Genomic DNA, 144,179 nt, shown 5'->3' with positions numbered 1-144,179 from the left:
ATCTGAGATTGATTGCAAAATTGCAATAAAACATGCGAGAGGCGAACAAATTTGCCATGGAAAACTTCTGTTGAAAGTTCACAGATGCGAGAATTGAGAAGAATTCTCCGTGGGGTCAAACTTTGCGAGAATCAGTGTGATTTTCTTGGCGTTTGCGGAAATTAGTAGGATTTCCCATGAATATTGCGAGAATTGATAGAGTTCTCCAGGGGGCAAAGTTTGAGAGAATTAGCGTAATTCTCGGGCGTTGGCGGAAATCGGCAGGATTTCCCCTGTATGTATAGCAAGAATTAATAGAATTCTTCTGGTGATAAGACTTGAGAACAGGAATGTTGCTCATATCTCTGGCGGAAATCAGTAGGATTTCGAATGTGTGCTTTGCAAGAATTCCGATGACAAAGTTGTGATTTTCGGAAGGGAGCTTGGAGGATTTTTGGACTTCCTGGAATGGATTGTTTTGCGATGAGGTTTAGAGGCTACGATATGCGATGAATTGGAAAAGATGGAGTTTTCAACAAAGTATTGGGGTGTATGACAGGTGAGCTATGCGATTGTCAGTCTAGATTTTGCTCAGTGGTGGGAAAATGTCAAAAAAAGAAACCGTCGCAAGCGCTCCATTATAAGAAAAAAGACATGTGGTTGTGGAAAGTGATGAAAGTGATGTTCTTTCAAAAAAAACTGACGCACACTGAGTGTGTTGATCGTGTTCAGTGAAATCGTGGAAACGGATATTGTTATTTCTAAAAGGGTTGCAACCTTTTAGAACTTGGTTCTTTCAAGTCTCTTGGTTGTTGGGCGAGATGATTGGTTATTTTCGTGGTATGGATCCCCTGATGCCGAAATGTTGCTTTGTATTGGCTGTCACTACTTGTTGTTCTGGGAAGAGTAGGCAGCGAGCTTTGGTTGTGGAATGGTCCGCTGGTAGTGGTGGTGTGGTGCGACGTGGGGTATTCGAATGTGCGTATCATGCATTAAATGGGGGTTTGTAATAACTTCAGTTTTGAAGTCACGAGCTAAAAGTTCATGAAGTTTTCGAAGGTGACGTCATGCAAAACTGCGTAGAACATTTGTACTGATACGTCTGACCGTGTCGTCACTAGCAGCTGATCGGAATGTTTACATCTTTTACGTGACTAATGCTTGAAGGGCCGTAGCACTCCGTAGTTTTTTGTAAGCAAAATGGAAAAGACCTGTTCAATTGAGAAAAACCAAGGTTGTTGGATTTCACACCTGTTTAGACGTAAATGTCAGGTGTGAAATTTGCATGAATTCATTCCCAGTACGGCAGGTTAGGCTAACTATAGTCTAAATTTAGTCTAATTCGTTAGATTGTTAGCCTAAATTTTTTTCTAACGTTAGGCTAAATTTAGTCTAAAATTAGACAGATCTGACACAGTTTTGTTAGATATGCTGCAAGTTCGAAACGATCAGTTAGACTAAATTTAGACTAACGTTAGCCTAACGTTAGACAAAATTATGTATGGGCTGTTAGATGGATTTTATGCTGCTTGTGCATATCCCAGCTGTCATCCCAGCATGAAGTGTGATTGTAGTAGTGAACTTTTTCGATGTTCACTACCACTACAATCTCACTTCTGCTCAGCATGGAATGATAGCTATATAAAAATAACAGAAAACAGGAGCTGAATCCCACAATCGGTGTTTTTGGTGAAAATTGCGACTATTCAATTCCAAAACGAATGTCCCAACTACCGTTTGATTTCCTACAAAACTATAATGAGCCGGATTGAGAGAAGCACCTGAAAGATAGCTTTAATGGTCATATCCGTATCTGCACCAGCATAGCTATCGATTTCCGATGGAAGCGGCTCGAACCCAACAGGACGAAACGAACGAATTATCCTACATCGTAGAAAGTGTGCTGAATTGACTAAAGCGAGCGTAAGTTTAAGATGGTGCCAGAATCGGGCCGTCATAATTGGAATACATCAAACCGGTCAATGAGCATACTGGGAAATGGATCCATCGCATGCTTTAAGACGCACACAGTTCCGGTCCCAATTAAAAGTCGGAGGGTGACATCGAATCCGCGTATTCCTACGTGTAATATTTTCCGGATGAAAACAGGGAGTTAATGGTTTACCTTTTTAAAAACGCTGTAATGCGCATGCGGGATAGGATGATGTGACGTAACAAGCATGAACGGGATGGGTCTCTGAAAAATGCGGTGTGGGACGATATTCTTCCCTATTCGACCCGAAAACAAGGTTCCAAAATTAAGTGTACCAACGATGTACTTGCCAACGTATGGTTAAGTGCAAATGTTTGATATACACCTAAGAGGAATAAATTTTTAGTGAAGTTATTTAAAGGACAGACGAAATATGTTTCATGTGCAGACTCACAACACTGTTTCAAAATTTTATAAATAGTTACGCTCAAATTTTGATTAGCACCCGAGAAGAATGATTGTCAAATCATGTTTTTTGAGTCTGCATACCAAGTTTTATAATTTCATAAATAGTTATACTCAAATTTTAATCATCACCTAAGAAAACTGATTTTCAAGTCATGTTTTTTAGAGGCAGAGTCACGAAATTATTTTCATGAGTCTCCAAACTATGTTTCAAAATTTTATAAACAGTTACGCTCAAATTTTGATTAGCACCAAAGAAGAATGATTGTAAAATCAAGTTTTTTGAGCGGCAGATTCACAAAAGGATTTTCATGAGTCTGCATAACAGGGTTTAGAATATCATAAGTATTTGTGCTCAAATTTTGATCAGCACCTAAGAAAACTGATTTTCAAGTCATGGTTTTTGAGCAGCAGATCCACGAAATTATTTTCATGAATCTACAAACCATATTTCAAAATTTCATGAATAATTACGCTCAAATTTTGATTAGCACCTAAGAAGAATGATTGTCCCCATATCTCGGTGGGCTCCTCAAACTATTTTTTTTTTTTCGCCAGGTACGATTCCTCAAACAGTGGACGATGGTAACGCTCATAACGTTCTGGCGGAAAGTGGAGAAAGTCGGGGCTTGTCCAAGTCTGGTCCGACTTTTCTACAATTGGATTGAAAAACTCAAACTGAAAAAAAAAAATCTGACACACTCGAAAGCATGGGTTGCTATGATTGTGCTAACAGGTCGGATAGAATACTGCGTTGCATACTTTCGACAAAATTTCCCAGAATTCTGCAGATATTCAACCAACCATTAACTATAATCGTGATATTTAAATTAAATTTTATATGCATTGGTGAAATTATCAAGATTCTTTTATCTAATGTTTTGTGTGAAAAGCTGCCCAATAACAAATACTTTAAAAACAATTTTTAATGTTTATAATCTCCAACATTGAAATTTGAATCTATCCAGTTTTACGCGAGCGGTAATGGCTGCCGTTTTTTGACATTTGCTGGGGGTCACCACCTTTATCACAGCCAACTTTACTCTTCTGATCACAAGAGAACATAGAAGTGAAGTTGGTTGCTATGACGGTGCTGACCCCCAGAGAATGTCAAAATTTAGCGGCCATTACCACTCGCGTAAAACTGGATTCTGTTTGATTTTTAAGATTGTCAAATATTCTTATTTTAATAAATTTATTTTCAAGTTATAGTCATGAAATTATTAAATTAATATTTTGAACTTTAATCCATTTTTAATTTAATTTTTTAAATTCTCTAATGTTGATTCTTTTTAGGCTGTTTTTGATTTGGATATTTTATTTCTGAATTACAATTTGAATAGGTCCTAAGTGATTTGTCAATATAAAATTCAATCAGTTTTTATCGTTTATAATAATGATTTGAAAAGATTTACAGTCAATTTGATTAATAAAATGAAAAGCTTAATTTTCGAAGCATTGACCCCATTTATAAGTTTTGCTGAAGTACAGCAGCTGTACCGTAATAAACAAAAGAAACTGATCGAATTTTATGTATATGAACAAATCATTTGGGACCTATTCAAATTGGAAGCCAGATTTCTGATTCAGGAGATTTCAAAGTTGGCATAGATTATCTTTGCATCTGATACTCTGATCAAAATTTTTTAAATTAAACATTGATTCGACATTATGGCTCTAGGTATCTTTCTGATCATGGCATGGTGTTTGATTTTGATTTAACTCAGCTAATTATAATAATAAATGTGGCTCATAAAGGTACTTTTTCTTGGTATTATAATGATAATAATGATAATTATAATAATAAAAATATCAATAATAATAATAATAATAATAATAATAATAATAATAATAATAACAATAATAATAATAATAAAACTCTATAATAAAAACAATACTAATATCACATCGTTTTGTCCATCGCTTATGAAATTATTTTATTGTCTCTTAACAATTATGGATCACTTTTGCGTTTGACATTTCATAAACCCCAACATGTGAAAACACCGAAAATAATAAAAAAAATGAATTTTAGAAAATTAGAGTTCAAGTTCGACATGTCAGAAACAAATCCTATTTAATTTATTCCGCCTGAAATAAGTGGAATACGGCCATTGTCCATAGAAAGTTTAAAAAATTAACAAATAAATCAACGTGGTTTATGGATGGTCCTCAACAAATATTTCTCTTTTAATCTCATTTACACATAACTGATTTGTTCAGTAGTTTTCCCTCTGTAACGATAAAAGGGAAAATTTTATTAAAATGGAGCATTTCAAAAATTGTTGTAATACTTATTTTATTTGCTTACCGTTATTTATTCATGGACAAATTTGGCATCGCGAACCTTGTTCATATGAACCGCGGCATTTTTGTTCTGAAGTGCCTTTTTAAATTCCTGGATCGCGGTGTCTCGGGTGATAGGGAAAATTTCCATTGCAACATCTGAAGATTAAAACAAAAAATAAACAATAATTATCTATAATTTTCGCTTTTTTTATTACCGAATGGATTTGGGCCAGAAGGTCTCAGATTTTCATGAAACTTTCTCCACTGGTAAAGTTCATGTAAATATAACGGAAATTTATTTTCAAAAATTCGGAAAAAAAACATATTTTAATCATTGTTCCTACGGTTCGTCATTCTCAAGCTATGAAAATAGATGTCCGGAAAAATCAACAAATTTCAACTTTTTTTTTCAGAAAAAAAATTATTTTAGAATATTTGACAATGTGTTTTGATTACATTGCTTATGGAGAAAATTTCATGACAATCTAAGACACAAAAGCAAAATTTGTTCGGTAATAAAAAAAAACCCTCAACTTAAAAACATACCAAGCAAAATGCGCACAACGTTCAGATTAGAGGCCTTGCAAGCATCCTCCTCGTGGCCACTATTGTGGCCCACGCGTCCGCTCCAAGTATGTCTTGTAGTTTTGTAAAAAAATTGTCCAACAGCGTTTCGCATAAAATGATAAGCATCTTTTGTTTTTTCTTTTTTTAATTTCGAGCGAAACGCTTTTTCAAATTGTTCTTCTACTAGTAAGACTTCCAAATTTTTCAATTCCTCGTCATTTTTGATTGGGAAATGTATAGCTGTCTCTTCTCTTACTTCATTGATGGATGATTGTCTGATGGCATCAATGGCATCGGACATTGTGCCCATTATTCTTTGGAGTGAAGCCATTTTTGTGTTTAGGGCATCCAATTTTCTTGTCGTCGCCTCATTGTTTTTGTCAATTTTTTTTTCTAAAATGATATTACTATTACAAAACGCAGAAGAATTTCATATCTACATTTCTTAGCAAGTAAACTGTATTTTATTCACAAAAAAACGCAACGAAATACAATACACAACCAATAGACGTTTACCGTGCAAAATTATTATTGGTTTACTCGTTTCCTTTAGTCTTATAGAGAAATTATTCCCAGAAAGCCTATATTTTTATCACGTCCCTAACTATTGAAAAATAAAGAAAAACTTGTGAAAAACATTTGAATGGCTTGTCGAATGAGCATTTTACTCCACTACCACCTTTCTCACAAGGTTAGTTAAATGTGCATTTGTACAACGAATCAGTTGATCAGCTGTTGAATTGATTTTCACCACTGAGCATAGATAAAACTTGTGAGAAAGGTGGTATTGAAATAAAATGCTCATTCGAATATTTTTCATTACTTTCCAATATTTAGAGGCGCCAAAAATATAAGTTCGTTGGGAAAAGTTTTTTTATAAGACCGAAGGAAGCGATTAAGCCAATAATATTTTTTTCACGGGAAAAGTCTATTCAGTGTAAAACAAGAGTTAAGTTTACGAATCTACTAAACATTATTATTGAAATTAACAAATCTAGACTAACATTTGAAAAGGGCGTAATTGACATCGAAAACATTTTCTTCGAACGCAATTCCTAAACTCATGGACATAAATCCATAAAAACTAATACCTGTAGCCGAAAGGTGTCTCTTCTATCTGCTACAGATATAAGTTTTTATGATTTGATGGGGATACGTCCACAATTTGCGTGAGATGCCAAAAGTTTATACGGCAATTCTGCCTTTTTCAAATGTTAGTCTAGAAATGTGGACAAAATGCAACCTTATTTTTCTGTAAGATAAATCAAATACTCACCGATCACGCTCATTTTAATCATTAAGGCCGTCAGGTCTTCAACATCATGGTCATCTTGAATAAAAAAAATCAAAAAATAAAACAAAAATATTGAAAAAATAAAAATGTGTTGATCTTTTTTAGTTAATCTTACCTGTGTTCACCAATGGCACCGGCCGCGGAGTTGTTTTCGGTAGAGCGATGTGATTAGAAGTTACTGGTCGTGAAATATTGGTTGGTGGTGAGATTTGTCCTAAAAACATCAACATCTTATTAAAATGCGTTTTTGAATATTTTCAAAATGGGAGTATTATGATGAGGTTTTACGGTATTGATTGAAAATTTAAAATCTCAGTAAACGAAACCTGTAAATATTTAATTTTAGTAGGGTAACTCTTCGTAACTATTCTTATTCTGCTCAATATATAAGAGGCATAAGAGTATTTTGGCTAATCAAATTTACTATCAAAATCACTAGGCAAATTGTTAGAAAGAGACGAAAGGTAAAGAAAATAACACGTACTCTCGTCACCTTAATAAACAAGATCCGTTCTAATGTTTTAGAAATGTGTTTTTTTGTTTACCTGCTATGGTGGTTACCGTTACCGGCCGTGGAGTTAGTGGGGCGATAGAGTGTAGTAATGTTGCCAGTCGTGGAATTTTAGATGGCGGGGATGTTTGTCCTAAAAATATTAATTGGTTTATAATCTATAGAAAACCATATGTTCAATCAATATACCTTCGAAATCTGAGTTGATGGAGGTAGAATTCATTTGTGGAGGAATTTGAATTGGAGGAATACTTCTTGTGCTTTCTGTCCCCTTTTTTATGGTTATGCCAGGTGGCACAATACTTGCCATAGCAATTGGTATTTTGCTGCTCGTTCCTTCTAAAATACAATTAAAAATGAGAATTGTTTTTTATTACCTTAAAGGTTTCTCAGAATGTTATGCAATTGTCTCCACAAGTAGAATTTATGTAAATATAGACTACTCCTGTGTTTCAATTAATGATTTCAATTTAATCTTATATCAAAAAATTAAGAACTGAAGTACCAATTGTTTTACTTTACGGGTACCTATTTTTTATTAGAAGAGAGCGAAAGAAATGGATGAAACTTAAACTAAGTCTTTCAATTATGTATTTTTTTTAACAAAATGTCAAATTAAAACTTATTTTTTTGAGTATTTACAAAAAAAAAACGCTTTAAAATATTTTATTTTATATGAAGATTTCAGCACAGACGAATTCCAGATTGAAAAGATCGAGTCAACAAAAGGAAACAATGCACACTGGGTCAGGATCCGACTTTAGCCAGACAAAACCTCTAGCACTTTGGGGTTGCATTTTTTTTTAGCGTTTTCAAAGATTTGTGTTTATTTTCGATGCTCTAAAACTTGACGTTGAGAAATAGTTACTATGTTCACTAGTTAATAGTAATCAATTATTATGTTTTTTGGTTTCACTTCCTAGCGATTTGTTGTCTTCCGCAAAGTTATGGAGCATAAAAAAATGCGACTATATGCTAAAGACACCAAAGTTCTGCGACATATATTAAAAAAAATATGGCAAAAATAGTGAAATTAGGCTAAAGTTCAGCCTAGTTTGTTTTAAACTGTTTTCTTATTTTGCCTTTTGAGCACTCCTCAGCTATTTTATGTATTCCGCACAATTGAAAAAATACAACTTTATGCCAAACACACAAAAATTCTTTGTCTTATACTATTAAAAATATGGCAAAATTTATGAATTGTACACAAAGTAAAAATCATTAAAGTAAAAGAAACTAACAGTATTAACGCTATTCTTGCATTAAATTGTAATCTTAGTAGGCGGGAAAACCTGTATGGAAAAATTGTATTTTCGCTATGCAATTTGGAAACGCGTTGTTAATGTTAAGTCCTATTTTGCCAAGTTCATTACCCTCAAGCTTCCTTTTTTAATAATGAAAAGTCCATATGGTACGTCAGGAGATGATATTTGTTTTCTCCGATGGTAACCTTTTTGTTACTTTGAACATGAAGTGCTCTTTTTCCTCTGTAACCGACCGATTAAAAAAAATCCATACAGAAAGCACGAATTTTGTGCAAAATAGTTGAATCAACATAAGATCAAGCATAATTTTTCATTTTTTTTGTTATATGTATGTTATTTGAAATGGAAAACGATTGTTATCTTCCACATTTAGTCAGTTTTTTTATCCTTTTTTTTTTTTTTTTTTTGATAAATCAGCTTAAATAAATGACCCAAAAGAATTTTTTTTACCAAACGTAAAATAAAGAAAATATTTTATTTTCTGCCATACATATTTTTTATTATAAGTCGTAGAATTTTGGATTCTTCAAGAATAAAGTTGCAGTTTTGTATGTTTTCCAACTATTCGTCAGGCAGCAAATCGCGAAGAAGTGTTCAAAATGCAAAATATGACTTATTTTTAAGAAAATAGATAACAAACGTAAAATTACGTCAAATTTTACTATTATTGCTATATTTTTCTTAATATAAGTCCTGGAATGTTGCTGTGTTCAGCATATAGCTGAAGTTTTACATGATCTACAATTTCTTGGCAGACACCAAATCGCGAAGGAGCGTTCAAAAGGCAAAATGCGACTTATTAAAAAAAAAGTTAAAAAAAAAACGTTAAATTAGGCCCAATATTACTTTTTTTGCCATATCTTTCTCAACATAATTCGCGAAACTTTTGTGTTTTACGCATAAAGTCGCATTTTTTTATGTTCTCCAATTTTGCAGTATACATTAAGTCGCTAGGAGGTGAACCAAAAAACACAATAACTGTTAATTATTAACTAGTGAATATAGTAACTATTTCTCAACGTCAAGTTTTAAAGCATAAAAAATAAACACATCAAGTCTTCAAAGACGCCAGAACACTAAAATGCATTCTCAAAGCGCTAAAGGTTTTGTCTGGTTAAAGTCATCTACTGGCCCAGTGTGCAATGGTTACTGCGCTATATTAAAACAGATATAATGGAAGTTAATGGAGACACAGCCATGATTATTCCCTCCAATAAACTTAATCACCGATGAACTTTAATGATGAATGTGAATATTAGAAGGTGATGTCATCAAAGATCAAAAAACTTCTACTAGAAATAACAATTCGAGTTTTGAAAGTTTTTCGATTATAGTGATATTCTATGATATTTACTTTTGGAGAAAATTATAACACCCTTTGATATGATAAGAAAAAATAATGTATCCGTTACTTACCTGGTAACGCGTTTTTCTGCTTGATTTGGTCAAACCTCAGCCGCATTTGGTCCAACGTAGCAGCATCCACCAACAGTGGCTTACTGATTTTTGTTTTTTTGCTTTTTTGAGGCTCCATTTTTTCTTCCGGGCAATCTTTGTTCAAATAACTGTAGTTGAACATGCTTGAAAAAAGAAAAACGTAAAATGTGTAGCGCATTGTGCATGCGGTCGAACATACGTCCCTTCCCTATTCTGGTTGTGTCCTTGATACGGTTTTCTAAACCCTTTCAAGAATCCGGTATTCCAGGAACATTAAACTGAACAAAAGATTTTGGGTTCGAATCCTACATGAAGGATGTGGACATTTTTTTCACAATTAAATTTACACTTAATGTATCTATCTCAAAATATTATACGCTGAGTTCAACATGATTGATTTATTACCCATTTCTGTTGGTTTCACTGTGCAACACAATAATGATGGCTTTCATCGAGTTTACCCACAAAAAAATGCATTTTGTATGGATTACGCTTTCATTGATTTGTGCTTAGTGTTGGAGGTATCACACCATTCAATATGAATATGCTGCGGGTACTATATATAGGTAAAGAAAATGAGATGTACGTTAGACATAATGAATTGTATATACCCAGTGGTTGAATAAAAGAGTAGCTGAACTGTTGGTCATCATCAGTCAGCAGCCAACGTGCTAGGAAAAGAAAAAGTGTGTTTGTGTTTCTTTTCCCCTTTCAACAGTTAGTGCATATACATTGGTTTCTCCTTCATATCACGACTAATTTTTTTTTTAGCGTGATAAAATTGAGGTATTAAATAAATTAGTTTTATTTTTCAAGTCCTTTATCTGGAAGCTGTGATAGTTAAACTTTCTAAGTGCCAACTTTTTTAACCGTGTACTCTCATTGGAAGGTACAAAATAATAAAACGTAAAATCATAGCAAAAAAAAAGTCTTTATCGCGTTGTAGTCCATCAGATTATGTTGTTTCAGTTGTGTATTTCTTTATTGTGAAAGCGAAAAACTTTTTTTTTTTAAGATGTCCAGGTCAACAAATTATCGAAAAGATAAAGCAGAGGCCGCCAGATTGTTCGCGGCATTTGGAATCTCCTCATCGGAACAGCAGCAGCTGACGACAAGCAGTAGCCGTGATAATGTTCAAACGGAAAATAACACAGAGCCGCCGATGGAAGCTCTTGGAAGAGAAGATGAAATTGCTGTAGAAGACGACGAAAGTGATTCAATAGCAGCTGTCGAAAAAGATGAATATGAGGATGTTAATCGTTTTGAATCCGATGATGAAAATTCGTTGTCGGATGATGAAGAAGCACCATTGGTGGATGATGAAGAAATCTTCGTCGATATAAAAGTTAAATTAGCCCAATGGTCAACTGACAACCACATAAGTGATAATGCTATGGATGATCTTCTATCCTATTTGAAAAAACATCACTTTCCTCATCTTCCCAAAACTAACAAAACTCTGAAAGCCGATGCAAAACTATGTGATATGCCGATAACGAGGATGGGAGAAGGAGAGTTTTGCTATTTGGGCTTAAAGCGCGCAGTGGAACAAATCATGATAAAAATTAATGTAAAACCTAACTGTGAAATCCACTATCGTCTTCAATTTGGAATAGATGGACTACCATTGACGAAAAGCTCAAAGAGTAGCTTCTGGCCTATACTCGTGAAAATAATCGGGTTTCGAGATGTTCTTCCCGTGGCTGTATTCTGCGGTACTAGTAAGCCCAGCAGCATCCATGAATATATGCACGAGTTTGTTGAGGAATTGGATCACGTATTGAAGGTCGGAATGGAAATTAACAATCTGCGAGTGATGTTTTCAGTAGATGCATTTATCATGGACGCTCCAGCAAAGGCATTTGTAATGGATATTAAAGTACGTCAGCTTTTTTCTTTCTCACGTAATTTTTTAAAAGTGAATAAGTAACATTGAAAGATTCTCTTCTCTCACGTATAGCATAATTAGCTGTAATGTGTGTCCAAAATTGCAAAACTTGTGAAAGTTTTGTCGAATTTTGCTGGGATTTTTTCAACTTTGAAAACTAGTGTTAATCCCCTCCGTATAGTATATATACGCTTAAATTAACGCAAAATATTCTTTTCAATTGCAGGCACATAATGGGCTGTATGGTTGTCCGAAATGCACAACACGTGGGCGCAGCATTGGGCACAGAACAGTGTTCCCCAATATCGGTTTTGAATTGAGGACTGACGATTCATTTTTAAATTTGTCGGACCCCCATCATCTGTCAGATCGATTACCTCCGTTGGCAACGATAGGAATTGGGTGTGTTTCCTGTGTACCAATCGACTACATGCACAATGTATGTTTGGGCGGCATGAAATCTCTTCTGAAGTTGTGGGTGGAAACTTCAGGTAAGAGTTATAGTTTGACACCGGCTCAGAAATGTATCATCGATTCGCGCATTGAAGCTGTAAAACGCCAAGTATGCAGCGATTTTTCTCGGACTCCACGACCTCTGACTGATTTGAAGTGGTTCAAGGCAACAGAACTACGATTATTATTGTTGTATTTGGGACCGTTTATATTTTTAAACGTGATGAGCGATGCGTATTATAATCATTTCTTAAAACTTCATGCAGCCATTCGCATATTATGTCATCCTGTTAAGTATCAAACGGAAAATGATAAAGCGAAGAATTTACTAGAAGCTTTCGGCCATGAGTTCATGACGTTGTATGGAGAACATCTGTTTGTTTATAATTTTCACTTGCTCACACATCTGCCCGATGATTGTCTCCTACACGGCTGTTTGGACTCGTTTTCTGCCTTTCCGTTTGAAAATTATATGCAAACTTTGTTACGCTATGTAAAAAAATCATCATATCCCTTACAACAGTTTAGAAATAGATTTGGTGAGCACTTGAAGTATGACGTTACGAAAAAAGCATTGCTACGGCAACGAGGGTCATCCTACTCTGTGATCACAAACAGACAGAATACTATAATTTCGATAGATGGAAGAGATAACGTCATATGTAAAGATAATCAAATTTTCAAAGTGCAAAACATCAAACGAGTAGGTAAACATATGATTCTCGACTGTAATGCTGTAATGGAATTGAACTCTCTATACGTTGAACCTATGGAATCAATTGCCAATGGAGTTTACTATTGTCGCGATGAGCTTATATTTTGTGATGTAATGATGTCAATTGACGCAAATGAGGTGACCAAAGTACAACGCATAGTGCTCGATGAAATAACAGGTTTTATAGAAGTATTACATACTGGTGTTTAAAAATGATTTCGTTTGGTATAAATGGCTATGTAGTATTAAATATTAGAAAAAATATAATATAATGTTTTCATGTTTGATCCGAAAATTTAAATACAATACGTGGCATTCAAACTGGTCCAAAGACGGTGTATTTTTTTAAGACATAGTTTCCCAAACTGTGGGTCGCCCTCAGGGGGGTCGTAGACAGGTCTCTAGCGGGTCGCGAAAAAAAATCTAGTTATAGAGTATCTTCTGTATTCTCGGCAGTTTTGTTATACTTCACCATAAAGGAGCTTTGTCGGCCGATTAGCCTCTAATTTTAACACAAGATGCGTATTAGTATGAAAAATGTTGATGCAAATTTTTAGCCCATTGAGTCGCAAAAAAATTACAAAACGAAAAGAACCGAATATACAACAAATTCCCCTAAATTGTAAGTATATCGATTTTTACTTTTTTCACGGTAGAAGATCTTCAACTTTTGTCTGAAACACGGGCTTCAGATACATTTTCATTAATTAAATGACTCTTTTTTATGCATTATGATCCACTTTGTCCTAAAAAATGCATTTTTTGGTCAAGCTTAAGCCGACATGACCGTCAAACAACCTAGTACCACATAAATGCTTAAAATGCCCTTTGAAAATCCCAAAATGAGCCTGAAAAAGCTTAACCTATTTTAAACATCTCAATTCTTCCATGAAAAGAAAAATTTGATTGTTGGTCGTACTCTGCAAAAGTTTGGGAACCTCTGCTTTAAGGGTCTAGATAAGTCTCATCTTACAAAATAGAGAGGTAGTGTTTTGGGCTAAGTACTATTTGAAGCACTTGGTGGAGATAGTGACCAAATATTTTGAGCTTCTGTATCTCAGGAACCTTACAAATTAGAGTGGGGATGCCTTCAGCAAAGTTGTTCTGTAGGTTGAGTACTATTTGAAAGTAATCTATTTTGATCATAAAAAGCCGCTTGGTGACGCTGTTGTGCAAATGTTTTGAGCATTTGTATCTTAGAAACATTACAAGTTAGAGTGGCGGTGTCTTCAGCAAAGTTGTTCAGTAGGTCAAGTACTAGATTGCACCTAAATGCATAGTTGGCGTAAGCGCCATTAACAATTTCATCATATTTTACATAATATCCAGCAAATACAATGAATTAAATGCTACAGAATGGAAGTTTTAACGCTTAGCTCAAACCTTGCATCGAAAGATGTTATATATATATATATATATATATATATATATATATATATATATATATATATATATATATATATATATATATATATATATATATATATATATATATATATATATATATATATATATATATATATATATATATATATATTTATATATATATATATATATTTTATTTCGTAGCTTTTAAGAATTCAATTGAATGAGGTACATGATCAATACGGAGGTCTCAATTTTTATATTTTGTGAGTTAAATTTGAATAGTTTTCAAAATCGTCCAGCTAAATTTTTTTCTGAAAAAAAAAAATCAAGAACCTTGAATAAAATGCCATTTTTTTTATTTTCCATTTTTACTTAGATCTAAATTTGCTTACCTTTTTGAGTTTAACCTACGATACCGGCGTTGTTGGCGAGTTAATGCTGGTGAAACTTTTGAGTTTTTTCTTAGATAAATCACGTTAAACTTTATTCTATCACGTTAAACTTTATTTACCTGCCAACCTACACCCCAACTTTCTTCTTTTTTTTGCTGAATTTTGCTATGCTGATTGTTTTTGCCAATAAATTGCTGGTTTTCATCTAAAATTGCTGCTTCATTCGGCAGAGCAAACTTCACTAAAATAATTTTCGTTTGAAAGGAAACTATTGGATGAATGAGCATTAGTTTTGAATCACAAACATTGTTAAAATCTCTTCGAAGCACTAACGAATTTCTTCTTTCGGTAAATCAGAAAACATGCCTTGGTTCCGGTTGACGCTGGATAACTTCATCTAAATTGGCAGCTGCTCCCAAAACTCAATACTCACGCTTGTGCACTTCTTGATAGCGGAATTATTGTTAGGTTTTGCTATGCTAATTTTTTTTTATCAAAAAAATTGCTGGTTTTCATCAAACATTGCTGAACATTGCAGAGCAAACTTCACCTAATTACAATTTGTGTGAAAGGAAACTTTTGGAAGAATGAGTGATAGTTTTGTATCACAAACACTGTTAAAATCTCTTCGAAAAACTAACGAATTTCTTCTTCTGATAAATCAGAAATTATTCTTCTGCTTCCGGTTGAAGTTAGATAGCTTCCCGTTACACTTCCAAACTGGCAATTGCTCCCAAAACTCAATACTCACACTAATGCACTACTTGCTAGCGGAAGGTTACACATATACAGTAGATAATATTAATTCACTTAATTCTGTGAAATTTCTTCGAAACTTCAACAGCAAAGCAGTTGAAAGAATTTCACAATTGTTTGCTGAAATTTCACAAAAATTCATAATTTTTTTTTTGTTTTTGAAAATTCAGTGAATTTTAATGAAAATTTAAATTTTATGTTGAAAATTCGGTGATATAATCAAGTAGGTTTACTTAGATTCCGATATTTTTGCGGCACACACTTAACTCCTTGTTTTGCAGGCAGATTTTTTACATCCAGCGAGGAAGGGCCTTACACTAATAACACAAGCACTTAGGGGTCACCAACATCTATGATATTCTTGTTTCTCTTTAAGCTACAAGATCTTAGATATTTTTGAAAACATCTTTAATGTTTGCGCTAAGAAAATGACAATGTATACACTACACAGTTACAGACAAAATTTTAAGATCATGCCAACACAAAAAAAAATAACAAATATCGTCAAAACCAATGGTTTTTGAATGTGTTATGTGTGTTATTCTTGTATTCAACAATCCATTTAATCAAACTACTCAACATCGACGATAATTGAGTAGTCTTTGCTTTCAATATGATAATTAATAGTGGATAATGATTCAAATTATTAAAATTGCACCACAAACACGGTTTAAGGACCCTAACCTAACATTTTCGAAAGGGAAATACAAAATATTGTTCCCAATTTGACGAAACATTTATTGTAAATACTTAAAACAATCGTTGACCTTAAAACATTGCGGCGGAATAATCCAAAACGGACAAAAATATCAAAACACTTGGTGATTAGTGTACGTAACCAAGAATAGTTGCCGGATGTCCATGCTGGCGCTGCCCTAACTTTAATCTACCTTTCCAAACTTGGTATTCCCATTCAATAAAAAAAAAGCACTTCATTGCACAGGTTGTTAAACGAAAAGGTAAAATCTCTTATAAAATGTCTCGAGATCCGTATCGAGATACACAGGTGTAAAACACTGGTTCAAGGAGTATTCTCATTAGGCCGGGCCGTGTCCCGGTTAGGTTATGTTTTGAATTGGTTGCATGTGTTTGCCTCCTGTCGTTCACAATAACGGGCCATCCTGGCAGCATGGTGTGAACGGTAAGGAAAACACCTGAAACCAATTCCAACGATAACCCTGCCCGGAACACGACCCGGCATAGTGAGGAGATCTTTTTTGGATTTCTTCTTTCTTACGGAATTGTACAACGGGCAGCAGCAACAGCAGCGGCGACGACGAGATCCGGGAATTATCACGGCCGTGTGGAGGCAATAGGACGGAAGACGAAACGCAAGACGCAAACGCAAACGAAGACGCAACACTTTTCCACTTAAAATTAACGCCAACAATGGTTCCGGTGATGGCAGCTGACAAAACGACGCGGAACTTTTATTTCTCCGACCGACGCACGCGACTTTTTTTTACAAACTGATGCGGCAAAGATAGCTGCAGGTTTTGTCCGCACTGTTTTCTCAACCGTCAACAATGTGCGAAAAAATCGAACATGCAGCATAAATTCGGGTTTATGATTTATGCTCTTCGATTTTTTTAGGTGGGCAACATATCTAACAAATGTCTAACAATGGCAACCGCCTAATTTCTTCCGTTCTGGGTTGTAATGGTGTCGGATTGACATTTGCATGGATAGCTAAGTACCGTGTGTTCCCGTTGGGTTGACCACTGTAACCTGAAAACTTTATAATTTGTACCCCGCGTACATTGTCCAAATTGAAAATGGTTCAAACGTCAGTTAGCTCATAGAAAAGAGTATGAAGTAAAAATGAAGCATTGTGAAACGGAACACAGGATCATAGCAAAACAGCCAATGAAGTAACAAGAAAAAGGCTCTTCTGTAGTTCGTGGGTAACCAGAGGTTCAAATTTAGAAAATAAACCCCGTTAATTTACATGATGTATCGTTCAAATCAATGGGGTGTACGGAATTATGGATTTCGAACTGAATTATTTATGTAGAATGGGCGGAATAGTGGCTAATATATGTGATTAGTTCAACCATAACAGTGTAAGTAGTATACATTCGTTGAGGATACTGAGACATGACTGAGTTCAAATTGCACCATAGAAGTATTCGATAAAAGAAAAGAAATTTCAGTCTGTATGCTATAACTTCAATGAAGACTTGGCATGAGATCCGTTTTTTCATCGTTCAGAAGGTGTAGATAGATGGCAACCAGTATGTATTTAAATGTATTAAAGACTTTGATCACGAATCGTTGTTTAGAAGGATCATGTTTCACAGAAAGGTGAAGAGAGACATGTTATGCCAACTAGTAAAATTTGTTGTGATATGAAACGCATGATTGTATGAGTTTGATGTATCCTGTTGATTTTATGAAGATTTTTGGAGAGGTACGTTTCATATAGCACATGTCGGCCACGTGATTAGTTCGTTTTCACTTCCAGTTGTTTGATAGTTGAACATATATGCACAGAGAAACAGACGTAACCCTTAGAACAAATCTCGGTCAAAATCATAGTCGAGAAAACATGTACGCCCAATGCTAAAATTGGTGTGTTTGGCCGATGGGTCAACAGATGGCGGTAGTGTGTTAACGTCAAATGCGAACAAAAAACGATGCGAGCGCTGTGGGTGGTGGATTGACCACCTACAATATATTTAAATCGACCGATAAAAAGAGGGTCAATGGACAATGTTGAGAGTGTGACGTCTGTTTGTCTGTGATCTATGGTTCGGCAGAAAGGGGTCAACACGAGAAGATTATATCAATATGAACCAATGGAAATTATTAGAAGCTCTAATTCTGCTCCTTTACAAATACTTCATTAAATATCTAAGATGCTTTATGAATACGAAGAAAGTTTTTGAAGATTTGTATTTCATTCAGAACAGAGTTTGAATGCGGGTCATACATAATTATCTTATATATTATGAACCTATATTCTGAACGTGTGAAGTAGATTTGTTAATTTGAATTATTTTGAGGTCGGTTTGACTTGAATATAGACTCAACGAATTGTCCTTTTAGGAACCTGCTACATCTTTTAATTGCAGAGGGCAAGCAAGATCCAACGAATCATAAGAAACTTTTATATGAATGGTTATTTTATAAGTCATCAATACCTAATGTGAAAACATTGCAGTTGCAAGAGATTATCGCAGTGATATCGGGTTTATCCATTGGACAAGGTTTGAAATGGTTGATTAAGAAGTTGTCGTTATTTGGACTTCCTGGACATGGTATTAATTGTGCTTGTTTTACAATTTATAATTCAAGAACAATTAAAAAAAAAATGCATAAACGTTTTAAGTTCTTAACTGTAGAAATGCTGTTAGTAGTACAAATATGACCTGTGGGTCAATTCATTTATTGAATGTTCAACAGTGGTATCGCGGAAATGACGAACTTCAAGCAGCACAGTATTTCATTGACATAGGACATAAAACATAGATATTTCAATATTATGACAGACTAATATTGCGGTATTCACGATCATGCGAGTAAAAATGGAATGCTGCATGTAAAAGAAAACGAGTTTACAAGTGGTGCTCTTCCTCACTTATCTACAGAGAAATATTAGAACTTGTGTATTCAAGAGAAGAACCAGAAGTAATCACAATGGATATTGAAGGTGTCTGGATTCGATTTCCGATCAGTCCAGGATCTTTTCTTAATGGAATTTCTTTGGCTTCCCTGGGCATAGAGAATCATCACACTTGTGACACGGTATGCGAATGGGAAAATGGCAATTTTGGCAAAGAAAGCTCTCAGATACTAACTGTGGAAGTACTCATTGAACACTAAGCTGAGAAGCAGGCTCTGTTCCCGTGAGGAAGTAATGCTAACAAGAAGAAAAAAAAAAGTTGTGGTTTCCTTTGAAAAGTAATTATTAAGTTCACTTAGTGAAACGGTGGGATCACTTGAGATTTATATGATTTAAACCTGAGTACAAACAATAGTTTGGTTAGGTGGCTTATAAGGCCTGTAGAGGTTATGTATAAATAACCTATTTTAAATCAGAAAAAAAAAGAAATGATTTATGACATATCCTTTAATGCGTTTTTACCTGTTTATGGTTGAGTTCTTTTATTCATTCTTATATGATTGCATACCAATGAGAGTATATACCAAGTACATATTCTCGTATATATTTTCTTTGATTGCATACTGTTGCATTTGCTGGAAACGAGGGGGAGGCATAAAGGAGAATGGTAGACGATGATGACACGTGTAAGGGGGATGTTGAATGACCTTATGAAAATATATGTTCTAACAAGGAGCTTGTTAACTATGGTTTGTAATGTGTAATATAAACATAATCGACTAACACAACTCGTCACTAAGCAGTCTGGACACTTGTGAGAAAGTATGGATTGATGCTTAAAGGTTGTTTTGAAATCTTCATAGGATGTTTTGAGATGTGAGTGAAACTATCATTATTCCGTTGCAAATGGAAGGTTAATAATGAGTGTTTTATTGGCTAACAGATTCCAAATCTTAAGTAGGTATACATATTTCACTTTTATTGAAAAGGGGGGATTGTAGTATATTGCATTTAGCTATAATCAAGATCGGTCAATGAACAGTGCCATGCACACCTACACATTCTTATCTTGTAATTCATTGCACCTTTATCTGATGATGCATACCTGTCACATGCTTATACCTTGTTGGTGGGTGCAACTGACTGACGGCTGGAATGACAACAAGGGAGAACGAATGTGGTGAGCAAGCAGAGGGACGCAGAATCTTACAAAATCGGTTAAAAATTGACAAAGTTATCGCAAGTTGAAAATAAAAATTTGATAGATTTTTTATGTTGGTACTGTAAAGGTTAAGACAGTATTTATTTGTTGTATTCGCTTTCTTTTGTGACAGGAAAAACCAGCAGAGCTGATTAAAAAACCTGTATCTTTTTAAACAACATCACAACAATATACATACATTCAACGGACAATCTTATGCCTAATTGAACAATGATCCTTAATCTAATTATTCTAAACCCTAATCCTATCCATCCTACTCTTAAACTTGGAGCTATTACAAGTAAAGTCGAAACAATCGGAGAATCTATTGAATGAGACACACATTTTACATATAGGGTCACTTTTACCATAGTTTGTACGTCGGAATGGAAGAGCAAAGAAGGATGACGAGCGAAGTATACGAGTTGGAGCTGAGAAATGGAAGTCACTAAGTATACTAGGTGAATCAATTTCACCTAGAATAATTTTAGCCGCAAACAAGGCCTCAGCTTTTAAGCGACGTGCCGAAAGTGTTTCGAGGTTGAGCAATAAGCATCGGTTTTCATAGGGAGGCAGAACAATTGGATCATTCCATGGAAGATGGGATAGGGCACGGCGAATGAAGCGACGTTGAACAGATTCCAAACTTTATTTGAATACATGTTCTTAATTGCTGCATATATTGGTACAGCGCACAATGGTAGGGCTCCATATAAAGGAGCGGCTTAAATTACCAAACACTATTTTGAGACTTGTATGTTTTTTATCATTTTACAATATACCTCATGTAGGGTAGGTGTACCAGTTTTGAACATAATGGTTTTATATTTCGCCATACGTGATAATTTGATTATTATCGATTTTTTAATCATTCTGTGTGTTTAAGTAGTTTGATATCAAATGAATCTTAAAGTTAAAACATTAAAAAAATAAGTTTTTGAGAAAACACATATGACCAAGTAGGGAACCACTATATACACTACTATTATATTTTTATGATCCTTGATTGAAATTGGACCAAAATTTAAATTTCTTTGACTTTGACGACAAATTAGCTGAAGGCTGAATACTCTAAAAATGTTATTTTAAAATAAAGTACAAAACTTATATTTAAAGAATGCAATATTTCCCCAAAGTTACGCACTATTTGAAAGCTTATGGTTCAACAATTTTATCGAGCATGAAAATGGGATAAAAGGGTTGAACTTTTGGTACTATTCAATATTACACTTTTGAAACTTTGTTGATTTTGATCATGAAAAACAACTCTTGTCGCGTCATGTCGTCACCATTTTGAATACTGCACATCAGAATGCATCCTTAGATCTTAGAAAAAAAAGGCTGGAATTTTTTTGCCGAAATTCGTTGATTTTCAAGTGAGAGCTATATGAATAATTCAATATTTTACATATATTTCGACGATATTTTCCATAAAAAGTTTATTTAAAACATATTTATTCACTCAAATACATACAAAATTTGTGTTTACAGCCAAGTTTGATAGCATTTTTAGTAAAAAATTAAAAAAAAAATAGAAAAAAGTAACGTAGTATGCGAACCATCCCTTCTGAAACAATAAAACGCATTAGGGCAACCAAACTAGTTTTGGCCAAACTTATTTTTTTTTTCGACCATTGTGCAACGACCCTAGTTGTATTTTGGCAGCACGTATTGAGTGTGTTTTAACAAAACTTTTTTCTATAATTTTGTCCTATATTATTGAACATTGTATAATTTTTGTTTGCTCCGAGGTATATTAATTAATCATAGAATTGTATTGGGCTTATTATCTACTGAACATTTATAGTAAGTATACTGGTCGGTTGAATTTCCTGCCAAATGTAAAATATTCTCTGCATTGGATGGTTGACCTGTAAAAATAGAATATTGAACATTCTAAAAGAATTTCAGTATCTGCATATTCACATTGCGTATTGCACTGCTTGTGTTAAAAATTAACACATTTTTTTACTGGGGTTCATTAAACACTTACCAAGCTGTATCCACTCAGTTCGTAGGTTAGCATCTTTACGTGCCGACATGAGAGCCTGCCGTAAAGCAAATAAAACCGAAACAGCAACCGAAAAAGCCGGCTCTCCCGTAGGTTTTGAACGCAAAGCTTCCGCTGGATTATGTTTACTGTTTTGGTACAGTTTTACCCGAAAATCTGTAGGAATGTCCTTTGGTCCCGGAGGTTTGTAAGTGAACGTATTATTGGTCAACAGTGCTCCCGTTTGTGGATCATACTGTAAAGACTCATTGAGATAGTAGCCAAGTCCCATGACGAATGCGCCTTCAATTTGTCCGATATCCATGCTCGGATTTTGACTTTCTCCGACATCTTCGACGATATCTGCTCGAACTACTCTGACATTTCCCGTCAGCACATCCAGTTCAACTTCACTACACCCTAAAGCCCATATTTTATGGGCTTCAACGTCGCTCTCTGTAGACCAATAGGAAGCGGTTAGATTCACATTAGAGATGAAGCAGGTGCTCACCAAAACTTCCCATGAAGCGGTAGGGTTTGCATCTCTTATTGGTCTCATTCTGTTGATCAAAATCTCACAGGCCTTCATAACTGCTAACCCCACTTGATCACTGGAAGAATTGCCAGTTGCCATAAAGCTGTTCGCTGAAACTAATGTATTGCAAGGTTTTATCGATATCTTTCCTAGCGGTACACCTAAAGTATGGGCAGCAATTTGAGCAACTTTAGTGTCCAATCCTTGACCTATATCCATGCCACCATGAGTAATAGAAACTGATCCATCAAGATGGTGAACAGAAATCCAAGCCTTCGTTCCGCCTATGTATTCGACTGGAAATGCTACAGGTACTATGGATAATCCTCGCTTTTTCCAACGGTTGGATTCGTTGAAGAGCTCAATTTCTTTTTTGCGCTTATCAAACTCTATATCTTTTCTGAACTGTGGCAACAGTAAACGCAATTTGCTATCTCTAGCGAAGTTTATCATTCGGACATCAAGTACGTCCAAACCTCTTTCGAATGCAATGTGTTCCATGATTGTCTCGATTGTAGCCACTGCGTCGGCTGTACCAGAAGAGTGACCCCAAATGTTTGTAGGGGAATCTGTGCGTGCTTTGTTGGGAATTATTTTCCATGCTGAATCATCATAGCCATTGGAAAAACATTTGATATATAATGGTACACTTGGTTCACTTATATGAGCACCACAGTCGTAGATTAGAGTGTTGGTAAGCCTTGCTATTTTACCATCACCTCGTACTGATACTTCGTAGCTGCTTACACTACCTTTACGCTTTCCAAAGCATGTCATGTTAGACTCTAAAGATAGCCTGAACCGGACGGGTCGTTGAGTCATATAAGCGGCCAGGGCACAGGCACCAGCAACATGGGAGCTGCGTGTAATTTTTGAGCCAAAAGAACCTTCCACTCGTCGACAGATTACGTTGATCTTGCTTTGTGGCAATTTCAAGACTCCAGCAATTGTAGCGAGCGTATGATCTGCATCTTGCGTTGCACAATATACATCCATCCCGTCTTCTTTCGGTACGCAAATGCAAGATTGAGTTTCAAGCGTATAGTGGTATTGTCCTTCGAATGAAACCTGACCAGAGACTCTGTAATAGCCACCGCTGATAGATTCGTAGTTGCGGCCCGATTGGGGTACGCCTGCTGGTTGGATACGATTCGCTGAACTGTTTTGATGTACATGTTTGAAAGTTGGAAGTACAGGTCCATCAGGCTCGGAGTACTCTATGCGAACTAATTTCGATGCGCGATTTGCCAACTCGAAAGATTCGGCTAATATTAAACCTACCGGCTGACCATGATAAAGCACTTTTTCAGTACAGAAAATCTCCTCCTCTTCTTTTCCATACGAAAAAAAGTGTTTTGAATTGCCTGCATATGGCATAAAGTTATTATTACCCGGGATATTTCCAGCAGATAAGAACTGAACAACTCCAGGTAGTTTTGTCGCTTCAGTCACATCGACCTCCTTAATAACGGTCCTGGGCTTTGTGGCAACGACGAAAGCCGCAAATAGCTCGTGTGCCATTGTAGGTGTATCGTTGATGTAAGACGCTCTACCAGAAGTTTGTAAAACCGCATCAAACTTCGTGATACTTTTGGTCACCGGCCAATTCTGAGGGAAAGTTTTATAAGATTGTGTACCATTTGAGAGCGGTCTCTCCAAGTTGGTTGATCCCGTTAAGAACTTTGGATCTACGAGTTTCTTTGGAGCTATGTCAAGCATAAATTTGTAGAAAATTCCAATTGCTGCCTGTTTTCGGTACTCCGGGTCAATCTGAGATGGATCCCTAAAAGGTTTCAGATCCAACTCAAGTGCATGTAAAACTTGCTGAAGAACATTATTGCTGAAGGGATTTTTACCACAGAGGGTTTTCTCAGTCTCAATCGCGTGAGTAAACTAGAACGAAAAAAAAAATGAAACTAGAATTTGCCTTCCGCTTAACGTATAAAATATATGAGAACAATTTTACGGTTGGGCTGATGCCACCAAAACAAACAGCAGCAGACTCGATGGTTCGTTGTCTGGCACACCATCGTATGAAAAAGGCTCCTACAACGAAGGTGCGCCCATTTTGTGCTCGTGACTCTATGCGATATGAACGGAAGGCATAATTATCCGCATGCATCGGTGGTAATGACACATTTAGGATTAGTTTTTTATCCATGTTCATCCGAGAAAACTGTGCGGGACAAACAGAATCAATTCGGCCGTGGCAATCAGCTGTAAAATAGAAATAATTAAAAGTTTATTTGTAACAGTTTTTCTCCATTACATTACTTATTGTTATCGAAGCACGTACTGCTTCCAAAATAACATGCAAATCCGAAGTAAATCCTCGTTGGGTGTTTTTCATACTCAAATTTCCAGCCACTGTTCCAACGTTCCTCATTAATTTGTGACCGATCATGGCCGTATGATTGCCTATCTGTTCGCAGTATTTGAATTTCTTTTCACTTCCAGCTGCTTCATTGAGAATATTAATGAGTTCAGTTAATGATACATTTGCTCCAATAATCAATTCACTTCCCATCCAGTAAGAGCGCAGCTCCTCAATTGATTTTATATCAATGAATACTTTCGGGCCCTCTTTATCAGAGTACACTTCTCGCGCAGTGGAACCTGCTACGAAGCAGTAAGGCTTACAACCAATATTTGTGAGAATTTCAAACACCTCAAGTACACTATAAATCTTGTGCCATTCTTTATCATTTTCAAAAAATAAATGAATAGATTTTTTGTCTGTAGTTTTCGGACATATCACTCCGCACTTTTTATCCGAACTGCACTTATCTCCCAAATTCTCAATATCTTTGCACTTTTCAAGCAACGCACTACACGCATCGACTGCAAATGACTTCATAGCATCCATTATAGGGCGATACCCGGTACAACGACATATGTTGCCAGCGAAGGATTTTTCTATTTCATCCATCGTTATTTGTCCCTTCGTAGAATCCAACAAACCGTACATGTTCATTACCATTCCAGGTGAGCAAACTCCGCATTGAGTTCCACTAAATCGTGCCAAACGTCTAGGAATGGAGTTAAACTTAGATTTAGATTCAATTCCCTCGATTGTCGTAATATCCATTCCATGGCATGAGTAAATTGGCATCAGACACTAATTGATCAATAGAAAAATAAATTAGCATTCCTCACTGAGACCACAAGCAGCTCCCTGAATAGTGTACCGAATTAACAGCAAATGACGTTGGTTCCCTATTGACGGGATGAATCCCGGCCACATGAACCGTACAGGCACCACAGCTCCCTTCGAGACACATAAACTTGGTTCCGGTCAGGTGCAAATGATTTCGAATAAATGAGTTTAGGCTGGTCTCGATCGGGACATCGTTTGGGGTTACTGGTGGGAAAATAATTACAGTTGCAATTATATCCAGGTGACTATTCTACAATAAATACATACCGTGGTACAGTTGACCGTTGATCGTAAAGCTGACCGCCATAGCTAAGTTAATTGTTATGGTTCCGACGACCGCTAAAATTGAACTGTTTGGCGGCGTGTGTAGAACACTCAATTTGAAAGTATCGGTTAGACAAGCGTGTTGAGGTTTTACGCATGAATGGTTTTGTTTACACGTTAAGTTTCTTCGCTGATAATCAACAATTGTAGTTGGCAAAACTTGACGCGCTTAGTCAAAAATGCAATCTCGCGGAACATTACTAAAGGACCTATCTAACATTGAGAGGCTCTCTTTGTTTACGTTCTCTTTCATTAATAACTGTGTCACGTTAACCTCTTCTGTTGCGTTTTTTGTATGAAACGCTAGTCAAGGAAATTGACTTTCGATCTATAGTGAAAAACTTCCCAAAATCTTTAGTATTCCACTGTTATAATCGAAAGAGAACGAGAGAGAAGAGAATCTCTCATTTGTACATAGGTCCTTTAGTAATGTTCCGCGAGCAATGATTTTTTCAAAAGGCCATTAATTTTTCAGCTCATTCTGAAAAATAATGATCGATTTTTGGACCCTACAATTAAGTGATTTTGGGTTCTTCTTCCAATTAATTAATTGCACAGCATAACTGAGTCAATGAACATGACAAAATGTAGAAGAAAAACTTCCTCGGTGAGATCAAAATGACCCACACGGTAATTTGTGGTTCAAACTATGTCGAAAATTATTCAATTATGATGCCAGTGCCAGTTTTGTGAAAAACTCAATTTCTCATAACTCACGCTTGAGATTTTTCATGCGTGAGTTGTCAATCACGTAACTCAGCAGTCAAAAAATCATGGATAAGTTGGCTCACTTTTTTGACTCATTGTCTCGTATTTCCACAGTTTACTCACACACGGCAATAATTTCTTGTTGATCTGGTAAAATTATAGTAATCCTGTCTAACGTAAACAACAACATTTGGGTTCCACGAGTTTTTGACGGATTTTGCGACTGAATCATTTTTTACGGTTTGAGTTGATTGAATGATTTATGCATCAAAATCTCAAGCATGAGATTTGAGAAGCAGATCTCTGAAGAGTTTGCTTTGAAAAATTCAATTTTGTATTGAAATTTTTCGAAATTAAGTTTTTTATTCCATTCGAATAAAAAGGCAGTTATTGCAAAAAAACATTTGTTATAATGTATAAATTTGTGCAGAACTCAGAACTAGGGATACAAATTTCACTTCTTTTTAGTAATTTCAGTTCATTTTTAAACGAGTTATGCAGCTGGATGCAGATTTGAACGATGAATAGAATTGATAAATTATAAAAATGAAATCAAATGAATGAATTGAATAGATAAATTAAAAAAAAATGAAAATAGAATTTTCACCTCTAGGAGTAAAGAGGGACAAGAAAAACTATTGTACGTTTGGAAGTATGGACGATTTATTGCTTCATAGTGAGTGACTCATTTCCTCGAAACAGTTTTCATAAAACGGACGAAGCTTTGAAAATGAACCACAATTTTGAAAAAAAAAATTGTAAAGAGCATTTTTTGCTATAAATATCAACTTTATATGTAAAATATTATGTATTTATAGCCAAATCAAAGACTTGAGACCACGCTTTCAAATGAAGCCTGTTGTTAAATCGGTTAGGATTTGGTTCAGATATAGCATTTTGAAGTTTGGTAGTTAAACTATAGTTGATGAATTCCAAGCAGTCCAAATTTGTTGACTATTCCACACTTACGATGCTGTCAAAAATCTCAAACATAACTGATAAATCTCAAATTTTGGGAAATCGTCAATCAATAGTACACAAGCCTATAAAAAATATAAACAAACGATTTTGAGAACATGAAATTTTGAGGTTCTGTCCTGAAATGCGCCACTGTGCACCGTCTTGCGAAAAAAAACCTCTTAGAAAATTTCTTCTTTCGTTCATTCATGGTTGCAACCTCGGAAAAAAGTAAGGGTGAATCTCTAAATTCACAACATCCTCCCAACAAAACAATAATTATGACGACAAAACTTAACGTTTGTTCAAAGTCGTCTTGGAAGGTCTTGAAAGTCACCTGAAGAGATCAAAAATGGAATAAACGATTTATTAGATCTCTCCAGTTCGAAAAAGAAAAGCCAGTCTGACATTAGTCGGATGGGCTTTCTCAGGAATGTTATTAAGTTCACTTTAACAAAAGTGATCTGAATAATCTAAAAGCTTTAGAAAAAGCAAGACTTATGTTTGATGTCCGTATGGCATGGGAACAATTCCAGAAACATGGAGGAATTTTCAGAGCCTTAGTAAGTACCGTCGGTGTTAAAAGTAGGGTCAAGGTACTAACATTGCCGTATGGATGCTAAATGCATCTGGGGAGGTTCTTCATATGCTAAGGACGTCTGTCATGTGAAAAAATATACAAACAAGTTTGTATGCGCAAATTGCGGGGGCAACCATAAGTCTAACTTTTGAGATTGCTCTTCACGTAAACGAATCGTCGAGGCTCGTGATAGGCAGATAAACGATAACATTTTTCGTTCCCGGAATTCCCCAGGTAGAATCTCCAACAATGCTCATTTTTTAGTTAACGATCGTTTGCTAGCCATTTGAATCTTTTAATTTCGAATGTATTTACCCTGGGATACTCCTATGCCGTTATCATAGCAGGCAGTTAAAGCTCCTCCCCCTTATATCGTCATCCTATGGATTTCAAATGGAAAATCTCTGCCGCCTCAGGCAACTTTTATTTCGTCTCTTCATTAACGAATAATCCCAACAAAAAAAAAACATTAGAAAATGCACCCACTTCTAGTAAAATGTCTGAATCTGATTTTATTTTTTTGTAATTGAACAATTGAATCAAATGCTTGATGCAATGTCCGAAACCACCATAATGGCTGAAGCAGTTCAAAATGGTGTAAAATTTACTAATCAAATAGTTATCGGATTACTTTTCTCTAATATGTCCAAATAATTAAGTAAATGATAGCAACGAATTTAGTAGTAAACCATTTAAGTCGAGTCTAGCACACGACACTGAAGATGGTCTTACAGTTGAGGTCGAAGTACGCGTATCCGTCAAAATATACAAACTCTAGTTGAATTACTGGTATGGTACTAAATCCGTTTTTTCTTCATTTACTTATAGGTATTCCTCTTATAATTCTGGGTTTGTGCTAACGTAAGAACCATTGCACAGTGGTCCAGGAATCAGTTTTACGCGGAAAGATGCATTTTGAGCTTTAGAATGAAACATTAGACAAAAACGGTCTTCTACAAAGTTGTTTGTATTAGTTAAGCCCTTCGTTTGGTGTTATTTAAAATTAGGGTGGACCACATTTTCATAGAAATTGTGTAACTAACTTTCTTATTTGTAGAAATTATATTATACATGCTTCAGCAAAGTTGTAGACCATTCAATTTCAAGCAACTTTGCCAAAAAAAGTTTTTTTGTATCTCTTAAATTGACCGATTTAGAGCTTTTTTCCTGCAGTGACGTAGGGTGGTCCGAACAAAACTGGTTTTCTGGCTCTAGAGTTTTCAATTCAAATTTCTCATCAAAGTAGTCTATGAGACACTTTTAGAGCTTTGAAAAATGCGTAATTTGGTGAGTGAAGAAACTTGCTATCTCCTTCCGTTTAGGAGTTATTGTTGTTTTTCTCTCAAAAACATGCCTACTTTGATTGTGAAAATCTCTGATTGGGGCAAACATAAAAAATATCTTTTGACGGCATTCAAAAGACAAAATAAAATTGTATATTATATCAAAAAATTACAGATGTGTTATTTTTGTAACTCTAATAAAATGCCTTGAAAAACAAAGGATTTTAAGCAGAAAAACTTTAATAACTTTTGAAATAAAATAGATATCATCAATATTTTTGCATGAAAATTTGCGTTTTGTTAAGTTCTTAAAATTGTTCATAGACCGCTTTGACGAGAAATCTGAAATAAGAAAGATAGGGCTCTAAAACTATTTTGAAGATTTTCATAGTATGTATTTCTTTATAATTTTGCATTTTGAGCATGAAAATGAAATTTTAGACAGAGATGATCTTCTACAAAATTGTTTCTAAAAATGTAAGCTTTCACACTGTGTCATTTGAAACTAGGGTGGTCCACAATATCACACATATCATAAAATCAACTTTTTTATTTGCAAAAATACTGGTATATGCTCTTAGACAAAGCGGTAGAACTTGAAATTTTGATCAACTTTGCCAAAAAAAGTTTTTCTGTAGCTCAAAATTTGACCAATCTAGTGTATTTTTTCCTAATCACCGCAGGGTGGTCCAACAAAAATAAGTTTTTCAACTCTAGTTTTTTCAATATTATTTTCTCGTCAAAGTCGTCTATGGACGACTTTTAGAACTTAATAAAACGCAAATTTTCATGCAAAAAGATTGTTGATATCTATTTTAGTTCAAAAGTTATTAAAGTTTTTGTGATAAAAAATGTTTGATTTTCAAGACGTTTTATTAGAGTTACAAAAATAACACATCTGTAATTTTTTGATATAATATACAATTTTATTTTGTCTTTTGAACGCCGTCAAAAGATATTTTTTATGTTTGCCCCAATCAGAGATATTCATAATCAAAGTAGGCATGTTTTTGAGAGAAAAACAACAATAACTCCTAAACGGAAGGATATAGCAAGTTTCTTCACTCACCAAATTACGCATTTTTCAAAGCTCTAAAAGTGTCTCATAGACTACTTTGATGAGAAATTTAAATTGAAAACTCTAGAGCCAGAAAACCAGTTTTGTTCGGACCACCCTACGTCACTGCAGGAAAAAAGCTCTAAATCGGTCAATTTAAGAGATACAAAAAAACTTTTTTGGCAAAGTTGCTTAAAATTGAATGGTCTACAACTTTGCTGAAGCATGTATAATATAATTTCTACAAATAAGAAAGTTAGTTACACAATTTCTATGAAAATGTGGTCCACCCTAATTTTCAATAAAACCAAACAAAGGGCTCAACTAATACAAACAACTTTGTAGAAGACCGTTTTTGTCTAATGTTTCATTCTAAAGCTCAAAATGCATCTTTCCGCGTAAAACTGATTCCTGGACCATAGTGCATTGTGGGTTATACACCGTTTTACATAGCCAATCAGCATATGAAAATCAATTCATTTTCCTTATAATTTTAACTCCCATACAACTAATTTGGCCAGGGTACTCCCTATTTGGCCACTCTCATAATCAAATCAATGGATTTTAGGAACCGAAGTTAAATCTCTGGCCGAAACTGGTTCTGGTGGCCTATATAGACCAACGAGATTTTCAAAGCGAAGCAATGATTTTAGCTCATATTCGATATTTTACTTTCATAATATGGATTGAAAGCTTCATTTGACATATTTGATGTATACATACGGCTTCCCGTATAATTTTTATTGATATTTCCTTTTAGGCTGGCCAAAAAAGATGATTTTACCCTACACGTCAGAAAGAGAAAGCATCAACGAATATTTCGTCACGTCAAATTGAAAATAGCATTGCTGTATTGCCTTCCTAAAATCCACAAAAACCCGATAGCGATAAAACCGATTTGTTCCAATATTTGCACTTGTTCACGCACATAGAACGTCCGGAAGGTCCGCGGTGATACGATCACTATCGAAAAACACGGTTTTAATCGAAAGCATAAAACTACACTTTATTTCGCTCGAAAATAACACACAACGTCTTTATTACGGCGTAGAGTACCGATCGCGGCGGGGATATATTTTTAGCTATTGGGGTACTTCACTTTCTGCTATCTCTACCCCGTTGAGGTGGATAGAGCGATAACGATCGGGAAGCGATCGGTAGCAATACCTATATCAGCTGTTACAACAGTTACAACAGTGGTGAACAAAAACAGAGAGTGAGTGACCACGCGCTAGGGTGGCACTCGCAACATAATTTCAAATATTGATCATTGGCGTAGACATAGCCGGCCGCCTTGAAACCTACGGATTTCAAAATCTACTCGTTGCAATTTAACTACACAATCTAACTAATTGCCTATTCTAGTTGACTATCTTTAATAGAATTCATGCTTGTTACTTCTTCTGCATCGCGGATGTTCATTGGATTGTTGAAGACTCGCTGCACGGTTTGTAAGCGATCTTCCTTCTGGTTGCTGGCTCGGAATCTTGGTGGTTGCTTGGAAAGCTTCTTCGGATTACTGCTGAATCAGCGACTTGGTTGATGACGTTGACAGGATGGTTGTTGTTGACGGATCGATGTTCGGATTTCGCTCGATTCCTTCCTTACACGGATGATGGACATCGATCGACAGCGCGTATTCTTCAAGGGTGTCCTGCGGTCGTCCTCGACGACGGTGGGGTGGGGGCATCACACGCTGCTACAAATGAGAGAGTGCTTTTTCAACTGGATTTAAGAACTTTACAAAGACTTGCCTGGAACGGAGGCCCTTGTGGCCTCCGCAGCCGCTACCAGCGGCGATGATGATGACCCAACGGATGGAAAAACGGATGCTGTACGTATCACATCGAATGCCGAGAATATCCTGACGGTTGCGGTGGGCTCTTACCGCTTCTATGGTGTTCACGATCCGGTTGCCACAGTGCCAATCCTTGAGTTGGCCAAACTCCGACTGACGCTATGAATTGCTGGACCATGGGAGGATTGTCAAGTGGTACCTCGACGAGACGAAACGGGATTAGCGTACGGTGGTAGGTTGAGTCGATGGACCCAGAAACAAAACGAAAACTCCTCTGCTTGGGGAGCTCCTATGCTTGGACGGACTTCACAGGACTTGATGACGATCACAGCTACCATCACCAACATGCATATACCTCGAGAAATGGGACTTCAAAACAAGATCTTGGACGAACGATGGTTGACTTCGGACGACGGATTGTCCCGGAGACCCTGGACCGGGTAGAACAGCGGCTATGGGGTATGAGACTTCGATTACTTTTTTGAATTCTTGATAAATACAAAGACTTACTGGAATGCGGAGGCCACATGGACCTCCGCGGGTGCCGAAGCACCACCGGTGGAGGCGAGTTATGCCCCTTCGTTTGACGACGTTGCGTTGTCCCTGATCGGGAGCACGCAAATCTTCGAAATTGCTCTTCGAAAGACCCCATTGCTGGTGCGCACGCCTACCACTCGGATGTTATCGTCAGATCCTCGAAAAACCTCAGTAACACGGCCGAGGCTCCATTTCAACGGCGGAAGCCGCTCGTCCATCAATAAAACCATTGTTCCAACGGCGATGTTGTCACGTTGCCTTGTCCACTTCGTCCGATTGTGCAAGTCGGAAAGGTACAGTGTAGTCTACTTCTTCCACAGCTTCTGTGTGTAGTCTTGCGCCTTTTGCCAGACGGAGAGACGATTGGCCGGGATGTTTTCCAAATCGGGTTCGGCGATAGCGGTTAGTGGGCGTTGAACTAAAAAGTGCCCAGGTGTGAGCGCTTCAAAGTCTCCTGGATCGTTGCTAATCGGAGTGAGCGGTCTGGAATTCAACACCGCCTCAACCTGCGTGAGTACCGTCTGCATTTCATCGTACAGCAACGTTCGCGTTCCAATAATCTTCTTGAAGGTGATCTTGAAGCTCTTCACGGCTGCTTCCCATAGACCACAAAAGTTGGGCGATCTGGCAGGGATGAATTTAAATTCAATCTGCTCAGCTGCGGCGTTGCAGGCGACGGCGTTCTGGAACTGCTGTTGATCGAATAGGTTCAACAATTGTCGAAGTTCTCGCTTGGCTCCGACGAAATTCTTGGCGTTGTCGCACATGATCAACGCTGGGCGACCTCGACGGGCGGTGAAGCGCTTCAGGGCTGCCAGGAATGTCTCAGTGGTAAGATCGCTGACTAGCTCGACATGGACGGCTTTGACCACTAGACACACAAATACAGCTACAAAGCATTTCACAGGAGGGCTGCGACGATGAGGGTACGAGACCAGGAATGGTCCACAATAATCCACTCCAACCTTGAGGAATGGCGGTGCCGGATTTACTCTTTCCGGAGGCAGCTCTGCCATTAGCTGTTCCTGGCATCTTGGTCTCGTTCGGAAACAGGTGACACATTCGTGAAGGACCTTTCACACAAGCTTCCGGATGTTCAAAATCCAGAATCTTTCTCTGGTGCTGGCGATAACCACTTGCTGCCCGGAATAAAGCATCTTCAGATGGTAGTGCTGGATTATCATCGGAGCGAGGGGAAGACGGTGGTCGATGATCATTGGATGCATCCGGTTTTCCGAAACTGCTGCGTTCTGCAGCCGGCTGCCAACGCGGAGTATTCCATCTCTGAGCTTGGGATTCAATGCCGATATTTTGGAAGAATCTTTCACCTGATCCTCCCGGGACAAGCTTGCTATCTCCTGCGGGAAGCATTCCAGTTGAGACAGCCGCACCAACTGTAGCAGTGCGTCGTCGTACTCTTGCGAGCTGATAAACCCAGTCTTCTTGGAGTTCTGGTTGGTTCTCTGGGCGTTATGACGGAATCGGCGAATCCAAGCTACAAGACGAACAAGTGACGACAATGACGAGCGTAGCGAAAAGATTTCGCTGGGAGGAGTTGCTTGTAACGGCAAGGCTACCGTTTTCCGTTCTTCTAACGATGTTGGGTCAAGTTGCTCCACGGTTACTACAGAATTATCAGGCCAGAAGTTCCGACCTTGCTGCAGCCAAACTGGTCCGTTAAACCAGAGGGATTGGTATTCAAGCTGGGCAGCTGATATACCCCGAGAAAGAACGTCGGCCGGGTTCTCGATTCCTGCAACATGATTCCAGACGCCACCCCTTGTCAGATGCTGGATCTCGGACACCCTATTCGCGACGAAAGTCTGCCATCGTGACGGTGTGGACGCAATCCAAAACTTTACGATGTTGAAATCGGTCCAGAAATACGACGGAATTGCCAACTGAGTGGCCTGATTGACCTTCTCGTACAGGTGACTGAGCAGTAGAGCGGATGACAGTTCGAGACGAGGAGTGGACAGCATGCGTTTCTTCTTCTTCAAGTCCTCCAGCGGCGCAACTCTCGATTTTGACATCATTAGCTGGACACGGACGGTGCCGTCGTGGGAGGTACTTCGGAGATACAAGCATGCACCGTAAGCACTGTCTGAAGCGTCGCAAAACCCATGCCATTCGAACGAAGTGCAACTCTCGGAATAACCGACCCATCGTGGAATGCAGATGGATTCCAGCGAACTGAGATTCCTCCGATACTCCAACCAAAACGTTTGAAGATTTCCTGGAAGAGGCTCGTCCCAGCTCACTTGCAATTTCCACAAGGTCTGAATGAAAATCTTGGCTTCAACGACTACAGGACCCACCAAACCCAACGGGTCGAATAGCTTGGACGCATCGGAAATGACGATACGCTTCGTGACGATCAACGTACTACTCCACTTGGGAACGGTGAAGTTGAAGTTATCGGCGTTCGGACACCAGACGAGGCCCAATGTCTTCACGTTGGCAGTTGGTGGTGGCGAATCCATTTCGAGAACCGTTCGCTCATCACGCAGATGGGGTTGCAGATCGCTGAGCACTTCTTCGCAGTTGGAGTTCCACTTACGTAAAGTGAATCCAGCCGAATCGGTCAGACTGGTCATCTCTTCAATCAGTTGCTTGCCTTCTTCGGGATTGTCGACTCCAGTAATCATATCGTCGACGTAGAAATCCTTCCGTACAATCTTTGCTGCGGTCGGATGAGTTGATTCTCCGTCCTTGGCCAGCTACACCAAGCAGCGCGTTGCGAGAAACGGAGCCGACGCGGTACCGTATGTAACGGTCGTCAACTGGTAGATCTGGATCGGCTCTTCCGGAGACTTCCTCCACAAAATTAGCTGCAACTTCTGGTCTCGAGGGCACATGTTGATCATCCGATACATTTTTGCTACATCGGCCACAATGCCGATCCGGTGCAAGCGAAATCGAGCGTGAATCGAAACGAGGTCGTCTTGAACTACAGGCCCGACCATCATTCCGTCGTTGAGCGAAATGCCGGACGTGGTTTTGCATGAAGCGTCAAACACTACGTGCAGCTTTGTAGTAGTACTGTCCGGTTTCAATACGGCGTGATGCGGCAAGTAATAACACACCGATCCAGCCAACTCCTCTTCGCTTACTCTCTCCATGTGACCCATCGACTCGTATTCCGCCATAAACTCCAAATACTTCAGCTGCGGATTTGCAGTGAATCGCCTTTCCAGGCTCGCAAACCTCCTTTCTGCGCTCTTTCTGGAATCTCCCAATCGCTCAATGATGTCTTGCTTCCTTGGCAACGTCACCACAAAACGGCCGTCACTGTCCCGGACAGTAGTTTGCCGGAAGATTTCTTCACATGTGGATTCTTCCACTGAGTACGTGCTCGTATGGCGGCAGCTTTCAAGCTCCCAGAATTGCGTGAGCTGCTCTTGGAGATCTGCTGTAGGACACAACGTTGTGGAAGTCACTGGTACGGTTGTTCCAGAATCAGTAACGCAGCCTGACACAATCCACCCAAACACCGTGTTCTGGAAGGTAGACCCTTCGTCGCTTAGTCGGAATCTTCCCTCTTGCAGCAGGTCGAGGTAGTATTCAGCACCGATGATGATATCGATGTCCGATGTTTGGTAGAAATCTGGATCCGCTAGCACGACGTGATCTGGCAGATTCCACTGCCTGATGTCGAAACCTTCACATGGGAGTAGAATCGTCATCTGCGATAGGACGTTGAACCGCATTTCTTCCTCGAAGTTAGAGATGCTCGCGAAGCGCGGACTGACTAAGCCGCTAACTGCCTTGTTGGAGACGTTTGATGATCCTCCGATTCCTTTGACCGTGAGATAGTTCGGGAACTCCTTGAGGTTCATTCGACGACAAAAATCGGATGTGACGAAGCAATACTGCGAGCATGAATCTAAAAGCGCTCTGGCCAGCATCGTACGCCCGTCATCATCACATATCCTCACAATGGCAGTTGATAGAAGAATTTGTGGCGAAGAAGTTTTCGTGTGCGATGGGAGGGATACAATGTTTTGCAATGTGTTCGATTGATCTGTGACGAGCTGTGGGTTGGTGTTTTGCGAATGTGTTTGGACAATTGATAATGAAGTGGAAGGTTCGTTATGGTTTGTGGTGGATGCTGTCTGGTGTGTTGGTGTTCCCGATTGTGCTTGCTGTGTTTGCGGTTGAAGTTCACTTGGGGGTTTCTTATTCGTCGGTGGAACGGAGGATTTATTAGCACTGTTTACTTCGGCATGAAGCAGAGTATGATGTTTTCTCCCACATATACGGCAGAATCCCTTACTGCAGCTCCTAGCCAAGTGACCCAATGACAAACAGTTCATGCACAATCCGTTCTTCCTCACTGCATCATATCGCTCGGCTATCTTCATCTTCTGGAACCTTTTGCACAGAAACGCTGGATGGAACGGTTCGGAACAAAAGCAGCAACGACCACCTGTGGTCGACGGATGACTCACGCTCATCTTCGGTCTCTTCATCTCGACAGTGGGGGGTTTGCTTGAGCCAACGGATTGGAGAACGGCGCAGTGATTCTTCAGGAAGGTAATTAAGTTTCGATAGGTTGGTACTTCCTTCGACGCCTCCCAAAATCGCAGTGTGGTGCTATCGAGCCTCGAACATACCATGTAAACCAGCATCGTACTCCAGCCTTCGGTATTCTGGTCCATCTTCTGCAACATCTGCAGGTTTTTCTCGAATTCGCTGATGAGCTGACTCAGCGATTCGTAACTCTCCCGTCGCATAGCTTCAATACCGAAGATCGCATCGAGATACGATTTCACTATCAACTTTCGGTTATTATACCGCTCTTCCAGTGCGTCCCAGGCGACTGAGTAGTTGGCAGCGGAAAGCTCGATGGAACAAACCTCTTGGAGTGCTTCTCCAGACAGCGACGATCGGAGGTACGTAAATTTGTCCATATCCGTGAGCTCATGATTCTGATGAATGAGGCTTTGGAACGCATCACGGTACGAGACCCATTCTTGCAGTTTGCCGCTGAATGTTGGGAGCCTTATCTCCGGTAGCTTCACCCTCGATTGAATCGGCTATGCAGCTGGAACCGATGATCCAGAGTTTGCAGAACTCAATTTGTGCCACTTCAACAACGCAGCTTTGGCCTTGCAGTAGCAGTTCTCCACATCCTTGAAAACGGCCGCACTTTCATCTTCACGCTTCTTCGATGAACGCTCCAGCCGTTCTTGACGCTCTCTTCCCGACTCCTCGGGGTCTTCTTCCTGGTCTTCGTCGGCTTCATCCAGCACCACGTCGATCTTCTCGTGCACTTCATGAAATTCGTTAAATGCACTTTCTAACAGCTGCAAACGAACTTCCACCTCATCTTTATCACGCTTTTCTGGGTAGTCACGCACAAACGAAGCCACAGAGTCCAAACTGTTCCGTATGCGCTTCTCACGTTTGATTAAATCGTCCGTCATGATTCACTACCGTACACTAAAGTCACTGTTAAAAGTTAATGTTCACAGCACTGAGGAGTTCGTTTGCACTGTCCACTTTAACCGCACTATTCACTGCCACACTGTAAAACTGCACTGTTCACTGCGAATCGACTCAACGTTCCACGCGCCGCGAGACGAACGAACCACCCAAGGATTACAACAACAGCGGAGGGGAATTCAACTAATGAGCAATTCAAGTCAATCGAGGACAGCAAATCCAAGACCACAGGGACCAAATCCACAAAATAAAGCCAAATACACAATTTCGCATGCAAATCTCTTTATTATCAATAGCCGTGCAATGGCTACGCAACCCACAGTGGCGCTCGTCATGCAATTCGCCACAGATTACACATGCAATTTGTACTTCCCTGAGTCCTGTTATCTGGCGATGTCCTTCAATCCGATCCCAGTCCAATCGAACTATCCGTTGTGGGTCCGGAGGTGGCCGTTCCGTCCTAGATATCCTTCTCGTCGTCTCGATCGTTCACCCAGCAGCAACAGTCCACCATCGAATATTTCACTGCCCCAGAGCAATGGCGAGGATTTTATTCTTCACTGCACCACACTTATTGTCTGGCAATAAAAGTGCCCTTTCAACCGCCGTCGGTTCACAAATTCGCGCGAAACTGATCGACACCGCGTATGATCCGGTTCGAAGGACCAATTATGTTCACGCACATAGAACGTCCGGAAGGTCCGCGGTGATACGATCACTATCGAAAAACACGGTTTTAATCGAAAGCATAAAACTACTCTTTATTTCGCTCGAAAATAACACACAACGTCTTTATTACGGCGTAGAGTACCGATCGCGGCGGGGATATATTTTTAACTATTGGGGTACTTCACTTTCTGCTATCTCTACCCCGTAGAGGTGGATAGAGCGATAACGATCGGGAAGCGATCGGTAGCAATACCTATATCAGCTGTTAGTGTTACAACAGTGGTGAACAAAAACAGAGAGTGAGTGACCACGCGCTAGGGTGGCACTCGCAACATAATTTCAAATATTGATCATTGGCGTAGACAGCACTCCAACGGAAAAATGGCTGCCAGGTTGGTGAACGAGATGAAAAGGTATCCAGTTACCCACCGGAAAAATGTAAAATAATCCGTGGACTTGGATAAATTGGGAGACATTGAGTTGCGGAGGGGTGAAGTTTTGGTATCGTTTGACGTTACCGGATTATTTCCAAATGTACCTGTTGCGGACGCACTACATAGCTTACGCAGACATCTGGAACGGCGCCGTGCACCTCCAAATCAAGAGCATATCTCTTCATGGCGGAAGTGTGCATGAACCAAAATTACTTCACGTTCAGTGGTAAGTTTTATAAACAAACCTTTGCACTTAGTATGGGTAGCAAACTTTCCCCACTTTTGGCTATGTGTTTATAAGAGATTTCGAGAAAGAGTCGGACGGAAAACTCCCCTTCCTGGATTTGATGATTACAAGGAAGGAGGACAACACTCAGAAAACTGGTATCTATCGAAAACGGACGTCAACCGACCGGTATATAACGTCTGACTCCAAACACTTCGGCGCACAACTACAAGCTGCTTTCCACTCAATGGCTCACCGACTTTCCAACATTCCTTTGGAGAACCAAGAATTCGTGGCGGAGAAGAAGAACGTTCACGAAGCCGCGAACTTGAATGGTTGCAGTGCAGAATTTGTAAGAAGAATCCTCAGGAAACATGAGCGGGAAAAAACATCGCCAAAACGCAACCACAAAAAGAAAAAGCTGTTTGGATTAGCTTACCGTTCTATCCGAAAATTTCAAACTCCATTCAAACTGTCATTATAAACGCAGTTTATAAGAGCGGTCACACGTTGAAGGAATATTTATGTGCCTTGAATCTACGAGAAATTTAAAGTTCGTTTGAGGGAGCATAAAAAACGCCGTGGACAACGAAAAAACCCACGAATCAAGTGTGGCACAACACTCTACAGAGCTCAACCACACCATAGACTGGGAACACGCGAAGTTTAAAAAGAGGTATCAGAAAAGTTTCCCATCTGAATGTTTGGGAATAATAGAAGCATTAGCCTTAGGGCGCGGCCAGGGTGGACGCGAATTGCGAAGCGAAGCGAAAATTGCATGGGAAGAAATAACAATTATTAATAATGAAATGTCAAACTCCAAAGGATTTTCGCGTCGCTTCACGTGACGCGTCTACCCTGGCCGACACCTTAGAATGCTAATGTCGCAACTGTTCGTGTGACCAACATCTAGTTTGCCACGCTCCGACAGGTTGAGTACCGGGTCTATAAGTGTCAAATCATTTTTTCTAACCAATATAAAACTTTCTCTATATGACGGGGTTGGTGGTCTAATGGCTACCGTTTCTGCTTCATATGCAGAAGGTCATGGGTTCAATCCCAGGTCCGTCCCTTTCCTCGTACAATCTATCATACTCACACTCTACTCGTTCATATAGCAATCGCTAGAACCAGAAACGGACAAGAAACCGTTTCCCTACGCTTCACTCTAACATCATTATAGCATGCCTTTCCTTACGCCTGAGACATAGGCAGTCTGCTAACTAAATAGCAAACCTCTCTGCCATGCCTTTCCTCCAAACCCCTCCCGCATGGAATATACGGTCTACGTGGGAGCCAGTCCAATGCATCATCAATTCCTCCCCCTTCCTCATTGGTCTGCATTCTGACGTGGCAGGCGCTATTGTTGCCTAAAATAGAAGATCACCAGCACTTACACTGTTCGACAAAAAAAAATTTTTGGCTGGATCAGGGACGCGTTTATATGGGTCTTGAAGTGCAAGAAAAGTGTAGAAAGAGGCCGTTTTCAAATGATTTGCAGCACCCTTGGATTATTTTTTGACAAAGTTTGAAAATTTTGCATTTTTTATCAAAAAAGCGTAATAAGCAAAATATTAATATATTTTCAAATTCAATTATTCAAGCATTGAATTATTCAAATCAATATTTTTTAGCACTAGATCGCTTCAGGGAAACGTACACCATTTCAGAAGAATATTGGTATCATTTTTATATATGAATTTGGAATGTTGACGATCATTAAGCAAGTAGAGTAAGGTGGGGCAAAAGTTCGACCTTAGTGGTATAATCAAAGTTTCCAGAGAAATAATAGCAGTTGAAACTAAATAAATACCATGCAATGAACCTTCAACATATTGGCTATAATATTGCTAAACATACCTGTGTCAAAATATTTACCCATTTTTAGTTATAACAGTTTCAAAATTGATTGTCTTAAACGAACTTTTGCCCCACCGGTGGGGCAAGAGTTCGAATCAAGTGTGGGGCAAAAGTTTGCTGGCTAAAACACTTAATATTGATACTTTTATGACAGACATTGTTTATACCAGCCGTAAACTTATATTTGCCGGAAAATACACATTAAATTTTCATCAAAAAATTGCCCAAAACAGGTTCAATTTTAATATACCCAAAAAAAAGCAGTTTTTCGCAAAACTAAGTGCAAATGTAAAATTTTGGTAACTTTTTTCGTACGGTCAGGCTAATTTAGCTAAATTTGAAGGTAATATGTGGATTTTGGGTAATTTGAATTTTTCGCCGTGATTTTATGAATGGGTCGAACTTTTACCCCGCTGATTCGAACTCTTGCCCCACTATGGGCCAAAAATTGTTTCCGAGCATTTCTGCAAAAACTAATACACCTCAAAGCATCCTTATGGTAGGCCTAGAAACGCCCTTACATAAAATATTGAAAAAGATTTTATCTCTATTTGGTTCCGTGAAGCGAAAGTTTGATCAAAAATTACAATATTCACGCCAAAAAACATCAAATAGTTATAACTTTTCCAAATCTCAACAGATTTTTATGATATTTGGAGTGAAAGTCTCCTACTTGAATAGCATTCGAACCACCACGACATTAAATGTCAAGTTTTGTTTCGAATTGAGTTCGAAATCTTAAAAAGAAACTCTTACCCCACTCGAACTTTTGCCCCACTTTACTCTATGTGAGGATGTGCACCATATAAATACTACTTATTTTTCTATTTCACACATCTGGTTCATTATATAATAACTATTATATGTTCAAGAAGACGCTTGATTAGGATTTGATTCTTTGCTCCATTAGATAAAGCACATGCCTGCTTCTTACTTGTAAGATGAAACAATTTCTGGTTAAACCATTTCCGATATTTTTTTTTATTTTTCGGTTCTAAATTTCGCATGTTTTTCGGCAATTTTAATCAAACTTCAGTTTTGAGATTTGGAATGAATTTCACAAATCATTGCGATGTATTGCGATCACTTAATTGAAAATCATTTTTACTCGTTTTGAAGATATAGGAATGGGGGCTCCTAAATGGACACGCTTGTCCTTATATGGGAGACGAGTTTAAACTTAACCTTAATGGTCGACTTCTTTATGTTTCCAATATGCTTACCTCTAAACCCATTTGAAGAAAACATCCCATTGAACAAGAAACTAACGTTCCATTTGATAGTTTGATTAAAATTACCGAAAAATATTTAAAATGTAGAATCAACAAAAAAAATCGGAAATGGTTTAACAGGAAATTGTATCATCTTACAAGCAAGAAGCAGGCATGTTACCACTAAATCAGTTTTCACAAATGATCAGCATTGTGCATAAACTGAATCAAAAAGATCTCATGCCTGCCTGAGTGACTGTCAAATGGTGTCACAAAAAATGTGGAAATGTTGATTACTGAATTATTTGTTGCTAATTTACGTTAGTCTGTAATTTCTAGGGATATTCTGATAACAAATGGACCTCACGATAGGTAATCTATTCTTAATGAGTACCTATCAAAATCTTTGGAAATCGCAAATAACATTATTATCACATTTTTCACAGACTTCGCCATCGGCTCCAGATAAACCGACTAGCTCATGTAAGACCACTTACATGTCAGTGTCCAACCTAATTTTGTATTATTGCCAAGAGTTTATTAGACCAACCAGCCCATATAAACATAACAGATACATCAATTTTCCGTAGTCGTATCCTTGTTAAAATCAAATGTTACTGGATTGCATTGCTTATTGCTTTATCTAATGGAGCATAAAATCAAATCCTAATCAAGCGTCTTCTTGAACCTATAATAATTACCGTTTTGTCTCAAATTCCGAACAGACTCATATTCCGAACACTCGGGTTTTGTATGGCGATTCGGTTGAAATGTTTCGCTGAAATATGTCACCAAAATAACATGGAAATGGCAGACAATTGCAATTCAATTTAAACGTCTCCAATATAATTTATACCGCGGAAGTAGTGATGATTCTCTAGTTTGAGACCAGTAGAACAAGCTAAGATAAAATTATTTGCAAAATTATTCATTTGAATACGATTTATTCGGACTGTTCGGAATTTGAATCAAGGTGTTCGGAATATGAGACAGAATGAGCCCAGTGTTCGGCATTTGAATCAAAATGTTGTTCCATACTTTTACGTAAAAACAATACTAAAACTAATTAAATCAACATTATTATGGGTACACCCAACAGCTAACAGTTAGACTTTGCGAAGAAATTAAAATTTTCACAAATATCAGCCAATTTATGCCAATCAGATGCAATTGCAGTCACTTCGTCTTGCCATCAAGTAGGCTGTTGAAAAACGCCATGGAACTCTCCGTGCAAAATGGAAGTTCCGTTCACTCCTGTTTTTCAACTTTCCCGTTAAATATACTTTGCTTTTTATATACACAAACACGTCGGAACACTTCAGGAACATAACTATGGAAGAATCATTCTAATCCGTCGAGCCGTTCTCAAGACATTTCGTGACATACAAACACCACTCCATTTTTATTTATATAGATGAACCAGATGTGTGGAATAGAAAAATAAATAGTATTTATATGGTGCACATCCTCATATGCTTGTTTAATGATCGTTAACATTCCAAATTCATATATAAAAATGATGCCAATATTCTTTTGAAATGATGCACGTTTCCCTGAAGCGATCTAGGGCTAAGAAATATTGATTTGACATATTCAATGGTTGAATAATTGAATTAGAAAATATATTAAAATTTTGCTTATTACACTTTTTTGATGAAAAATGCAAAATTTTCAAACTTTGTCAAAAAATAATCCAAGGGTGCTGCAAATCATTTGAAAACGGCCTCTTTCTACACTTTTCTTGCACTTCAAGACCCATATAACCGCTAGAGTTTTCAAATTTCCCGGGATTTGATTTCCCGGGAAACGAAAAATAAAATTACCATTTCCCGGGAAATCCCGGGATCCCGGGAAATTCTGAAAAACGTAAAAAAGAAGCAAATTTGGTGGAATTTTATTTTTCAAATTATTTGTATTTCGTGTAGGGTCGGTGTTCCCTTAGTAGACAGTCATCTATAGTCGCACTAATAGCATTTTACGGCCGTTGTGCTACAAATCGTTGCAAAACATTTTTAACAGGAACCATTTACCTTAGCACCATTGATACACAACTCTATTTTGTTAAAAAAAAATGATCGAAACATAGTTTTGCTTATTATTTAAGCTCCTTTGCATCTATAGAACACCTATTGTTCCTATAGTAGTTTTTACATCAATCAAAAGCTTTTGATCCACTTTTTAAAGCAAAAATGTAAAAGTTTTGTAAAAAACGGATTTGATTTGTATTTTGCTTTGTATTATAGGCTAAAGTAGCACAAGCGCAATAAACACAAAAAAAAAAATGTTTTCGTATTTTTTGAGTATTTATTTTACAAAACCGTGATTAAGAGCTTTCAGACGTAAAAACAATTCCACTGGCTTTATTTTTCGATTTTATTCGAATATTTGTTCTTAGTCATGCGACTTCTTCGACCCTATATGTATTTTATTTGTTGGTTATTTCTCTTCTTCATGAGTAATTTATTCATGTTTCTTTAAAGAAATGATAGCTTCATTTCAAACGCTAGACTTCAGAACAACAAAGTTTATAGCATTAGGCAAAAGTCTTCGTGGATTGTATTCTTGATTAAACTAGAGTCTTTATATTGAAAATTGTGACTGTTACATCAATGAAAACTTTATAAGCCTACTTAATTCATAGAAAAGATCCCTTGAAAATTCCTTTATCTTATATAGCAAAGTTCGTCAAAAACGATATCTATTTTATGAACAACTATTTCATTACAAACAAAAAACAAAAAATCAGCATCGAAATACAACTAGTGATGAAGTGAGTTCATTGGTTAGAATTATATGATAAGTAAATGGTGCGATGGTTTTTGTTTGAAAATAGATAGTAATTTCTCTTTTTTTATAAAGCTACCCGGGAAATACGGGAATCCCGGGAAACAGAAAATCATTTCCCGGGAAACGGGAATCCCGGGAAATCACAATTCCCGGGAAATGTTCCCGGGAATGAAAACTCTAATAACCGCGTCCCTGATCCAGCCAAAAAATTTTTTTTGTCGAACAGTGTTATACACTGAGGGTGTCTGTTAGTCCCAAACAGTCATTCGGTTGGTTCCATGTGTAACTGCAGCTGATCTGGCGATACTGGAGTAGCAACCACGGGCGGCTAATCAAGCTCAAGCCAATATAAAACTTTCTCTATAACATGGCACTAAATAAACCATCAAAAACTTCAATTGAAAGTACTAAAGAAATAATTCATTTTTGTGACAATAGCGTCACTAGCGTTCTACTACTTATATTTCTATTTTGGGAATCAATGTTCATCGCCACTGCAGAACAACCACTGATGAATGATGACGATGCTCCAATTATGCATTTCACGCACAGGACTGAAACGGCTGTCATCCACGAACAACTGGAGTGAAGCCAAAAATTTGGTGCTGATTTGACAGCTCGTCCAAAAATACCGTTTTAGGCACGAGACACACTCGTTTTCGAACGCGACATTCATATTTTACATTATTTAGCAATCTGGTGTTAAGTGCGTTGTTCTTTTTGTTCTATCTTTATTAACGAGATTTTTAGCCATGGGCTAGTTCATCTCGGGACCAACGGTTTTACTTCCCTTCCGAAGGAAATCGCCACTATAACTATTACGTCATAAGTGACTATCTCGGGGATGGGATTCGATCCCAGGTCCTCGGCGTGAGAGGCGTGTGTTCTAACCCCTACACCAGGTCCGTCCTCAAGTTAAGTGCGTATTACTTCATACAGTTTTCTGTAATTGCTAGATTTAGCCACATTTTGTTAGGCACAACGATAAACGATTAACAATAGTATAATGGGGCGGTCCATTAATTACGTAAGACAAATTTCAGGGTTTTTCAACCCCCCCTCCCCCCATGGTAAGAATTTTTGTTTGAAATTTGATTTAAATTGTATGGCGCGTTTTGATGACGTCACCGTGCAATGAGCAATAACTTCGCCACTTTTCCACTCAACGAGACGAAATAAGGTAACCAATATATTTTGGAACCCCTGGGCCATTTGCCTGCAAATTTCCCAGTTTGAATCAAAAGACCAACTCAATTTGCATGTCTTTTGGAAAGATAGGGCCTGGGAGGGAGAAACCAATACAAAATTTCTCTACGTCACAGTGAGCCGAGATTTTGCTGTCACGAACTGTCACTGTGAGCCCAGATCTCAAACAATGGACAAACATGATAAAAGCGCGTAATTAGCCGAAGCATATTTTTGCGTTTCATCAAAAGTAGCAAAAATCGAATTTGAATCAATTCATGCTTATTCAAAAGTAACGTCACGGGAATACCGTTTATTTTAATTAAATATAACGTATTGGAATGAGGCTCTTTTTACTGTTTTCAATAAAACTGAATATTAAACGCATAGAAAACTGTGGCCCTTTTTCAAAGTTTGGCCAGAAAGATCGAAGGTACACAACAAATGGACTTTGTCACCAAACTATAAAAAATGCCGGGTGTCCAAAATATATACTTTGAGGGTCCAAAATGTATTGGTGTGTCCAAAATAATGAAAAACAATGCTTCACAATGCAATTATTTTCGACGTTTTTTGGACCCTACATGACCGTATGGGCATTTTTATCTCGTAGAGGAAGTTTTTCTCTACATTTTAACATGTTCTTTGACTTTATTACGCTGTGCAATTGATTAATTGAGACATAAAAATAAAATCACTTCCAAATAGGGGCCCAGATAGCCCGCAGCTATTCAGCAAGACCAAGCTGAGGGTCGTGGGTTTGAATCCCACTGGTCAAGGATCTTTTCGGGTTGGAAATTTTCTCGACTTCCCAGGGCATAGAGTATCTTCGTACCTGCCACACGATGTACACATGCAAAAATGGTCATTGGCATAGTAAGCTCTCAGTTAATAACTGTGGAAGTGCTCATAAGAACACGGAGAAGCAGGCTCTGTCCCAGTGGGGACGTAACGCCAGAAAGAAGAAGAAGAAAGGGGTTCAAAATACGATCGTTACCCTATTCGTTGATGCTTTCTCTTTCTGATGTATACAGGGTAGACAATCGTCACCGTCAAATGGAAAAAGTCGTCGACGAAACTAAAAAAAGAATCGTCACTCAACCAGCGTTGGATGATGATTTGCTGCAGGGGTCCGCCACAAAGGCTCGGCGTCATGACAAACAAATAAGCCTCTTTCGTTATGGTCGAATCTTCGTTCGGGAGTTTTTTGGACCCTACATGACCGTATGGGCATTTTTATCTCGTAGAGGAAGTTTTTCTCTACATTTTAACATGTTCTTTGACTTTATTACGCTGTGCAATTGATTAATTGAGACATAAAAATAAAATCACTTCCAAATAGGGGCCCAGATAGCCCGCAGCTATTCAGCAAGACCAAGCTGAGGGTCGTGGGTTTGAATCCCACTGGTCAAGGATCTTTTCGGGTTGGAAATTTTCTCGACTTCCCAGGGCATAGAGTATCTTCGTACCTGCCACACGATGTACACATGCAAAAATGGTCATTGGCATAGTAAGCTCTCAGTTAATAACTGTGGAAGTGCTCATAAGAACACGGAGAAGCAGGCTCTGTCCCAGTGGGGACGTAACGCCAGAAAGAAGAAGAAGAAAGGGGTTCAAAATACGATCGTTACCCTATTCGTTGATGCTTTCTCTTTCTGATGTATACAGGGTAGACAATCGTCACCGTCAAATGGAAAAAGTCGTCGACGAAACTAAAAAAAGAATCGTCACTCAACCAGCGTTGGATGATGATTTGCTGCAGGGGTCCGCCACAAAGGCTCGGCGTCATGACAAACAAATAAGCCTCTTTCGTTATGGTCGAATCTTCGTTCGGGAGCTCTGAGCCGACTAAAAATATGAACCGTGGCGTCGATCAAGGGTGGTACTGGCAGCTCTTTATTGCTACCCCAACGTGTAGCTGGTTCTAAAATGTAAACAACCATACAAAATTACGACCAAACAATGGTGAAGGCGTAATCAATTTTGTCGAAAACATTCATTTTGGGAATTCAGCAGAATTTTCTGACTAAAATGCCAAGAGCGCACTGTAGTAGCACGTAGCAAATAATTGCTTGCAAACAATATACTTCAAGCGCATTTATTACCTGTAATCTAATATTAAATAAAATAATATTTTTTATTTTTTTCTTGAGCTGAACAGCATACTTAGCTTAAGTGTTGTGTCCAGTCTCGCGTCGCGTATTATGAGTATTCCACTAAACAACTTGAAAATTTAATGTCCAAATAATTAATTAAATATTTTTAAATGGAATGCTTGTTCTTTGAATGGTAAAGAGGACGAGCTGTTTAATTTTATAATCACTAGTAACATTCATATAGCAGTTATTACTGAAACTTTGCACATCTAGAAAAACAAAAATACTGTCAAATAAATGTCGTCTGACACGATGACATTGGCATAAATCATTAGTTTTGCTTAGAATACAGATATATCAGATCATTAACAACATGAATATTTTGATCTTGCTTGTTAAAATGTCGAATGTGACACACATACACTCTTAAAAATAATTAATTCTACATGTGATGTAATCATCGTTGTACCTAAATATTGATTGACGTAAATACCAATTGGACTCAGTATCACGTCTCATTGGATGTTTTCTCGACTACATATGAATAATTAAACATAAATGTCTTTTTAGATGTTTAAAGCCGTAGAATGTGGACGTTGAACAATTTTGTGTTTTTAGAAACGTAAATTTACACGTTTCTTCGCTTTTGCCGATGTCGATGCTGATGTCAGTCAGCCATTATGCACTGTTTCTTGTTTCTTGCCCACCAGTCAGATGTTCGTCGATTTTGTTTTTGTTAATCACGCAAAACGCGTTGAAATATTGTTTCTGAGTTTCAAAGTTAGTGCCATTATGTCTCCGACCGAAGAAAATAGTCAATAAGATGCGTTTGAACTCCACCTGACCTATGAATGAGTGAGCAAAACCTGGAAAACGAGAAATAATTTGAATGCAGTTCTAGTGACTTGACGCAGAAAGTGGAAGAATATGTGCAATTGAATTAGCAAGGAATTGAAAACCCACATAATCAAGTGCTGAAAAAATTTTCTTGTTCTTTTACCTCAAAAGTGGAATTAAATTTAATTTGGTGAAATTCAGTGAAGCAGAAAGACCCACAAAAATAAGTTCAGGCGACGATCGGTGTAAGAAAATATACGGTGAAATGCGTGGTTGGGATGATGAGTCGGAGATTGGAACCGTCGCCCATCAAGAGCGATCACGGATGTTAGAAGTTGTAAGCAAATGTTATCGCCGTAGATTCCGCTTAATGTAAGTACATTATTATGCCATTCTCCACTCTGAGCACTACAAAAGTAACTCTTTGGTTGAGATTGTTCATTAGATGCGTCTGAACCGAGAAATATAGGACAACAAAAACATAAAAATCATTACACGTCATGCCGTAAAAATAATCTAATAAGAGTTTATTTTTACGTCATGGCGTGTTTTTTTTTTGGGTCCTCTTCGTCATGTAATTTTAAGAACGGACTTAAATTTCTGTCCATTTGCTCGCTTCTTTTATGTGCATCGAACAGGACTTACTTTTACACGTTTTTTTCGAAGAGTGTACTGTGAAAACAGCGCCTATTACAAAAAATGGCAGGATAAAAAAAATTCGTAACGTTCCCTAGCGAAGCTTTCGTGGTCAGAGGCATTCAGTGGACATTTTTCTCTCCGACATTCGTTTGATCGCTCGTGATGTGAATGTTCATGGGAATCGTTGCCGAATATCAACGAAAACTTGTCGACTACCTTGATTGCTGACAACATATTGTGCACTGACTACACTTCCGAAGATATTTTTTGAGAAGTTGGTTGATTTTTCACCCGATTTGACCCAGGAGACCCCCTTTATAACTCTTGCCTCTAAGTCCAATTGGCCCCTAAATGTTTTTCTCGAAACTTTCAGAAAAGTTGGTTGAAAATTGAGTTTAGAGTGATTTTTTGAGATTAAATTCTTAACTCGAACCGAAACGAGTTAATGTTTTAATTGATTCAAATTTGTGCTTGATTCCAAACAGATTTATTATTTTCTCATGTTTCAAATAAATAAAATGCGTTTTTAAATTGATACAAATGTATTTCATAACTATTTATAGTGATAGCAATAGCGAGTGGGAAGGTGGTGGAAATTCTTTAAAATCTTTACTTTGCAGATTCATCAATATTGAGTAACTATATATGCGTTCTTATCTGGTATCTTACGTTTTGTTCCTTGGCATGGTTTGGTAAAATGTATGTTGTAAACATATTGCTCTGTAATTTATGCTCTATGATGATGTGTGTTTTGTTAGTCAAGAAGCGGTCAACATACGTTAAACATTTTGTGTATTATTTTAAAAAATGGGTATCGTTTCATTGTTTTGATTTTTTGTCGTAGACTGAAAGCTTTTTACACACGCATATTGTAAAATCTAAGTACTAAAGAGGCGTTTCATAAATATCACAACTAATCTTAATCTAACATAAAAATAACATCTGTGCTTGAAGCTAGCTCTGAGATATTCTCATCTCTTGTTGATATTGGTTACATGATCGGATGTACATAAAACATACACCCGTTACGGCACAATAAGTCTTCTGATTTCATCTTCTAATCGAGATTAATCTTCTCTATTTTAATAGTAACAATAAATACTGAACGAGCGCGCAGCCTAAGTGCACTTCTATGCCACTTGTTGCATGGCGTAAAGCTTTGCGTAAATCTTATTTTGCGCCATAAGTTCATCATGAGTTCCACACTCAACAACAACTCCACTTTGAATGACACAAATTAGATCCGCATTTTGAATAGTTGTTAATCGATGGGCAATGATAATGCAAGTACGACCTTTGCGAGCATGGTCCAAAGCATTCTGGACGATTTTTTCACTTTGATTATCCAAGGCGGATGTTGCTTCGTCCAGCAGTAGGATTCGTGGATTTCTAACCAAAGCACGAGCTATAGCAATACGTTGCTTTTGGCCACCAGACAATTGAGCTCCTTTGGTTCCTAAGCTAGTGTCGTACCCCTTCGGTAGATTGACGATGAATTCGTGAATGTTTGCCATTTTGGATGCCTCGATTATCTCCGGCATGCTTATCTCGCGAGTGTTGTCACCATAAGCAATATTTTCCGCGATGGTGCGATCAAACAGAACAGGTTCTTGCGATACGAGACCCATTTGGGAACGTATGCGGCCAAGCTGGAAATCAGTTGTCGTGATCCCGTCAATGTCCTATAAAAAATAGTAAGGTACCGTGGGGTAAGTGGATACAGAAAAATCAATAGTTAACTTCATTGTTATGTACAGCTAACGTGAATAATGTAATTCAAACTTTTTTCTGTGGATAACAAATGAGGGACTATTATACTTCAAATCGTCATTTATTTCTATTTTTCTAATTGTTATGTATTGAGTATGAGAGACTTAAAAATTTGCGTCAAATGATCTACTTGCCCCACCATGGTGGGGTAAGTGGATCACCAATTAAAAAAATCTGTTCTCGAAACAAATGTGGTGTGATTATGTATAATAAAAATGATATTACTCTCGTTCTTGTTATTAGTGCTAGTAATGTTACATTATAATTCTTTAAAATTTAAAAAAAATCCTTCATTTAATAAAAATATAATAAAAAGTATGTGTATGTGAATCTAACAAAAAAAATATTGACTCTAGAAAAATTTGGAGAAAATTCATCCATTTATACGCATAAGTTAAACAGAAGTATTGTTGGATTATTCCTAACGATATTTTCGAAAAACACTCTTAGTTTAAAAATATTAGTTACTTTTACTTTGGAATAACAAACTGAAATCCTTCTATTTTATTTATGAACATATGTGTATCATCTGTCTAGAACAATTTATATGGTCAAATAAGGTACGATACTATGCGTTCAATTGGAAAATTAGTATATTTTGCTCTTTTACAACTCAACTTAGATAAAACACGAAAAGTTTCGTGTAAATTTTGAAATTATTATTCTTTTATATATTTTCATGCCAGAAAGGTTAAAAAACTTTTAGGTGGATTAATTCAAATTTTCTATGGTCAATTTGACAAATTCAAGCTGGGAATGGAAGAAAATAAAGGAAAACAACATTTGCGGATATTGAAGCTTAATAAAATTCTCGTAAGCAGTCTGCCAATAAATGATAATAATTCTTGATCCACTTACCCCACCCCATTAAAAAGTAGGGGTAAGTGTACCATGTCCAATATATTCATACTTATTTATAAAAATCACATATTTTTAATTGTGATTCATTCAATTAGAACTGAAGTGCTCACCATGTGTCGAAAAAATAATAGAATTCGATTTAAGACAGAGATACAATGGGTTTTTGATTGATGGAAAACAATTTTTAAATTTATTACTTTTTGTAGCTAACAAGTTTGCTTGTGTTAGTGTACGTGTAGTTCCAGTTTTGCAATAGTATCAGTGTGGGCATAAGAATATAAACTCAAACGAAGCAATGGTGCGAAAACATTCAACATATTCAAGAATTTATGCTTTATATTGACAAATGATCCACTTACCCCACTGATACACTTCCCCCACTGTACCTTATATTAAGTGTTTGTAACATGCGGGAGTTGATCTTTTCAATACTTACAACTTTTCCATTGTCGGGGTCATAATAACGCAGCAACAACTGAATGCAAGTCGATTTTCCGCAACCTGAAGGCCCTACTAGAGCAACTGTGTTTCCTTTCTTGATATCAAGATTTAGTCCTTGTAGAATTGGAATTGTTGGTCGCGTTGGGTACCGGAATTCAACGTCCGTAAATTTGATATTACCTTCATGGTTCTATGAAAAAAAAAAGCAATATTAGAAAATATATGAATAGAATATTGCAATCAAGAGATTTTACCTCAAAAGTTGATAGGTAGGAACTTGAGGGGTTGTGCATTTTTGGAGTACGATCGAGTAGTTTCATTAAGCGTCCTGCAGACAGCATTGCTGAATTTACGTTCGGAGCATACGCCAAGGCTTGTCCAAGCATCCAAGCTCCAAAAATCAATGCCTCCGATACCCTGTAAGTTTTTTTTTTATTAAACTTTATCCTTATAATTAAAAAAAAAATAACCCTACTCACTTTATGACATCTTTGTATTCCAGTTCTGCTTCAGACACAAGTTTACCACCATAGAAAAGTGCCAGACCATATCCCATGAAAGGCATTATCTGACCTAAAGCGAACACCACTCCTCTCAATCTGCTCTTCTTCTTGCAAGCTTCATCCACTTTGGCTATTTCTTTATAGTATCGCTCCAGAACATAAGGTTCTTGACCTAAGCTTGCAACGGTTCGGATATTTGAAATGGCTTCAACTGCAAGTTTAATAGCACTTTCTAGAGATTGTTTCTCTTTCAGTCCACTGGATTCCGTGTACCAAGACTCTAACATGATCGATCCCAATACAATAGGAATGGCTACTACTGAGACAAGTGTTAGATTCCATGAATAGTAAAACGATATTCCTACACCGATACATATGGTAGACGCAGCCTGCAGTAAGGATCCGATACGAGTACCTGTAGCACCCTGGACACTAGCGCAATCGCCTGAGAGACGAGCGCATAATGCACCAACAGCATTGTTGGACTCATCAAACCATGCCATTTCCTGATTTATGATTGCCTTAAAGGTTTTCTGTCGCAGACGGGATGTCAATCGTACTCCTGCTATATTGAAAAGGTATGTTTGGAAAAAGGTTCCTAGACCAGTGACTAATCCGAGTACGAGAAACAGCAACGAGTAAAAATTTGATTCTTCCTTGACATAATCTGGATCCGCCACAGATAAAATCTGAAAGTAGATATTAGATTATTAAATATGTGTACTTTTTATGCAAGTTTACAAAATAAAAGTTTATACTACTTACACCATACATTTCTCCAAACAACACAGCAAACAACGGAAACGATGCTCCTACAACCATGGCTGCACCGCAACCAAACAAAATATAAGGCCATTCAGGAGAATTCAATTTCACCAATCTGAACACAGACACCGGATATACGTCTTCTTTGTCATCCATGACGGCTTCGGCCGATTTGTTTGACTCAGATTCATCATCCGAATACGCATCATCGTCCGCTGATACACTTTTTGGTCCTCCTTGGCTTATCTCTTTGATAACTTCCACTTCATCTTCTTCCTTTTTCTGAGATCCACTGGCAAGAACCAAATTGTAATACAATCCTCTCTTAGCCATAAGTTCCTCGTGTGTTCCCTGCTCAGCGACCACTCCTTTCTCAATATACACGATTTTATCTGCGCCGGTTATAGTCGATAGACGATGAGACACAACCAGTGTAGTACGGCCACGACTAGCTTTTTCTAGTGCATCCTGAACTCGCCGTTCAGAATTCGGATCTAGAGCGGAAGTCGCTTCGTCTAGTAGGAGGATCTTTGGATTGCGAACTAACGCTCGAGCTATGGCAATTCGTTGTTTCTGACCTCCCGATAGTTGAGCACCACGCTCCCCGATGAGTGTGTGATAGCCGTTAGGAAGCTTGGTAATGAAACTGTGACAATTTGCGATTCTGGCAGCGTTTTCTACTTCACTTTGCGTTGCTTCTGGATTTCCGTAGCGAATGTTTTCTGCGATACTAGTTGCGAACAGAACTGGTTCTTGGCCGACAACTCCAATAAAAGATCTAAGCCAAGTTATGTTTAAGTCATTGATCTTCGTACCATCGATAGTAACATTACCCTAAAAGCAGTTAAGAGAATGTTAGATTATTTGAAGTATAAACCATGTTAATTATCTCACATTCAATGGGTCATACAGCCTCTGAATTAATTGAAGACATGTAGATTTTCCGCATCCTGATGGTCCGACCAACGCGACGGTTTTTCCCGCTTCAATAGTTAAGTTCAATCCTTGTAGAACTTGAACATCACTTCTAGCTGGATATCGGAAGTGCACACCGGAGAACGTAATGTTTCCAGCAATAGAATGAGGCTTTAGACCGCTGTCTCCCATAGAATCAATCGTTGGTATCCTATCGATGACTGAGAAAATCGATGAGGCCGAACCTTTCGCAGTGGAAAAGGCTTCCAAATGAGGAGACGATAAACCCAGATTTTGAGCTCCTGCCAACACACCGAACAATACAATAATTAGTACTGCTGGGGTGTAATCTTTCACGTCCTTTCCTCGGTCTTCCAAAATCAAGCTTATTCCATACCAGAATGCAAGCGCGTAGCAACAGTAGATGATGAACCACATTATGCCTCCTCCGATACCAGAAAACAGACCTTTTTTACGACCATTACTCTCTGCAGAACTCAAACGATTACGATATCTATCGAGCTCCTTACGTTCCCCTCCAAAAGCGACTACAGTACGAATACTACCCAATACTTCTTCTGCAACTGCTCCAGCTGAAGAATACGCCTTCAACTCTTTTTCAGTTAATGTGCTTTGCATCTGAAAATATAATCCACCTATTAGTGTCGTCTATCGAATTGTTTGATTGACTCTACGAATACCTTAGCAACTATTGCGGTGGCTAGAATTATAATCGGTGCGCAACTTAAAATCACTAGTGTTAGTTTCCATCCGTAGAAGAACGAAAATATCACAGATATAGTGAACGACATTACTAAATAGGTGAAAATTGAAAGCTTCTCTCCAATCCCTTCCTTCAACTTATCAAGATCGCTGCAAAGTATAAGGTCATAAAACGTCTGTTCTATAAAACTTCCTGGAACTTTTGGTACTTACTCTGTAATTCTCACAGCAAAATTATCATCACTGTTCAGGTCGTACCAGGTCATATCCTGGCGTAGAACTGCCCGTAAGAACAACTTCCGTATTCTACTTATTTGTCGATTTGCGGATCGATTGATCATGTCTACGCTAAGTGCAGCTGCGAGGAATTGTACCACCGATACAAATAGGACTCCCAGTCCAAAGGCTTTGGCATCCTGCAAGATGGCTAGACGGTTTTCCTCCGCACTGGCGTTAACCCTAGAACATAGTCAATTTAAAACAATATTTTTAGCCCCATTCATACTCTACATATGTGAAGTTTTGAATACGCTTGCGTGGTGCTTAATGAAAAAAAAATCTCTTATTTAGTGATTCGCGTCACAATGACGCGCGCATTCATTGAGGCTGGGTCAATCAATAAACAAACGTACTAAAAAATACTGCCTATCAGAGAAGTGTGATAAATGCCAATTGAAATTAATTGATTTACTCACTTGACAAACCGTGACTTGGTTTTGCTTCACAGCACGTGTGAAAAGGCTGTTAATATCGACGGCATAGTTAAAGGAATAATCGTTTTATATTCCTATTTCAGCAACGATCGGTGTTTGCGATGAGTTGTAAAACTTTTGAATGTGCTATTTTATTTTAAGACACATAGAGTAAGGTGGGGCAAAAAATCTTTTTGTGGCTTAATTCAATGTAAATGTTATATATATATATATATATATATATATATATATATATATATATATATATATATATATATATATATATATATATATATATATATATATATATATATATATTTTTTTTTTTTTTTTTTTTTTTTTTTTTTTTTTTTTTTTTTTTTTTTATTGATGTACAAGGGGGTCAGGGGCCAAGTCTCCAGCATAAGTTTGAAAACTCATACCGTCCATAATACACCGGGGGAATTGGAGTTTGGGAAGTAGGCAACGCAACATCTTTGACCAGAAGGTTCTTTAAGTTTTGCTTTTACTCTAGACTTCCCCTACACGTATGAATGATGCAAGGTCGAAAGAACATGAATCAGTCATACATGTAACGGTAGTGAAGTGTTTTGCCTAAGGATATGTGAAAGGAAGGATTTTGTGTGGTGTTTTGTAAATCGCTCTGTGGAACAAATTTGTTATTAGTTAAATAATAAGTTCATTTGATTTACCTTTCAATTAGTATTCAATGATTACAGAAACTTTATACTTAACAAAGGCGTGGAGTGCAGCGAGCTTGGTGGGCGGATCAAGTGCGTATCGATTTGGCGAGCGTGGGACAGAACCGAGGATGGAGAGCTGCGATCGCAAACCGAAGTTTTCTCGGCCATTACGCTGCCATGATAAGAGATGCCTTTCCTCTCTGTTGAATTATTCCTCGAAGCGGGTTATATATGAAAACAAGGATAAAGAGAGAAGGAATGTTAGTGATTGTTACATGCTTTATAGCAGTATTGGCCTACATTGAAGTCATACAAAATTTCGCTCTTTGGATTCCCACGATAACAATCTCTGAAACTAATGATAAACAACAAAAAATGAATCCGAAAGAGCGAGAACCTTGATGTTTCAATGTATGACAATCCAGCTTTATTGCATGTGAGAAGTTCTTGGTGATATTCTCACAACGGCCATTCAGAATGGTTCGACGGATGAGATAAAAGATCATTATGATATAATTAACGCAAAGACATGTTAGTAAGCTCAAACGATTATTGTATTTGCAACTGTTAATTTTATAGATAAGCAGATAAGCAGAAGTAAAGCACAAACGCGAAGTAATGACCTTCCATCCCATCTTCAAGTGCTCCCCACAAGCACAGCACTTCATTCTGGCACTTTAGAACGTCCATGTTGTAACTTGTTCACACAAGAAATCTGCCTCGACCGAGTTGGCAGAACGCGCCCGTACCCCTTTCTGAACCAAAGGACAGGGATATATATATATATATATATATATATATATATATATATATATATATATATATATATATATATATATATATATATATATATATATATATATATATATATATATATATATATATATATATATATATATATATATATATATATATATATATATATATATATATATATATATATATATATATATATATATATATATATATATATATATATATATATATATATATATATATACTAGTGGTCCCGGCAAACTTCGTCTTGCCATCAAGTAGGCTGTTGAAAAACGCTTTTGATCGTCCCAAATAAAATGACAGTTTCGTTCGCGCTCGTTTTTTCAACTTTCCCGGTGAATATCCTGGTATTTTTATACACACGAACACGTCGGAACCCTTGACGAACAAAACTGAGGAAGAATCATTCAAATCCGTTGACCCGTTCTTAAACCATTTCGTGACATACAAACACCATTCCATTTTTATTTATATAGATAAACCATGTTTTTCTACGTGCTCACCAACCATATGGGGCATTATGAGCCACCCTACGGGGCAGTATGAGCCACCTCATTCAATCGAATGATTTTTATTTAAAATAGTATAGAGACGAGTTAGTGGTGAAGAGTACATTATTGAAAAGGAAATTGTATTAGCTTTGCTTAAAATTATTGATTCTAGCGACTTATTTTTAAAAGATACATGATACAAAAAATAACAAAATGAAATCATGATGTACATCTTGTTACAGTGATACCTCCATGAGTCGATGTTCCATGACTCGATATCGACTCATGGAACCATGCTAAAAACAAAATTTCATGGTTACTATGACGGTCCCTAGAAGCAGCCTTCCAAAGGATTGCTGTTCCATGACTCGATATTTCCATGAGTCGATGGTCCCTTCAATATCGACTCATGGAGGTTTGACTGTTCACTATGCTATGCGGTTGTTATTTGACTGCACGGGTAATCATCATCAGCATGCAACCCATCGATCAAATTTTCAATGCGAAGGTTTGTCAGGTTCTCTAGATCTGTGAATTTGAGAATTTTAAGTTTGGCTTCGTTTTATAATACCCTTAGAAATATATTCATTTCTCATATGTATAAAGGTGTTATGTGTTAGGCTTTGCCGTAATTGAATTGTTATTAACATTTGAATAATAAAGTGCAACTAGTTTTAAATTTGACATGACAAACGTTTCGACTTTGGATATTTTGCCAATAAATGCATTTTTGTGACATTCGACATTTCTGAAGATTTCAATCCAAACTGTGGAACCAAAGACGAAACAAAGACCCCCATGTCCGTCGCACTTGCAAACCAAATTATGGCACATAATGTAGTACTAGAAGTGGTACCCATTCTGTACCCGACTACTATGTCCCTATTCGTCTCTGGTAGAACGTTATCAAATCATAAATACTTTCGATCAACTTAATAAAATCTGTGAGATTGTTCTACAAAGTTCGAAAAAAAAACAAAGTTGGCTTGTCACATTGCCAAATAAAATCGCATAACAGTTACATTGAAATTATGTATTGGCCACATAGTGTAGTAGTGAAAATATTTCTATCAAATTTGTTTGGATAGTTTCGAACTGTAAACAATTTCTGCTTCAATAAGTATTGTGAAGCTCTCGGTAATTTTTAGAAACTCTAGTTTCTTCCCGTACTGATAAAAGTACATACTTAGTTTGTACTCCATTCATTCAATGCCTACTTTTGTCGAATGTTACTAATATGCAGTTAACCAAGAATGATAGGCTACTTTCTGAGAGTTTCTTGGTAAGGATGTAAAAAATACCATCATCACCAAAAATTTAAATATTTTCGATATCTATCTATCTATATAAATAAAAATGGAGTGGTGTTTGCATGTCACGAAATGGCTTCCGAACGGGTCAACCGATTTGAATGATTATGTTTACGTTTTGTTCGTCAAGTGTTCCGACGTGTTTGTGTGTATAAAAATCCCAGGATATTATCTATATAAATAAAAATGGAGTGGTGTTTGCATGTCACGAAATGGCTTCCGAACGGGTCAACCGATTTGAATGATTATTTTTACGTTTTGTTCGTCAAGTGTTCCGACGTGTTTGTGTGTATAAAAATCCCAGGATATTAACCGGGAAAGTCGGAAAAACGAGCGTGAACGGAATCGTCCCGTTTTATGAGGATCGTTTTTATAAGCATATTACTTAGATTCTATGAAAAATTAGAATTCCTTAGACACTTAAATTCAGTAATCGACCTCGGAAAACGGATTCGCCAAGAGTTTGATTGACAAAATCTCGGTAAAATAAGTACCGAGATTCGGTATTGTAAATAACCGAGTTCTCAGCGCTGTTGGGTTCTTGGCGATTCGGTTTTGCTGAGGTCGATAAAATAATTTAAGTGTGTACCGGATTAGACGCAAAGTTTGGTAAGTTCAATTTACGATTTTACTCTTTTAATTATAATTTTCATGAGCTTTCCGGAAATCGCATTAAAGTGTCCGGAATACGAGGCAAGATTAAGGAATCGTCCGGAATACGAATCATGAAAGGTTCACACATTTCTATTTAAAGTCAACCCTCCATGAGTCAATTTTAAAGGGATCATCCGCTCATAAAAATATTGAATCATGAAACAGCAATGCTATCTATAGAAAACCGTTTGAAGTGACCATCATTAGACCATGAAATTTGATTTTTACTATGGTTCTATAAGCTGATATCGAGTAATGGAACATCGATTCTTGGACATGTTCCATTACTCGATATAGGATTATTACTTGAACTGTGCATAGTGGGATTCCGTTTTTAGCAACAAAGTCGAAATTTTCAATTGCCAAAAACTGAACCATGTCAAAATCGAAACCCATTTTTTTAATTTCAACACTATCATCTACAAAAAAAAGGATGTTTGGCTCAATGATGACGTAATTCCAAGAAGAAGAATAAGAAGAAGAAGAAAAAGTGACATTTATTCAAGAACTGCACGCTATGTCTAAACCAGCAGATAATGCAAATCGAATGTACAATGTACATCGTATTTTTTCCGCTAGAGCTCAGAAATTGGGTTATACTTTCATAATCGGAAGGTTTTAAAATATTCCATCGGTGGAATTTTGATTTTTTCAACTTTTTAGCTATGTTTTCATATACAGACAACGAAAATCAATGAAAATCACGTTTTCCTACACATTTCAGCCCATACAAAATGTATGGGCAAAATTTCACCGATAGAATATTTTGTAACGTTCCGATTATGAAATTATAGACCAAATACTTATATCTAGCGGGAAAAAATCCGAGGTACATTCGATTTGCATTATCTGCTGGTTTAGACAGTGTGAACTGGCCAATTCCTTAAAACTGAGTAAGAATACAAAAATACAATACATTTCTTTGAATAGGTATTTACCACAATAAATGTTCTGGGTGCTACAAAACAGAAAACTTTCCTTATTGAGCGTAAAAAAATCAGATGACAATGTTCGGTAGTTTGAATATGGCTCTTCAAAATGATGTTTCTCGCAAAGTAAGGCATCTCAAATCAAAAGATTAACCGTAGTCAAAAGAACAGACAGAAACAGCTGGCATGAGTTGCTAAACACAACATAGTTTTTGTGTTCTTCGAAACAGAATATTGGCTAACAGGATTTTCCATACACGCTGTGAACTAGACTATCGAAATTCATACATTTTGCCTTATGAAAGGTGGAACGATTATTGCAATACGAACGCTTTATGTATCGTTTTAGCATCACCATACATCAAGGCATCGATAGGCGTGTGGTGTACTTACGGGCCTATCAATCGCAAGGTCCTCGGTTCGATTCCGGGTTGCCGCGAAAACATTTCTGTTTTCAAATTGTGGTTTCATTAGGCAAAGCTATGAAGTTTAACCTGATTTATTGTAGCGAATTTTCATAAGTTCCTATGTTTTTCGATAATCCATTTGCCTGAGTGTAGAAATATGAATGTTAATGAGAAATTATTACAAAATTATAATGCTTGCCGTAAGCTGCAAGCCACATGAGTCTTTCATGATCCATAGCTGCGGCTCGTAATATCGTACAATACATCAATAAGCTTCTCATAACTTTAAGGCTCAAGAATCCATCATTCAATCATCAGCAATCATCAAAAATTAGAAACCAGTTTTTTCGTTCAAATCTAAATAAATCTTCATAAAAATCTATCATTGCATTATAGATAGCCAGTGCAATGTAATGATAGATTTTCTTAAGGCTAAGTAGCCCGTCATTCGTTTTGGCAACAATGATGACTTTTCAGTTTGCATTTCAAAGTGATAAGACTCAGTCTTGATAGTTTATATTGACTTGAAAAAGTATCACTGTACGCGCTAGCATGTATAAAGTATGCTGATACTTTTGCAGCTGTGTCAGTGCAAAATCAACTGATTTTCTTTGATTCGAAATCGTGAGATGAATTAGCAACAATCATCAACGCCGCATACAATTTTCAATGACGGCCTACTTCGCCTTAAACATTGTTTCAAATTTGAGCGAAAAAAAATGGGTTTGAAAATTTGCAAAACGATGATGATTATTTTCCTCTTAATTTGAAATGAGTTTAAGATTTGTTTTAAAATTCATAGATCAACCATATGGAATCAACGGAAATTCACAAGATACCCGATATGGAACCTCAAGAGCCCGAAAGAAATCTTCAGGTGGTCGGGAATAATCCACTGGAACCTGCTAGGACTCTAAGGCAGCCTAGAATTCTCAGGATCTTGTGTAGAATTCAGATATTTGTTCTTTTATTTGTTTGTTAACTAATAATTTTGAAGGAGGTAAAAGCCTCTTTGAGTGATTTTCTTTTGAAACCAAAATGGTACAAAAACTCTTTATCTCTTCAAAACAACAAAACAAAATATTATAAAGGCCCAACTAAAAATTGAGAAAATGTCAAAAGTGAAAAAGCAGTTTCCGTCGTTAAAATCGACAAATCTATATAAATAAAAATGGAATGGTGTTTGTATGTCACGAAATGGCTTGCGAACGGGTGAACGGATCTGAATGATTCTTTCTCCGTTTTGTTCGTTAAGAGTTCCGACGTGTTTGTGTGTATAAAAATCCCAGGATATTTACCGGGAAATTTGAAAAAACGAGCGTAGATAAAACTGTCAATTTGTGTGGGACGATCAGTATTGTTTTCCAACGGCCTACTTTATGGCAAAACGAAGTTTGCCGGGTCCACTAGTCAAAAATAAATAGAAACACACAGCTTTTTCATTTGCAAAATAAAAAGGCTGTGTTTTTTATTTTTTTCCGATTTGTTGATTTCGAGGGCGAAACTGCTTTTTCATTTGTGACATTTGCTTCATTTTTACTTTCGCCTTAATAATAACATATTATTCTATAGGCTTAGGCGACATTTATCAATTTCAGAGTCAAAAGAGAATTCAGATAGGAATTGATAACTTCCTAAGAGTCTGCTTGGAATGTCGAGGATGTTGCTTAGAATTTCAGGATTATGCTGCGATATTGATGAATATTTTCAAGTCTCCGATGGAAATTCTATTAAAACTACTGCTAACAATCCCCAAGTTTTGCAGAGAACCTATTTATCCTCAAGATTTTGTCAAAATTACTCAAAACAAAAACCTTTAGAAGTCCACAGTGGTCCGCTAGAATTTCATATGACACTTTAGAAATCTTAGGAGTTCATTAGGAATCGCCAGATATCGCGCAGTATCCCCATTGACAAACTATACATTCTCAAGATCCAGCAAGAAACTATTAATGTAAGCAAGGAATTTGCAGATTCCATTAAGATTTCTCAAGAATCCGCTAAAAATTCCACACTATAAAAACATAGCACCCTGTCTCTAGGATCCAGTTAGAAAACTCTAAGACCCGGCTAGAGATTGCAAGGATCTCGAAACATATTAATTATTTCATGCAGCATGCGTTCTTGATTAGTAACCTTGATATGGTACTCAGTATAGTTCACCCTGTAAATTGGTCATATATATGACCATGGGCTGAAATGTGTAGGAAAACGTGATTTTCATTGATTTTCGTTGTCTGTATATGAAAACATAGCTAAAAAGTTGAAAAAATCAAAATTCCACCGATGGAATATTTTAAAACCTTCCGATTATGAAAGTATAACCCAATTTCTGAGCTCTAGCGGAAAAAATACGATGTACATTGTACGTTCGATTTGCATTATCTGCTGGTTTAGACATAGCGTGCAGTTCTTGAATAAATGTCACTTTTTCTTCTTCTTCTTATTCTTCTTCTTGGAATTACGTCATCATTGAGCCAAACATCCTTTTTTTTGTAGATGATAGTGTTGAAATTAAAAAAATGGGTTTCGATTTTGACATGGTTCAGTTTTTGGCAATTGAAAATTTCGACTTTGTTGCTAAAAACGGAATCCCACTATGCACAGTTCAAGTAATAATCCTATATCGAGTAATGGAACATGTCCAAGAATCGATGTTCCATTACTCGATATCAGCTTATAGAACCATAGTAAAAATCAAATTTCATGGTCTAATGATGGTCACTTCAAACGGTTTTCTATAGATAGCATTGCTGTTTCATGATTCAATATTTTTATGAGCGGATGATCCCTTTAAAATTGACTCATGGAGGGTTGACTTTAAATAGAAATGTGTGAACCTTTCATGATTCGTATTCCGGACGATTCCTTAATCTTGCCTCGTATTCCGGACACTTTAATGCGATTTCCGGAAAGCTCATGAAAATTATAATTAAAAGAGTAAAATCGTAAATTGAACTCACCAAACTTTTAGAAGAGATGCGTCTAATCCGGTACACACTTAAATTATTTTATCGACCTCAGCAAAACCGAATCGCCAAGAACCCAACAGCGCTGAGAACCCGGTTATTTACAATACCGAATCTCGGTACTTATTTTACCGAGACTTTGTCAATCAAACTCTTGGCGAATCCGTTTTCCGAGGTCGATTACTGAATTTAAGTGTCTAAGGAATTCTAATTTTTCATAGAATCTAAGTAATATGCTTATAAACACGATCCTCATAAAACGGGATCTTTTGACCGGCTAATATTGAAATATTTCTAGGAAATTCTTCCCCTGTTTTTCTCACTTTTCCCGTGTAGTTCTATGACTTTTTATGAACACAAACACGTCGGAACACTTCAAGAACCTAACTGTGAAAGAATCAGGTATATCCGCTGACTCATTCTCAAGCCATTTCGTGACATACAAACACAATTCCATTTTCATTTATATACTAGTGGGCCCGGCAAGCTTCGTCTTGCCATCAAGTAGGCTGTTGAAAAACGCTATGGATCGTCCCATACAAAATGACGATTCCGTTCACGCTCGTTTTTCCGACTTTCCCGGTTAATATCCTGGGATTTTTATACACACAAACACGTCGGAACACTTGACGAACAAAACGTAAAAATAATCATTCAAATCGGTTGACCCGTTCGGAAGCCATTTCGTGACATGCAAACACCACTCCATTTTTATTTATATAGATAATATCCTGGGATTTTTATACACACAAACACGTCGGAACACTTGACGAACAAAACGTAAACATAATCATTCAAATCGGTTGACCCGTTCGGAAGCCATTTCGTGACATGCAAACACCACTCCATTTTTATTTATATAGATAGATAGATATCGAAAATATTTAAATTTTTGGTGATGATGGTATTTTTTACATCCTTACCAAGAAACTCTCAGAAAGTAGCCTATCATTCTTGGTTAACTGCATATTAGTAACATTCGACAAAAGTAGGCATTGAATGAATGGAGTACAAACTAAGTATGTACTTTTATCAGTACGGGAAGAAACTAGAGTTTCTAAAAATTACCGAGAGCTTCACAATACTTATTGAAGCAGAAATTGTTTACAGTTCGAAACTATCCAAACAAATTTGATAGAAATATTTTCACTACTACACTATGTGGCCAATACATAATTTCAATGTAACTGTTATGCGATTTTATTTGGCAATGTGACAAGCCAACTTTGTTTTTTTTTCGAACTTTGTAGAACAATCTCACAGATTTTATTAAGTTGATCGAAAGTATTTATGATTTGATAACGTTCCACCAGAGACGAATAGGGACATAGTAGTCGGGTACAGAATGGGTACCACTTCTAGTACTACATTATGTGCCATAATTTGGTTTGCAAGTGCGACGGACATGGGGGTCTTTGTTTCGTCTTTGGTTCCACAGTTTGGATTGAAATCTTCAGAAATGTCGAATGTCACAAAAATGCATTTATTGGCAAAATATCCAAAGTCGAAACGTTTGTCATGTCAAATTTAAAACTAGTTGCACTTTATTATTCAAATGTTAATAACAATTCAATTACGGCAAAGCCTAACACATAACACCTTTATACATATGAGAAATGAATATATTTCTAAGGGTATTATAAAACGAAGCCAAACTTAAAATTCTCAAATTCACAGATCTAGAGAACCTGACAAACCTTCGCATTGAAAATTTGATCGATGGGTTGCATGCTGATGATGATTACCCGTGCAGTCAAATAACAACCGCATAGCATAGTGAACAGTCAAACCTCCATGAGTCGATATTGAAGGGACCATCGACTCATGGAAATATCGAGTCATGGAACAGCAATCCTTTGGAAGGCTGCTTCTAGGGACCGTCATAGTAACCATGAAATTTTGTTTTTAGCATGGTTCCATGAGTCGATATCGAGTCATGGAACATCGACTCATGGAGGTATCACTGTAACAAGATGTACATCATGATTTCATTTTGTTATTTTTTGTATCATGTATCTTTTAAAAATAAGTCGCTAGAATCAATAATTTTAAGCAAAGCTAATACAATTTCCTTTTCAATAATGTACTCTTCACCACTAACTCGTCTCTATACTATTTTAAATAAAAATCATTCGATTGAATGAGGTGGCTCATACTGCCCCGTAGGGTGGCTCATAATGCCCCATATGGTTGGTGAGCACGTAGAAAAACATGGTTTTCCAAAAAGTTTTTGAAATGATTTGCAAGTTGATGTTAACATTAATTATCGACGTAACATGGAAGATAACAGTTAATAGTACAAGTCATTTGCATTTAAACCATAATTTTTGCTGTTTTTCTATGCATTCCATGACGTTTTCCTTAGGCGGCCCATATTTCCCCGATCACCCCTAAATGTATGTTTGTTCAGTAACATCAAGCTACAACCTTGGTTATCAATGGCTTTCGAGGCGAGTTCTTAAATTAAGCGAGAAATATACTTTCGAGAAAAGTTGTATTTCTTCAACTTGTTGTGTTGTTTTCCACATTCAATTAAGGAAACCCAGTTTTGCTGCTAAAACTGTCTGATACAAAATATATGGAAACATTTTCATCGACAGAATATTTTTAACCTTCCAAATACGAAACCCAGAAACTGATTTTTTTTCGTAAAAATATCCGACGTAAATGAAAGTTCATTAATGATCGAGATGTTGATACCGTTTGTACAAGACTCGAAAAACGATTTTTCAGAACCATCGGTTATTTTGATTTCAAACTAATTCTTGGAAATTCTAGTTATGGCTTGGTTTGGTATAGTAGCAGCGTATTTGAAGCAAAAGGCTGAGATTTTTCAAGGCATTGGCACAAATTTTCAAAACTGTCGTGGAGCACCTGCCAAAGCATGATATGAAAACTGCTATCTTAAATAATACGCACAAATAATAAAAAAAAATGTATCGTGGAATTGAATTATTCATGCGAACTAGAACAAAATAAAACAAAAAATATCAAATCAATACCACAATGTATTTGCTGCTTATAAAATATTCTTATTTATTCGAGTAACTGAATCACTTATTTTTACATTAAAATTATAATATAGGTAGGACTCGATTATTCGGCGACTCGATTATCCGGGATTCGATTATCCGGAATTTTAGACTCGATTATCCGGAATATGTTTTTTAATATTCTTATTTTTCATTTTTTATGCATACATTTGGGATAATTTGGCATTGCAATATACAATATGAATGGTTTTGCAGTTTTGGACATAGGTAAGAAAAGGGGGGCTTGAAAAATGTTTATTTTTTGTGTATGCCGGTATTTTTTTTTTCTTTTCCTAGAAATAATGTCTGGCTACGCCACCGCATCATATAAATAAAACAACGAAAAATGATAATATTTAAGTTCTTTTATCGCAGATTTAAATTTTTCTTTTAGTGATTCGATTATCCAGAGTGAAATAAAAATCGATACTCCGGATAATTGAGTCCGACCTGCATTAGAAATTTTCGTATTAAAAATGTCGATCTAGGTACATTACCAAATAGTACTGTTCAATAGTAGTCGAATGGTTAAAAAATGAACTTAACGCAAAATATAAATTATTTCGTCAGAATCAATCGTATGAAATATATAAGTTGTCAACCAGTGCATCAAAACTTCACTTGGAAATGCTAGATGTACTTACAACACGTGTCCACCCCCAAACATCGACAGAATGGCCGTGTCAGTCGATTTTCCTATCCCGATTGTTCGGTCGACCAGTAGAGTGGTGTACTCGCCGTACAGGATAACACCGTAGGGAAGTCCGAGAGAAGCAAACGAGGCTAATATTACTCCTAGAATTGTGGCACTTATTTCTCCCCAAGTAGCGAACCGAAACTATGAAATCAGAAGAAATAAGAACAGCAGTCAGTAGCGAACGATTATGAGGTCATCCACTCGCTTATCGCCCAATCTTGTCGAACTTACCAATTTGAAGTACGATACGGGTTGGGTGTTGGTAACTGCATTGCTAGCTTTTTCCGGTGGTTTGTTGAACTTTGCGTTCAGTATGTCTTTGGAGCCCTTGTAACTGGACACAGACATCGCGTCGTTGTTGATGCCATTTTTGAGATTCACCGATGGCTGCGATCCGTTGCATTGAGGAAAGTCTTTGTTTGTCATTTTGGTAATTCAATCGTGTTATTGCGTGTCGATTAAAGAACTTATCTGAAATATAAAACAAAATACAGTTCATTAGTACTGGAATACACAAAATAAAAAAAATCCTGTGAATATCTATTTACCAGTAGATGTAAGATTTCAATATAATTTGTCATAAAAACCATACAAATATTGTATACTGTATATTGAGTAATTCTAGCTTAAACCAATTCGCCATTGAATTTCTTGATAGAATTAATTTTTTGCCACTCTGCCATTAGCCAAAATGGAGGTATAGGAAGTTCAGATTGAACACATAGGAAATTTTGTGGCATTGTACCATGTGCACACAGTTACGAATCACATACGGTTGTGCATCATTTTGGCGTTCAACATCGAATAACTCACTCAAAACATACACGATGACGTAGAACACTTTTTTGCCTAATCATACAAATTGGCTCGCTACATACCGCTTTCCTGCAAACCGCCAAAAATCATCCTAAGCACCCGACTTTCGAAGACTCCAAGTGCTTGCAGGTCCTCCTCAAGTATCGTTCACGTTTCATGCCCGTAGAAGGCAACCGGCTTTATGAGCGTTTTGTGTATAGTGCATTTGGCAAGGATGGAAAAAAAATCGTCTCTAGCGACTAACAACATAGTATTTGAATGGTCTAAGAGGGCCGTCCCTCTTGCAGAAGCGTAATTTGAACACCTCACTACACGCGCATAGTAAGGATATATGGTGCATCCGATGCACTGTTTGTCGCGGAACAAACCGCTTGTCGGATGTTGAAACAAGTGGCTTCCCCAGATCCAAGGCGGGTTCATTTCTCTAAGGTGTTCCATTATGTTCACTTTATGGAGAAAACCAGACAGGGTAGGTGAGGAAGGGCTGGCCATTTTGTTTACAAACATCTGAGACTGACAGACGAGAGACTGACTCCTGATTGGCTGGAGAAACAGTGTTGTCAAAAATTATTCTAATCTGGTCGCCCCTGCTCCTTGTGTGCTCTACTCATTTCTTTCTTTTTTGACAATTTCGTCCGCACTGATGGCAGCACAGTTAGTTTCAGTTTCAGCATCATCCAGGCCAGGCAGTAATGTTTGTAAACAAAACGGCCAGCAAGCTAAAGATGGCTTCCTAGCCACTTTCGCCAAGCGATAACACCTTACTCTGGCTACAGAGTACAATGCACACACCTTGCCCAGATCTAAGCGACTTTTTGCGGCGACAGCCACAATCGTCGCGATTGCGCTGATGTTTCGTTGCATGTACTGTTTGATGAGCGCATCTAAGCCACAGCGACGCGATTTTGCAGCAATTCAAATCGTGCCAGTTAAGATGGTTCCATGGAACAATGAGCCTATGCATGCTATAAAACGTTTGACTTTTACTGTGCTTCAAGTTGCCCGTGGGAGAGAGCGAGACAGCACCAACACACGGCGCACAGTAAAAGTCATTAGAACAAAAGAATTTATGGGGCTCTGCACAAAAATCATCCTCTCTCTTTCACTCTACCATGAAATTAGTAAACAACAAGGCCAGTAAACGTCAAAATCTCATACATAATCAAAACAGTGCAGAGCCTCATGGCACGTACAGAGGCTCATGCACACGTTCATTCTTTGAACGTTTTAGCGGTGCCGTGTTATAGGCCAGGTGAAGTGGTTCACCCAGAGTGAATTAATAGCAGAGAAAAAGTAGATTTTTTATGAGAATTGACAGGAAAATGAATGACAAGTTTATCCACTTCTCCTGACCTATTCATGTCACCATGGAAACGAGTGAATTCGGCACCGCTAAAACGTCAAAATAGTGAACATGAGCATCGGTTCATAGAAGAGTGCTTGCGGCGACACAACAGCGAAATCGCGACGATTTTTTGTCGCTGTCGCCGTGGAAAGTCGCGTAGATTTGGGGGAACCTTAACATGAATCAGAACGTGTTCACGGCATAATTTTTCGCCCAAACCTTGCCCGATTGACTTTCGGATCAAAAATGGCATACCAGAAGGCAGATCGCGGAATAAAAACGTAAAAATCCTCTCAAAGTTATAACTTTAGTTTGCGAATAATTGATCGTTAGCAAACTTGCCGAGCTATTCAGTTTTTGCGAAGGGGAGTTTGTTGTTTGACTTGACGACTAATGGTTTATCCTTGTTGCTATGCTCGCATGATAAAGAACAACCGCGATGCATCATTTATTTTGTCATGATCATCCTTGGCATTTGGAGCGGGTGTGAATCTTTTTTGACCGCAGCTTCTTGTGGCCCGACTTCCACTGAGATGCGCCTCCGTATTTCACGGCTAACATTATTGTTATTGGAAAGCTGTTCTCGTCCATGATTTTCCATAGCTCTGTGCGCTTGATATATTCGATATCTTGAAATCGAATAAAAATGCGTTGGGACCTAATATTCACTACGTTTTTAGAGGATTTTCCGTGTAGTAAAGATCTGGTCCGTTGTCGATCGGCCGTCAACGAAGCCGTCTTGATAACTTCACACGAACTCGTTTACTACAGGTGACAGACGACGGAAGATTATCTGGGATAATACTTTGTAGGCTGCATTTAGAATGTTTATCGCTTGAAGTTTCTCACTTTCTAACTTGTCGTTGTTCTTGTAGATCGGGCATATTACCCCTTCCTTCCACTCTCCCGATAGCTGTTCTGTTTCCCAGATTGTGCCTATCAGCCGATGCAGACAAATGGCCAGCCTCTCCGGGCCCATCTTTACGAGTTCAGGTCCAATACCGTCCGTACCAGCAGCTTTATTGTTCTTGAGCTGGTGAATGGCATCCTTAACCTCCCTCAAAGTGTGGGCTAGTTGATTTCCATCACCCGCAGCACTGACGAAGACATTTCCTCCGTTGTCCCGTCCTTCATTGCCTGTGCTCTCAGCGTCATTCATATGCTCGTCGAAGTGCTGCTTTCACCTTTCGATAAAATCACGCTCGTCCGTCAAAATGCTCCCATAATTATCCCTGCACATCTCGGCTCGCGGCACGAAGCCGTTGCGGGATGCGTTGAGCTTCTGATAGATCTTACGTGTTTCTTGAGACTGGCACAACTGTTCCATCTTCTCACACTCCGTCTCTTCCTGGCGGCGTTTTTTCTCCCGAAAGAGGCGAGTCTGCTATTGCGCCCGCGCTGCAGTCTTTTCCTCCATAATCTGCCTGCATTCCTCGTCGAGCCAAACGTTCCGTCGACTCCGTCACACGTACCCGACCTTGCTTTCAGCTGCATTGTTGATGGCTGCTTTCAATGTTCTCCAGCAGTCCTCAAGAGGGGCTTCATCCAACTCACACTCTTCCGGTTATGTGGCCTTGATGTGCTGCGCGTATGCATCTGCAACATCTGGTTTCTTCAGCCGCACGTTGTGACCGACGAAGAGTTTTAGGCGCAGTTTAAGCATCACCAGATAGTGGTCAGAGTCGATGTTAGCGCCACGATATGTCCTGACGTCGATAATGTCGTAGAAGTGCCGTCCATCAATCAGAAGATGGTCGATTTGTGATTCTGTCTCCAGGTGTATCGGTATGGAAGGATGTGCTGATAGTATGTACTACGAATGGCCATATTCTTGGAGATGGTGAAATCAAATAGTCGTAAGCCGTTCTCGTTCGTCAGCCGGTGGGCGCTATTTTTTTCCAATAGTCGGTCTGAACTCCTCCTCCTGGCCAACTTGAGCGTTAGAATCTCTTATGATGATTTTGACGTCGTGGCTTGGGTAGCTTTTTTACTCGCGTTCGAGCTACGCGTAAAAAGCGTCTTTATCATCGTCAGTGCTTCCGGATTGAGGGCTGTGCACGTTTATTAGGCTGAAGTTGAAGAACTGGTCTTTGAATCTCAACTTGCACTCTCATTGATCGGCTATCACACGATCACGCGCTTCTAAATATCACCCATTACTATAAAAGCTGTTCATAGCTCGTGTGTATTGCCGCAGCTCTGGTAGATGGTATAGTTACCTCTAAACGTTCGCACCACTGATTCCTTCTAACACACTTCCTGCAACGCTCCGATGCCAAATCCACGGTCCTTCAGCACGTCGGCGAGTATGTGTGTGCTTTCGATGAAGTTGAGAGATTTACAGTTCCACGTACCGAGCTTTCAATCGCTAGTCCCTTTACGTTGCTGTGGTCTTCGCTGATTGTCCTGCTTCGTATTCTCTCGTTGATTATTCGTTGCTTGATTTTTTAACGGTTGGCTTGCAGTGCCTGACACCAACCCTCTAGATTTCCGAAGGAAACAGTGCACAGTTTTGCTTAGAGTCCTTCTCTGGCATTCGGACGATGATCAGCCGCCCCTGATATGGGGAACAGACGCTGTTGTGAGCCGCTCCTTACATGGAGTACAGACGCTCCATGTTTGCAGAAGCAAATCCCTCTACCCTGTCAGCATACGTCCAATGTTCCCCGGCCAATACCGCGCGGAGGGAGGGATACGATATGCTGGGCAGGATATATTTTATTCCTTCTGGTACGCAAGATACCAATGGTATGCCATGCCAGCCATTTACCAACCAGCTGAATTAGTTATTCTTTCCAAAATAGAAGGGAAATACAAAAAAACAAACGGTTTGAAATTCGCAAACCTATAAACTTTTCAATTTAAGATCATTATGACCCCAACACACAGGCAACTTTTGAACGTTTGGCACAGAATGAAGGTTGATGTTTGTTTTTTTTGCTTAGATATTCTGTTATGTTTAACAGTTAATTAACAATTAATTCTACAGATGTAACGTGATTTATTAACAACTGGTGTCATAAAACCTGTCCAAATAAATCAAATTGTAATTATTCTGTTGCTATCGTCTGTTTGTAATGTCATATGTAAATACTAATCCCAAATATTCTTGATAATTTTATATCAATTATTTTTCAGTTTTACATCTAATATACATGTTTGAAAAACTCACATATTTTACTGTTAACCTTTACCCTTTACAAGGGACCGCCAACGACTGTTCTAGATAGCTAAAAAGCATTTGTCTAAAATACTGAAGAAAATCCAAAAATATTGACAGTTTCAAGAAATTTGTTTTTTTTGCAATCTGGAAATCATCATTCTATTCCAGATTAATCGTAGGTTATCATATTTTGAGAGCTGTACTTAAAAGTGATTCAATTTATCATTGTAAGCTGTGATGTATGAGAAAAAAAACTTTGTTCAAAGCTAATAATTGCGTTCAACCTGACATGTACGTATTAATTGATGATGACAAACAACCCCTACTTTAGCCTATTGAAACAATTACCACGGTGGAATGTTAACTCGCGGATGCTTCGGCGAATTTCTTGGATAATCCAATCATTTTCACATTAATTGCATCCTCGAGACAATAAAAATTATGACCTACGATTCGATACGGGCATTCTAATTAAATCGAGCAGTTCCAAAGATGATGCCGTTCGAGTGATGAATACGGCATGCATACCTACAGCCTGTCATATCACTGTCTTTCCCGCATGGGAACTGCGAAAAATGCAAATCTTGAAACAAAATATAAACATCCGACCATAAATAAATCAATAGTTCTTTGAAATCCTTGTCACAACTTCTGGGATCAGCTGGAGCCATGCATTAATTACGTAAATGCTTAGAGAGGAAGGAGTCTCATATGTCATCGTATTTGTTATTTTCTTAACATATATCTTCCCGTGAGTAACCCACACGCGGTCCCTTTTGTTTGCGGTTAAGTCGTTTTAACATGCGCCAAAAGACTTATAGCCTACAGTCATAGTCTAAAACTTGTTGCTTGGAAAGTATCGCTTCCAACTGGTTTGGGTGGTTATTAGTAAATTTATTGGAAATGAGGAAAAATACTAATTTTGCAATTCAAATTATACAGTTTGCTAGAGTGTGCAAGAGAGAGAGATAAGTTGGGTGATGGATTAACGTCCTCTGTGAAATTTGTCATCATGGGATATCCCCCATGCGGTGATCGTATATGGTCTAGAGATATGCATGACGAATCGTTTTATTGATTATTAGCAACAGTAGGTAAAACTCAATACATTTAGCACGCTATTTATTTATGTCGCGTTATTTTGAGACAATGCAGCAGGGGCTTCCCCGTTCTACCAAATTAAGGCTATCGATGTCTGGGGGATTTTTAAGCATTTGGTATACAGTTTGAGCCCTGATCTGATTGTGGGAGACTATAATTTTTTTTTCCCCTTCTTAATTTTAGCATTTCTTACAATACATCAAAATTTGATATGTTTAGAGACAGCGCTAAATTAAACGTCTGTTGCATAATAATGAATTGCGAAACTACTTAAACTACTCAAAACATAGTTTTTTCAATAAGATATCTTAAATACAAAAAGGACTTTAAAAACTTTTTGACACTTGAATCTTTTTGTGGATTTTTTGAATTTTAATGAACTTCAAGTTTGAAAAGATTAGGCAGAATCTATATATAAGCCGGTTTCTCTATCTATAGGAATAACATAAGCGTAAAGTTTAAAATATAAAGCTAAAACAATTAGATGTACCGTAAAATGGGGTAACCCCGATAGTTTTTTGGTTGAAAATCTGGTTATTTCAATGCACTTTTTATATTTGTGTAGGGATTATTATAGCATGTTCAAGAAATACACTAATTGGACTCTAACACTTCACTTCGCTTTTGCAAAAAAAACTAAAATACTAAACATAATTAGTAAGGCGAGCAATACCTTTAAACTTTAATATGTTGTTTATCTTGTCAGTAAGGCCTATTTCGTCTGCGACTTGCAGACTTCTTCAGTGCTCTTCGCGGGTTCGACTGGTAATTTCTGCAATTTGTTTAAAATATTTTTATTACATTCTCAAAACATGTAATGCTATTTCATTTGTCGATTGCAGTTGAAAATTCACATAACGACTTATTTTGTATTCTATAATTTATCAAATAATCTATAGTCAATTTTCATTTTTGGTAAGTTATATATAACTTTGATAATGGGTATGCAACCGCATTCTTTTTACTTCGCTACTCCCGATAAAGGATTGTTTTAACACTTCACATTGTAAAAATACTTAGGTTTTTTACTCTAAAATACGATTTAGATTAGAAAACTGTGCATAGGTCCTACATAATAGGACAAATACCCTACTGTAACTTCACCTTTTTCATAGAATTTCTAAGAATTAAATAATAATAATAATTTCATTCCAGTTATGTCAGTATATTATAACTAGGGTGCCGGTACCAATGGTTGTAATGTACCAGTAGATTGGACTATGGAATAAAACGTATATTTTTCGATGAAAACAACATGCGCTATTTTTGGTGGATGGATCGTCTCTAGTTTATTCGATTTGAAAATTTTCAGCTTTTTATTTAATAAAAAAAAATCATAAAAATAATTAAGCTTTCGCGAAAAAATGCTCCCTTGCACCAATATTTGCCGTCGTGTTCCAGTAGTAAATTTAGATAGATATACAAAAATGAAGAAATATCACAGAAATGATCTTTGTACTTCATTCGAAAGATTTCAGTTGCTGCTCCGAGGGAAAAATGTTGAACCTTTGTAAAAATCAACTATTTTGTACTGGAGCACTAGCGCAACTACTGGAAAAAGTGTACCGTATAGTAGAGGTTGAAATCTATCTGCTAATCTAAGGACACATCTCGGAATCCAAACATGGCAGGCACAATGGCCAGCTTGTGCCCCTACTCACGATTTCAAAGGCACTAATCTGCAGAAATAATGAACGTACAAAGTCAATCTTCTTATTTTAAGCTTTTTGCTAGTGCACAAAGCTAAAATAGAAATTGCACTGTAGTTTGATGCTTCTTTCGCGAGATTTGTGCCTTCAAAATTTTGGTACATTATTGAAATTTGATTCCATGCTGTTTCACCTTAAAGTCAAAAGATATCGGTTAAGACTTTCCATTATTATGTTATGATTTTTTTATGCTTAGATAATCCACTATTGGTACCGACACTATTCCATCAAATTATTCAAACCAGAAACAGGTTCTAAAATTCGTGGCGGTAAACGTGCAGCTATTCAGCTAAGAATCATGTGAGGGTGGTAAGGTTATTTTTGGATTGGAAATTTTCCCGCCTTTCATGGCATAGAGTATATTCGTGCCTAGTCACACAATATACGAATGCAGAACCTGTTCATGGACAAAACCCCGTATGATTACGAATCCCACAAATTTAATATATAATCGGGTATTTTACCTCTCTTATCTTAATATCTAGGTTCAGCAAAATTGAGCCCGATTAATAAATAAATAATAATGGGTAATTTACGTGTTCTCGGCAATTTATAAGTCAATGCCGTGCTTCTCTTGACATACTCTGACATACGAAGACAAATTTTGTGTCTGCCTGTTTACAATGGGTTACATGCATGCTCTGGTTCACTACTCGCCACACCGTAACGCACATGCGCTAGTGTCTATGCACGAAAAATCGCTAAAAGGTAACTCGAAAAATTTTTGTATGGCGAAATGCATCTAACGAATTATTTCTCATAATCGGGAACTATTTTCGAAAAAATATTTGGTACGGATGGCTATCACGCTTACCAAATATTTTTTCGATTAAAGCTTTCATTCGCAAGATATTTGAAGTAAGATGCCTTTCCCCATACAAAATGAAATGAGAAAACTTCTGCTGATCAACTGTGAAAAATATCAAAGCAGGTAGTCCATTGTGCGCTCTTTTTCTTAACATCGACAGAATTGCCAAAACTTGTTTTGAAACATTTTGACAATGCTCAGAGCTTTTCATGTTAGTGCAACTATTGTCGGTATCCTCATTTTCTTCGCGAACCTCCCCGTAAGATTTTTTTCCATAAGAACTGAGGGTCAAATTCTTGAACTTGTACATTGAACCATTATCTGAATGTACTTTACTCCAATGAATAATTATTTGGATAGATAAATACTGTCGAATAATACCGAAGCCGTAAAATGCCCTATTTCAAAACCGTCCCTAAACGATTACTACACATCTAGGGTAAGTGATCCATTAGTTGTGCGTGTTCCTATAGTTGCGGTAGTGTCATTTACACTGATTTCATTGGATTAGCCACAGAACCGACATTGCCAATCGACGTATTGGCTTGTTGATACACGAAATAATTGAAAACATTGTTCAAATCGCTTCAAAATTGATGAAATACCACCAAAACTGCTAATACTTTACACTCAACCAACTCAAACCGTAAAAAAAATATTCAGTCGCAAACTCCGTCAAAAACTCATGAAACCCGGTTGTTGTTGTTTGCGTTAGAAAGGATTACTATAGTTTTACAATAAAAATATATGTAGTAGAACGTCAGAAGCGTTGTTCTCACAAAATTGATTTTAATAATTATTACCTTAAATTATGGGTTTTCATTGCTTGTTCAATACCATGTTGTTGTTTTGATTTTGAAAATTAATCTGACACTTTGAGGCTCGGTACTCACGCTGTCAGTTCGTGGCAAACTAGATGTTGGTAACACGAACAGCAGCGACATTAGCATTCTTAGTTTAATGCTTCTACTAATTTTACCACACTAACAAGAAATTATTGCCGTGTGTGAGTAAACTGTGGAAATACGAGACAATGAGTCAAAAAGGTGAGCCAACTCATCCATGATCCATGTTATGAGAAATTGAGTTTTCACAACACTGCACTGATATGCCGTTGATTACTGCGATGAAATTATTTTTCTCATTAAGTAAATGGGCATTACTTCCCGTTACAATAATAATATGTACATTTATGACACTTTTTGAATTTTCAGCGGTTAAATGATGTTGAATCGTGCTTAGTACCTCCACTATTGGAACTTTTACCCTAATGTTTATTCACGTCTAGTGCTGTCGAAAAACAGACGACTTACTATATTTAAGTAAAACTGATTTGTGGCCTGTTCGTTATTGATTTGTGTTCCTCTCCTCTCCTTTCCCTTTTGCAGATCTTGTAATTTAATTTTCACAGCAGGATCGCGAGTACATTGAAATTGCTTCACCTTACATTTTTAAAACGGATCGAGATGTTTTTTATATCATAAGCAGGTGACTTCAATTAACCTATAAACATTCCGGGCTGCTATGACAAACGAAATGTAATATGTTGTCAACAAAATTTCAAGAATAGCTTAATTGAGTATCGACAAATTAGGATGATACTGTAGTCTAACACAGAATACCCAGATCAGGGCTGTCCAACGTGAGGTCCGCTGGCCGAATCTGTCCCGCAGCTTAATTTTATGCTGCTAGAAATTCTACCAATAAACACAGCTTGGTATGAGCGACTTACCAAAAAAAAAAAAAATGTTTTTAGTTAGGATTTTAAACCTTTCTTGAACAAATGTTTTTAACGAAAAAGATAATATTGGTCAAAACTAAATTCACTCAATCAAAGGCGTTATTCTCACAGAATCTTGAGCATAGATTTAATACAATTTAGGAGAGCATTCGTGTATAATCATCTCACAAAAACTAATCTTCCAATATGTCTCATTTCCATCAAAATATTGATTCAAGGACTTATTTTCAAAAAATATTGGGTCAGATTTCCGCATAATCTTAGCAGGAATTCTGACAGAAGCCAAAGTGGATTTCTAACATAGTTCTGATTCTTGTAAAAATCTGGAAAACAATCTTACTGACTGCAGGGCATGTTTTAAAATTAACCTGGCATGAGACTTTGACAAAATCTAAAGTAAAGTTACCAAATAATCGTGTACAGGATTCTTACTTGGATTTTCACAAAATGTTATGATGGATTCTCACGGAATCCTGGGGGGCAGGATCTGCAAATAATATTTGATTAGATTCTTACAGAATCTTATGTGAATATGTAGGATAGAGGTTCCCAAACTTTTTGGCATCGTAGTGCCTTTACTAATTTTATGGAAAAGGCGTGGCACACCACACACAGTATATCTGAACCAGACAATTATAAAAATCGAATGTACATCGGATATTTTTCAGCTAAAGATCAGTATTTGGTATATACTTTCATTAACGGAAGGTTTTAAAATATTCTATCGGAGATTTTTTTTTCATATATTTTGTATGGGCTGAAATGCGTTGAAAAACGTGATTTTCATGGGATTTAGTATTTAACATAGATAAGAAGTGAAAAAAATCAAAATTTCACCGATAGAATAATTCAGAGCCTTCCGATTAAAAAAATAACCCAAAAACAAAATAAAGGAATAGAAGATAAGAAATAATAAAAAAATAATTATCATTTTCAATGTCGAATTTTGAAAAATATTTGGATATTTCGCCTAAAATAGTTGTCAAGAATGTGGTGCAAATTATATATTATGAAGCTCACTCGCGATCCTGCTATGAAAATTATATGGCAGGATTTGCAGAAAGAAATAAAAAAACGGTTTTCACAATTAAGAAACAACAAAGTTGAAAATAAAATTATCGATTGGAACCTGGCTCTAAGCCCTTTTGGAAATAATCTAAAATTTCGAAAAAACCTCAGAAGCCAATACCGGCATTGAAAAAGGAAAACAAATTATTACTAACTAATTGCGAAAAAGCTCAAATACTTGCTATGCAGTTTGAAAGCGCGCACAATTTTAATTTAGGACTTACTAGTCCAATTGAAAATCAAGTTACTCAGGACTTCAAAAATATTCTCAATCAAGAGAATATTTTCGAAAATTTCGAAGAAGTAAGAACTATTATTAAAAAAATCAAAAATATGAAAGCTCCTGGCGATGATGGAATTTTCTACATCCTCATCAAGAAACTTCCAGAAAGTAGCTTATCATTCTTAGTTGATGTATTTAACAAATGTTTTCAATTAGCATATTTTCCTGACAAATGGAAAAATGCTAAGGTTGTACCAATTTTAAAACCAGACAAAAATCCTGCAGAAGCTTCTAGCTATCGTCCAATCAGTTTGCTTTCCTCCATCAGTAAACTTTTTGAATAGGTCATTTTGAACAGAATGATGGCCCACATCAACGAAAATTCAATTTTCGCCAATGAACAGTTGGATTCCGCCATGGACATTCGACCACTCATCAATTTTTACGTGTAACAAATTTGATCCGTTTCAACAAATCTGAAGGCTTTCCTACTGGTCTTGCTCTTCTAGACATAGTAAAAGCATTCGACAGTGTTTGGCATGAAGGTTTGATCGTTAAATTAAAAAAAAAAACTTTAATTTTCCAACATAAATTGTTAGAATAATTCAAAGTTATCTGTCAAATCGTACACTTCAGGTTAATAATCAGAATTCCAGGTCTGAAGGACATCCTGTAAGAGCTGGTGTTTCTTAAAGCAGCATTTTTCACACCTGACTTACCTGAGTTACCTCAGGGATGTCAAAAATCTTTGTTTGCGGAGGACACAGGCCTCTCTGCCAAAGAACGAATTCAGCGTGTCATCTGTGGTCGATTGCAAAAAAGTTTGGATATTTTTTCTTCATACTTGCAAAAATAGAAGATTTATCCTAATGCTTCCAAAACTCAACTAATAATATTCCCACATAAACCAAAAGCTCTTTATTTGAAACCTTCAAGTAGACATGTTGTCACGATGAGAGGGGTTCCAATAAATTGGTCAGATGAAGTTAAGTATCTAGGGATCCTGCTAGATAAGAATTTAACTTTCAAAAATCACATCGAAGGCATTCAAGCCAAATGTAACAATTATGTAAAATGTCTCTATCTCCTTATTAATAGAAAATCAAAACTTTGTCTTAAGAACAAGCTTTTGATATTCAAACAAATTTTCAGGCCAGCCATGTTGTATGCTGTACCAATATGGACTAGCTGTTGTAATCCAGGAAAAAAGCTCTGCAGAGAATTCAAAATAAAATTTTGAAAATGATTCTGAAGCTTCCTCCCTGGTATAGTACCAATGAGTTACATAGAATATCCAATGTTGAAACATTGGAACAAATGTCAAAAAAAAAAATTAATAATTTCAGGCAAAAATCGTTACAATCTTGTATTTCCACGATTAATGCGTTATATGTTTAGGTTAAGTTAGGTTAAATAAATTGAAAACGTTTTTTTCTCTTATTAGCAGGTGAAATCAACTCACCTGTAAAATATCTGAACTGCTACGGCAAATGAAATGTAATAAGTTGTTAACAAAATGTTAATAAAATCTGAAATTTGTTTACCAAATTAGGATGATAGTGTTGTTTAACATAGAACACCTAGATATAAGAAATGAATGTAATGTTTGGAATGATACTAATAAAGAAAATAAAAAAATATAAATATCCTGAAGCTCAAAAATTGTAATATTCAATTATTAAGAAAAGACGGGTTACGACCGCTCGTTTAAGCAATTTGATTTATGTGTCAAATTCAAGAATAAATAAATACTTTTTCGACGCAGTATGTTGTTTTTTTGTTTGACGCCTTGGGCATGATAAAAATTATCACAGGTTATTGTGTTTGTGAATAATTATTTATTTTATAGAGACTAGCAATAGTGATTACTTATTATGATTACATATTTTCAGCGACCTCTACGATTTTTGTGCATCATTTTCCGGAAAAAAAACTAAATTCACTGTGATTCTAAGAACATGATGTTTCACAAATAGGGTCCTAAAGCCCTGTACCAATTTTAGTGCCAAACGCTTAAGTTTAGGCCAAGTACCCATGTTTACTCAATTTTTTAATGTTTTCCGGTAGTTTAAGTACAAAAAACATTTTCTAGGTTTATTTTAGATTTTGTCACACCCCTTGGCTTTAACTCAAATTTTGGGTGTATTTTGTTTTCCGTGTCCCTTCCGAAATGTCAGATAGGAACAACCCCAGTGTTAAAACTAAAACTCCTGTGGTGTTTTTGTCGACTAAGCGAACGTCAAACATGATCTCAAGTGTCAAGGTTCATTTATGGACCCAATTTTTAAATTGAAGTTTCAACATGATATAGCCGTTATTTGGGCGGAAAAAATTGCTAAAGTAGTTGCAGTAAGGTGCTCTTTCGTGTTATTGAATAAAAACAAGATTTCATTAAAAATTTTAGGACCCAATTCTATATTGTTTAGTGTTTGTTGCATTTTTTTTGGTTCTGGTTTTTAAATCTTAGATGTTCCGAGACACATATTATGGAACAATATCTGAATTTAGCTTGCACTTTTAACAAAATGCATTAATTTTACTTGAACAACAATGTAAAACGCTTGTAATAACATTGTTTTCAATATTTTTTATGATAAATTTGTTGTAAATATCACCCATAATGCTTCGGAATACAAAAATCTTATGCTTAAGTAAAATGCTTGGTGAACTCCCAAGAAAATCACCATTTTCATGCCAAACTTAAGGTGGTCCGTCTTACCCCGTCGGATGCTCAATTCCAGTCTTCCCCTAGTATTGTAAACTATAAATCATTTTCGTTATAAATTTCATATTTTTGTGCGACATTGAGAGATGAGATTTCCAAGTTATTAGTAAATCAATTTGCTAGAAGTGCTATGGTGCATCAGGGCACCGCGGCTTATAGTTTGGGAAGTACTGATTTAGGAGAATTGTGAGTAAGAGTTTTATAAAACCCTGAACATCAAATCTACTGCAGGATTTCAGATTCCTGGGAGGGCATTTTCTAAATTCCTACAAATTAAACATTTTTTACTGACGAGTTTTATCGCATCGAACGACTTTACAAAAATATGCTAAATGCTCGTGTGATTATCTGAAATTTAGGTGGGATTTGAATAAAAAGGGAAGATCTGTCCTAGATATAAGAAATTAATATGATGTTTGGAATTTAAAAAAAATATGCCTTTAGTTTAGCACACTCCTGATTATTTTCATGTGCTTGAAATCCGTCGCAGCGCTGTACATGTCAGATGTGAATTATCCAGTTAAATAAATAGTTTCGATAATATAGATTACTAGTACAATTTGCTTCAAATTACAATTTGTTTTGATTTGAAAATGTATTGCATAAATTTGTGTAATAAATATTTCAGAATGGGAAAAACCTTTCAATTGCATACATTTTTGTTTTTTAGAAAATCTTATTTCTATACCGAGATAAAAACTCACAAAACTTTCAACGGCAAATTTATATTATTATTTTATTATTTCTTGTAACAGTACATACCTTTAAAACACAATAGTAGGATTGATGTTTCGTTACTGCTAAGAACTTTATTTTTCAATTATGTCCTTTGTATTGACTTATCCTAATTGCAACACATAAACAAGTCAATTTGTATTCACTATTTCCATCAAATTTTCCAACGGGAACAATATTCACATATTCCTTTTGTGCTTATCTTCTCGTACACAATTTGAAGTTGTTAAACTGCATATTAATTACTCTGCTTTCATTTTTGCACAATAAAATCACCCTTGCTTCGCTGTTCAACTAAGTGTGGCGCACTGGGACAATTCGGGTCCGAATCTAAATTACTCAATCTTTACGACCGAACAGAACCGTTTCGCCCTTAGATTGTTTCTAGACAAACTTAAAACTTGGAACACTTTCCATCCGATTGCTTTTTTGCATCCAACCCGCGCGACGATCATCGACAGACTAACGTATCGGATAGGAATTCCTGCACCCTATAGTAGCTCCGGTCGTTCCTCATCCGCTAAACCAGCAGCAATATGATCATTGCGAGCGTCCAGCATCCTCCCTCATCAGCGTCATTTCGCAATCAGCAATGCCTAGTTGCCGCTCAGCGACACGCGAGAAGTCCGCACTAGAACGCACGCTTCTGGTGGGATTGTTTTCTCAATAGGGTAGAGTGGTAAAAAATGCCATGTTAGGGATTTGTGTCGTTTTCTCATAATAAATGGATGACAGTATCTTTACAATATTTTTTCTAGCGACTACTTGAAAACATTTCTCAAATCTAAATCGAATTTAAATCGTTCCGATAAGTTGATAGAAAAATTAAACTGGTTCAAAATGACCCAACGAGTGAGATAGAACTAAAGGTCAGCAACCAGCTTCTCCTCGAGTTTGCTTTGTATCATAGAAACGCTTATTCGGTAATAAAACCAGGTAATACATCGGGTAATTCCAAGAACATCTCCAAGGCTTGTATTGACAACACCTAGGTAAACATATTTTGACATTTTTTAGCAAAGAATACAAATTAAATCTTTCTCCGAATGACCAATGAGTTGGGCCATTTTACCCCATCAGTGCGTGTTGGACCATGTTCCCCTACTTAGTAAGCTTGTCTAATCTATTCCATACGCATGTCTCGCTTCCCGTGTGCGTGGTTTCCTCATGTACCTAGGTACGTTGGCTTCGGTAGTATTTTTCGACTTGAGAATGATACAGGTGAGTAGTTGCAGATGCAACAGAATGCATCGGCTGGCTTTTCGAAGAAGTTTAGAATTTCCATTCATTACCCGTTATAGATCTAATGGGGATGCACCGAAAGTATTGCCATATTACCAAGCGATATAATGTCAGCATTGGTTTTATGAACAAAGCTCGAGGAATGAATTTTCCGTTAACGGGCTGTCACTTGTCATTATTGAATCACTTTGTTGGGTATTCTCCCGAACAAATAGAAAACATTTTAGTGCAGATATGGCTCACCAGAAAACTAAAAAGTAATAAAGTTACTAAAATGGGCAGTGTTGCTCAGACTCATTTCCCCGAAAATAACATTTTCCGAACTACGAAGCCACGAACTACTACAACCATGCTCTATCCTCCTAAGATAGAAAAGCAGATGGTTAAGCTTGAGTACTGCACACAAAATAGATCAATTTTGATCCCAGAGAGCCACAATTCAAGTTTCGGTGAAATGAAATGAGTGAGTGAGTGAGTGCGAATCATTTCACCGAAACTTGAATTGCGGCCCACCGAGATCGAAACTGTCAGATCCCATGTACAACACTCAATCCCAACAACCTCCCCCTCCATCTCAGGAATACAACGCACAGTTATAACAGTTCATGGCTTCACAATTCGAATTTCGGGGAAATGAGTCTGGCCAACACTGAAAATGGGGGAATTTACGTATTCTCGGCAGTCTGAGCCGATATCGCTCTTCTTTTGTAATTGTTTCGAACATACGTACACCTTCCTTAGCCGAGTGGTTAGAGTCCGCGGCTACAAAGCAAAGCCATGCTGAGGTGTCTGGGTTCGAATCCCGGTAGGTCCAGGATCTTTTCGTAATGAAAATTTCCTTGACTACCCTGGGCATAGAGTATAATCGTACCTGCCACACGATATACGAATGCGAAAATGGCAACTTTGGCAAAGAAAGCTCTCAGTTAATAACTGTGGAAGTGCTCATAGGAATTCTTCTTCTAGAACACTAAGCTGAGAAGCCGGCTCTGTCATATTGGGGACGTTAATGCCAAGAAGAAGAAGATACGTACACAACTTACGTGTCTGTATGATTTATGCGCTGAATAAATTAAAAACTTTTTGGAAACTTTTTACAATATTTCGAACACCTCATACCATTTGACTATTGTCAGCAACCTCGTTCTCTTCGGCAGCTTTTTCCATAAGAATTGCTATTAAATTGTTCGGAAACTTCAAAACAGCCGGTTTTTTAAGCGTAATTATTTCAACTATTGACTACACTGGCGAAATTGTTTCTTGTGTCTTGGAATTCTCGTCAGGTACAGAAGGAAAAAGATATAAAAGTACTGTGAATTTGGCGTTTCAATTTTGATTGCCAATAATAGTCGAATAGTGTCGAAGCCATAAAATACCTTACGTCGACTAAGCTTCAAATTTTTTATTCTCAAAATCAATAATTTTCAGAAGGAATTTGCTTGAAAGCGTCAGAAATGTATGGATATCATACTACCACAGGTGCCCCAAAATAATGAAACACTAGGGCAGACTTAACTACAAAAAATATTTTGGAAACCTTATCTCATATCTTTTTTGCAGTTTAAGGGTAAACATTGGAATCCTGTCAAATTTTCAGATATTTCGGTAGTCATTTTAAGGTGACCTAAAGACTTCACTAAGTATGGGAGTAACTATGGAGAAGTTATATAGATTATTCAAGCCATTATCTCAGGAATTCATCTTAAAATTCTTTAAATGATTTCTCAAGATACGCTAAAAGAAATCCCCCCCCTCTTTGTTCCAGAAAATCCTTTGGCAGTCCAATAATGAAATTACAACGAAAATTCTCCCAAACATTCTTACAGCATTTGCTAGGAAGATTGTTTCAGTTTTTTTTTTGATTTCTTTAGTTATTACTCTACAATACCATGAAAATATTCCTTCAAAAGTTCTTACAGGAGAAATAAAAAAGGTTTATTCTAGGATAGAATTTCCCGCATATACTTATAGTCGTTTTCAAAACCAATCCATCAACAATTTCCGAACAGATTATCCCGGGAATTGCTCCACAAAATCTATTGGAAATTCGTCCACGGGTTTCGCCACAAGTTCAACCTCATAAATTTCTTCCAAAAATTCGAGTTTTTTCAATGATTCCTTGAATTATTTTTAAAGTAAATTCTCCGTGATTTTTTTAATTTAAAAATGCATTTAGGGGTAAACCACAAAATGTTACATGTGACTCCTCTAGGAGTTCCACTCGAGATTTTACTGGGATTTCCTCTAGAAATTCCTGCTGGTAAGTATGCAGGATTTCGATTTATTAATTTTTCAATTTAATTCCCACAATTTTTTTTCTTCAAAAATTGTGAAATTTTCTGAGGGTGCCATTGGGAAAAATCTGAGGGTATCATTAGAATAAAATCTGGTTGAATTCTTCATGGTATCTCGCACGGAAGTCCTTAGGGAATGTCTTGGAAAATTTGTGAATGAATCGCTCATTTTAATCTTCGAATTAATAGCCGAAGGGAACTTTAAGCAAATTACTGAATATCATTCTGGTGAAATTTCTGAAGAAGATATTTTAACACTTATAGCAACTTCTTACGTGACGTCATGATGATTCCCTATAAAAACTTTCAGAAAGACGCTTTGGGAGATGTATTTACGGATTCTCTGAGAAATCCTTATTGAAACGAAGAACAACGTTTCAGATTCTTTTTGGTTTCGTTTTCTAGGCATGAGATCTCTGAAGATTTAGACACTTAGCTGCTATTACCCCTGAAGTCGTATTGGCATATTGCTCTTCAATAATTTACATTATAATAACAAAATTAAGAATAAAAATAAAAAACGACTTTAACAATTGATGAATACAAGGTTCATCATTCTCAATCACAAATCCGAGTATTTGTCGAAGGTATGTTATTATTTTGATTCATTGATAAGTCACATGTTGTACTGGACTCAGAAAATCCTAGCTATGCCACTGTTTAGCAATAGTTACAAGGAAAGTTATTGACCGTTGAAGACTAGTCAGTTGTTTGCCCATCAGTAGTTCATATAAACGCTGTAAATTAAATAACAAGGAAAAATCAGTAGTTTGCAGAAATTTCAAAATACTGTTTAAGCTTTTTTTGGGAAAAAAATTAAAAACTTGCATTCAAGAGTCTTATAATCAACAATAAAGAATAACATACTATTCAAGAAAACCATGAAAAAGGCACAACACTATTTGTAACTTCCCAAAGCCAAATGAAAAATGACACTCAAAAGCTGACAAAATAACATGCATATTATCTAATACAAAGATTTTGTTCACAACTTTTGATTTGTCAGTTCCTATTTCTATTGTTGAATGATTTGAGTGCTCAATTTCAATTTATCATTGGTAATTTCAGGTTTAACTTAGTTCTAATTATAACTATCGTGTTTATTCTATTCTCCGGACTTTTCGAATCCCAAACATTGGCCTTAAATCACTCCATTTTTGTTTTCAGCTTCAACAATTATGATCCCAATCGAAATAAAAATGGAATTAGTAAAAAATACCGTTAAAAAGGTGAGCGTCCGGAAATTTGAAGCAGATTGTTAGTTTTTCATAGGATATTTCAAATTTTTAAGTGCTTATATTACTTATTTAGTGCCAGATTTCAATTTCCTTTAGCTTGTTTACATTTGTTTTATTGGAATGTCGGTGTATCTTCTACGGTATTTCCCATTTTTTAAATGACCGGTAATTAAATGCTTATATTTACAGTTCTTGTTTTATTTAAGTTTATTTAAATTATTTACAAACTATTGCTGATGTCGTTTGAATGCATAATTAACTTCACTTATATTCTATTGTGTTATGGCTATATCGGTCATGCGACTCGAAGGTAAAGGGAGTCTATAGAAGATTTTTACAAATGATAGAGATGAATAGGTGGATAGGCGTCGCAAGGGAGTGACAAAATTTAAATTTTATTAGGTGGTGAAAATTGAGCAAGCCATTTTAAAGTCAGTAAGCATCGAAGCGTCCTGTATTCTACATAGCTTCTCTACTGGAGAAGAGTTGGCTCAAAGCTTTTAACTTTGCTACAAACACAGGCAAAATACAGCACATTGAAGCCTCCTGTATCTTCCCTGTGAGTTTTTTTTGTCAAAATTGCACTGTTTTTTCAACGTTTTGTCACCAGAAATCTGTTTTATATTTACACCTTGATTCGAATTCATTTCTCAGATGTCATGGTAATCAGGACCTTCCGAGGCCCTTATATCGACTCGACCATTATCTCGTTGTAGCTAAAATTCGGGCGCGCTTATCCAGCGTCTCGAGTTCCAGAACTAACAGAATGCAGCGCTTCAATATCCAACGTTTGTCGACTGATGCGGTAGCTGCACAGTACCACCAGCAGCTAGACGGATAGTTGGGAAGAATCATCGTTTCTGAAGATGTCGACAGCATGACCTATCCACGAACCTGTGACAATAACGTACGCGACAAAACAGAGAGCGGTACAGAGCAGCGAAAGCCGAAGAAAAGCGAATCCACCGCAGAAAGACAAGGCAGCACGAAGAAAGCGTGGTAGCTGAAACGCAAGATAGCATGAACCGCAACGATATGCGGAGAATTTATGCAATGGTCAAGGCGCGCGGCACAATATCCTACCAATGCCCGCCATGTGCAATGATCGAGAAGAGAATTTGCTGATCGATAAAACGGCGGTGGCTGCCAGGTGAAAGGAGCAATTTCAGCAATTTTTGAACGGTTAAAATGGAAATGTAGCAAAAACAGGATGAACATTGATGATGCCGATCAAGCTGTGGACGCACCGACCAACAAGGATTTGTTAAAAAGGCTAACTGTGAGCTGAAGAACTATAAGGCTGCTGGGAAGAACGATAACCCAGTCGAGCTTCTCAAGCACGTAAGTGAGCAGCTTTATTAGTCGATCCACCGAGTACATCTGAAAGTATGGGAGGACGAAGAAATGCCCACCGGCTGGTTTGATGGCCTAATGCGTCCAATCTACAAGAAGTAGCACAAAAACGGTAGTGTGCCAATTACAGAGAAATCACCCTGCTGAATTCGACGTACAAAATTCTGTCGCGCATCATGTTTAACAGACTGAGACCACTCGAGGAGTCGTTCGTCAGTGAATACCAAGCTGGTTTTCATGAGAGCCGCTCGACAACGGACCAGATGTTTACCTGGCGAATGATCCTAGATAAAATCCGGGAGTATAACTTGCAGACTCACCATACGTTTATTGAATTTAAGGCGGCATACGACTCAGTTAAAAGAAATGAGCTTTGGCAGATAATGTCTGAACATGGTTTTCTGGTGAAACTAATTAGGCTGGTACGTGCTACGCTGGATGGTTCGAAATCAAGTGTTCGGATTGCAGACGAGATGTCAACCTCGTCACGAAGTTGGACGGATTGAAGCAGGGAAACGCCTTTTCGAATTTACTGTACAACATTGCACTCGAGAGGGCTATTTTCTCACGGTCTCATATGCTGCTTAGTTTTGCGGACAATATCGACCTTATTGGAATCGATTGCAGGTCAGTGGAGGACGACCTCATGCCTCTGAAGAAGGAAACAACGAGAATAAACCTGACCATTATTTCTACCAAAACGAAGTACATGGTTGCAGTTAGAGATAGAGGCAGGCTTGCTGGTGTAGGTGCTAAGGTAGCGTTTGATGGGGATGTGTTTGAAGTTGTTGAAAATTTTTTGTTACCATGGGACACTTGTGGCATGTGACAACGACGTTTCCCGCGAAGTGAAAAGACGTGTTGCGGCTGCGAATCGGGCCTTTAAAGGACTACGTAACCAGCTTAGGTCCCGCAACTTGCAAACGGTAACAAAATTCACGTTGAAAGAGGCAAACCGGAAAGCTTTTGATGCTTCGAGTGTTAAATGCTGCGGGCAATATTCAGCGGGAAACTCGAAAATGGTGTGTGGCGCAGACGCATGACTCACAAGTTGTATCAAGTGTACAATGATTACAAATAATATTAATATAAAAATCTTTTATTTTTCATGTGTAGGTATGTCTGAATAGGAATATCAATTAAAGGAGAGCAATTTTGAAACAAACATCTATGATAAAAGCAGTTCTTCAACTAAGACGTGATTTTATTTTTTCATATTCTTAGTTGATATCTCCTATACATATGAAAACAAAAATCAAGAACCTAATTTCTCCCCAAACTAATTCACAGTTCAATAAACGTCGAGAACCACTTTTCGCGATTATTCAATACCAGACCAAAATCAACAGTGCACTAATTGATCTTAATTTATCGTTCCATCTCCACGCGATCACGAATAACTTTTCCCCATTGATTGCATCGCGAGGCTGACAAACTCTGCATCACCAATAACTTGGCCTGTCAGCAAAAAAACCACTTCGACATGCGAAATTCTCCGTTTGCGAACATTCAGCTCATTCATTATTGGCAAGGAAGCAACACGTTTAGGAGCCAATATGATTGAGCGTATAATTTACAACAAGCGGCGATTTCACGAGTTTGCTACCCACTGCTACAGTAGATGAACGGGAATGATGGGAATTTCACAAGTGCTGGTTCGCCCACTGCACCGTAAGACAATGCTGGGAAAATGTTACTTAAGTTCACTTTTTGCTTAAAAACAAATCAGGGCACATCTCAGCTCTCCCAATCGGTGAGGTGTAAACAATCAACGATCGGTGATTATTATTGGTTGGACGAATCGCAAGCTGTTTTTGAAGATAATGAATGATTGCGTTGATCAGTGAAAACGTGAGTTATTTTAGCGTGTGTATGTTATCGGCCTAGTGCTTAAACAGGTGCCGATCCAACTTATGAAACCTTTTCCAGATTCCCATCGGAAATTGTGTAGTTCAGATGAATGGGGAGCACACGACACAGAATATTCCCGGCCATTCATAGTTCGGGTTTCTTTTTCCATGTTCAGTTAGATAAGGCTACTTATCTCAAGCTGTAAAGCAATCTCAAAGTTTGTATGGAAAAGAATTGTGTTTTGGGGTGCTTGGTAACATCAGTGAAGGAGAAGCTTCGTTTCATTATCTAGTGTTGGCATTTCGAATGACGAATAAATTGCATGTCATTTTGTCTTTTCTCCATCGTTTTAGCGTAACTTCCCAGCTGGAACTAAGCCTTTTTTCATTGAGTGTCCTACGAGTGAAGTACTACAGTTATACAGGGAGAGCTATTATTGTTATATATATAGTATGTGGTCGACATTCGTTTAGCCGAGTTCCATTTTTTTACAAAAAAAGATCAGAACAACCAAGGTATTTTATATACATGTTTTGTTCGTGATTATACTATAGCCAATGCTCTTTCATGAGTATCACCTATACTTCACTTGTGGATACAAACGAAGGTCAAACACAAATAATGCAATATTTCACCGAAACATTCGTCTAGCCGAGTTGCACTTAAGTTAAGTTTTCCATAAATTGGTACATTTTTAAGAGTGTTTCTTGAGAATCAAACATAAATTTTCCAGTTCCCAAATTGTTGGTATGGTTTTGAATACTAAATAAAATTTTACTGTCAAGTTCGTGCTTATTATATCTTTCCTGATCGGAAAGATTCAAATATACAATTTTAAAAGCTACAAAAAGTAAAGTTAGGTTATTTTCGTAGTAAGTTTAATAATTATCTATATGTGGTGAAATCAACATGAGTATTATTGCAGATAACATTCAGTAGAACAATCAACATTGCATTTTTTATATTTCCTTTATTTGTATCATTTTAAGCATTACATTCATTTCTAATATCTAGGTGTTCTGTGTTAGACTATCATCCTAATGTGGTAAAACTAAATTAAGATTTATTATCATTTTGTTAACAATAAATTACATTCCATTTGTCGAAGCAGTTCAGATTTTTTACAAGTGAGTTGATTTCACTTGCTTATAAGAGAGAAAAATATCGCTTTCAATTACTTAACCTAGTCAAAGCTGTATAACGCATATATCGTAGTAATTGAAGATTGCAATGGTTTTTGTCTAAAATCGTTGATAATTTTGTTTGACATTTGTTCCGATGTTTCAACTTCGGATACTCTATGTAACGCGTTAGGGGCCTTCCATAAATTACGTAGCTTTTTTTCGCTGATTTTTTACACCCCCTCCCCCCTCGTAGCATTTTGTCACAAATGCTGATAACCCCCCCCCCCCCCCCTTGGAAAATAAGTAGCATATCAAGTACACCCCCCCGTATTATTTTTATATTTGTTTTCATCAACGATTGGGCTAAAACAAAACATACAAATTGAGAAATTCAAAACAAAGCTGCTATGAATTATTGACTTGAACTTGAACTGACGAATATTTGTTTGACATACCGTAGCGTTTAAAAGTGATTTGGAAATAGTTTGAAACTAACTTATTTCTTGTTTAAGTTATATAATTTTGCTTACCAGTTTCATACACGTTAAATTTGTAGTTTTTTTGCTGTTGTTACCATGAAAACATAAAACAAGTTTACAGTTAAAAAGGTGGAACAAAATAAAACGTCTTTATTTGGGTAGATAAAGCTTCCATAAATGAGTAAATAAAAGTTTCGTTATATTAGAGGAATGTTTTTTTATTATTCGTTGTTCAGAAACAGATTTCAGTGAATATTATCTACAAAATACCTTAATTTGGAAAGGATCTTTGTAATTATCATCCAAATTCAAATCCGTTCAGCAAACAGTGGCTAGATGGGGAAATTATAACAATTGTAATAATTGGATTACCTCGAAATTCTTAGCGATTATTCATCTTTATTAATATTTCAATTGTATATCATTATATTTCCCAATACTGAAATATCCTTAAACAACTCATAATGAAACAATGAAATAATAAGAATGATTTCTATAAATTACCGAGTGATTTAGATATTTGATTTGGCAATTTCGATAACACTTGAATTTGATGTCCTCATTATAATCCCGGCTATTCAATCGAGAGCATTGATATATCAAAATAAATCTAGGAATCGACTGGGTGGAAATCTCCTGCAACATTTAACGCACAATTCACTGAGTAAATATTTTGTTTTACTATGATGATAATTGAATAATTGCCTAAATCAGCATATTTCATTCTATTGAAGAAAACCACAATAAAAAAATAAAAAAGGTTCATTCTATGCCTTGCTAACAAAAAGAAAACAATGTTTTCCATGTCGATAAAGCAATGATTTTTTGTTCATTAGTTAAACTTTTAAATTGTTAATTAATTAATTAATTAATTAATTGATTTTGACATCAATTCACATAATTCAATCTCATATTCACATATTTTTTTAAAGCTTTATAAAATCTGTTTGATAGTATTTATAACGAAAATTTATATTCTAATCAAATGCAATTTTTGAAGATAAGTTATCAAATTAAAACCTAAACTAAAACGAAAAAAAAAACAAAGTTTGATAAAAAAATGTTTGTCAGTGCTACTCTTTTTACCGACACATTCAAAATGCTACGTCCACTAGTTGGGACCCCTCCCTCCCCCTCGTCACACATCGTCACAAATTTGTGAAGCCCCCCTTCCCCCTAAAATGCTACGTCATTTATGGACGACAGATATAGTACATCTGTGAGGAAGCATCCAAATCATTTTCAAAATTTTACCTTGAATCCTCTACAGAGCTTTCTTTCTAGTACAGTAATGACCCGATTTTGTCTACCCCCGATTTAAAGTTTCCAAATTTCCCGGGATTTGGCTTCCCGGAAAACGGGAAATAACATTTTTATTTCCAGGGAATCCTCGGGATCCCGGGAAATGGGGACGGACCTGGGGTAGTAGTTAGAACACACGCCTCTCACGCCGAGGACCTTGGGATCGAATCCCAACCCCGAGATAGTCACTAAAAATTTCAGTGACGACTTTCTTCGGAAGGGAAGTAAAGCCGTTGGTCCCGAGATGAACTAGTCCAGGGCTAAAAATCTCGTTAATAAAGAAAGAAAGAAAAAAAAAATCCCGGGAAATCCTGAAAAACGTAAATTGAATCAAATTGTAAGCATTTTTTTATAAATTTTTCGTTTTTCATGCAAATTATTTTTCAAACCCGTAAATCACTGAAAAAAAAAGTAAGAATAATACAATTACTCTTTTTTCAAGTAATTTATTTGTTTATCCAAAAAAATCTCTTGGCTTAATTATGAACGAGAGGCTAAAAAAAAGATTTATAATATTAATCTTAATTCAATGCAATAATATTAATAGTAAAGCTCATTCTTAACAAATCATATTTTATCAAGCATAAAAATATGAACCAACTGGAGTCTCACATTGATAATATGACTGTTACAGTGAACAAAATCCATAAGCCCTTAATTTATAAAATAGATCTCTTGAAAGATTTGCATGCATATCATCTTTCGTGAAGAAAAACATATCGTCAAAATATATGCATTTCATTCATAACTATTATATTACGAATAAGAACAAATAAGATTTCTTCGCACGATCAGTGCTGCAAAACGGTGAACAGAGTCTGTTCATGCACTACAGAAAAATGCTACCACAACGGTGGTTTCTTTTGTGCGATTGCGTTCTTGCTTTCTTTGCTCACGATCGCCCGAACACATATACATACTGTAGAGGGCATCACAGCATTTTATTTTGACATGCACTCACGCATCCGATTCCCTGTGATATTTCTATAATAACACCGTATATCGGTTAATTTTCTCAATACTGCCGTACAATAGTTTGTATTCAATGTATTATAATCATTTACCACCCAATTATTTACATAAATAGATATGAACGGAAAAAAAAGAACGGCTGTGAGCAGACTCTGCTCTTCCAGCAACCACGCTTTTTTAACTTTTGTTTTGTTTTGGTTCTCCGATGCAAGAATCTGTGACCAAATCGGTCACGTGTGAGCGTAGATCTTGCTTAATATTAGTTAATTTTACGTAAACGGCATGATTTGTTTTCACCACTGCGCACCATACATTTTTTTTTTCAATCAAAAAATCTTATCATGGGGGGAGGGGGTAGGTTTGAAAAGTCCCAAAATTTGCCTTACGTAACAAATGGATCGCCCCTAACCGGAGACGTCACTTTCATATCGCTTTGCACTAACACAACCCCATCTTCATTTTTGTGTAACAGCTTTCTGTCGCCCATTGGATAGGCCATTTTATGAGACAGGTCCGTGTTTCCATTCGTTTCTATCGGTGGAGGACCGGTGCATTCAAGGGACTGTCATTTTCATTCAAGACTGTCAAAGACCTCCCGAATCAGTTGATTTGAAACATCTCGTGGAAAGGCCTATTGCTCGATTGGAACCACGTTTGACAGTTCATCGATTCCAGTAATCATGCATCTCTATATAAAAAAACTTCTGTGCATATACTTTCTGGATAATCTTGAATTTCAATTAGCGTAGTAAAATACCTTAAAATGAATGAAAGACGAATTTAGTACTGTACCATTTAATTCCACTAGAGTTTGTATTCCTTGACAGATGCGCGTATTTCGATCTCAATTGTAATACCGTCTTCACTGCCGTGTACTCGGAAAGTAATTCTATTAAAAAAAACGATGTCAAAAATGAATATGAGAACGAATTTTAAAAAAATTGCTTATACTGGTGCAGCTGATATAGAAAGGAAAATAAATATAATTCCGAACCAAACACAGTTTAGCCAAGATTTCTTTGGGTTTTTGTAATAGAAGCCAGAAAGCTGTTGAATTATATATGTTTCGAGAAAAATCCAACACAATTTGTTAAGAGAACATAAGACGCCATATTTCTAAATACAGTCGAACCTCCATGAGTCGATGTTTCATAGCTCGATATCGACTCATGAAACCATACTTGAAACAAAAACAAAAATCATGGTTACTATGATGCTCCCCTTAATCAGCTTTCCAAAGAATATCTGTTCCATGACTCTATATTTCCATGAGTCGATGATCCCTTAAATATCGACTGGAAGTTAAGTTAAGATTCTGAAGTATTTACTTATGGAATTTTCATGCTGAATTGCGCCGTTTGGTGGGATAGTTTCGAAACAAACGGATTATTTCAACATACTTTAGCCTTGAATAGAATAAACAACTTTGTTGAAGACGTCATTTTCATGATTACGCAATCACGATCCTAGACATTTGGGTTGTAAATATAGCATACTTAGTAGCACCATCTAGTGGAAGAATTCCGAACCAAGTGTGGATAGTAATGTCGCTGGTGTTCCCTTTGTTCTCGCTCAGAAACATGTTGGGTACATAAGTGTCAAACTGCATACATTTTTGCATTGACATCTATCTCCGCCAGCAAAAGATGTTCCTTCTGCGACGCCAGCGACATTCTTCTTCTATGTTTTATTACTTCTATTCGAGACCTTGACCTACTCAACACTTTTGTCGAAGACGTCAACTTTCTAAGTAATCGGGATCCTGTATCTGTGTTCGAAAAATGTCATGCTCACTTGCGCCATCTGATGAAAGAATTCCGAATTAAATAGATCATCATCATAGTCCGGTAGTCAGGATCCTGAGATATTTATGTTTTAAAAATGACATGCTCACTAGCGCCAACTGGTGGCAGAAATCCTATACAAGCGGCCTATCACATGTTGGTCCTTGACCCACTGAACAACTTTGCCGAATACACTATCTTGCTAAAATATCTAGATTCTGAGATATTTGTGTTTGAGAGGCTCCATCCCATTACCCCGAACGCCACTACCCCGAACGCCACTACCCCGAATGGGTCACTACCCCGAAAGCCATTACCCCGAATGGGTCATTACCCCGAACGCCACTACCCCGAATGAGCCATTACCCCGAATAGTATGAGATACAGTACAGAATCTTGTTTTGCGTGCAAAAATGCGTCTCTAATGAAAGCTGGTAATTAATGGCACGTAAAATTCGTCGGTAAAATGTTCATCATATATTTTCCCTTCTTTTATATGTCAGCTATTCTTTCGAAATATCTTGATGGCAACTATATTCTTCTCATTCTTTCTGAGACAGTGCCTGTTTAACAGCTCAGTGGGCACCTTCGCAATTCAAGGGTTCATTCACAAATTTCATTTCGCCAAAAATTGCCATTTTTAACACCTACCCACCCCCTCTTACTTTTTTTTTTGTATGGAAATTCTACATATTGTGAATGGGCTTTAACATTTTGAGGACAACCACCCACAAACTTTTTTGCTTCCTTCAGCGTTACGAAATTTGTGAATGGGCTTCGATAAAATAAGCCTTTTATTGACTGAAAGTAATTCGAATCCATAACCCTCAATATGGTGTTGCTTAACAGATGTGTAATCACCGGTATTTGGACTTGTTGGTGGTGTTCATATTTCAATTTTGTTTTTGAACATATATTTTTCTTTCTTATGCATATAGGTTGTGTCATTGCATCACGTTGTTACAGTGATCATTCCCGTCATAGCTGCAAACATTTCACCAGAAATTTGCCCTTCTTGTTTAAATAGGCTGTTCTTTCACGATTTTGTTGGATAAGCAAGTCACTAATATTTCCATATAGAACAGCTTTTTATAAAGGAATATATCTTGACGGTATTCACTAAAGTGATTCCTGCTATAATTCTAATCGAAAATTTTCCCTTTCTTTTATCTTCTTGTATTGAAACAGACAGGTTTCTTATGGATTTACTCACCACTTTTCTGCCATCATCATTTCTTCATTATCTTGAATCAAAAAAATATTTTTTTGTGGTTATCTCACAGAAATTCAAATTAATGATCCCACAAATCAAAAAAAGTTCTTACTGTAGCGTCAATCAGAGGCCGCCGATTTTTCTAACATGTACAAGTGTACAAATGCGATAGCGGAACGGTTTTTGGGCGGGTTCCATAGAACAACACTTGCAGCGACTATCTCAGGGTGAACTTCCATTACCATCGTTTACGAAACAAAATCTTTAAGAAGATCTTAATCTTAATGCCCGACACCTATAAAAATGAGTAAAGGAAGTGGCTACCGACGTCCAATAAGAGACTTTACTACATCCTTATTTTGTGCATATTATAGCTATCCTTCCCATAATAAATTCACCCTTCTTTTCAAAATAGGCTGTTCTTCAAAGCATTGCAATGTGGCTGTGTGAGTCTTCCCAAAATTAGAGGACTAAATTGAGTGTGTAAAAATTATTTGCATGAACAACTAGCTGCTTTTTTATCTACTAATATTTGAAAAATACATTTTTGACCCAAACTCCTGAAATACTCAAAAGGAATCGTACAATTATCTCCCCACTCTCTAACTAGAATATGTCTCAAAATGTTATCCATTCAGGGTAATGGCGTTCGGGGTAGTGACCCATTCGGGGTAGTGGCGTTCGGGGTGATGACCCATTCGGGGTAATGGCTTTCGGGGTAATGGCGTTCGGGGTAGTGGCATTCGGGGTAGTGGCGTTCGGGGTAGTGTCATAGAATCGTTTGAGATGTTGCATTGCGAAATGTCCACTTCATCGGTTCCCCCGGGGAACATTCCGATGCCCACTGGAAGTTGAGGATGTTTTCAAAGTTTCATTTGTCCACTGACCAATTGGTACCGTTGAACAGAAGAAACTTGCAGAAGACATCAATACTCTATCTTACCTAGCTTTAGATTGACAATCAAAATAGCTACGCGTGTACTCAGTACACGATGCGACCGATGGAGTAACTTTTTTTTGAGCGACTGACGGAAGGTTAAATTCTATTTAAACATCAATAAAACTAACTAACTTGTTAGACAAAACTGTAACGTGCTGAAACATTTCTGATGGCAGCGTCAGATTCAGGAACTCCATATTTACTGGAGACACATAATTTGATCTTTATGATACATTTTTCTGTTGTGACATTGACAACAACTTTGTTGGCAGTATACGACCACATTGTTATGGGGGATTTTTATTCGTCAAATTACTTCAAGCTGAGCCATAAGATGCATCTCCGATTTTGTGGTTGAGTTCCTGATAATTTGACCGACAAAATCCCCCTAAGACTAAATCAATTATGTGAGTACCGCTGTATTGCTTCAATAATTAAGAATTAGTTGTTCGGTATCCTGTGTAAATTGTAAGATTGTAACATTGGAATAGTGACGGTAAAATTTTATTCCTGGTACCGTAATCCGGGGTAGCATTGATCAGGTTTTGAGATATTTCTTAAATTTTGCATTTTAAAATCCAAATGTCGCAAGTTTTGTATTTTTAAAACAAGTACTGGTACCCACTGCTCGTGTCTATATACTGTATTTTTGTTTTCAAACGATTTAACTATGTTTAAATAAATGTTTAAAGTGATTTTTTTATTAAGCTGATATGGGGTAACAGTGATCACCCATGTGAACAATGTTCGGTTATATTGAAAATTTCGTTACTCACTTAAATCATGCCTCCTGAAGCCGAATATGAAAACCAAACTCTTACAAGTCATTTACTTTTTGAGTTATTTCAAAAATAAAAACACCTTGAACGGCGGAATACACCTAAAGGTAGGCAATTTCCTAAGGAAATTATTCATTCTTAACAGTAATTCGTTCATGTTGCCTAATTGAAAATTCTTATGAATGTTTTAACAACGGAATCGTTTTTGGCGATGCCATTTTTAGTTAGAATCACATTTTCCTTGCTCTTATCGCTTGCCCAACTTATGTGAGACATGAATCTTCGGTAGAGTCATCCTTAACCATTGAAATCGTTGTTTCTAAAAGTTGTTAAATTTGCGTATGAAGTAAATGCAATTTTCGAAAACATCTTATTTTTCATTAGCTAATGATTATAAGAAGAAGAAGTGCAATTCATGCTATGGAAATATTTCATCAATAAATGATGATACGAATTTTTTACGAGATGGGTCGTTGCGATCAATGTTACCCCGCTGATCAATGATACCCCGGATTACGGTATTTTGGTATTTTATTGGGGGCTCAAATAGCTGTAGCGGTTAACGCGCAGCTATTCAGCAAAACCAAACTGAAAGTTCATGGGTACGAATCCCATATGTCGAGGATGTTTTCGCAAAGGAAATTTTCTCGACTTCCCAGGGCATAGAGTATCTTCGTACCTACCACACGACACATGCAAAAATAGACAATTAGCAAAGAAAGCTCTCAGTTTATAACTGTGGGAGTGCTCATAAGAACACCAAGGTGAGAAGAATGCTCTATCACAGTTGAGACGTAGCGCCAGATAGAAGGAGAAGAAACATTTGCAATTTTTAATTGCTTGTGTAATAGAAGTTTACGCAACAAGTTGCATAATTATGATTTTAACCGCACGAGTCGTACAATAATAACGACGAGTGCTGAAAAAATCGAGTTCTTGAGGGTTTCAGAAATCATATCGGGATGCATTCACCATTATTTTATAATTTCTGAAAAATTGTTGTGTAATAATTCTAGTGGTCCCAGCAAACTTCATCTTGCCATCAAATAGGCTGTTGAAAAATGCCATGAATCATCCCATACAAACTGACATATTAGTTCACACCCGTTTAATTGAATTTCCCGGAAACTTTCCCAAATCTTTTCTTCATACGAACACGTCGGAACCCATGAAGAAGACAGCAGTGAAAGAATTGTAAAAATCGGTTGTACCATTCTCAAGCCATTTTGTGACATACAAACACCATTCCATTTTTGTTTATATAGATAGATAAATTATGTAATATGTGGGGCCTTCCTTGGCCGAGTATTTAGAGTCCGCGTCGACAAAGCAAAGCTATACGGAAGGTGTCTGGGTTCCAATCCCGGTCGGTCCACGATTTTTTTCGTAATGGAAATTTCCTTGAATTCCCTGGGCATAGAGTGTCATCGTACCTGACACACGAGACACGAATGCGAAAATGGCAACTTTGGCAAAGACAGTTCTCAGTTAATAACTGTGGAAGTACTCATTGAACACTAAGCTGAGAAGCAGGCTCTGTCCCAGTGAGGACGTTAATGCCAAGAAGCAGAAGATTATGTTCAAACTTTTGCTTTCGTAAAATTTAGATTAGGGTAAGTGTACCAGTTATGGACACAATGGTTCCCTATTTCGTCATAAGTGATAATATGATTATTTTCTGATTTTTAATCATTCTGTGTGTTTTAATAGTTTGATATCAAATGAATCTTGATGTTAAAACATTCAAAAATATTCCAAATGTGAATGTTTTCGAAAAAACACATTTGGTCAAATAGGGAACCACTATAGCCATTAGAGTGGTTCAAAAAATCGTTTTTGCTCCACACCGCTCATTCGATTCTAGATCAAATTCTGAGTGTCTTCCCAAAATTTTAGCTCATTCGGATGAAAACTGAGACTGCACAAGCCCTTTGAAGTTTATATGGGAATTACTATGAGAAAAGCAAGCAGTTCATTCAATCGGTCAACGCTATGACGTAGCTCTAATCATCAAGAGCACATGGGCAAAAACTATGACCGATTGAATGAATTGCTTGCTTTTCCCATAGTAATCCCATATAAACTTCATAGGACTTGTGCAGTCTCAGTTTTTATCCCAATGAGTCCAAATTTTGGGTGAACATTCAGAATTTGACCTAGTATCGAATGAGCGGTGTGGAGCAAAAACGATTTTTTGAACTACTCTAATAGCCATAACCAGTACACTTTCTCTATTTGTTAATTTGACTACCATTTTGTACGTTTAATTGAAATACGCTTGTTGCGCAGCTTGATTACATTATTATTATAACTTTTTCAAATTAAATGTAACGCTATTAATAGTTTTTCTAACTATTCCAACAGTGAAGCACACATTTAATTTATTTTCTCTGTCGCTTATTGATGTTAACGCATTGCATTGATAATAAGAAACCGTTTTTCGAACTTTTGTAGAGCCTGGTGTTCAAACATATTGATAATTATCAGAACAAACAAAAAAGATTAGCGAATCGCTACTCGTCCAAGCTGGAGCAACAACATAGTTCTTACCAATTGATCGATTCGTACATTACATCATTCTTGTTACAGATGAATCTACAAACTTGAAAGCATTAGTCACCCCTGTAACTCTTCATAATCACAGCGCCAAGCTTTATTGCTTGTTCATCAAAATACAATCGGTTTAGCATTATTACCGCTATTAGCACCTCGCACAACGTGTAGCAGCAGTTTCTTATGAATGAACTAGAAAGTAAGAATAAAGAAAAGCCCAGCTGGTTTGAAATTCCCACTGCACTATGGTCCAGGAATCAGTTTTACGCGGAAAGATGCATTCTGAGCTTTAGAATGAAACATTAGACAAAAACGGTCTTGTACAAAGTTGTTTGTATTAGTTGAGCCCTTTGTTTGGTTTAATTGAAAATTAGGGTGGACCACATTTTCATAGAAATGATTAAACTAACTTTCTTATTTGTAGAAATTATATTATACATGCTTCAGCAAAGCTGTAGACCATTTAATTTCAAGCAACTTTGCCAAAAAAAAGTTTTTTTGTATCTCTTAAATTGACCGATTTAAAGCTTTTTTCCTACGGTGACATAGGGTGGTCCGAACAAAACTGGTTTTCTGGCTCTAGAGTTTTCAATTCAAGTTTCTCATCAAAGTAGTCTATGAAACACTTTTAGAACTTTAAAAAATGCATAATTTGGTGAGTGAAGAAACTCGCTATCTCCTTCCGTTTAGAAGTTATTATTGTTTTTCTTCCAAAAACATGCCTACTTTGATTGTGAATTTCTCTGATTGGGGCAAACATAAAAAATATCTTTTGACGGCGTTCAAAAGACAAAATAAAATTGTATATTATATCAAAAAATTACAGATGTGTTATTTTTGTAACTCTAATAAAACGTCTTGAAAGTCAAAAATTCTTTATCACAAAAACTTTAATAACTTTTGAACTAAAATAGATATTAACAATGATTTTGCATGAAAATTTGCGTTTTGTTAAGTTCTAAAAGTCGTTCATAGACGACTTTGACGAGAAAATAATATTAAAAAAACTAGAGTTAAAAAACTTATTTTTGTTGGACCACCCTGCGATGATTAGGAAAAAAGCTCTAGATTGGTCAAATTTTGAGCTACAGAAAAACTTTTTTTGGCAAAGTTGATCAAAATTTCAAGTTCTACCGCTTTGCCTAAGAGCATATACCAGTATTTTTGCAAATAAAAAAGTTGATTATATGATATGTGTGATATTGTGGACCACCATAGTTTCAAATGACACAGTATGAAAGCTTACATTTTTAGAAACAATTTTGTAGAAGATCATTTTTGTCTAAAATTTCATTTTCATGCTCAAAATGTAAAATAATAAAGAAATACATACCATGAAAATCTTCAAAATAGTTTTAGAGCCCTATCTTTCTTATTTCAGATTTCTCGTCAAAGCGGTCTATAAACGACTTTAAGAACTTAACAAAACGCAAATTTTCATGCAAAAATATTGATGATATCTATTTTAGTTCAAAAGTTATTAAAGTTTTTCTGCTTAAAAATCTTTGTTTTTCAAAGAATTTAATTAGAGTTACAAAAATAACACATCTGTAATTTTTTGATATAATATACAATTTTATTTTGTCTTTTGAATGCCGTCAAAAGATATTTTTTATGTTTGCCCCAATCAGAGATATTCACAATCAAAGTAGGCATGTTTTTGAGAGAAAAACAACAATAACTCCTAAACGGAAAGAGATAGCGAGTTTCTTTACTCACCAAATTACGCATTTTTCAAAGCTCTAAAAGTGTTTCATAGACTACTTTGATGAGAAACTTGAATTGAAAACTCTAGAGCCAGAAAACCAGTTTTGTTCGGACCACCCTATGTCACTGCAGGAAAAAAGCTCTAAATCGGTCAATTTAAGAGATACAAAAAAACTTTTTTTGGCAAAGTTGCTTGAAATTGAATGGTCTATAACTTTGCTGAAGCATGTATAATATTATTTCTACAAATAAGAAAGTTAGTCACACAATTTCCATGAAAATGTGGTCCACCCTTATTTTTAATAACACCAAACAAATGGCTTAACTAATACAAACAACTTTGTAGAAGACCATTTTTGTCTAATGTTTCATTATAAAGCTCGAAATGCATCTTTCCGCGTAAAACTGATTCCTGGACCACTGTGCACTGTCTAGTCGAGCAAAAACCACCGTCATGAGCCGCGGAACGACTCTGCAGTCACTGGTATCGCTCATCCAGCGCGAAGCTTTAGAATAGCGAAAGGAACGCGTGGATAAGTAGTGCTCAAGCTGCAGCACGCTGCGGAGCATATTACGATTTTTTTCGTCATAGCTGCGGGTCAAATAAGGATGTTTAAGTTATGTTGTTATCTCAACTTGATGAACTCAGATTCAGAGCGTTGATATTATAATCATTAGTGTGGGACAAAATTTAGATTCTCGCTCCAATCCACTTTTTGGATTGCATTTAGGTTCCATAATATCTGTGCAAAATTTCAGTTCGATCGGTGAAACTACGCGCCAGCCGTTCAAAGTTTGTATGGGATTTACTATAGGAAAACTTATTTTTGTAAAAAAAAATCGCTGGAGGTCGCCCATTGACCTTTATAAAAATTCTGAACACAGACCTCGATAGATATTTCTACGATGACGAGTATTGCTGAAGACCGCGAAACAATCCGACACTTGAAAATAGTAGAAAATAGTACATAACTATGTGTCAGCGAAGACATTCCGGGTCTCACTAAACGGAGCAATTTCCGATGCGCACGACTCATCGCAAGCGTTCCCCAGGGCAGTATCCTCGGGCCCCTGCTATTCAACCTGTTCACCTCCGATATGCCCGCACTCCCAGACACAACGTATGAAAGACGTCCTGGCCGAAACAACATATTTAGATTATATTCATAAGTTTGGATCTTGAGATTTGATCCTTCAAACGTTAGCATAATGATTGATTGTTACAAGAACTTCCCGTGCGGCTCCCATAGAGGCTGCTAGCTTCAATACTAAAATAACAATGTTGATAAAAAGCACACAAAACACCCAATAGACCAATGGAGAGTGCTCCGATTGACAAAAAGCTTCTTCTGACTGGAAAGGGAGGGATGGTTTATTGCGTTACACTTACAATGCGTGTAAGTTACTGCCGCCGTCAGCGCATGGTTAGGAAGCGCACAATAGAACACATTTTCCTATGGGAAGCGTGCGGGTGGTCATCGGTTTTTCAGTTCTGTCGCCTAAACGGTAAAAGATACCACTTTGGCGTCTATGAACGAAAGTTAGAGTATGGATCGATGAAACAAAAAATATTTTTTTGAAAATTTTTCATGATACAGATGATAGTTTTTCCGCTATTTTTCCGACAATTTTCTTCATGATGAAAAATTTTCCGGGAAATGTTTTTCTTTTTATATTTTTAATAGATTCCTTTCGATTTTACTAAAAGACTTTTGTTCTACGATGCATAGTTCAGGAGATATGAATTTTTAAAGTTTGAGGTATATAGGGAAATCGTGAAAATTCATCTAGAGTTTTCCGGGAAAATAGGCCACTATATTTTTTTTGAATTTCACTTTTGGTCATATATCCACGAGCTCTACCTCTGGTGAAAATTTCATACAAATCGGAGAACCTCCAGCCCAAATTGTCCGATAATAAAAAAAATCCCCTGTTCGCAAATGACACCTCCATCGTCTACAGTGGAAGAGTGATCAGAGCGCTCACGGCAAAAATCCAACGAGGTCTGGATGTCTTGACAGAATACCTCACCAGCTGGAAAATATGTATTAACGCGGTGAAGACCCAGGTCATCCTCTTCCCCCACTCCAAATCCCCCAGACTTGTTCCGGCTGAGGATTGCAAAATCACCCTAAACGGCACAGCGGTGGAATGACAGCAAGCTGATCTTTCGACAACAAGTTGACAAAACGGCCACGAGGTGCTGCGAATGTTGTATCCGCTCATAAACCGTAGGTCAACACTGTACCGAAAGAACAAGCTTGCTGTCTAAAAACAAATCATCCGTCCCGTGATCAAGTACGGCATGCTGGAAGAGCTGCGCTAAATCACACCATCTAAAACTTCAGAGGGTTCAGAACAAGTTTCTGAGAATGGCTCTGAACGCCCCTTGGAGAATGCGAAATTCTGAAGTCCACCGCCTGACCGAGATACAAACTCTCGAGAATCGCTTTAGTGATTCTATCGAGAGCAGGCTATCGACATGATGGAGACACCATCTTCTATGGTGACAGAGGGCTCGATTGGCTTGTCAGATAGATCGGGCCCGGGACATCCTGTCTACTGCAAATCGCTGCAGTTGATATAGGGCATGTCCATTGCCTGATCGAGAGGCACAGGGCTCGTTACCGCACGTCATACTAACAGATCGTCCGCGCAAACCATCATCAAAATTAAAGTAGACCAAGATTGAAACGCCCTTGGCCGACCATACAAAATGTAAAATAATTGTACCCCCCAAAACAAACAGTAAAATAAACACGAATTTAACGAAGCTTTTTCGTTCATTCTTCTTTTTGCGTCAGACTGTGCACACGGTCGGGCTAGTCATTCCCGTTTTGCGTTTGAACACGCTTCTCAGTTCTGTTTGGGACCAATGAAATTTAATACACAGGTACTGGATTCTTCAGCCCTTAGGGGCCTTCCTTAGCCGAGTGGTTAGAGTCCGCGGCTACAAAGCAAAGCCATGCTGAAAGTGTCTGGGTTCGATTCCCGGTCGGTCCAGGATCTTTTCGTAATGGAAATTTCCTTGACTTCCCTGGGCATAGAGTATCATCGTACCTGCCACACGATATACGAATGCGAAAATGGCAACTTTGGCAAAGACAGCTCTCAGTTAATAACTATGGAAGTGCTCATAAGAACACTAAGCTGAGAAGCCGGCTCTGTCCCAATGAGGACGTTAATGCCAAGAAGAAGAAGTACTGGATTCCTAATAATTGGCTCACCAACACATCCGCGTTAGTAATGAAATATTTGTATTTTTTATTCTGTTCTCCGTCTATTCTTTACATGTAAAAAATTATAATCATTTGTTTGAAACTGGTTTGAAGCTAAATCCCAAGAGATTGCTACGAGGATCTTTTTCTATTGCCTCTTATAAAACGATAGCGGTGCTGACCCATACGAAAATGCACATCAACAAAGCAGCTGGTGCGCATGTGGGGAAATGAACCACGGTACACAAATTCAAAGTATTACTTGCGTTTCATTCTGAAGAAATTGATTCACACCTCCTTTTTTGTCTGTTACCTATGGTTTAATTATCCGAACAAAAATATGCTTCTCTGCAGCTCATTATCATTAAACAGCTTAAGCAGATTTCGTTGCGCTTCATGCGTTTTGTACTGTTTTCTCTCGTAGGAGAAGGTAAACATCCGAAATATATACGTGTGTGAGTGGAATTTGATTCTGAAGTATAAATTATGCTCCTGATAAGGAGGCACAGCTCAAGTTGTCAAATTCCATAGTGGAAAAATTGGTCGTCATCCCTCTGCTAAAACCACCTCACAAGAAATGTATTTCAAACTCATTTTTATCCAGTTTTATGATGTGGAGAACGAAGAGAGTAATGTAATTATACTATAACTATGTTAAGCTACTTGTTTAAGGTGATTATAAAACGAAGCCAAACTTTGAATTTTCAAGTGCACAAGACGAGAGTATCTGACAACAGTTCGCGTTCAAAACCAATCAAATTTCTTGCTTGCTGGTGGTGACCAATGGGAAAGATTTTCAACGCGAAGCGCTGTTTGGTTCTCAAGTCTTGTGCTCTTGAAAATTTGAGATGTGGCTCCGTTCTATAATCACCTTTAAGTCCAAAATCCTTGAAAATTATTGTAGAAGTGATACTCCCATACAATATAAAGCATACTTTATTATTATTTTTTGCTTTTTTCCTTTCTCATCCGGTACATGTGTATTAGAGTAATTTGGTTTGGGTGGGACGTATAACGCGGATGACGCAAGGCTCGTTTAGAGCGACTCTCTTCAAAGCAAAGATGAGGCGATTTTGTACGCTGCTTTAGAGTATGTCACCGAACTCTGATGATGTTGAGGAGTATTATCAAGTCTGCGTATAGGATATTTGTGGCTACTATGGCATATCATACCTGAAAAGTCAAGAAAATCTACATCATGAAGATGTCATCATCACAGAATTGAAATCAGAAACTATCAACATGGAACAAATAATATGGCGTAGTTAACATCAAGCGGTCGGGTCTTGTACCCCCTCTGCTTTTTTAATAAAAAAATATGGACTGTCGAATTTTTCAGCCAATTTCTTATAATTATTGATTAAAATCTTCAAAAGCCGACCGTTCTTAACTATGTTTGTTATTCGTGTGAAATTAAATTATTTTTGTGGCTTTTAATTATCAGAACATCGAAAAATATTAGTCGACCGATGTGCAGAAAACCGATTCCAATTTCGTTGATAAATCAAAAAGATATAGCTTGCACAAGGTGCTTTATAAAATGAACAGTTTTTAGAAATCTTTTCCCAATGGATTGTCCTGTGTTTAAAATTTTGTGAGGATATGTGAAATTTTCAGCTTCAATCAGTGATTGAAAAATTTCACTGTCATTTGCTTTAAATAAGATAATTTGAAAATTTATTCAAAGTCAAAAGCGCAGAACCAAAATTTCCAGATATATGTTTAGTCTGAAACCTCTCCAGATTTTTGTTTAGTATAAAATTCCTGATTTATGTTTGATTTATTCCAAATTTATGTTAAGTATAAAACCTTTAAAAAATAATAAAACGTTGTATCTATTTTCAAATAATTTCGATTTTTCCAAAAGTGTTCCTCGGGCCGCATTCCTGAACCACTGGCGTAGACGTCGCTGCTCTCTCAGCTGGTGTTGTAGATCGATAATCAATTAGTGTCATGTTTCCACCAAGCACCAGTTCCGATGATGCTCAATTGATTTCATAGGACTAAGTCACTGTTATGTAAGTCCAAGGTTGATTTTGTGTGCCGGTTACAATCCGCATGTGTAAGGAAGTGCAACCGAAACGAATTTACACTAATGCCAACACGCTAATGAAGCTACTGTGCTTAATGATACTTCGCCGGGGCAGCAAATCCCGGACAGTTGAAATTCTGCGAAGGTGCCGTTATCAGCATGCCGCTGTTACTATCAACACTGATGAGTCTCTTGTAATCGCTGGTTGTCTAATCAGCAGACAACTTAGAAGCTGGCTAGCATAACCTATTACGCCATCGCCCAGACTCATTATTTCTTAGTTTTCGCACTTAAACACTTCCGATAATGGCGCTCGTCGATTTCTAACAACGGGTCACAAACCCCAATCATTCATTTGCAAACAACAGTTTACGCACGAAATGCTTATTAAGTGAAAACAACCGAGAGAAATTATGCGCATAAATGCCATTGTACTGAACAACTAGTGGAATTCACAGTTTAGAACGCCAATTGGAAACAAGCTCACCTAAAGTGCAAGTACTGCGGTGTGATGCGTTACTTTACTACAATTAGCACCAGGGACGAACCAAAACAGCATTTGTCTCATCAAATTGTTCAAACATTCAACAAAAAACGATTTCCCCGTCTCATTTGAGAATCACAAGTTCTATGACCGCGAGGGGGTTTTGCAGTACGACTGGTGAAACATTAATAAGCTCAACGAGTGAAGTTGCCCAGCCAAAGCCGGCCGGCAAGCACGCACGTCTCGGGAGAATATTTATCGTTGTCTGTCCAGTGGCAGCCTGGTAAAGTACGCATGAGCATCTGCTGGAAATGGAATATGTGTCGCATTAAGCTACACGCAAAAATATTGTGCGGTAAAAACTACCATTTTAGGGGGTTAACTTAAGCGCTCGCACCGGCAATTTTCAGCAGACCAGAAATGCGCTTGATTTTACCATGTCCGTAGTCGAGATCAGATTGTTGTAATTTATTTCTGTCAAATGTACCAGTAATGTGGTGGGATGTACCGTAAACGTAGTAAATTGGTCTGAAATTTCATGGTAGTTTCAAGAATGGGCGTAGTCAGCTAAAATAGTAATTTTTACCACAGAATTTTTTCCCGTGTAATGTGTCGTGATAATCAATAGGGTATGAACATACCTCATTTAAGTAAAATCATGACATGATTTCCAAGAAATAAATGACTCTTAGTCCGTATCAAAATTCTAGAAAATAGTTCTCAATTAAAAAGTATTATATTTTCGTAGACTTTTCATTAAAGGTAAAATAGTTTGAGCTAATTTGACTAAAGAAATCCTTTTGCTACGTTGTTAATCAAGGTTTGAAAGCGATATATAAATATATTAATCCTTCTTATTAATCTGCAGATGTATTAATCGCATTTGAATGTAAGCATGCTTCGGGTAGCAGAAAGGTTGTGTCGTATTCTTCCAAAATTTAAAGGATATTTTTTTTTCATTGGGACATCAGCCAAATATATTTTTTTCTTTTTCACAAAATCGAGTACACAAGCAGACACAAATCGTTCGCGTCAAATATCGTTCGAAGGTCGAATGGAGGTTGAAAAGATAGTAAGCTCAGTTGCTAACATTTTTACCACAAATTTCTCCCTTCTCATCTGAAGTTTTTCTTTCTTTTCAATGATAGCTGTTCTTTAGAAGTACCGTTTGAAGCAATAATTTGTATTAAGGCTGTTATTTTCGAAACAAGATTCATTTCTGAACGCCAGTTGTTACTATTTGATACATTTTCAATAAAGATTTGTACTTCTTTTAAACATTGGCTGTTCTTTTGGAGATATACATCAAAGTGATTTTATACTGTTGTAGACACTTGTATCGAAGACTATTCCTTTTTTAAGATTATAGATTTTTTATAGATTATAGATTTCACATACATCTCGCCTGTGTTTTTTTTTCAATTAAAATATTGCCTTCTTATAAATATGCTGTGTTTAGTACTATACATTAGAGTTTTATCTGGCTTTTAGTTTCGGCTGATTTCAATTAGCATCAGGGACTACACGGGTAGAAATCAGAATCAAAAAACAAGATTATGACTCATGATATCATGATTCCAGCGTGTTTTCGTCTTATGAATATACACCATGATTTGGACTCGTTAGGTTTTTGTAGCTGATTGCTCGGAATCATGATTCAAATGCCAAAAATGCTGAGTCGCACATCCGTTTATGATCGACAAAATAGAAAAGCTAAAAATAGCTTATATTGAGATTCGAGCCAAGAACCTTCCGATTATAAGCCACGTACTCTACCACTCAACCACTACGTTAACTTGAATTAAGAGTGATCGATACGAAAGAAATGAAGCAAAGTGCGCCGCTTAGTGTTTTTACACTGGATGTTACGCTTATGAGGAATCATGATTATGACTCCAGGAACCATGATTTGTGATCCTGATATTATGACCTAACCAATTTATGAATTTCATGATTTGTAAATCATGGTGTGGGGATCAGATTTTTATCCTTGTAATAATCAACCTTTTTCTGAAAATACGTCCCAAGTAGGGTGGGGTTTGCTTCTCAGCTGCTCAAGTATTTACTGAGAGCTTTTTTGATAATTTCATCATTTTTGCATTTGTCCATCATGCTTTTTATTAGGAAATGATCTGCAACCCGAACCGTGAGAAGATTGTTCTAGGGATGCGGGTGTGATGTCGCACCACGGATGAGCTGAAATCTACCTATGTTCTGAATTGAGTTTTACAGAAAACACATAGGTTATATGTTCCAATAGTGGAGGTAATAAGCACGGTTCTACTTTATTGAAACCCTCGAAATTCAAGTAGCGCAATGATCGTACATATTGTTATTATAACGGGAATTAACGACCATTCACAAAATGAGAAAATTGATTTCATCGCAGCAATTAGTAAAAAATAATACCTCCACTATTGGTACACTGTTCCTTAAGTTGAGGTAATCCTCAATCCATTTTGAAGCAATTTGAACGATATTTTCAGCTATTTCGTGTGTCACTTCACCAATCGACCAAATTTAGTTAAATCAGTGCAAATGGGACTACCGCAACTATAGGAACACCCACAACTTAGGGATCACTTACCCTAAATTACTATTGGACTCAGACTCATTTCTCTTCGGAACCACCTACTTCGATGAGAGGCTATTGCATATAGCACTTTAAGGCTAAGTAGCCCGTCATTCATTTTGGCAGCAATGATGACTTTTCAGCTTGCATTTCAAAGTAATAAAACTCAGTCTGGATAGTTTATATTGACTTGAAAAAGTATCACTGTACGCGCCAACATGCATAAAGTATGCTGATACTTTTTCAGCTGTGTCAGTGCAAATCCAACTGATTTTCTTTGATTCGAAATCGTTAGATGAATTAGCAACAATCATCAACGACTCGTACAAATTTCAATGACGGCTTACTTCGCCTTAACACAGCAGAAAAATTCAAGGCAAACTGCTTCTCTTAGCAACCTTGAACATTGTTAGAGGGAACCAGCCTCGGCAGAGCGAACCATCTATCGAGTGGCATGCACCTCGATTACATAATTCTCAGGAGAACATAAATGAACTAACAAGTCTCCAACCAAACCGCCTTTCAACGCATCGGAATCTTAGTGTGCTGCGCTAGCCTGAGGCACGGTATACTACATTTAGAAGGTGATATATTCCGAAATCTGACAGCTACTCGACGAAATCATTCCTATCCACGTCGAACAAATTTGCGAAAAAAAATGATCTAGTGGTCCGGAAGGTATATGGTATGATAGGAATGACAATCAAACTCGATATTTACATCAGTAAAGAGCCTGCCTTGTTACTTTTTATGCCGTGGTCTGCGGTTCTCGAAAATTCTGGAAGCGCGTGCTAGGGGAGATTCGTTAAATGCGCTACTCAGTGCTACGCTCGCCATCGGTATCCAAGTTGTAAAACAACTGCTTAGTAATAAGAATCTCTACAACTATTTTTACGTCATTATACAGGTGTCTAGATGGTCTGCATGATACGGTCAAACACGCGCGATCCGGGAGCAAGGATGGAAAAAATCGCCTCTAGCGACTAACAACATAGTATTTGAATGGTCTAAGAGGGCCGTTGCTCTTGGAGAAGCATGATTTGAACAGCTCATCACACGCGCTTACTAAGGATAAATGGAGCATCCGATGCACTGTTTGTCGCGGAACAAACCGTTTGTCGGATGTTGTAACAAGTCGCGATTAACATGAATCACAACGCGTTCACGGCATAATTTTTCACTCAAACCATACCCGATTGACATTCGAATCTTAAATGGCATACCAGAAGGCAGATCGCGGAATACAAACGTAAAAATCCCCCAAAAGTTATGACTTTGGTTAGCGAACAATTGATCGTGACCACACATGCCGAGCGGAGAAGGATAGCGGCTATTAAGGGGGTCCCTAACAGCGATGATCCATCAATACAAACAGCAAGTGGAATGTGAAGGAGAGGGTTCTGGACCTATCAGTAAACGGCTAGGGTTCCCGACAAGAAAGTGAAAACGTTGTGGGCATGTCATCATCAAGTTTGTTAAGAGCAAAAGCAATATCAACAAGGACTTGAAAACTTGGCAAGGGAAAAGGCGAAAAAGACACTAAGTCGTGCCAGACTGATGTGTTTTTCTTTACAGGTTACGAGAATACATCAGATGATATAATTATATACGCGCTGCGAAAGAGGGGATCTTTCGAGGATAAATAGGTGCGTGGCGAAAAAACGCATGTTTTTTTAAATAAAAGTGATCTATGCGGCCGTCCTCCAGAGCGCAAAAGCTGACACGAGCCAAGTGCGGTCAAGAGGACATGACAACAGTCGAGAGACCAACGGGGCAATCCGAGCCAGGCAGCAGGGATTGAATCCTGAAAAAATGAGAGAATCTCTCACGTATCGCTCTCAGTAACTATCATAACATGCTGCACATTATGAGAGACTGTTTATCGTATACTGCTACAACTTTGATCAGATTGGGGGGATAGTAGTGCATGATAGTGCAAAACTGTTGTGGTTTTGTGAAGAAGCGTACTGTTGCTAATCGATTGTGCTCTGTTGATCCATCGATATGATTTGAACTCACTAGTATGCATCAGAGTTTATGAATGGAGAGTTGCGCGAAGAGTGATACCAAATCTACCTATCGAACTGTCAAACCGTCTACCTATCGAGCAGACCAGCAAAACAGATAGGGGCTGTTTTCGAAGACGAAGAAGAACAACCATTCAAAGAAGTCTCTTCGCGCAACTCTCCATTCATAGACTCTGGTATGCATGTATCACAAAATTAATTGATCAAATACCAAAAAACACCGAAGAACGTCTGGTTACCATTCAACTAAATTTGCACGCAAACAACGAACTCATCTGTAATTAGCAACCATCATCGTTGAACGCTGTCAGTGTCATTGATTTTTATCCACACGACATCTCTATCTGACGAACTCAACTAAAAACTGTACGGAAAAATAGGAAGATTTAAAATATGGAACGAAATTGTTGCAAATGCAAAACGGAGTATCTGGATAGTGATGCTACTGTTGTTTGTGAAGGCTTTTGTGCTGGTATTCGTCGTTTTCATGTAAGATGTGTTGGTCTCTCTGATGACGAAGGAGATATTTGTTTGCATCGCAACATAATATGGATGTGTGACGACTGTTGTGAACTACTGGAAAATATGAAATTTCGTGAAACCGTCAATGCTGTTCGTTCGATTGGTTGCCCAATTAGGGAGGAAGTCGACAACCTGAAAACTGAAGTGAAGAAAATGAGCGAAACCCTCGATAGTTTGGTCGCAAAAGTTCCGGTAATGCCAAGTATAGATCGTTCTGCTACCACTTCTAAAAGTCCTACGAATGTTCCTCGACAATTATCCCCTAGCTCTTCACCACCGTTAACGTCTACAAGAATAGCATCTTCATCGTCCGCTTGTACGAGTGCCACTACACTCAAATTGCATGTATCGAACATCGCCAATGATGTAACTGAGAATGAAGTTAAACAGATGATTGTCGATGCCATCGGAGTAAGGGAGATCATTAGTATAAAATGCTTGAAGCCAGCATGGAAGGATGTAACTACTATGGATTTCATCTCATTCAAAGTTGTAATTTCGAACTGCCATCGATTGAACGCACTGGATTCTTCGAGATGGCCAAAGGAAATCAAATGTCGGGAGCTCATAGACCTTCCAAACATAACATGGAGACCTGCTAGTTGATAGATTATTTAATTATTTTTTATGCGTGTAATAATATTCATGTTTTTGTTTGCTTTAGCAATTGTTATCATTTCGATGTATAGATGTTCTTTAAGTGTATTGTTGAATGTATTTTTTTGGTTTCTAATTCAAATTTTCAATAAGACAATTAAATGTCAGTTGGAATAAAATGGAATAAATAAATAAATAAATAAATGATAAAACCCCTCTGAACATGCTCCAAGCCTGGGGGACACTATTGCTATTAGAAGTTCGTGGATTGTTTATCGTGCCAGTAAAGAAAAACACCTATCCCAAACGGAAAATAAGCGAGAAAAATGGATTTTATCATCGCTCTCTCTTTGGGGCTCTCGCTCACTGCTTCCATTTATCAGACTTGTTACACCTTGCGATACAATGACGATCGCGGACCGCAACAGATGGGATGTTTTTCTTTGCTTGCTTTGATCGTGCTTCATACTCAAATGAGAGCGAATTCTGCAAGGCCTGCCAGGCAGTGCTTGCGCAGGAATACGAGTTGAAAAGAAGAATGTAAAGGGAAAACCGGAAACGACAACCAAGGAGAATTCTAAACCAAAGTCAGTGTGAAACGTAGGAACTTAGGCGAGGCCTTCGCTATCAAAACGGAGGAGACGAAATACGGCGAGGTTTTGAAGGCGATATGAAGCACGGAGGAGTTATCGCCATTGGGCGCAGATATATGGATCATAAGGTGGAATATGATTGGTTAAATGATCCTCGCCTTAAAGAAATACTCCAAGCAAAACGATGCTGCCTATAAGCAACTAGCACAAAAAGTACTTGGCGACGAGGTTGATATGAGATCCCTGATTGCAGGAGCGACTCTCCAGTGTAAAAATCTGAATGAGATCACCGATGCAGCGAAGGTCTCGGCTATTTTATATATATAGAACACTAGTGGTCCCGGCAAGCTTCGTCTTGCCATCAAGTAGGCTGTTGAAAAACGCTTTTGATCGTCCCATGTAAAATGACAGTTTCGTTTGCGCTCGTTTTTTTAACTTTCCCGGTGAATATTCTGGGATATTTATACCCACAAACACGTCGGAAGTCTTGACGAACAAAACTGAGAAATAATCATTCAGACCCGTTGGCCTGTTCGTAAGCCATTTCGTGACATACAAACACCATTCCATTTTTATTTATATAGATAGATTTGCACTTCTTGTAAAGCTAGAAACTTTCACCTGATTCGGCTATATGGGGTGCTAATGTGGTTTAGGCTCTGTGGTTCTCACTCAGACCGTTAAAGATACACGTCTCGAGCGTGATACAAAGACAAAAAGGAAAAACTACTCTGTACCATGCCACCTTTTTTTTTGGCTTGGGCTATAAGTCCGATGAACCCCCCCTACGTGACGCTAAAACAACTCGGCCTAGTCCCCGACGAAGAATCTAGCCTACTCCGATCGCGGCTCGACGCCCTCTGATTTTCTAGCCATTTTTGTTCACCGCGTGCCACGTGTCACGAAAATGTTGACACATTTTCTACACAATGTTGTCAGGGTCTCCGTCGCTGCTTCCAAACATTTCGTTCCGCACTTTCGCGAATCCTGGGCAGTCAAAAACTACATGTTGCGGTGTCTCCTCAGTTGTTGGGCAATCTGAACAGTGTGGCGACTGTATGCCTGAATCTATGGATATACTTTCTGAAACAGCCATGACCTAATGGGAACTGTGTTCACCTCTCCATGCTTCCTATTCATTCACGTCGACAGGGTAGGGATGCGCCTTTCTCCGCGCAGTCCCACTCGTGCTGCCACCTCACCATAGATCTGACCAGCTTCTGACCAGCGTTCCTGGCGTCTCTTCGTTGGTAGCACTCCTTGGGCCAAAGTGATTATACCGGCTATGACGTATACATCATCTGATATAGTTCTCTCGCAACACGCACTGTCATCAACCGAAACGCTCTGTTCAGCTTTTCGCAATTTCGTAGCTGTTAAATTTTTTTCGCAATCAACGTAGCTGTTAAAATTCAGCCGATCGTCGATCATTACTTCCAGGTGCTTCAATACGCGCTCCGGTGCAATCGCATGCCTTCCGACGTTGATCTTTATCTGCAGCAAATAACAGTGTAACATCAACGTAGCCTGACATTCAAACAAATTTTCAGGCCAGCCATGTTGTATGCTGTACCAATATGGACTAGCTGTTGTAATACTAGGAAGAAAGCTCTGCAGAGAATTCAAACTAAAATATTGAAAATGACTCTGAAGCTTCCTCCCTGGTACATGATTACTTAGAATATCCAATGTTGAAACATTGGAACAAATGTTAAATAAAATAAATAATAATTTTAGGCAAAAATCGTTACAATCTTCTATTGCCACGATTAATGCGTTATATGTTTAGGTTAAGTTAGGTTAAGAAAATTGAAAACGTGTTTTTTTTCTCTCTTATATGCAGGTGAAATCAACTCATGTTGTTGTTGTTGTTTGAGAGGGACTTTAACCCGAAGGTCATTCGTCCCTAAAATCAACTCATCTGTAAAAAATCTGAACTGCTACAATGTGCTGTAATGTGTTGTTAAAAAAATGTTAATAAAATCTGAAATTTGTTTTCCCAAATTAGGATGATAGTGTTGTGTAATAACACAGAACACCTTGATATAAGAAATGAATGTAATGTTTGGAATGATACTACATAAAAAGGAAGGGCCATAGGTCGTGGAAATGCAATGGTCCCGGCTAAAGTAAATTGTGCAGAAAATGCAAATCGTTAAGTGCCTAATATATGTCGACAGAGCAGTCAATGAACACTTAAGGGGTGAACCCAAATGTTCGGGCATCAAATTTTCGCGTTTTGATATTTAAGCTGAGAATGTAAAGTACCTAAGGTATTTCTATAGTAAAATGATGAGGAAATGTAAGAAACCTCATTAACTTTTTTAATCATTGTAAATTGATCTCTTTCGCATTTTGTATTCCCTGTTTCTTTTTGAAACTGTTGCATAGAAAAGCAAATAATGATGAATATATAAAGAAAATTTTGAAGTAAATTATGTGAAATTGCTGCTGAAATAAAAAGCGGAGAATCAGGCTCTGATCTGGTAGGACGTAACGCCAAAAATAAGAGGAAGTATATGAGATGATTTCAAATCACTTAAATCTGAAAAATCTTAAAATTCAAGCCATCATACGACAACAGCAAAAGAGGTTCCAAAAACAATCATTTTGGAGCCCTTTGGAACCTGACACCGAGTGTCCGAAAAAGGTCAGAACCACACTTATGACACGATATTTGATCGCATCTGAGTAGAAAATCATGCATTTTGAGCAGTTGAAAGGTATCAGTGCTGGTTGTGCTACTATTCTCCAAATATCCGTTCTCCGAATGTCGTTTATCCGAACGCTAGATCCCTGAATTCCAGTTCCCCGAATAGCTTACTTCCCCGAAAAGCCTTTGGCGCTTATAATTGTCATAACTTTATACATTTCAGGATGGTGCAGGCCCGGATTTGGGGGGGGGGGGGGGTGCTAGGAAATGCCCCGGGCCCCCCGATTAAGGGGGGGGGTGCTAGGAAATGCCCCGGGCCCCCCGATTAAGGGGGCCCTCCAAGGAACCAAAATTAAGAACAAAAAACATTTCGAAATACCTTCCAATATTGTCTCTTTAGACATTTATACATATGACTAAAACGTTTCAGCCAACTTTCCAATATTAAAGTAAATTGTTTTCCTTCGCCTATTATCTGAATCTCACAGTATGATTTGATCAATAAATATATTTTAGGAAAATGAGAATGTTAAGCCAAAATCTTCAAAATTCTTCTATAATGAGTTTAAACAAAAAAATGGAATTTAAATTGCGCTCAACGTTTTTACATGATCTTAAAAAAATACTGCTAAACCTGTAAATCACTGTTCAATTAAAAGAGTTTATTGGGTTCCTACCAGAACTTTAAAATTTAAACATATTTGCAATTCTATCAGAAACTTGAGGTTTAAGAGAAATTCTTTTGTGAAGCAGTAGTCAGTATTTTCAAATATCTATTCTATTTTGTATGCCATAGTTGATGAAGTTTTCTTTGAATTCTGTATAAGCTTAGCTTTGCTTCAGTAATGGCTTAGCTTTGAATATAATTCATAGAATGTACATAAGATGTTCATTCAAAATGTTAATGTTAATTTGAAATTTGATTCATGGAATATTGATCAAATTCTTTTCAAGAGTTTGGAAAATATTAAAATGAATTGTGGGCTTCGTAGCCGTGCGGTTAGCGGCGTCAGTCGTTTAGGAGTGTGAGTTCGATTCCCGCCCCAGTCGGAGAAAACTTTTCGTCAAACGAAAAATTCTTCACTAGTCCATTGGTCGTTCCGTGTGTCCGTTGTCTGATGTTAGTCATGTTCAGTCTGTGCAACATATGGCTGAAGATGGTGTAAGTTGTCTTTTAAATACTATTTTGAAAACAATGCCAGAAAATTTAAATTGGAATGTTTTTGATTTGATTTGATATTTAGAAATAGGCATGCTTTTGCAAATTTTTTCTCCTAGATGAAAAGCGAAATTTGGTAGCAGTTTATACTTATCGTAAATTGATTGTTTTCAAAATATCTGAGTATCAAAATATGGACAAAAGGGAGAGTTAACTGTATATTATTTTATATTTTTGATGGGCATTAGACTTCCCTCATTGATTTGGCGAATCTATGACAAAAGTTCGAGAGACAAAAGGTCGAAAGATAAAAGGTCGAAAAGACAAAAGGTCGAAGAACAAAAAGAAGTGACAACAGGTCGAAAATCTATTTTTAAAGAAGTAAAAATTTCTCACCAAGCAAATTGTATTCGTTCTTCTGTCCTTTCGACGTTTTGTCTTTCAATTTTTTGTCCATAAACCTTCTGTATCTGTATTATAGGTTTTTGTTGAATTCTGCAATTTATCGTTGAACTTGTTAAGGTGAAACTCCTTTGAATCCACTAATAACTGTATAAAAGTAGTGGTACACAAAAAATATTCTCTTAGTTTTTGGTAATAGTGAAATTATGATTAATAAGACGTTGTTGCCAGTAATCGCTACTTAAATTTGAGTCTTTTCATCTTCGACTAAATAAGATTGCTTGATGTCGTACGTAACCATCAACGTATCTGACAGCCCTGCAAGCGAGCTGCCGGCGTAAAATTAGAAAAATAAAAAAGCGAAATGCTGTGATCAAGTGAATGTTTTTAGCACGATTTGGTGAAATTATAAGTTGTTTTCATCAGAAATCAACCAGTAATTGTTCTTTAATTAACTAGTAGTGAAAGTAAACTGTGTTGGAGGTTTTACGTTTAGCGAAAGTGGTGAAATTCGGCGAAAAGTGTTCTTCGTTCGCAGGCGGATAAGTGTAAACAATTGTAGCAAAATTAAACGTCCGTGTTGAAAATTAGCACGGTTCATGAAATTTCCACCAGCTACTAGTGTGAAAACTACGGAAATCGTAAGGTAATAGTGTTCTGATGTCACGTTAGCAATTTGGGAGTGAACTTAGTGTAGGTAAGTGAAATATTTTGAGAAATAATGTGGACTTCAAGAAATGTGTTTGTATATGTGAGGAAGCCATTTTCACTGCCATGACAGGGATTCCTTCCTATATGTCCTTAAACAATTAATCTTAACTGCTTTCATGCTATTTACTGAAAACCTGAAAATTTTCTTTGCCAACAGTGCTATTTTTGTACTCGTTTATGCAACCACAATTAATGCCCAAGTATGTCAAGAAAATTTACAAAATACAAGGATCCTATACCGGACAGGAAATCCAGACATTTATGGACAAACATTTGAAAAGAGCCCAAGAGGTCTTGAGCCTTTTTTCAGAAACTTTGCCGTTGAGCCCTTTTTAGTCAGCCTACGCAAATTAACACCACTATCTGAAAGACTAGTGTTGGCTTTTCTGATAGTGGTATTGGTGAGCGTGATCGAGTTGAATTGGGCTCAACGGCGTCTTGCAAAGCCAATGTTTACCAATGTCGATGTGCCCTTTTGAAATGTTTGAAAATAGCTTTGCTTTATATCTGGGGACATTACCACAAAAAAAACAGGAAGGCTTTTGGTTTACTTGGAGTATAATAACTGAGAACAAAACACGAAAATATATAAAGGTAATGTTGTGTAATAAACGGTTTCAACTTTTGATAACATCTGTAATAATCTAAAATCAATTTACCTGTATGTTCATAACTTATACTGATCTGATTTAATGAACACAACAATCCTATGAATGAATACAATAACCTGTTGCATGATTTTTACCTTAGCCGTAACTCTCCCCATCTAATGCACATCGCTAATGAAAATCGCACTAGAGGAAGATCCTATCAGCCCATCACGATAAATGATTTTCCAGATGCACGGCAATTGAATTAAAACAGTTTGATAAACAGTGTGATCAACTACAGCTCGCTAAACATTACTAGAAAAAAAATTCTCATCGGAAGTTTCCCCTCAATATTTGCGTGATATGAAACTTTACTCTCAGCATCTATCGACAACAAAAACAACAATAAGCTTGGGTTACACGATTCAGCAAAGTAGTGCAAATTATCCTACGGTGCATACGAACAATAATGCGAAAATCGCATTAGAAAAAAATCACCCCCCTCAGCCAATTATGCAAATTAACGCCCTACTTTGCTGCACTGATATCAAACATATTCGATATACCTAATTGAGAAGCAATAAGTTCACGATTATGTTTACTGGTTCACGAAAAGAAACAAGCGAATAATAAAAACTATACGCGCAATGTGACTCAGTTTAGGACAATCGTCAATATACGAGAATGATGCGACTAATTTGTTTCGCTAATTTCATCCAGTGAATTTTACCTGATCTATCTAGGATAAACAAAAACAAGTTTAGTACGTTTCTTCTGTCAAGATTTAATATTCTCAATCTATCGTATTAACCTGTAAAGATCAGTAGCATGTGTTCAGACACCATTCTCAATTATGCAACCATTAAACTGCAGTTATTTCATACGTGCGCTTCCAATTAATGGTTAACTTGACATGCAAAGTCTTATTACTCAATCCAATTTTCAGCCAGTGATTTATTTGATAAGATTATTAGATTCAGCTTTGTTGAGATGTAATTTATTATTACAAAGAACATCAGCACGAATGCTTCTAACAATGGTTACGTATGTATACTAATATGTTTTAATTTTATAGTTACTCTTGAAAACTATCGCACTATGGCATGTGAATGAGCCATTAATTAATTGACAATACATATATGAAAAAGATTTATATAATGAGATAACAAAAACAGATTAATGGGAATTATCAGAAAACCAGGCTGCTCTTGCACAATCAGTTGGAGTAAAATTCTTATTACATTTTGCCAAAGGTCATCAAAATATCATTTTTGCTATTCCGTTGCTTATTAGCCTACTTTTCATCAATTAAATGAGCAACATAATGGCCTACTTTTCCTAACAAAAGAAACAGAACTAAAAAGTGCTACTTTTCAGCACTGTTTTGGGTGCTGAAAAGTAACACTTTTCAGCACTCTTTTGATAATCGCCAACTAAATATCTGAATGGCTTTTACAGCCATCCTTCGAATGGTTTTGTATTTACCAATGACAAGCAACTTGCCCTACATCCATGGGACGATCCGAATCCCACTCGTGTGGCGTTTCTGTTTCGGCACGGGTCGTCTAGCAAGACGAAGATGAGGTAGTAGAGTTATCTAGTTCATAGCCTCCCAAACATGAATTTCGCGACCCCTTACCGTCTCACCAGTTATCTTCTTCTATATAAATAAAAATGGAATGGTGTTTGTATGTCACGAAATGGCTTACGAACGGGTCAACGGATTTGAATGATTCTTTCTCAGTTTTGTTCGTCGGGGGTTCCGACGTGTTCGTCTGTATAAAAATCCCAGGATATTCACCGGGAAAGTTGAAAAAATGAGCGCGAACGATACTGTCATTTTATAAGGGACGATCAAAAGCGTTTTTCAACAGCCTACTTGATGGCAAGACGAAGTTTGCCGGGACCACTAGTTATCGATAAAACGAGTGAGGTGACGAGAGGTCGGGGGGTCACGAAAGCCAAGTTTGAAAAACGATGATCTAGTTAATTCCAAAAAAATCCGATGCGTGCAGACAACTTAGCAAATGAATAGTGAGTGTACAATTTGGTATAAAATTGCAATCAGCATCTTACCTGGGTTGTCCTCGAATATCTTGACCACCTCCACGCTTCTATCTATAAAGCGTGAAAATGTGTGACAGTCATGTAGTACGTATATGTATCACAGCCTACCTGATTGAAAACTATTGAGCCTGTACGACGCATGGATGGCCACGTGGGTTATTCTGAAATATGATTGTGATCCTAGATACAACTCGATTAAACGGTTTTTTCGTAATAGCAAAAAATGTTGTATGCAACTCGTTGCAAAACTCGATTTTTTCAGCACTCGTCGTATTTATCCAACTCGGCGAGCCTCGTTGGATAAATGTACGACTCGTGCTGAAAAACTCATCATTTTGCAACTTGTTGCATAAATAACTATTTTATAGTTAAGTCATCATGTGTATCAACTTATTGCCTCATAAAAGAATTTTCAATCATGCGGTACACCGAGAATTTAGCTAACGGCAACACCTTTCTGAATAGTTCGGAGCACCTATCGGCAGAAAAATACATTCATTAAGCGGTTGAGGACTTAAAACACACATTCCGCGGAATTCTACGGAACTCATACAAGCGGAGTTTTTATTTTACAATTTCGTTTCGTTTCGCTAAATTGTTTAAAAAAATTCCACGGAAAATTGGACATATACGAAAGAAAACGGTATTTCAAGTTCAGTTTCGAACAAAAAAGCATAGCGCACGCCTCTAATCCTATGTAGTACCTATATTCGCAATATTTTCACGGGATGATAGTGCCTAATGTTCTTGTTTTACTCAGGTGATCATCGGATGCCAATTAGAATAAAGTGTGGCAAAGAGTTTCATTTTAAGATTTCTAACTCAATTCAAAACAAAACTTATAATTGTCATGGTTGTCCGAATGCTATTCAAGTAAAAAAATCACCTCAAATATCATAGAAATTGTTTGAGCTTTGGAAAAGTTATAGCCATTTGTTGTTTTTGACGTGAATATTGTAATTTTTGGTCAAACTTTCGTAGCAATAAACCAAATGATTTTTTTTAAATATTTTATGTGAGAGCGTTACTAGGCCTATTATAAGCATGCTTTGAGGTGTATTAGTTTTTGCATAAATGGTTGGAAACAATTTTTGGTAAACGAAAACAAAGTGTGCGGGTGAAAAAAAAAGAATCGACGCGTCAGTAGTGTTTGATCCGTTGAATCTGTTGCATGCTCCTTTGTGGGCGAGCGACAGAATCCGGAAGAAAAAAAAACGAAAATATAGTGTGCGGGTGAAAAAAACGATCGACGCGTCAGTAGTTTTTGGTCCGTTGAATCTGTTGCATGCTCCTTTGTGGGCGAGCGACGAAATTCGGATCGTGTCCGGTTCGCATAGTAACCGCACTATCGGTATCGATCATCCGTGTATATGTTCACGTATTCATTTAAAATTATATCTTTATCGTTTACCAAAAACAAATCCTTTCCCATATCCAAACCCCAGTGTTTTCTTGTGGAAGTGCAGAGGACTCCTCGTCTTCCATAAAGCAAGTAACACGTCAACATTTCCTTCCCATCCCAAAATTGACCTGCATTCGGACGCAGCCGGCGCCAGTATTGTTTGTTATAATAATGAGAGCACCAGTACTTACACATTGAAGATGCTACTGATCCTTAGTAGCATCTGTTGGTTCCCTGTGTAAGTACAGCTGTTCTTGCAATAACGGAGTGGAGTAGCAACTGCGGGCGGTCAATCATGCTCAGAAAAAAAAAGAAATCAATAAACAGAAAGATAAATTGTCTGAACGAACGTGGATGAACTATTCAATCTAACTTGCAGTTCCTCAATGCTACCCAAGTAACACACATGTTGTAATTAAGGCATGTAAACTGATATATAACCAAATTTGGTCATATAAGAGTTCATCTGTTTCCAAAATTTTCAAATAATTTTTAAAATACTTTCGAGGATCAGAATTGAACTTATCGTCAGTTTTAAACCAAAAATCTCAAAGCACCAATTCTCCCATAAATCGTCCAGAAATTCCTTCACAGAATTTTGAATGAGATAATTTCTCTAGTTTTTGCTCAAGAAAGCTAGTGAAAATACCTCCAGTAATTTTCACATGGGTTACTCTATAAATTTTCATTTCTCAAGATTTTTACATTTATCCTTCCAGTAATTTACAGAGTGATTTCTCCAAGAAATAATCCATAGTTTTTTCAGGGATCTTCCAGGAAATTTATTTGTTACTCCTGCAGCAATATCTCTTGGAATTAATTACTCTTGCAGTTCTTCCAAGTTTATCTCGATTGATTTCTCAAGTATAATTTAATTGATTCTTTTAAATTTGATTTAATTTGATACTGCAGCTAACACTACAACAATTATTCCAGTAATTCCTTCTTTATTCTCCTTTTTTTACTTCTTCCTGACGTTATGTTCCAACTGGAACAGAGCCTGCTTCTCAGCTTGGACACTTGTGCTCCTTATCGCATTCTTTCAAACCACAAAGCATAATAAAAATAATCTGAAACCATTATTTTATGTTTTATGGTAGTTATTGACAAAATATCACCACATCACGATTTTTAAATACATTGTTAGGCATTTCTATATATTAAATTCCGTGAAGAAATTACCTAAGATTTGTCAAAAAATGGGCCTTTTCGCAAACTGTCTAGCTAGCTGGCGTACGCATGGGCGTAGCCAAAGGGAACAGGGGATGGCCGTTGGCCCCTCTCCCTCCTGGCAAATGGGATGGTACAAAAGGGAATATTCTGTTTGAATTAAACAAAAATAGTTTTCAGCACTCATGTTTATGTAACATTGCATCCTGGAAAACTTTTTAAATAATTTTTGGCGTCCAACAATCAGACTGTCACCAAGATCATTCGAAGGTTTTATCGCATTAAATTTTGTGAGAAATTTGCTAAAAATCTGTTATGAAATTCAAAAGGGGTTTGTCTATCTTGTTATCTTGAAATGAATTCATCCAGGAGTTCTCCAAAGAATTCTTCCTGAAATACGATAAGGAATAACTCCACATATATGCCAAACATTTCTCTGGGATTTCTCATCATGTGTTATATATATTTCAAGTAATTTCTTCATAATACATTCCAATAAATTATGTCAGAGATAGATCCTGGTAGTAGCTCGAATTTTTCCACCGGATCCTCAGCAATATTTCAAGATATTTTTTTAAAGAAGATAATCCTTGTTTTTATCTGAATTTAATTAAAGAATTTCTCACAAGGTACCTCTATAAATGTATCTATGGAATCCTGACAAAAATGTTTTTTTTTCTGCGCAGATACATGGAACTGCAACCTGAATTGTTTCAGTTATTCTTTCAAACAACATTCTGAGAAGTTTGTAGGAATTTCTACAAGTATAAGTCTAAATGTTTTTTTTAGGAAAGTTCTTCAACTTGATCGGAAATTACACCTATAATTGATTATGGGAATTACAATTTTTCTAAAATTGTTTACTTTTGTTCTTAGTAAAATTCGCTTAATGTTTTTCTTTAGACATGTTCGATAATCCTTCAAGATATTTTTATAAATTAATCCTGATATCTCTCTCGGAATTTTGCATTTAATGACTCAACCAAGTCCTTCAACAACTCCAAGTTTTTGTGATAAAAAATATTTGTTTTAAAGACATTTTATTAGAGTGGCAGAAAAAACATATCTGTAATTTTTTAATATAATATACAATTTTATTTTGTCTTTTGAATGCCATCAAAAGATATTTTTTATGTTTGCCCCAATCAAAGATATTCTCAATCAAAGTAGGCATGTTTTTGAGAGAAAAATAACAATAATTCCCAAACGGAAGGAGATAACGAGTTTCTTCACTTATCAAATTACGCATTTTTTAAAGCTGAATTTGAGCTGAAATTGAATGGTCTACAACTTTGCTGAAGAATGTACACTACCCACCATAAGTATGGAATCGCGTATTGCAACACTCATACTGAATATTGCAGCACCTTTAAAAGTTTAGCATCACCTAAAATGAATATTATCTCGTGATTCTGAAGTGCTAGATCGATGTATTTTTGAGGTCATCCTAAAAAATACGTCTTTGAGCCCCTGCGATTTCTAATTTGTGTTGAAAAAACTTTTATCACTAGATTCTGGGTGATGCTAAACTTAAAAGTGCTGCAATTCTCAGTATTGCAACGATTCCATACTTATGGTGGGTAGTGTATAACATAATTTCTACAAATAAGAAAGTTAGTTACACAATTTCTTCGAAAATGTGGTCCACCCTTATTTTCAATAACACCATACAAAGGACCTTACTATTACAAACAACTTTGTAGAAGACCGTTTTTGTCTAATGTTTCATTCTAAAGCTCAAAATGCATCTTTCCGCGTAAAACTGATTCCTGGACAACAGTGTTGACCAGACTCATTTCCCCGAAATTCGAATTGTGAAGCCATGAACTGTTATAACTGTGCGTTGTATTCCTGAGATGGAGGGGGAGGTGGTTGGGCTTGAGTGTTGCACATGGGATCCGACAGTTTCGATCTCGGTGGGCCGCAATTCAAGTTTCGGTGAAATGATTCGCACTCACTCACTCACTGATCGATTGATCGATTTTGTGTGCAGTACTCAAGCTTAACCATCTGCTTTCTATCTTAGGAGGATAGAGCATGGTTGTAGTAGTTCGTGGCTTCGTAGTTCGGAAAATGTAATTTTTGGGGAAATGAGTCTGAACAACACTGAGTGCAGTGTACTATGCGCCTGGTCTTGGGTTGATCCAAATTTTAAGGATTCTTCAGGAATCTGGTGAGATTTCACTATAGATATTGCACTGAATTGTCAGGAATTATTTCTAGGAACACTCACAGAAATTCATACATAAACATCTACAGAGTTGGGTGTAGAAATTGTGTAGGAATGATGTCACTTCTTGTTGAACTATGGGTAGGACAATTTTTGACTGTACTACCCAGGTATTTCTGGATATGTCCTATTTGTCCTACCCACTTCTCGCGCCACTGATTTTGGGAGTAATAATTTCCAGAAAATATATCAGAATGATTCCTGCAACAATTTCTTCAGGCATTACTTTAGGATTCCCTCAGAGATTTTTCGAAGAATTTACAAGAAATACACAGGCGTTATGCTTTGATTTCTCCCAGGTATGAGTTCCCTTGATTATTTTTGCAGAATTCTTCCAGGAAGTACTAATACTTCAGCGATTATGTCACGACTGAATGTCTTTAAGAACCATACCGAAATATTGTTTTCTGCAAAACAAAGGAAATTTCTCAAGATATTACTACATAGATTCCATAAATTTATGCAAAGGATGTTTGAGGAAAAATCCTTGAAGGATTTCCGGAAAGAATTTCTCAAATATTACTTACAAGGGAAGATCACGATGGTGTTACACGGGGTTTTCAACCGGACTATTTTTGTTAGATTCTACATGTCGAAATATGAAAAACCCCAAAGCCTTTCGGGTGATGGATCAGTGGTGTAGCCAGAAAGGGCTCTGAAAGGGGTAATTTTGTACGAATATTATATTTTTGAGTTGATTTAAAATTTGACAAAAAGATTTTCCTTGGTATTTATTATGATAGTAGCGAACAGAATTAACACTAATGTATGCTTATAATGTATTTTCATGCCATAGGCGTAACTAGAATGGGTTCTCTTTGTCATACTTTTCCAATAAAACCAAGTTGACTTTGGTGTCAATGTTCCGTTCACTTCATAGTTTTCTAATATCTATCATAGAACCTGAGTGAAACTTAATGTTTTTTCAGTAGTGTAGTAAGAAGAGTTTTGAAAGGGGCCAGTTGAATAATGAAGTAGATATGGAGATAGAAATAGTACTGACAAGATATACTGCCAAGAAAATCCTCCGAGGTTATGAATGGGACTGTTTTCCAGATTGCAAATATGTGTAAAATTGCAAAGTGTAGCCAGTAAAGGCATAAATGTAAGCAAATTTTGGTCTATTTTTTATCAGAATATTTTCTTTTTTTACCGACCTTAATACCCGAACATATCACAAGTTTCTTCCAAAAGCGTTACGTAATTTGAAGATAGAGTAAAACCATTTTACGTTTGTTTGCACTGCGAGTGACGTAAATATTCTGACAATACAACTGTCTCTTATTTTGTTTTCCTTTGATTTTATTATTTTGTTATAACTAAAATTAACAAGCATATAAACAGTATACATTTTTTCCAGAACAGGTAAAAAAATAAAATATGTTAAGTGGTGAAATGTTTGCACATTGGACCCTTGATGGCTACACTACTGCTTCATTTTTTCAATCCCTTTCTAAATGCACTATTGCAAAAAAAAACATGGAATGCACGGAATATCAACACCGAAACAAATTTGGTTTTATTTGAATAATTTGTCAAGAAAAACCCATACTGGTTACGCATATGGCATTGAAAAAATCATTATAAACATACATTAATGTAAATTCTGCTCTCTATTTACCATCACAACAAAGGGATGGTACACAATTTATGTCACGTTAAATTTCAACTTTTTTGACCCCCTTTGACGTTTGTAACGTTTTTTGTATGAGTCCTCCGAATTCTTTGTAAGGCATGTCACGCTTGGCTTGACCGCCCCCCCCCCTCGAAGCGTGACGTAATTTGTGCATGGCCCCAAATACTACCCCAAAAAATCTTTTCGTCAAATTTTCAATTAACTCAATAATATTATATACGCACAAAATTGCCCCTTTCAGAGCATCTCCTGGCTACACAACTGGTCCATCACCCGAAAGGCTTTAGAGTTTTTCATATTTTGACATGTAGAATCTAACAAAGATAGTTCGGTTGGAAAACCCGTGTAACACCATCGTGACCTTCCCTTAATTTAATAATTTAATTTAAAAATATATGTATGTTTTTTACACTGCTGCTAATATGAAATCTTAGGCGTTCATATATAATCGAATGAATCCAAACTTTGGGAGGATGGTATTTACCATAACGGACATCTTTAACGCATTTTTGCATTCACACATGTCTAGTCTATAAAGGCAAAGACAGTAATAAGCTTGAGTTTCGTCGAAATCTTTGAAACTAAGCGTCAAGTAACTTAGCGGTACAGGAATTTTGTTTTATTCAAATATAACATTTGATATTGCAATATATCGATATTTTGAATCAATATATCGGTATTGATACCACAGAGAACAGACATGGAGGCTCGAAAAAAATTTCACCTGACCATGTGTAAAGCTTCGAATCAACCATCAGGTCCGGTGTTATGGAATGTCATGTACGACGAGGTGTTGAGATTAAAATTCCCGTTCCCGGTGGGTGTGGTCATCGTTGGCTTGGCCGACCATATTACGCTGGAGGTCTACGGTGAATCGATCGAAGAAGTGGAATTGACTGCAGCCCACTCGATCGCAATTGTGGAGCTCATCCACTCCAGGAAACTGGAATTGGCTCACCACAAAACTGAGGCGGTTTTTGTCAACAACCGAAAGTCGGTGCAGCAAGCGGTGATCAGTGTAGGCGACCGCACAATCACTTCGAAGCGCTCCGTCAAACACTTGGGGGTGATGATCGACGATAAGCTTACCTTCGGTAGCCACGTTGATTATGCCTGCAAGAGAGCCTCCACAGCTATTGTGGCACTGTCCCGGATGATGTCCAATAGCTCTGCGGTGTACGCCAGTAAGCGTAAACTTCTGGCCAGTGTCGCCTCGTCCATACTGAGGTATGGTGGTCTGGCTTGGGGCACGGCTTTAAGTACCGATAGCTACCGTAGCAAGCTAGAGAGTACTTATAGGCTAATGTGCCTGAGGGTTCCGAGCGCGTACCGTACCGTGTCACACGATGCACTCTGCGTCATCACCGGTATGGTGCCTATTGGTATCCTTATCATGGAAGACATAGAGTGCTTCGAAAGGCGCGGCACAAGAGGCATACGCAGGACTGCCAGACTGGCCTCTATGGTCAAATGGCAGCGTGCGTGGGACAGTTCCACCAAGGGAGTGTGGACTCACAGGTTTATTCCGAGGTTAGATATCTGGGTCAATAGGCGCCATGGGGAACTAACATTCCACCTGACACAGGTCCTTTCGGGCCATGGTTGCTTTAGACAGTATCTACACCGTTTCGGTCATGCGAATTCTCCCGAATGTCCAGTTTGTGCAGGTTTAGAGGAAATGGCGGAACACGTTTTGTTCGTGTGCCCGCGTTTCCGCACAATGCGTGACCACATGTTTGCCACATGCGGTCGGGACACGACTCCGGACAATTTGGTTCAGAGGATGTGTGAAGACGAGTTTGGCTGGAATGCCGTTTCATCGGCTATCACCCACATCGTCTCGGAACTACAAAGGAGGTGGCGAGTGGACTCGAGGAGTGGCTAGTGCATACGCTAAACAACAGGTGGTCCAAGGGTTCGCAATCGGCTACGTAGGTCATACCGGTGCCCTACGGTTGAAATCGACCCTTACAGCGATTGAGTGGCCGCGGGGAGAACATCCTGGTAGCGTTGCTGTCGTGGCGCCGGCCTACTGGGTTGGATACAAGCCTCTGGTTGTTCGGGGCAGGTGGAGGCCCCTTTGTCAGCAATCCCAGCTGGTGCTAGCTGATAGGGCCTGAGCCTTCAGTAGGTCAAATTGCGAAGCCCGCAGTATCAGTTCTTGATACCTGCGGTGCAGCTGGGCGCGGGCGTTGTGGTCGACCCTGCCCGCCTTCAGCGGACAACGGGAGGTGAGGACCACTCGGAAAGCTGGCAATGCGCCAGCATGCTACCTTGGTGGACCCCCATAAGCGTGTCATCGATGTTCGTTGCTGCATGGCTACGCAGCTAACCTGGAGGATGCGATGTGCAATAGCCCCTCTCCGAAGCAATGCCTTCATGGTGGTCCCGGAGAGACGAAGGGTTTGGCGGCAATGGGAATGGTTTAGTGGGTCGGGGGTGTAGTCCTGTTTACTGCTTGCATGTAGTAAATGGTCCCTAACCCCACACTCACGGACCTTGGTCCGGAGTCTGTTGAGCATATTATCCCCCCATTGCTAAGAAGGAAAAAAACATTAAAAACATCAAAAATGCATTAGCACACAAAGCAACGCTAGCGACAAGTGGTAATTTTTGATATCAACACTAGCGCCAAAGAGTAAAAAACGGCAAATTTGTAGCGTTCTCAATCTGACGACAGCGCCGCGTAACAGGAGCATAACGACATACTTTGAAATGACCAGTACAATGCTTTATACACGCTGACGAGAAAAGATGAACGTCTGTTCTCTGTGTTGATACTTTGATTCGATAATCGTATCGGAATATCGAAACCTCTGTAATTAGAAGAGGACGGCATATATTTACCGTAGCGAGTTCTGCTCGTAGTGAACTAACAAAATGCATCAGTGCTCAATCGTCTTTGCCATCCTTTCAATTAGATCTCAATCATACAATAAGCTTGGTAAAAAATGGACGTGTCTATGAATCCAGTAATTATTTTATTACATTCCAATTGAAGAATGTTTAATCACATAGAGACTAATTCGCTACTCGGTTGACATTTACTGTGGCTTATACATTACAATAATTTTATATCTATTTTAATTGACAAACCGCAAATTACTCGCATGGCTGCACTAGAATAAATCTCCCACGAATGAATTTTGAGATAGGTTAGGTACTATGGAAAAGCTACAGTTGTATGAAGTTCAACTGTATTGAATTGAAAGAAACAATTTTCTTTCGATTTACTATGCCTTATGCCTGCTAAACAGCACTGTTATTGGGTAGTAATGGGTTCATCAACCCCAATGTGACCATCTTTTAATCACCATTTAGTGTTTCAATCAAATAGCGTGATTCGAGATCGAAGGCATTTGCGCAGCTCAACAAATTGTGGAATCACTCTGATCTTACTGACAAAATTATAATTTTATTATTCCATTTGATTTACCAAAAGCACCGTTTACTGATATGGCATTATCTCAATAACGAGAAACATATTAACTCATAGTCAGTAGTTGTGATTTATAACATCAAATATTTAGTTGGGTGAACTGCAGTGCGTTCTAGTATAATTGACACTCACCTTAATTAATTATTGCCTTAAAAATACCGATGACTTTCTATTTATCGAAGCATACAAGTAACATATCCAAGGTTGGGGCATAAAGTCACGACATTATTGTTATGAACCTTCTCATTTAATTATTTCACTACTTTCGAAGAACAAACACATAAGTTCTCTAAAATAAATGTTTCTGGTACTGGATGGAAGTTCATTGGACGGTGATTTTTTTTCATTTGCCCCAAATATATACGATCGAATTCGATTAGCAACACTACCGGGCATATTTAAACTTATCCATCAGAGGGTAAGAGTTAAACCAGTAAGTTTATTTTAAGAAACCATTTGCCATAAACAACAACAGTAGGAACACGCGAAAAACGAAAAATCTAAGGTGGAAACTCACGAGCAATTTCGCTGGGTGAAAACCAAAAGTACAAAATCAGCTGTTGACCTCGCGAAATGCCGCATTAGACTGAATCTTGATCGGGGAGAATCAAACACGGTTGTGCAGTTTCAAGTGTAAGGTTAGTAGGTATATTACAGATATATTTGCAGCGATGCGACGGTGACTGGGAGTATTCTCGCCGATACATGCATTTTTCTCTCACACTATTAATATGGGTGACTTTTCTGATTGCATTTTCCGTAGAGTACACACCACATTGGGGGTTGCTCTCCGCTTGGCGCGAATTTCTGAGTTTACGTTCTTGTGAGGAAAACTGCATGTGCTATGGTACCAAACTGAGAATTTGGGAGAGAATTGTTTACAGTCCACAAACTAAGCATGCAAGTGAGCAGAATGCACCACGCGGTCGACAAGAATGTTTTTTTCTTTTATTTTGGTAGGGTGGTGGTAATGATGATGATGCAGCTGATTTAAGTGTGTATTGAAATGAACAGGTGGAAGAATTTCGGAGCCAACTAAAGATGTGAATTCCGTAGTAGTTGTTCAAGACAAACCTTATAAAACAAAATAAGAAAGAGGAAATATTGCAAGATAAGACGTGAGCGGCGCCACACCGCAACTAACGATTTATTTTATTGCACGAAAACGCCGAATGTGGTATCAGTGGCGCGCCATACGCCGATCAGTATCGCCCCGCTGATAAATAATTATGCTCAAATAATTTTAGTACCTTATTTTTTTTATCAAAAAAATAGAATCCCTCCAGATCATTCAGAAATATGGGCGTAGCCAGGATTTCATTCAGAGGGGTTTAGTTCAATGTACCAAAATATATTATTTAACGTATGAACTAAAAGATATTGTTTAACGTATCTTTGATAATGTAGGTAACTTTGGAACCATGTTGAACGAAATCACATAATTTCAATTGATCAGTTAAGCAAAACAAATGCAAAAGTAAAAAGTATTAGTCATCATGTCGACTATTAACGTGGGAATCGTGAAAATTTATATACAATTGTTGAGAATTAAATTCGTTCTGCACTATTTGATGAAGTTTTAACGTCACTTATAATTGACAGCCTATCTAGAGTAGAACTTGAAATGGTCTCAAATCTCTTAAAAAAACATTTTAACCAATTGGGGCCTATTTTTCAATCGCTGACAAAAAAATCATATATCGTTAAACGCCAAGAGGTATGCAACGCCCTTTATACTTAACGTAATTAGGCTGATACAAATATTAATTTTCTTTTATGTCACCACCCCCCTCAAAAAGTCGAAAATATTTAAGGGGAGAAAAAAAGTTCTTTCGCTTTTGTTTGATTTTATATGGTTTTCGAGGGAAAGAAGCCGTTGAAACGACTACCCTATAGTAAACCTAAGTGAATGTCAAGCATGAGGTTTATTTATTTTGCATTTTTTATTATTTATTTTTATCCACCCCTTCGTACCATCCAAGTAGTCTCGGACACAAAACAAATTAATATTTTCATCAGTTTTAAGGCGAAGTAGGCCGTCATTGAAATTTGTACGCGTCGTTGATGATTGTTGTTAATTCATCTCACGATTTCGGATCAAAGAAAATCAGTTGGTTTTGCACTGACACAGCTGAAAAAGTATCAGCATACTTTATGCATGTTTGCGGGTACAGTGTTACTTTCTCAAGTCAATATAAACTATCAAGACTGAATTATATCACTTTTAAATTGCAAGCTGCAAAGTCATCATTGCTCCCAACACGAATGATGGGCTACTTAGCCTTAATTGGATTTTGTTCGAAATTTGCTAATCACAAAAACCGTTTCATTGATGTTGAGCTCAGGATCGTATTCACAGATGAAGGGATTCTATGAAATGAACATAATTTCCCAAATACATTTTTAGGTATGTTTCTGTGTAAGATTATTTTTTTTACCAGATATCAGGTTTGAACAGTTGCAATATTATCATATATTGTACTTAGTTTATAAATACTTTTAGATATGGATTGTTTCCGTAGCCGAGTGGTTAGAGTCCGCGGCCACAAAGCAAAGCCATACTGAAGGTGTCTGGGTTCGATTCTCGGTCGGTCCAGGATCTTTTCGTAATGGAAGTTTCCTTAACTTCCCTGGGCATCGAGTATCATCGTACATGCCCACGATATACGAATGCGAATATAACATTGGCAAAGAAAGCTCTCAGTTAATAACTGTGGAAGTGCTCAAAAGAACACTAAGCTGAGTAGCAGGCTCCGTCCCAGTTGGGACGTTATACAAAGAAGGAGAAGAAGAGGAAGAAGCATTTGTAGGTTATAAAACAAATAAATTATGAAACAAAAATCTAAAATATTTATTTTTTTCGAAATTTCACAATATTCCTCTTATTTCGGACATCTTCACTAATAAAAGGAAAAACGAATCCGCAAATTTTCCTCTAACATTTTCAGCTTCAGAATTTGCTTTTTCTCTTTGGAACATGATGATGACTGTCGTACGACACAAGGTCCGACCGCAATTTAGTTCTCTACGGGCTGATCACTAACAATTTAGAAATTTGGAACACATGAACATGGTGATCACAACACAAAATCTATAAGTAAAACACCGTGTTGGGGTATGATCTATGCCCCCATGGGTTGACGCATACGGATCTGAAATGGAAAGCTTCAGGAACACTTATTTGGAAAACTATGTAATTCTTGTTGTCGGTTGATGAATCAGTCCATGAAGCAAAACTAAAGAATTGAATATGTAACACACACAAAGTTTGCAAGAACATCACAACGAATCGATATATTGGACGGAAAAAAAATCCTCTCTTCTGACCTGAGCGTTGGCTGTGCGTCCCCGATAACAAAGTTACCGCTAAATGTTACCTAAAATATTGAGATTTGTACAAAGAAAGTCCATAGAGTAAAGTGGGGCAAGAGTTTGTTTCTAGCTCCATTCAAAACAAAACTCATAAACGTCATGGCGGTACGAATTCTATTCAAGAAAGAGACTTTCACTCCAAATATCATAAAAATTGATTGATATTTGAAAAAGTTATGGCTATTTGTTGTTTTTTTTTTTTTGACGTGAATATTGTAGTTTTCGGTCAAACTTTCGTTGCATGGAACCAAATGAAGAAGGGCGTTTCTAGGCCTATCATAAGGATGCTTTGAGGTGTATTAGTTTTTGCATAAATGCTTGGAAACAATTTGTGGCCCATAGTGGGGCATAAGTTCGAATCAGCGGGGCAAAAGTTCGACCCATATATAAACTCACGAAAAAAAAAATGCAAATTTCCTAAAATCCACATATTATCTTCAAATTTTGCTAAATTTGCCTGATCGTGCGAAAAATGCCACCTAAATTTTACATTTCCACTTAGTTTTGCGAAAAACTGCTATTATTGAGTATATTACAATTAACTCTGATTTGGGAAATTTTTTGATGAAAATTGTATTTTTCGGCAAACCTAAGTTTTTGGCTGTATAAAGTATGCCTGTCATAAAAGTATCGATATTTTGTGTTTTAGCCAGCGAACTTTTGCCCCACACTAGATTCGAACTCTTGCCCCACCGGTGGGGCAAAAGTTCGTTTAAGACAATCAATTTTGAAACTGTAATAACTAAAAATGGGTTAATATTTTGACATAAGTTTGTTCAGCAAAATAATAGCCAAAATGTTAAAGGTTCACTGTATGGTATTTGTTTTGTTCCATTTGCTATTGTTTTCCTGGAAACTTTGATTTTACCACTAAGGTCGAACTTTTGCCCCTCCTTACTCTATATGATCGTAAAAATTTATCCGCGTGGATTACAACCGTTCTCTGTCTGTCTGCTTTGTACGATTATTTACACTTAAGTTTAAACCGAAGTACACATGTACCCGGTTTGGCGTGGTACACTGGTACAGAAACGGAGCGCGTTTGCGGTTCAACACAAGTTGCAAGATTCAAACCAAAGTTTAACACCGGTTCTGAAATAAAAAATATATTGTCAGTAAAGATATTGTTATTTTTCGAGCATTTTGAAAAAGTTTTCAAATAATAGTTTGTAAAATACCATCAACAAAATAATATTGCTTTCTTACAAAAGTAATCATATTGTGCATTTCTTTCATCACCAGACTATCGCGGAAACGCTAATAAAAGTGCTCAAATGTTACAGCTCATACAAAATTTTTAGAATATTCATACAAAAAGCTTTACGAGGAGGTAGGTGTGTATTAAAATTGGTCATTTTCAGCGTTATGAAATTTGCGAATGAACCCTAACTGGATGGAATGGACCCTTCAATAGCATACTTTGGCTCTTTTGTAAATCGATACCTTTCTAATGGGATGCAATCTGTTTCAGTTTCCCATGCAACTTTACCTGTTTAACTCGATATATCCACGAAAATTTTTAAATACAATATATTTGATGACCCGGTTTTTTCAACCCCTTTTTCAAAACGTTTTTCAACTCTCCTTCAAAAAGAAAACAAGCTATCAGAATTCTTTTTTCACTACGTTATGCATATTCATAATAACTTCAACTGAGTTGAAAATGATTTGAAGAAAATTTCATGAGATTGAACACAAATTATATCACGCTAAATTTCAGCTTTTTTGACCCCCTCCCCCCCTCTTTGTCACGTTTTTTGTATGAGTCCTCCGAAATTTTTGTAAGGGTTGTCACGCTTCGATTGACCCCCTCCCCACCTCGGAGCGTGACGTAATTTGTGCGTGACCCCTAATGAAACCGTAAAAGCAAAAAAAAAAAATGAGACTGACAAAATCGTGTCAGTACTGTATCGTCCAAATGTTAATTAATTTCATAAATTTAATTATTATGATCATTTGATAGTAAAATAAAGGTCGACGAGCCATTTCAGAGTTATAAAATTTAAAATTTTGAAGATTATTCAAAAAGTGTCACGTTGATAAATGTACCAAAATTTTATTATTTCACATTTAAATTATTATTTTGAATGTGTTAGTCAAAATAATAACAATTTCAACCACTGAAGAATGTGTGTTTGCATCTCGATACCTTTCTATCTCGATGGTCCCTTCAATATCAAGAAAGAGAAGGTTGACTGCATGAATTATTTTTTTGTTCTGCAATATAATTAATGTTCCGTTCTGTGGTGTAACTAACGGAAAATGTTTTTTTTTTCTTTGATAATAGAAATAAAAAACGTATGAATTTTTGTACCACACATAAAATAAGCCCTTAGAAGTACAAAAATGTTTCAAAAGTCATATTGCGCATTTCTTTTGCCACTGGGCTATCGCAGAAGTTTTAACGCACTTCGCTGTCCATGGACATTTTTTTTTACTTCCCTCGGCATAGTGTATCATCGTACACGCCACACGATATACGAATGTGAAAATGGTAACTTTGGCAAAGAAAGCTTTCTGTTAATGACTGTGCTCATTGAACACTAAGCTGCGAAGCAGACTCTATCCCAGTGAGGACGTAATGCCAAGAAGGAGAAGAAGAGGAAGAATTAATTGTAGGTTATAAAACAACTAAATTTTCTAAAAAATATATAAAATTAAAAAAATGTTTCAAAATTGAACCACAACCAAACTTTTTTATATGTGTTTATTATGCGTGGCGCGATAAATTCTTGCGCCGGCGATCTTAAAAACGATTTGAAGTAGCTGCGACGATCTACAAGCATTTTAAGAAGTTTTCAAGATCGTCGTCGCCATAAATAATCGCACAATGCACAGTAGGGTAAATTATGTATTTTGGACAGGCTAAGGATATGTCTGGAAATGGCGATCGATTAACTGCATTAGATACTAATATTTTATTACGTAATGATACTTATATGCTAAATGTCTCATTGTATATTAAGTTTCTGGGGAAAAAAAGCTTACAAACTGTAGCATTAGCTTCCAAAATAGCGTTTTTAGGCGGCCTGTCTGTTATACATTTCGGACACCAAATATACAATTTGGACACCATTATGTGAATATAATTTGGACAGGGGCGTTATCTCAATATCCATCCCAAGTAACAATTTTAGTTTTACGAATTACTTTCAGGGTGCTATAAATAAACGCCTATAAAACCACGGTCAAGGCACTGTTGCTTTCATCGCATCCCCCAAAACCTCTTGTAGATTAGAACGTGACTAGTTGGCCCACTCTGAAAGAGGCTATGAAGTGTTTAATTATGTCACACGAATAAAGCAAAATAGCATTTATGGTAGCTATTTTGAGGCCACCTGTTATGGATGAATGTTGCTTCATCTTGAAAATGATTTTATCATAACGTTGATCTTGCCGGATTTATTCCAACGTAAACAAAACAAAATGAGATCGAAAACATCAAATAATAATTTGTTTTGTAGTGCTTGTTGAATATTTGAAGTGATTTATTTTGAGATAGTGCTCAAATCTTTAGTGCCGAGTGAGATTTACTGTGAAATGTGATGAAAAAGAAGTTAAATTGCGTGTCCCCCCTCTGAAAGTGGTATATTTCAAGTTATTTAGCATTTGCTAAAAGAAGCCGCCAGGAGAAGAATAAACCATATTCAAAATATCTTGGTTTGTTTGGGCAGTAATTGTGCTTCAAATTATATTTAGTCAGTTCAATCATCATACCATAGCATCTTATGAGCGAACTCATGGAGAAAATTTGATTTGAAAATAGTGAAATTGTGGCAACTGGAGTGAAATTAATATGGCGGTGCCATAATTGATAGATTTCCATCGACAAATGCTGTTTTGTTATCATAAATACATATATAAGGGCACACTGTTATGATTCGGCATTTGGGGATGTAAAATTACTTTAATAAATGCTGGTTGAAGATGATTCAGCTTTTTTTCGTTTTTTATGGTAACTAAGCAGCATTTAACAAAGTTTGACAGTTCGGGCGTGTTGTTTTGAAGAATATACGGAAGAAAAAAATGAAAACGGATATCAGTTTTGCATTTTCCCATTGGGAAGTTCCTTAGTAATAACGCAATATTAGTGACGTTATATTGGTGTGGCAAGTATTAAATTGGCTATGCTCATAGTGTTTTCGTATCTGATGAACCCCAATACTGATTTGAGAGATGCATGCAGCCTAAAGGCAGCTTTTATAACAACAAGCTGTATTATTTGAGTGGTTCAGCCATGCAAGCAGTTGAAATAAGGTATTGTATGCTGCAATAAAGCTGGTTTTGTAGTCACAAAAGTTTGACTTTATGTTTTGACTCTAAAAGGTTGATTGATTGATTTGACTTTATCAACGAGATTTTTAGCCCTGGGCTAGTTCATCTCGGGACCAACGGCTTTACTTCCCTTCCGAAGGAAGTCGTCACAATAACTTTTTACGTCATAAGTGACTATGTCGGGGATGGGATTCGATCCCAGGTCCTCGGCGTGAGAGGCGAGTGTTCTAACCACTACACCAGGTCCGTCCCCCTCTAAAAGGTTTTGAAAACAGCCAAGAGCCGAATTACAAAATATAATCTTTTGGCAACGTTAAATGTCGCCTCTAAGTATTATAGGGTTTATTCACAAATTTCATAACGCCAAAAATGGCAATTTTTGACACCCACCCACCCCCTCGTAACGCTTTTTGTATGACTATTTTACAAATTTTGTATGAGCCGTAACAGCACGCGGACACCCACCCACCCCCTTCAGCGTTATGAAATTAGTGAATGGGCCCATAGCAATCACGTTACTGTCATAAAACATTAATAAATCCACACGAAAGCCAAGTTGCTATGGAATTGTTACTTGGGATACAATGGTTTCTTAAAAAGACGATTGTTTCATTAAACTTTGGGAGTTTACATATGACTTATGCATTTTCTTCGCTTATTGGATGTGTATATTAGTGATAATCAATAATTTCATTTAATGCAAGCAAATATCATCAGATCCACGATAAAACGCCTGCAAGTATGCATGCATACGACATTCCAGTGTATTTCATCAGATGGCTAAATTATATCAACAGAACAAAAACCATAATCTATTTTGGACATCGCCTGATTTATGCCCTATATACTCGTGTTAAGATTTTAGATGAATTTAGCTTAAATTTTAGACATATTTTATCATATTGCCAATTTTAAACTTTTTATGAATGCCAATTCTGAGCGCTATTATTGCATTTAATGTATGTTCTTGAAATGCACTTCCTCTTGCATTCGTAGGTTTCACAGACGTTCTATTGATACAATTTACAATTTTGATAGTTTTGAAGCTAATTTGTAATTGTTTTGAAAATGGTCATCAGTATTAAGTAGCATTGTGTATTAATAATGCAATACATGATTTCCCGTACATATATTCCTCACCATCTCATTGGAAATGAGCATAGAATGGCTAGCCTGTCCAAATTATATGCATGTCCAAGTTATATACGTTACCCTACTTGCCCATTATGAAAGTTTACCCCAAAACCTAAAGTCGACTATCAATTATATGAAAAATTTCAGATGAATTCAAAATGTAATTTTTCTGCTGCACAGTGTTGCTCAGACTCATTTCCCCGAAAATAACATTTTCCGAACTACGAAGCCACGAACTACTACAACCATGCTCTACCCTCCTAAGATAGAAAAGCAGATGGTTAAGCTTGAGTACTGCACACAAAATCGATCAATTTTGATCCCAGAGAGCCACAACTCAAGTTTCAGTGAAATGAAATGAGTGAGTGAGTGAGTGCGAATCATTTCACCGAAACTTGAATTGCGGCCCACCGAGACTGAAACTGTCGGATCCCATGTGCAACACTCAAGCCCAACCACCTCCCCCTCCATCTCAGGAATAAAACGCACAGTTATAACAGTTCATGGCTTCACAATTCGAATTTCGGGGAAATGAGTCTGGTCAGATAGCCGTAGCGGTAAACGCGCAGCTATTCAGCATGACCAAGCTGAGGGTCGTGGGTTCGAATCCCACC

General features: G+C 37.2%; 4 protein-coding genes across 10 annotated transcripts; 1 reads left to right on the top strand and 3 right to left on the bottom strand.

Moving 5' to 3' along the window:
• Positions 1-1,281: 1,281 nt before the first annotated feature.
• LOC110676245 lies at positions 1,282-13,063 on the top strand. 2 transcript variants are annotated; one of them, XM_021843345.1, is made up of 2 exons: positions 1,282-1,902; positions 11,855-13,063. In XM_021843345.1, the coding sequence occupies exon 2, from the start codon at positions 12,059-12,061 to the stop codon at positions 13,004-13,006; it is 948 nt and encodes a 315-aa protein (XP_021699037.1). In that variant the 5' UTR covers positions 1,282-1,902; positions 11,855-12,058; the 3' UTR covers positions 13,007-13,063. The 2 variants fall into 2 exon arrangements, with proteins under 2 accessions (XP_021699037.1, XP_021699036.1); XM_021843344.1 differs by lacking the exon at positions 1,282-1,902 and adding an exon at positions 10,639-11,619.
• Positions 4,286-16,941, bottom strand: LOC5575662. Of its 2 annotated transcripts, XM_021843347.1 has the most exons (9): positions 16,550-16,941; positions 9,720-9,883; positions 7,228-7,377; positions 7,073-7,171; positions 6,643-6,741; positions 6,510-6,563; positions 5,213-5,626; positions 4,689-4,822; positions 4,286-4,611 (listed from the first exon to the last, which is right to left on the bottom strand). In XM_021843347.1, exons 2-8 carry the CDS (start codon positions 9,880-9,882, stop codon positions 4,695-4,697), a joined length of 1,107 nt encoding a protein of 368 aa, XP_021699039.1. In that variant the 5' UTR covers position 9,883; positions 16,550-16,941; the 3' UTR covers positions 4,286-4,611; positions 4,689-4,694. The 2 variants fall into 2 exon arrangements, with proteins under 2 accessions (XP_021699039.1, XP_021699038.1); XM_021843346.1 differs by lacking the exon at positions 16,550-16,941 and having other exon boundaries at positions 9,720-9,936.
• Positions 16,942-21,802: 4,861 nt separating this feature from the next.
• LOC5573274 (xanthine dehydrogenase/oxidase) lies at positions 21,803-26,271 on the bottom strand. Of its 3 annotated transcripts, none has more exons than XM_021843342.1 (6): positions 26,028-26,271; positions 25,792-25,964; positions 24,873-25,721; positions 24,570-24,820; positions 22,072-24,496; positions 21,803-21,949 (listed from the first exon to the last, which is right to left on the bottom strand). In XM_021843342.1, exons 4-6 carry the CDS (start codon positions 24,768-24,770, stop codon positions 21,843-21,845), a joined length of 2,733 nt encoding a protein of 910 aa, XP_021699034.1. In that variant the 5' UTR covers positions 24,771-24,820; positions 24,873-25,721; positions 25,792-25,964; positions 26,028-26,271; the 3' UTR covers positions 21,803-21,842. The 3 variants fall into 2 exon arrangements, with proteins under 3 accessions (XP_021699034.1, XP_021699035.1, XP_001654493.2); XM_001654443.2 differs by having other exon boundaries at positions 24,878-25,721.
• Positions 26,272-51,024: 24,753 nt separating this feature from the next.
• LOC5573277 (multidrug resistance protein homolog 49) lies at positions 51,025-135,320 on the bottom strand. 3 transcript variants are annotated; one of them, XM_021843341.1, is made up of 11 exons: positions 135,302-135,320; positions 69,247-69,486; positions 68,963-69,156; positions 56,588-56,833; positions 56,353-56,524; positions 55,631-56,290; positions 54,737-55,570; positions 53,948-54,660; positions 53,723-53,885; positions 53,464-53,658; positions 51,025-52,078 (listed from the first exon to the last, which is right to left on the bottom strand). In XM_021843341.1, the coding sequence occupies exons 2-11, from the start codon at positions 69,439-69,441 to the stop codon at positions 51,527-51,529; spliced, it is 3,924 nt and encodes a 1,307-aa protein (XP_021699033.1). In that variant the 5' UTR covers positions 69,442-69,486; positions 135,302-135,320; the 3' UTR covers positions 51,025-51,526. The 3 variants fall into 3 exon arrangements, with proteins under 3 accessions (XP_021699033.1, XP_021699032.1, XP_001654492.2); XM_021843340.1 differs by lacking the exon at positions 135,302-135,320 and adding an exon at positions 134,917-135,271; XM_001654442.2 differs by lacking the exon at positions 135,302-135,320 and adding an exon at positions 84,477-84,939.
• Between the last annotated feature and the right edge of the window lie 8,859 nt (positions 135,321-144,179).

This window comes from Aedes aegypti, chromosome 2 (assembly GCF_002204515.2).
Source record: "Aedes aegypti strain LVP_AGWG chromosome 2, AaegL5.0 Primary Assembly, whole genome shotgun sequence".
Lineage (NCBI taxonomy): Eukaryota > Metazoa > Arthropoda > Insecta > Diptera > Culicidae > Aedes > Aedes aegypti.
The sequence above is the reverse complement of the archived record's forward strand: the minus strand, read 5'-3'. Positions and strand labels throughout refer to the sequence as shown.

Excerpts from the sequence above, each read along its gene's own strand:
- LOC110676245 (XM_021843344.1), top strand. The coding sequence starts at position 10,756 with ATGTCCAGGTCAACAAATTATCGAAAAGATAAAGCAGAGGCCGCCAGA. Across the intron at positions 11,620-11,854 it reads CATTTGTAATGGATATTAAA|GCACATAATGGGCTGTATGG; the intron begins GTACGTCAGCTT and ends TTTCAATTGCAG.
- LOC5573277 (XM_021843341.1), bottom strand. The coding sequence starts at position 69,441 with ATGACAAACAAAGACTTTCCTCAATGCAACGGATCGCAGCCATCGGTG. Across the intron at positions 69,157-69,246 it reads CCGTATCGTACTTCAAATTG|TTTCGGTTCGCTACTTGGGG; the intron begins GTAAGTTCGACA and ends CTGATTTCATAG. Across the intron at positions 56,834-68,962 it reads TTTGGGGGTGGACACGTGTT|GGTTAACGCCAGTGCGGAGG; the intron begins GTAAGTACATCT and ends ACTATGTTCTAG.
- LOC5575662 (XM_021843346.1), bottom strand. The coding sequence starts at position 9,918 with ATGCGCTACACATTTTACGTTTTTCTTTTTTCAAGCATGTTCAACTAC. Across the intron at positions 7,172-7,227 it reads CATCAACTCAGATTTCGAAG|GACAAACATCCCCGCCATCT; the intron begins GTATATTGATTG and ends TAATATTTTTAG. Across the intron at positions 6,564-6,642 it reads GGTGCCATTGGTGAACACAG|ATGACCATGATGTTGAAGAC; the intron begins GTAAGATTAACT and ends TTTTTATTCAAG.
- LOC5573274 (XM_001654443.2), bottom strand. The coding sequence starts at position 26,067 with ATGGCGGTCAGCTTTACGATCAACGGTCAACTGTACCACG. Across the intron at positions 25,722-25,791 it reads CGTCATTTGCTGTTAATTCG|TGTCTGATGCCAATTTACTC; the intron begins GTACACTATTCA and ends TTGATCAATTAG. Across the intron at positions 24,821-24,877 it reads ACGTGCTTCGATAACAATAA|CTGATTGCCACGGCCGAATT; the intron begins GTAATGTAATGG and ends TCTATTTTACAG.